The sequence below is a fragment of the Urocitellus parryii genome, chromosome X, assembly GCF_045843805.1.
Source record: "Urocitellus parryii isolate mUroPar1 chromosome X, mUroPar1.hap1, whole genome shotgun sequence".
NCBI classification, from domain to species: Eukaryota; Metazoa; Chordata; class Mammalia; order Rodentia; family Sciuridae; genus Urocitellus; species Urocitellus parryii.
In genome coordinates, this window is record NC_135547.1 from 17828637 (window position 1) to 17963181 (window position 134545).

A 134545-nucleotide genomic window follows, 5' to 3' on the forward strand; every position below is an offset into this window, starting at 1 on the left:
TGATCTAATTATTACCCTTTTATGTATTATCAAATTATCACACTATACCCCATTGGTATATGTAAAGTTAAAATGATAATTTAGAAAATAAATAATTAAAAATAATAAGAGAGTTCAATCCCCAGTATCAAAAAAACCCCAAAACTAATAATAATAATAATAATTAGATGCACTAAATCTATACTAGAAAATTCACTGTAGCATTATTTAAAGCAGAAAAAAAAGGGAAACATCTTAAGTTGTCCATACTATGAAATCCTAGGAAATAACATTTATGTTACAAAATTCTACATAGTTATTTAAAATCATGTTTAGAAGAGTATATAATGACATGAGGAAATGCTCAAATTAACTGGAGGAAGGGAGGATATACAAATGAATGAGAGATATGATCTCAAGCATGTGTGTACGAAGAAGAAAAAGACTGGAAGGAAATAAATAGAAACAACAATAGGTATCTCCATGGGTGTGATCATGAATGATTTTCGTTTTCTTATTTTTCTCTTATTTTAAAGTCTAAAAAGTTTATTTTTAATTTGAAAGAAATAAGTACTGCTTTTAATAGGTGGAGGACATATATTCATAAAATGTAGCATTGTTTCTCCAATCAAAGTTTAAAAAAAAAAAAAAACAACAACTCTTCACATACTGTGTGGACAGTCATACCAGTGTTCAGTTTCCAGAAAGACAAGACCCAAAAGTCTTTTCATCTTTAAGTGTTCTGAGTTCCAGTTCGATATTGAAAGACAATCGTGTTCATCCTTTTCTCTATGTCTAATTTCATTTTCACCCTTCCCTCTGTTCCTTCCCAACGCTTTTAAAAAAAATATTTTAGTTGTAGATGGACACAATACTTTTATTTTATTAATTTATTTTAATGTGGTGCCAAGGATCAAACCCAGGGCCTTACACATGCCAGGCAAGTGCTCTACCACTAAGCTACAACCTCAGCCCCCCACCCCTTTTTAAACTGTCCAGATCTGTGGAACAAATGTTGAGCAAACTGGAAATAAATAAACTCCAGTGGCTTTAAGATACCACAAAGCCCTCCCTTCCTGTGTACTAATGGCTCCCTGCCCATTAAACTCCCCAGAGTAGAGTATAGCATGAAAACTGAACACGTTCAAAACAGAGAAAAACTTAGGAAGTCTGGAAAGATTGAGGCACACTTGTATAACTTTCTCTCCCCTACTTAACTTCATGTAGTATAAACTGATGGACTCCATTAGGGAAAAAAAATTCTAAGTAAAAAGCCAGTCACTGAAAGCAGATATATTAAGAACTGTTCCTGATTCAAAGAAATCACAAAATCCTAGGCCTTTTAAAGCAGGAAAGAAAACATTCCAACATGTAGAGGGCTCCTTCCAAATGCCTGATACTTATGTTGATCCAAGTGTTAATTCGTTAAAAAAAAAAATCTACCAATGCACCCCATTTTATAGATAAGGAAACTAAACCCAAAGAGGGATTAAGAATTGTTTTAAATCACATAGTTTTTCAGCTGTAAAGTTTAAGACTGGGTTCTATATCTTCTGGAGACTGTCAGGGGAAAAGATGGTGTTTTCTGGAATAATCTTTCTCTCAACTCTGAATATTCTAAATACTTACTATGCCCTTGTACTTGAATGTTTTCCTAATAGCTCAAGCTCATCAGGCACAAAATCAAACTCATGGTGTTCCCCTTGTTTTCCTGACATCCAGGATTTAAACTAAAGTCTGTTAGATTCCCCTCCAGCCCTTTGGTGGTACTGAGGATTGAACCCAGGGCCTTGCATATGATGGGCAAGCACTCTAACACTGAGTTACATCACCAGTCCTGAACCAGAGCCTGCTTGGCTTTTTATTCACTTGAACCCCTAAGTATTTTACAAGTCCAGTCAATTTCTTCTAAAAAATACCTCTAGATTTTACCCTACTGACAAGACAGCTCAACTTGTACCTCCTTAAGAAAACCCTTCTTGACTACTTTGCCCATACTGTTGCCTCTTTTTGGGCTTTATATACCACTTCTAGCATACATCACACAATTCAGTTCAACACTTGCTATCCAGGGGCAATTAGCAGCATTCCTTCACCCAAACAAGTATCTTCTGAGTGTCTACTATTTGCCAGGCCCTGAGATGGAGAAATCATTTTTCTTGTCTTCCCAACTAGATATTAAATACCCTGACAGTTGAGGCCACATCTTTATTCACAGCCTCTTAAATATCCAGTCTAGGCAATATTGAAGACTTATTAATTCAAGAGCAGTACAAACCCAAGGAATCTGTCACCAGCTCAGCAGCTGAAAAACTCTGGGGATACTTTAATCTGTGGTTATACCTCAACATCTCAAAAGCTTCATGAGTATGATCCACTCAATCAACAAAGACAGTATATTAAAATGTGGGGTTTTAACACTATACCTTCAGGGCTAAGTGAGAAGATTTAATAACTAATCTGAAATGTGAAATCCTAAAAGTTGACTACATTCTGCTTCCAGGAAGATGGAATAGATATGTTTTTCCCTATTTCTCTCATTAAATACAACTCAAAAAAAAATAAAAAAGTACAACTCAAAACCCTGGACATTATATATAAAATAAATACAATACATACTGCATGAATCTATACAAATGTCACACTGTACCCCCTTAGATACATATAATTACTAAATGTTGATATTTAAAACAAAAGACGACTAGCCAAGGATCTCAGGACCCAAACAATGACATAGTAGTGAGTTTCTTGGGCTTTCTTTTTGATTTATATACCCCAGACTGACTTCTGGGAAAACCAGAATTTAAAAAATCACTAATAGGAGAATATTTTTAAAGGCCCAACAAATGCTTACTCATTATAAACAAAGAACAAAGACAGGAACAACCTAGACAAGAAAAATTTTAGACAAATACTACTCTATTGTAACCACACCACATGAAAATCTGTGCTGCCCCTAGGCATGGTAGCAACAGCTGACTAAGGAACCTCAACTTGTGTCCAAATCAGTCAGTAACAAGGTAACACCTCTCCTTTTTTATTTCTAGAGCATGTAAAAAACAAATCAGCTAAAACAGGAGATTTAAGTAAAACCCAGAGTCTCATAATATAATTTCCAAAATGGTCAATATTCAGTTGAAAATAATTCATCATACCAAGAATCAGGAAGATATCAAGCGGAATGAAAAGGACAGACAATATATGCTAACACTAACATGACTAAATGTTAGGATTATCTGACAAAAATTTTGAAACAGCTATCATAAAAAATCCTTCAATGAGCATTTACACACATTTGAAACCAATCAAAAGAACAATCTCAGCAAAGAAAAAGATATTAAAAACACATAAAGAACCCAATAAAAGTTTTAGAGGGTTGGGGTTGTGGCTCAGAGGTGGAGCGCTCGACTAGCATGCGTGAGGCACTGGGTTCAGTCCTTAGCACCACATAACATAAAACAAAGTTATTGTGTTTACCTACAAATAAAAAATAAATATTTTAAAAAAGTTTTAGAACTGAAAAACACAATGACAAAAATGAAATCTCAGTGGAATGACTGATTCAGTAAAAGAATGGGGAGGACAAAGAAAAAAATCAGTGAACTTGAACATATAGCAATAGATGGTAACACATACAGAAAACAGACTGAAAAAATTAACAGACATTCAGGGAGCTGTGACTCTGTTACAAAAGATGTAACATTCATGTCATTGGCGTCCAAAATGAAAGGAGAGAGTGGAGCTGAAAATTATTTGAAAAAATAATGCTGATATTTTTCCAAATTTGGCAAAAGATATAAATCTATTGATTCAAAAAAACTTAGAAGCCCAAAGAAGTCCACACTTAGACACATCATAGTCAAACTTCTAAAAACTAAAGAAAGAAAAAAATCTTAAAGGAAGACAGAGGGAAAAAGATACTACTAACAGGGAAACAATGATTTGAATGACAGTAGATTTCTCATCAGAAATCACATAGGCCAGAAGGAATTGGCACATTTTTCAAATACTGGAAGAAAATAATTGAAACCCATATACCACAAATATATCCTTCAGGAGTGAAAGGGAAATCAAGACATTCTCATATGAAGGAACATTAAGAAAATCTGTATCAGACCTACACTAAAATATAGCTAAAGGAAGTTCTCTAAATAGAACAGAAATTATAAAAGAATAAATCTTGAAACATCAAAAAGGAAAAAGAACACAGCAGGCAAAAATATGGATGAATACAATGGACTTTCCTTTCCCTCTTGTGTCTTCAACATTTTGTTTGATGGTTGAAGCAAAACTAGTAACCCTGTCTGATGTGGTTCCAAATGTATGTTAAGGAAATATTTAAGACTCAAAACTGGGAGATAAAGGGACATTAATAAAGATAAGATTTCTACAGTTCACTCAAACTGGTAAAAATAACACTACCAGTACATTGTGATAAGTTATGTATATATACACTATAATACCTAGAACAACCATTAAAAATCTATACAGAGAGACACACACTCATAACCAGTACCAATTAATCAAAATATTAGTCCCACAATATTCAAGTATCCATAGGAAGACAGGAATATAAAAAAAAAAAAACAGGAAACAAAAAATAAACAGGCATACTTACACCCTAGCATATAAATAATTACGTTAAATGTAAAAGATCTAACTATACTAATTAGAAGACAGGTTGCAGAGTGAGCAAGAAAAAAATGACTCAATGATATGCACTCTATAACATATTCACCATAAACATAATTATATAGGGAGGTAAAAGTAAAAGAATGGTAAAATATGGAGCTGTGTCTGTAGCTCAGTGGTAGAGTGCTTGCTTGTACATGTGAGGCACTGAGTTTGATCCTCAGCACCACATACAAATAAATAAATAAAGGTATTGTGTCCATCTACAACTGAAAAATTTTAAAAATAGGAAAATATATGTCATGGAAACAATCATAGGGAAGCATGAATGTCTACATTAATGTCAGATGAACTTCATAAAAAGAAAATTACCAGAGACAGAGAGGGACATTATATAACAATAAGAGTCAATCCAGTAAGAAGATATAGCAACCCTAAATGTATATGCACTGAACAAAGAACTGTTTGTAAGGAAAAATATGTGCAGCAAAAACTGAGAGAACTGAAAGCAGAAACAGACAAATCCTCCATTGTCATTGGAGATTTCAACACTCCTCTCAACAGTTGGTAGGTCAACTAGACTGAAAGTCAGTAAAGAGATAGAACTCAACAATACCATAAACTAACAAGATATAATCAACATTTATAGAGTACTCCATCCAATACCAGCAGAAGACACATTCTTTCCAAGCACCCATAAGACATACCCTAAGGGAGACTACATCTTGAACTATTAAAAAAAAAGAATTGATCAAGATCATTGTACTGTCATGTGTAACTAATTAAAACAAATAAAAAAAATAAAAATAAAACATTTTTGAAATCTAAAAAAAAAGAATTGAATAAACCTTAAAGAATTGATATTGTACATTGTATGTTCTATGACCATAATGAGGTCAAGGTAGAAATTAATAACACAAAGGTAACAGGAAGATATCCAAATACCTGAAACTGAACAATAATATGGGTCAAAGAGGAAGTCTCAGGAGAAATTTTTTAAATACGTGGAACTGAATCAAAAGTAAAAATACAATATTTCAAAATATGTATACCACAGCAAGAGCTGAATTTAGAGGGAAATTTATATTACTAAATTATACATTAATGAAGAGGAAAGGTAATCCACTGGGATAATTTCTACTTCCTTGGTTATTCCCACTTCCTTAAGGCCTTCAACTGATTGAATGAGGCCCACACACATTATGGAGGCTAATGTGCTCCACTCAAAGTCTACCAATTTATATTGCTAATCTCATCTCAAAAATACCTTCACAACAATATCCAGACATGTTTCACCAAATATCTGGGTAGTATGACCTGGCTAAGTTGATACATAAAATTCTGCATCACAAAACTCAGTTTAAGTTTCATAACTTGATACAAAAATTAACTGAAAATGGATCATGAACTTAAATGTAAAAACTATAATTTTTTTTAGATAAATAGGGGTAAAACCTTCAGAATGTAGGATTTGGGCAAAAAAGGACTTAGACTTTATTGCTTTCTCTTTTTGTGCTTTTAGGATTAACTGGACCTGATCCAGTTTTTGAAATGTTAATATTTTGCTTTGTGAAAGACCCTGTTAAGAGATGAAAAGACCCTGTTAAGAGCTGTAGCTCATTGGCAGGGCACTTGCCTAGCATGTGTGAGGCACTGGGTTCGATCCTCAGCGCCACATAAAAATAAACAAATAAAATAAAGATACTGTGTCCATCTACAACTAAGAAAATGGGGGAAGTATCCTATAGTTCAGCATTTCCACCACCACCCCTTTAAAAAAGAGAGAGAGGTGAAAAAACAAGCCACAGGATGTGATAAAATATTGGCAAACCATGAATCTGCTTAATGAGTCATATCCAAAATACATGAAGAACTTTTTAAAAACTTAAGAGTAAAAAAGTTCAATTAGCCAGGCACAATGGTGCATGCCTATAATCCAGCAGCTCGGGAGGCTGAGGCCGGAGGATTGGGAGTTTAAAGCCAGTCTCAGTAACTTAGTGAGGCACTAAACAAGTCAGTGAGACCCTGTCTCTAAATAAAATACAAAATAGGGCTGGGGATGTGGCTCAGTGGTCAAGTGCCCCTGAGTTCAATCCCCAGTAACCCCCCACCCCCAAAGTTTTAATTAGAAATTTGGCAAAGAACATAAAGATATGTTTTACCAAAGAGGAAATATGGGTGGTAAAGACACTAAAAGATGCTTGCCATCATTAACTATTAGGAAATGTGAATTAAGATCACAATGAAATATCACTACACACTTATTCAAGTAGCTGAAATAAAAAACAGTCACAATACCAAATGCTGACGAGAATGTTGAGAAACTGGATCTCTCAAACATTGCTGCTGGGAATGTGAGATGCTACAAAAACACTCTGAAAAACAGTTTGGCATCTTCTTACAAAACTAAACATGCAATTACAATAGGACCTAGTAATCATACTCCTGGGCATTTATCCCAGAGAAATGAAAACTATGTCCACATAAAATCTCATATATGAATGTTTATAGCAGCTTTATTTATAATAGGAAAAAAACTAGAAACAACCAAAATTTCCTTTGATAGGTGAATAGTTAAGCTATGGTACAATGAAAGAAATGGACAACAACTTGGATGGACCTCAAGGGTATTTTCTTGAAGGACAAAATTATTTGCACAATCTCTGCCTCTGGCTCCCTCATCATTGCAAACATTCTAGATTCAATTCCTTAGGATTCAAAAGACAATTTGGCAAAAAGAAGCACCCCAGGTGATTTCAATTTTGCGGCAGTGTTTAAGAAGTGTTGATCTCTAAGGCGATATTTCTTAAGTACTATCACCCCCCATCTACAAGAGACACATGCACACACATTTCCAAGATGACAGAATTTTCATGCAATAGGACTCCTGCCCCTTGACTCATTTTCTAAGATGAAAGATAAAGACATACTGAGCTGTGCTGTGATGAGGGGGTGGGTGATGGCTGATAGCAGTACAGGGGAAAGAGTAGCAGGGGAAAGAGAACAAGAAACTCCACAGAGATACAGGGAGAGCACTGTTTCCACCTAGACTCCAGCGTTATAGCTCTGGCCTTGGCCATTCCAGTGGCATGTAGTTTACCCCCTTTCCCATCTGCAGCCCCAACACACAGTCTGACAACTGATGCAGAAGTGTCTCTTCCTTGGGGAACCCTTGCCAGAGCCCAAGAGTAGGTTAGATCCCTTCTGTTATACTTTTTTCTTTCTTTTCTTACTGTACCAGGGGTTGAACTCAGGTGCACTCGGCCACTGAACCACATCCCCAGCCCTATTTTGTATTTTATTTAGAGACAGGATCTCACTGAGTTGCTTAGGGACTCACTAAGTTACTGAGACTGGCTTTAAACTCCAAATCCTCCGGCCTCAGCCTCCCGAGCTGCTGGATTATAGGCATGCACCATTGTCTCAGCCTTCCCAGCCACTGGGATTACAGGCGTGTGCCACTGTGCCTGGCGCTTATGTTATATCTTCTTATACAACTTTTGTAGCATTTATTACTACTATAATCACACATTTTTAAGATGAACTATTTACTGTTAAATAACAGCATTCGATTTTTCATTTCATGTCTGTGTCCCATTCGGGACTATAAGGTCCATGAATGTGGGAAACTGGTCTTCATTCCCTTTTGTATAACTATTAGGAAATAGTTATACAAAACATAAAGTACCAAACCAAACATAAAGGTGCTCAGGACATGATTGTTGGATGAATGAAGGGAGGGTAGCAAGACCCTGACTCAATTAAGCACACTAACTCAAAGTCATATTAAGGAAATTAAACTTTGATTTTTATTTATTTTCTCTATTACAACATTAAAAAAAAACATTTTCTATCCCAGTTATTACATGGAGCAAGCTAAATAGATATGTGGACATCCCAGAATAAAAAGTATTGTTTACCTACACAGGCAAATGATAGTAAAGCAATACCTTCCTACCCTTGGAGTCTGGAGGCCCATTATATGTTTTTTTGTGTGTGTGTAATTTTTTTAGATGTTGATGGACCTTTATTTTTTTCATTTATTTATATGTGGTGCTGAGAATGGATCAAACCTAGTCCCTCACACATGTTAGGGAAGTGCCCTACCACTGAGCCACAACCCCAGCCCACCCATTATACATTCTTTAATATATGGAATTTCAAGTCCTGAAATGCTGCATATAAAATAGTGGACATTAGCATTTATGTGTCCATCATTGCAGGGGGTGGGGGGTCTTTCCACCTACCAAGGATTCCTTAAAATCAGCCAGTAGAGGCCACACATAAGTTGATGGAAACATTAGCTAGGTTTGAACATTGGTATGTATCAAAACTCATGGTTTCCATTACCTATATTTATTTTCCCCAATGGAAAACTGAGTTGGGTGAGCAGAAAGAAGTTGAAAGCAGACTTCACTTCAGACTTTGATCTTGGGGCCCAAATGCTGATCCTCATACTCCTACAGGTTTTCCTGTCCCTGTCACTCATATTTGGATTCCTCCCTGTCACTGAACTAGGCAACACAGATTCCTCCAGTGGGACAAATGGGGAGAGGGTGCACATATTATGAGTTGGTACATTTCAGGGACAAGTCCAACCTGTTTAGCCCTTCACACAACAGCTTTGCCTTTTCTTCTCAATATGTCATGATTCAGCCCCAGGCCACCAAAGCTCCCCCCACATCCTGACTCCAGTCCCTCAAAGGGACACAAGGTCATTTCTGGCTGAGTTCCACACTCAATCCCCAAGTGACAATGGAAATCACTCTCCTCACAGCTACCTGATACCCAAGTTGTTGCTCAATCCTCCCTGTTCCCACACCCAGTGTTGCTTGAATTAGCTTTTCTCCCTGGGCCCCAAATAAGTCAGCTTTTCCGCAGCTGCTTTTCTGCTTTCTGCTGTTCTTGATTGAATCAATCCCTTCTCCCAAGTTTTTCCTTCTCACTTCCTCTCGCTTGTGTTTTCTTCATCCTTAAGTCATCTATGGGCTCCCTTCTCCCCTTTCCACCATGTCCTGATCTGATCCTTTTATTCCTCGTGCCCTCACCCTGCATCAGTCCTGGTCCTGCTCTCTACCCTGGTCCTTTACCCACCAGCAATTTGCATTAGATTCCAGAAATCGCCTCAGTCTCCACTGCACAGAAGAGCAAACTCCAGAAAACACAGAATAAGGAAGAGGTTTGGTACTTATTAATGACTGTAGGTTATAATTTATTATATATTTTATAAAGAACAGGAATATTTTTATTATATGCACATATACTTATTTTATTGTATATATAATAAAATCTGAAGTTTGCCAGCACACACAAAAAATGATAACTGTTTAGGGAGATGGAAATGCTAATTATCCTAATTTGACCATTATACATTCATACATGTGTGGAATTGTCACACTCTACTTCATAAATACGTACAACTTAAAAATAATCAATGATAAAAAAGGTTTAAAGTGCAAAATACAAATATTACCAAGATTTTTATTAGTGCATTTGAATTATACAGAATCATGGATTTCATTGTGACCTCTTTATACATGCAAATAACAGTCTTCCATCCTAACCACCTCCCTCCTTCATTACCCTCCCTTCACACCCTCTCCCCCTTCCCCCATTTTACCAAGTTTTAAGGTGAAGAGTAGTTTTCAGCAAAACAGCTAGAGCTGGGGGTGGCTAATCAAATCATAACCAAAGAAAATCTATTTGAGGACATTTTATAACACTTTTTGTATATGAAACTTATTGAAAGTTCTCCAAGAAAGACTTCAAGTACCAGAATATTATAAATTGGGCTTTCTATGGTCAACCACATCTTTTCTAAGTGTGGAAGAAAACTGTCCCAGTTCATAAAAACAAGAAATACGTTGACAGTTGCTTTATTCTACATGACACTTGTCCCCCATTTTATAGCTTAGAAAGGAGAAGAAAGAAAAACAACCTTTATTGTAATCCCCATCCTCTCCCCACCCTGCCTGCCTCATTGAAACCTGGCAAATCTCATAAATAACCTGAGGATGCCAGAGAGCCATGACAGAGGAGGCCATCCTAAGAATCACATGAATGAAAGTTGGTAGACATTGGCAAACATCTTGTGGGCACTTCCCTCCCCACTTAACTATTTTCTGTGCTGTGCCTGGGCCCTCTCTTCCTAAAATGGTTCAGGAAAACTGAGAATTTAAAGGGCTTATCCACATAGCTTGGTGGAAAAGAGCTTGCCTCGCATGGGTGAGGTCCTGGGCTCCATCCCCAGCATCACAAATAAAATAAAGGGGTACCCTTCCAGAAGTATTTGGGCATTAACAGGGTCCACAGGGAGAGGCCTTATAAGAGAATTTATGTTTCTTTGGGGAGAGAATAAACTCTGGAGTCCACTGGACTGGCCTCAAGTCCTAGTCACTCCCTAGGGTGTGACCTATGTGGGCAAGTCATCTAAACTTCCTGGACCTCAGTTCCTTCCCTCTGGTAGGGGTAGTAACAATGCCTACCTTTGTGAAGTGTAAACTGGGTGAGACCCAGAAACCCCTAAGTACAGTGCCTGGCATATTGTTTGTGCTCCACAAACATCAGTGAAGAGAAAGAGGGAAGGGAGAAAGTGACAAGATGACCTTGGATTCCCCTGAAAAGAAGGGACCTGCCTGCCATGCCTTTTTCTCCTGCCACAGCTTTTCCTAGCCCAATCCCAGGGCTTTTTTGTGGCCCCTCAGGGTTAATGCTGGGACTTTGTTTCCTAAATCACAGGTGTACTGTTCTGGGCACCTGGGTGGAATGTCACTGTCTCCTTACTGCAATTACCAAATGGCTTTAAGGGTATTGCTGTGCATTTTTTTTTTCCCCAAATGAAGCCTGTGCTTCTATTTGCTCAGAGCAAATTTTAAAATATAGAAGATGATGAGCTTGTTTACTAAATAAATATGCAGGTTTGGCTCCATCTGTCATCTCCTCCCTCAAAGATGCCCTTTCCCCCCTCCTCTGGCTGTGGGCTTCAAAAACAAGGCGGGCAGTGGGGTAGGAAAATGCCAGTTGTTGGTCTTCTTGGACCCACAAATTATTTACAGAGCACAGGATTTACAGTCAGGAAGTTTTTTTTTTTTTTTTTTTTTTTTTTTTTTTTTTTTTTACAGAAATGGGCAAATCCTAGATGCTCTCTATGTATACAAACCTCCTTTCCAACAGTTATGAAAGGACACTTTAAACTTTAAATGAGAGCCCTGTTCACAGTACATTCTCAATACCAAGTTCCATCAACATTTCATATTGAAGGGGAGGAAGGAGGTCACATGGAATTGCCACCTTTGGGTCCCAACTTTTCCCCAATAATGTGTGACTCAGGAAGTAGGAAAGGGCCTTTCTTTGCACCCCTGGTTCTCCCCTCAACTCCTGTGCATCTGATGTCGAAGCATAAGCTAGTAGCATATACGGAGGAATACAATTCAATGCAAAGTCAGGTCAACTTGGACACTTCCGTAAGGAAGTTCAAGTTTAAATGCTACCCTCCGTAGAAGTAGTCCCCTTCCAACTGCTGTCAACCAGCTACCTAACCAGCTGACCTCAGGCCAAAGTTACCCCCACTCAGGGTCTCTACCTCAGGACATTATAAACACACTCCCTGGGGCTCATTAGCTGGGCAATTTATAGATCTCCCTCCTTCTCAGCACATGTGGAATGAGATAAAGCAGAAGTTTGCTGAGTCAGACCCCAATACCAGATCCAGCCAGAAATGCTGCGAATATGAAACCAATCAACAAGTTACATGTGTTAGAAAGCCCTGGCTTAATGGCTCCCTTTAAAATGATTTTACTACAGCATGAAGGATACAATCCTCACCCTCTTTTTCCAATTCCTTGTTGTTTTTATTTGACGAGAACGGGGATGTTTTTGTCTATTTTGTGTGTCATTTGCAGAATTTGTGGGTAACAGGAGGTTGGGTGTGAAATCGAGGCAAGAAGCTTACAGAAAAATGAAAGGTAAAGAATTGAGAGTTCAGAATCCAAATCATTGTTGCTTCTGTGGTGAGAGGTTGTCACACAGGCAATTAATCAGATGTATATTAATTTTCCAGCAGTGTAGTGTGAAAAATCAGCACATCAAATGAAATATTTAACACCCAGGAAAAGCCAAATGCATATTCTGCTTGTGTGTCCTTCAGTGATATTTTTATGGAAGGAAACCTTATTTGAAACAAATGTTTGAACAGAAGTTGGGTTTATGAAGGGCACTGAGAAACCATGGCACATAAAGTTTGAAAATGTTGCCCATAAAAAGCATAATCCTCAGCCCCAGATCCTTTGATGGTTAGCATGCACATTCAATGTCCATGTTCATTCACCTTTGTGTACAAGTGTTGTTATTAATTTGCAAATCTTTCACGATAAAATCTGGTAGACCCAGTGATGCACGCCTATAATTCCAGTGGCTCAGGAGGCTGAGGCAGGAGGATTGTGAGTTCAAAGCCAGCCTCAGCAATGGCCAGGCGCTAAGCAACTCAGTGAGACCCTGTCTCTAAATAAAATACAAAATAGGGCTGGGGATGTGGCTCAGTGGTCGAGTGTCCCTGAGTTCAATCCCCAGTTAAAAAAAAAAAAATCTGGTAGTCATATTGTTTACATGGTGTTGAATAAGAAATGGTAGATGACTAGTGTATGCATTGTCTGGCACCCCTGCTCGGTCTCAGGACAAGAAGGAAACCTCAAATTGAAGGATGGGATTATATCTGTATATCCCTTGAGGTGCTTCCTGAGACCAGCATTAGAATGAAGCTCTGTTTTCTGTCCCCAGTTGAAAAAGTCAGGTGTTCTGAGCCCAAAACCGGGACGCCCCCTGAAAGCCTCTGTCTAGGTATCTTGAAGGGGGATTGTAGGATGTCACATGTGACCTTTGCAAAAGGAAGGAGAGAGCTGGGGTTGGCCACAATCCAAAGCCAGGGAGGCCCCCAAGGCAGATGTCATGGAGGCAGAAAAAGTTTGCCACCACTGTCATTTCTGTCTCTCCCTTCCCGGATGCCTGCCCGCCGTCTCTTTTTTCATTCACTTGTATATACATTCCTCAAGTATTTACCGAACACCTATTTCAGGCATGAACCAGGGCAGGAGTATACAGAAGACGTTTGTTTTCTCCTCTCCCTCTCAATGGGTCTTCTCTCCTGCTCTCTCTCCCCATAATTCAGTGGTAACAGGGGTGGATGCAAGAATATCCAAAATTTGTCCCTGTAGGAGACATCTGGGCCAGGAATTTCCAACAACCCCCAAGGAGAGTGGCAGATTGATGGCACTCTAGTTGGGACTAACCAGGGAGTGGAGGAGGTGGGGGCAGAAGGAGCTCTGTAGCCAGGCTGTCTGCCTGAGCCTATTCTATAGCTTCCATTTATGTGACCCTTGCTCTGTGCCAGGCCCTGTACGTGCAGTTTCTCATACCTTCTTCAATATCCCAAGCCTATGAGGTTGCTGTTGTTAACAACTGTCCTCTGTTTTATATGAGGAAACTGGAACTAGGAGGGGGAAGTGACCTGCCCAGGGTCACACAGCTAGGAAGTGACAGAGCTCCAATTCAAGTTTAGGTCTATATATCTAATATATCTGAGTTTTTGAATGCCCAGGCATAGAAAGGATAGTCTAGTAGCTCAGAGCCTTTGTGTGTCAAGAGAGACCCCATAAAACTGCACTGTTTTTATTAGCTATGTGGCCTTGGGGGTTACTTTGTAAGCATTGTTTTCTTTTTCTTTTTTTTTGGGGGGGGGCCACTACATTCTTTTTTATTTATTTATTTTTTTTAATATTTTTTTTTAAGAGAGAGTGAGAGAGGAGAGAGAGAGAGAGAATTTTCCAACATTTATTTTCTAGTTCTCGGCGGACACAACATCTTTGTTTGTATGTGGTGCTGAGGATCGAACCCGGGCCACAGGCATGCCAGGTGAGCGCGCTACCGCTTGAGCCACATCCCCAGCCCAAGCATTGTTTTCTTCTTGTGTAAAAGAGGGCAATGCTAATAATAACAATAATACTTCATAGGGTTGTCGTGATTATTAAATGCAACAATAAAACCAGACACAGTGGCACACTCCTGTAATGCCTATAGCTCGGGAAGCTAAGGAAGGAGGATTGAGAGTTCAGAGCCAGCTTCAGCAACTTAGTAAGGCCCTAAGCAATTCAGTGAGACCCTGTCTCTAAATGAAATATAAAAAGGGCTGGGGATGTGGCTCAGTGGTTAAGCACCCCTGGGTTCCTGACATATAAGTGCTCAATCACTGTTAGTTATGATTAAAAGTATTATTATTTATATCCCCAGTGCCCTGACATTTTAAGAATTCAGATGTGGGTTTTTTAAAATTTTTTATTAGTGTATTATAATTATATATAATAGTGGGAGTTGTTATTACATATTTATACATACGCATGATCAGATGTGGTTTAGGTATAAGAAAGAACATGTTGTGCATGCATGTAATCCTAGTGACTCAGGAGATTGAATCAGGAGGATTGTAAGTTTGAGGCCAGCCTTAGCAATTTTGACCCTGTCTCAAAATTTAAAAAAAACAAAAGTGCAGGGGATATAGCTCAGTGGTAGAACACCTCTGGACTCAATCCCTGGTACTACAATTAAAAAAAACAACTCCTACTTAAATATAAAATATTTAAAATTTAAAAATAGAAGGAAAAAATAGAAATAAGCACGAAAATAGATTAAGAGCTTCTAAAAGGTACTCCGAATGCTGTTTCTATAGGCAGTTTAGCTAAATTTCTATGTTCAACAATAACAATTTGAATCATAACTAACACTGGTTGAGCATTTATATATCAGGAACTATATTAAACAATTCCACACTCATTGCCTCATTCCCAACAAATTTATGAAGTATTATTGTTGTAATATTATTCTCATTTTACAAAGGAAGGAAACAATGCTTACAAAGTAACACCCGTGATTACCCAGCTAGTGAAAAAACAGCAGTTTCATTCTAGTCTCTCTCTTTTTAAAAATATTTTTATTTTATTTTTTTATTTATATGTGGTGCTGAGATCGAACCCAATGCCTCATGCATGCAAGGCAAGTGCTCTCCCACTGAGCTATAGCCCCAGGCCCTCATTCCAGTCTCTCTTGACACAATAAAATCAGCCCACCAGGACCTCATTATTTCCAAAAATTTTCCCCTAGAATTTCTTCTCACCATTTTTCTGTTCATCTAAATTGCACCTACTTCTGCCCCATGAGGTAAGCTAAGTCACTATCTCTTCCATAAACTTTCCTTTCCTGTCCTCCTCACCAAGATCACTTCTTATCCCCAACATCCAGTTAGCCAAATCTAGGAGTCCTGAGGACATGTCCATATAGGGGCACTCAGAACCAGAATACTACTAGTACCAAGTTTCCAGCCACCCTTGTACGTTCAAGGAAACTTAAGAAGAGAAAGTCAAACTCTCACCCCTTGTACTTAGAAATAATAAATCTACTTAAAATGTTTTTAAAAAGATACCTCCCAGTTCAACAATCTCCCTACAAAAAAAAATCTCTAAAAGAGGCTTAAAGAGAAGTTGTCCTGCCTGAAAAATCAGGTTATTTTATAAATAACATTAAGGTGATCCTTTGAGCTGGGCATGGTGGTACTCACTTATAAACTCAGTGACCTGCATGGCTGAGGCAGGAAGATGGCAAGTTTGGGGCCAGCCTGGGCAACTTAGTGAGACTTTGTCTCAAAACAAAAAAAAGGGGTGGGGGGTTGGGAGGGAATTTGGGGTAGTAGTTTAGTAGAGCTCTTGCCTAGCATGCATGAGGCCCTGGGTTCAATCCTTAGCACCACATAAAAATAAATAAATAAAAGTAAAGATATTGTATCCATCTACAACTAAAAAGATTTTTTTTTTTAAAAAAAAGGGGGGGGTTGGGAATTATAGCTCAGTGGTAAAGCACATCTGGGTTCAATCCCCTGTACCGCCACCCTCCCATACACAAAAAGGTGATCCTTTTGAGAGTGTTTTTAGATTTAGATCACTAGTGAAGGTGTATTTAAAATTCCATGTTCCCTGACAAATTCAGTCCTTCCTATTTCTTTAGTCAGCTCTTCCCTACCTAGTTCCATAGCACAACCACTAAAGAGCCAGGGCAGCTGCCATTTTGTGCCAAGTCTCCTTCCATTTTCCAAGCAAGCAAAGGAGAGAGAGTGTCTGACTTACTTCCCCATCTTGTATGGGGTCATGCTCTTTGAGGACTTATTCTATTTCACTGTCTACCTCTCACCAGTCAGAAAAATGAGTCTGAACAACCCATAGAATGAGCACCTGCTTCAGTCATTGCCCCAATGTGAACATGCTAATCCCTGGATTTAGGAGATGTTTGCCTTCCACACAACACAGCCAGGCCCTTCTAATGGAACAGCACTTCTGGTTTTAATACCCCAGTCTTGATTTCTAACAGGTGGGTGCCACAGTTGTTCAGCTCTTATTATGAGCCAAGTTCATGGCTCAAACAATATAGGATTCTTCATAAAGAGCCTGAGAAACTACCAGATGGTATTACAAGGGGAAATAAACTCAATTCCTTTCTCTAGTACCTCAAGCCAGTGGTTTCAACCAGGAATAAAGAACACCTCAGTCCTGCTGTTTTCTTCAAACTCACTAAGTGGGTCCTTTTTTTTTTTTTTTTTTAAACGAGCACTAAAGTCTGTAAAAACGTAACTAATTTCAGAGCGCAAGGGCCGCCTAGCTCCAGCTGTTTAAAACATGGCACTAATGAAAAAAATCACCCACTGAATAGATCACTGGCTATCTGTACTCCCCCACCCCCACTCCACCACTCCCATCCGGGCTCTGCCTGCAATGTCACAAACATTCAGGTTTAGTAAGTAAAGACCAGCATTTTTTTTTCAAAGAAATGATGAAATCAGAGAGACATAATCTCTGTCCTCAGGGTGGAATTAGGAATATGTGATTCTCCACTTCTGCAATAAGTGTAAGACTTTGAGAATGTGCGGTACCCTTTTTTTCATCAGAAAGATTTACTGGGTGAGATGGCAGGCCATTTTTCATAGTTTGGAGTTGCTGTATCTAGTGGCTTTGTGCAGAAGCCATACATATTTCCCTTGTCAAAACAGATTGGGAGATGTCCCCAGGTTCATCATACTCTAGATATGCATAAAGCTCAAGGAATAAATGATGTGTATATTGAAATAGGGAATGGCAGTTTGCTTTCATAAGTCTAAAATATAAGGGGTGATATACAAATGATGATCTAGAATTATCTACTCTAAGTACCTCTGAATTTCTGTCCTTCATTTATTGCCTCTTTTCCCCTCTATTTCCCCTTCTTGAAAAGCTATTATCTTCCCCACATCCCTCATCACCCTAGTTTCAAATTCCTTTAAACAGCCTTTGCCTCTTTTTTTTTTTTTTTTGTACTGGGGATTGAACCCAGGAAAATTTGGCCACTGAGCCACATCCCCAGCCCTTTTTATATTTTATTTAGAGACAGGGTCTCACTGAGTTGCTTAGGGCCTTGCTAAGTTGCTGAGGCTGGCTTTGAACTTAGGATCCTCATGTCTCAGCCTTCCAAGCCTCTGGGATTATAGTCATGGGACACTGTGCTCAGCTCTTTGCCTTTTTTTGAACATTTTCTCTGTGTTTACTTTCTACACATTGCTGTGTACCGGAAAAACAGCTCTGCAAGCTCCATATCTTATCCTGTCTTTGCCATTTACTTAGCTTTGTGTGTTTAGTGAGTTTTCTCACTTTTCTAGTTCTCAATTTCTTCTTCCTAAAAATGCCTCTTGTAATAGAAGTTCCTATGCACAGAGTCAGAATGAGGATTAAGTGAGATACTGCACACACAGGCCTTGATACAGTGCCTCCATAAATATTTATCTCCTTCCTTCCTTCTGCATGGGAATCTCTGTTTCTACAATCAGGCAACTGCCTCTGAGGAGCAGCCTTATCTAGTGCAATGACTCAGTTTTTGTCTTTGTTCCCATTATTTAGAAGTAAAAAAGGAAACTTTTAAAGTGTTTTTTTTTTTTTTTTTTTTTTTTTTGGTACCAGAGATTGAACCCAGGGGCACTTAACCACTGAGCCACATCCTCAACCCTTTTTATATTTTGTTTTGAGACAAGGTCTTGCTAAGTTGCTTAGGGCCTCAATAAATTGCTGAGGGTGGCCTTAGATTTGTGATCCTCCTGCCTCAGCCTTCCAAGCCACCAAGATTATAAACGTGCATCACCATAGCCAGCTGAAATTTTTGAGGGCACATGGAAAAGTTCTTCATGTCTTTGTACAAGACAAAATATTCAAGTTTCAAAATATCCTAATGGCTTATTTACCTTGAGCTTCCTTTTGCTCTTTCACTGCTGAGGACACTCCAACTTGGTGGAAGGTGGGCCATGTGGGAAATTAAATGGCCCTTCTGTATCTCTATATGCTGATATGTGTTTTGGGATGGATTTAAGCACTGGCAACTTGGCCTGAGGAATGGCTGTTTGGTTGAAGCAGGGCAGGTTCATAAATAGGTGCACAGAGCTCTTAGAATATGGGGATCATCTGATCTTCTTGGAAATGGTATCCTCCCAGGGTTGAGCATCTGTCCTTGCTGTCCTGAGTTTCATCGATGGAGCCTTCCATTCTAGAGTATTTGTTTTCTACCTATCAGGCTCCACTTTCTGGGAAGTCACAAACTATACACTAAACTGGTGTCTCCCTGGGTCTGTCCTTCCAAGTGTGTGATGACGGCTTCATATGAGAGCTAAGGATACTCTGTACTTTGTCTTGTCTTTTTCAAAGTTTAGTTTAGAATAGAAGTTTTTGTTCCCACCCCTCAGTGCCATCTTACAGTTTCTCTCATCTTTCTCCAGCAATGGGAAGTTGCTCCCAGAGCCCCAGTGTGCTTTGCTTTGCTCCTAAATAACACAGCCATCAGACACTGAAGCAGATTTCTCCATGCATCTTGAACAGTAATCCATAGGCCAAGCTACTTCAGGACTTTCCTTTCCTTTCATAATGATCAACTCATAATAATGTCTTGTGATTGAGTATGCATTCTAAAGGGAGAGAGAAACTAAGCAGACTCATGGAAAAGCCTGAGGCCCAAATTGACTCACCCAACCTTGATCTTGGCCAAGACTCTCTATCCTTCTGGGGCCCTATTTCCACAGCTTTAACATGTGACACCTGCCTTTGGGGACTTTATAAGACAGCTGCAAGCATTAGGAGGGATAACAGAAGGAAGTATACTCTATTGGCAAAGGGAATATCTGTACAAATGAAAGATATCCAAATTAAGAGAAACAGGCCATATTTTTGAGATTTGATGCTATACATAACCCAGATATGTTCACAAAAGCTTTCTAAAAACCCTGAATTTGTGCTGGGGTTGTGGCTCAGTGGTAAAGTGCTTGCCTAGCATGTGTGAGGCACTAGGTTTGATTCTCAGCACCACATATAAACAAATAAATGAATAAATAATGGTCCATCAATAACTGATAAAATTTTTTCAAAAAATCCCTGAATTGGGGCTGGGGTTGTAGCTCAGTGGTAGAATGCTCACCTGGCACATGTGAGACACTGGGTTCAATCCTGAGCACCACATAAAAATAAATAAATAAAAATTGTATTGAATCCCCTTACAACTAAAAAAGATTTTTTAAAAATCCCTGGATTTTGTAATTGCTTAAAACATTTCAAAGAAGCATAAATATATTTTTATTTTACTTTATTTATTTTTAATTTATTAAAGATGGAGAGTCACAAGTTTGAGGTCAGACTCAGCAACCTTGCCTCAAAATTTAAAAAGGACTTAGGATGTGGCTCAGTGGTAGATCACCCCTGTGTACCAATCTCCAGTTCCCAGTATCAAAAAAAAAAAAAAAGAGGGAGAGAGAGAGAGAAAGAATGGAAAAGAATGGGTGAGAGAAAAGGATAGTGATATTTACCAGGGAAATTATCCATCGTGTGTGGAGATGGGATCAACTGTAAAACACTTTTGGGAAAACTCAGGATGGAAGATGTGGAAATAAGACCTGAAGTTGGCCTGGATCTCTTAGTCGAGTTGCCAGAGTAGAAAACCCAGCCCAGAGTACAAGGAAGAGACAGAGAGGGAAGGGTACAAGGAGTATTAGCTCTATTGGGTGTGGCTGGCAAAGAGCCAATAAGAGAGGGTAATAGGTTGGCAGATGTAGAACCCTTGGCATCAACGAGCCCCACAGACTAGAATCTGGGCCTGAAATAGCAGAAAATATTTACTGATTACTTATTAAGTCAGATATCATAGTAGACCAAGACCCTTTTCCTTAAGGAAGTTACAGTCCACAGCTTAAAGAATGGGAAGAAATAGTAGGAATCAGAGCAACAGCAGGAAACAGATTTGGGTTCCTTCTTGTCAGTGTGCATGTTTGTGTCTGTCCATCTATCGCCCCCTCAGTGTGTGCATGCATGTTATTCGCTGGTCTCACAGTATCCCAGCCACATAGCAATCCATCTTTACCTACTCCAATATGGATGCAAGCCTCCCAAATTGTAGGCTCACTAAAAACGACTGACAGCCTTCCCATCAAAAGAACCTTTTCTAAACCTTTTCTGCCTCTCAGGAGCCAAAGGATGGTGAGTGGCCTCAGTCAGGGTGTATACACATGCACCAAGTAGCCACCCTCTGCATGGAGTATATGCACAGTAGCTTTGGATTAGAGAAAGATGCATACTGGTCAAATCCGTTAAAAATCAACCACACAGCGTATAAAGTCAACTGCGGTTTGATTTGGACTTAGGTCACCCATAGGGGATCATATATGTGCACCTCTCTTTAAGCAAACTTGAACCCAAGAATCCCAATTTTGAAAGGGAAAGAGGAATGTGCCTGACCATTTTTGCAAGCCATCTAGAGCCCTCATTTATTGACACAGGTGCATCAAAGAGATGGTGAAGTCCTGGAAGAGCATCTGATCCAATCCTCTGCCTCTTGATGGTAACACCCTGAAATCATCTCAGGCAAACGGGTCTTTATCTGGTCTGGGCAGACTTCCAGAGACTTCTAATGGGTTAAAAATGTGGCTGTGGTTGCTGTGCAGATGAGAGCCCTGTACAGACACAAACCTGCCTTGTCTTTTAAAATGAGAAGGGACTCTGGGGCTTTGTGGCAAAGGGTGTAGTTTTCTGAAAAATCAAATTCAAATAAATGATTAAATTAAAACATAAACTGAATTAGGGACATGCATTTGGGATTTTCCGTACGTTTTATGGAAATTAGGGAATACATCCCTTTGTTCAAATTTAAAATTCAACCAACTTAGCTTCTCTACATGAAAGAAAAGGAGTTCCCATGACCTGAAATTTGCAATTTCCCCTAAAGTACAGCTTTCTGAATTTATTTAGAAATATTTATGTTCAGCTAGGGCATGGTTTACCCTTTTCATGTAGGCTTATTATGGTTTGCCTTCACATTGGACTACTCAACTTTTAGTAACCAAATTGGTGACCCAATGAAAATGTCTCTCTCTTACAAGGAGCTCGGACTCCTATTTATTTCGCAACCTTTATTTGTGTATGAGATGAACCATGACATTTAAACTATGCTTGATAGCTTAACAGATTATAAGAACAAAACCAGATGGCCCAAACAAAAATAATGCTTTGATTGCTTTCAAATTCAATGTCAAAAATTAAAAACAGCTTTCAAAAAGCCTTGACTTTTTTTTCCAGAAATGACTGAAGCATATATATGTACATATACTCCCCCCCAAAAAAAAAAACAACTAGAAGGATGTAAAACAAAAATTTAACATCAGTTATTTTGGGGTTGAGGAGGAATTGTTCTTTTCTATTTCTCCCAAATTTTCTACAGTTAGAAATCCCCACCCCAAAAAAGAAACTAGAATGAGAAAAAAAATTTAATGACTGTGAAAAGTTTAATTTTAATGAAGTCTTTTTTAGGATTCAGTCAAGGTGTTTTCCCCTGTTGAGAAAATGGGCATTGTTAAGCATTAGCAGTTCATAATTCTTCTTCCACACAAAATGATGAAAAACGTGCAGTTACTTTAACACTGCTTCATGATGATGGAAAACTGAACCAGTCCCAGAGTCTTTAGAATGAGTGTGAATTCTACAAAAGCAGTTATTTCATTTTCAAACTCACTTTAATGTACCTTCAATATGATTAGTATTAATCACAATCCTCTCTTTCCTTAAGAACAGTGCACATGCTAATTCTTTAAAACTGGGCTATAAAAGGACCTCAATTTAAAAATGCTCTCGAACCTTGAAATAGTTTGTAGGACAAAGTGAGAATGTGACTCTGTGAATTTCTAAACTACAGACTTTACCAAGTGTTGGGATTCTTTTTTGCCATTCTTGTTTTGCAAAAGAATATTCCCACTCAGATTCATTTTTTCTTCAGATCATCTGCAAGAGTGGACGAACTGCTACAAATCAAAATCCTGACAGTTATATTTCCCTAAGATAATTGCATGCTGCTTCGGAGTTTCCTTTTCCCCTCTGTTTCCCTTTGTTTTGACAACAAGATTCTGGGAAAACAATATACAAATGATAACTAGGCTGTCACGAGTATATTGAATTTTAAAAATAAATAACTGTCGACCCCAAAAGCTTCCAGGAGCCTATGGAGTGAGTTCTTTTTCCAAACTGTTACAAAACCAGATGTGGAAATGTTTAGCTAATTCCCCTCCCCATTCTCCATGCAAAGAGTTTATACGTGTCTCCAATGGCATTAGAAGCGATGGGGAGGTAAGGATCTTGTCTGCTTTCAAAGAGATTTGTGTTCAACTTCTCACTCTGCTCATTAGTATCCCCAAACTGATTTGGATTTCAGTATGTGTCTATTTTAAACTTTTTAAAAAATATTCATTTTTTTTTTAGTTGTAGCTGGACACAATATTTTTATTTATTTATGTGGTGCTGAGGATTGAACCCAGGGCCTCACATGTGCTAGGCAAGCGCTTTACTGCTGAGCCACAATCCCAGTCCCTATTTTTTAAATATTTTCTTCCCAAGATTAAAAATACTATGTTTAGGGTAATATTGAACCCTTTTTTGTTGTTGTTGTTTTGTATCAGGGATTGAGCCCAGGGGCATTTAACCACTGAGTCACATCTAGCCCTTTTCTATATTTTATTTAGAGACAGGCTTTTTTTTTAAAAAAAATTATTTTTATGTTTTCAGTTGTAGATGAACACGATATCTTTATTTATTTTTATGTGGTGCTGAGGATTGAACCCAGTGCCTCAAAAGTGTGAAGCAAGCACTCTACCACTGAGCTACAGCCCCAGCCCCTAGAGATAGGCTTTTGCTGAGTTGCTTAGGGCCTCACTAAGTTGCTGAGGCTGGCTTTGAACTTGTGATCCTCCTGCCTCAGCCTCCCAAGCCACTGGAAATACAGATGTACACCACTGTGCCTGGCATAATATTCAACCACTTTCTTGTAAGACATTAAGACAGAGTTCCTAGTGAAAAAAATTAAAATCTATTTTTTAGCAATTTTGAAATATACAGCACATTATTATTAATTATAGTCGCCACACTGTACAATAGATTTCACAAACTTATTCATCCTAAATGAATCTTTGTACCCTTTGACCAACTTCCCATTCACTTCTCTCACCGCAGGTCTCTGGTAACTATTATTCTTAACGCTCAAGTTTTAGAAGTATGTGAGGTGTAGATATGTCAATTAGTTTGATCTAATCACTTCACAATGTACATACATATCATAATAACACATTGTTCCCCACAAATACTGTGGGTCCTCAGTATCTATGGGTTCCACATTCACAGAAGGAATTTTGTGTATGTGAGTGGAGGACAATACAGGGGATTGAACCTGGAGGTGCCTTACCAATGAGCTACTACACCAGGCAAGTTTGATGATTTTAGATTTCACATTTATATATTTGATATATTTTAATTTAATTTTGTTTAAACTGTGAGGTGAGTCTGAAGTCCCTTTCTCACAAATGGTGTTGGAGTATGGGGGTGAGTAGACATGGAGCTGTTTACAGGTAGAGTTGGTTTTATAAGATAAAAATCATTTTTTATTTTTGGTATTTTGTTTTTAGTACTGGGGACTGAACCCAGAGGCACTTTACCATTGAACTACATTCCCCAGCCCTTTTTATGTTTGATTTGGTTGGCTTTGAAGTTGCGATCCTCCTGTTTCAGCCTCCTAAACTGCTAGGATTATAGGCTACCACACCCAACATGGAAATTTTTTTTTAATCTTACATCTGTACTGAAAACATACAGAGATTTTTCTAAAAAATGCTTTAGGGGTGGCTTTTTCCCTCTTTTTTCCCTTCTTCTTTCTCCTTCTTTCTTTCCTGAATATCATCTCACAGCCTGGACCTCTCTGTCCTGAATGAAAACATCCTGTAAAGGCCAAGGAAACAATCCTTTCAACCCATTTGGGGTTTCTCTAAACAATGCAGTATCAGGACTACTTACATAGCATTTAAATTGAATTAGGTATTATAAGAAATCTAGAGGTGATACAAAGTATACTGAAGGATACATGTAGTTATTTGCAAATAAATGCCATTTTATATATATAAAGGACTTGAGAATTTGTGGATTTTTATATCCTTGAAGTTCCTGGGAAGAATCCCCCATGGGTACTGAGAGATAACTGTATATATGTAACTATCTGTCAATTTTTTAAAAATCAGTGCTCAACTTTATAAACAATATTTTTAGCATAAGAATATATGATAGTTAAGTAGCAACGCTTCTTTCCTCTTAACTTTGTTTGTGCCAGTCCATTCCATTTCTATGTATAAGAAGAAAAATAGAACTGGATGTGGTGGTGCACTCCTGTAATCTCAGTGGCTTGGGAGGCTGAGACAGGAGGATCACAAGTTCAAAACCAGCTTCAGCAACAGCGAGACCCTGTCTCAAAATAAAAACAACAAAAGGGCTAGGGATGTAGCTCAGAGATAAAGCAGCCCTGGGTTCAATCCCTGGTATCACAAAGGAGGAGAAAAAAGAAGAGCAGACTGTTTTGTTCTCATATCCAAGATCTTGAACTTTGCTAATCTGACTGGTTGTGACTCAGTGATACAGTGCTCGCTTCACTTGTATTTATTCTCAGTGACTAATATGGGCATCACTTCAACATACATACTTGGATTTTTCTAAACTTAATTTTTTTCATATTTATTTTTTAGTTGTAGTTGGACACAATACCTTTGGTTTTTTTTAATTTTTATATGGTGCTGAAGATTGAATCCAGGGCCTTGCACGTGCTAGATGAGCACTCTACCACTAAGCCACAACCCCAGCCCTTTCTGAACTTAATTTAAAACACAGATTTGATTGCAGGGGAATGGAAATAGAGTTTATATTACCAAAATGAAACATTTCATGATTTTTTTAATGTAAAGGATTTATCAACAAATAGGCTTATTAGGGAGTTATTAAGGGGAGAGAAAGGAAGAAAAAAGTCTGCTAAAGGAACTAATGGGGAATGTATATGCATCAACCACATTTGGAAAAACAGAAAGCTGCTTGTACTGTGTTGCTGCAAGGAAAGTAAACATTCTGCATCCAGGTGCTATGAGCAGCTGTGGGTCTGCCCAGCCTCTATAGCTCTGTTCAGGACTGTATGTACCAATAGTTTGAGCCCTGCTTGGTTAGACAAAAGCATCTCAGCTCGATGCAGGGCAAATTTGCCCTGCATACAAAACTGAGACCTGCTTTCTAATGGCCCTGACACCAGAAGCTGCACAGTATTTCCAAGGTGAGCACTCCTGTCTTTGAATTTATTTCTTCCCCAGTCCCCAACTTCCCCTCAGTTCCGAATATTCCTGGAGACTAACTAGAATTATGTCCACAGCTCCCAGACTGCTATGCCTAGCCCCACCTAGGGTTAAAAATACCTTTCAGTTTGGTGACCTCACAGAGCCCTCTCTTCTGGCTTTTCCTTCCCATCTCTAGCCCCTTGGCCTTCCTTTTCCTCTGCCTCCAGTAATCAGAGGTCACACTCTCCCTCCCTCCTCCAGTTCCCATTCTGCCAGCACATCCCAGCTAGGTGTTAGAAAAGCCAGCTGATCTGATCAATTCACACAATGTTGTGACAGCCTTATAACCATCCCCCAACACACAGATACACAGCACACACACACACACACACACACACACACACACACACACACACACACATCCAACCTCCCCTTCTCTCGTAACTGTAGGCAGCCCGGGAAGGGAAGCTGTGTGTTTTGATGACTTATACTTAGCAAACAGGAGCCAGTCTCAAAAGTGTAGCATTGAGCTAAACATTAGCAAGCTCATTAGCAAGTGCATTGCACTGTCCTTCCCATCTCCCCTTCTTCAATCTCACCTCAGAGTTGCACAGCCTGAAATGTGGATGCCATTGACTTCTTCATAAAGTTTTTTAAATATATTTTTTAGTTGTAGATAGACACAATACCTTTGTTTTGTTTATTTTTATGTGGTGCTAAGGATGGAACCCCGTGCCTCACATGTTCTAGACAAACACTCTACTACTGAGCCATAGCCCCAGCCCTGATAGTTGTTTTTCTGAGCTCAAAGATATGTTGTCACATACACAGGCGTCTGTTTTTTTTGCTTGCATCACATAGCAATCCACTCCAGGCTTTAAGAAAATCAGTGGAAACAAATTCTATCCTGTCCTGTCCAAGTTTAGAGATTTGGCCTAAATGAATCCCCAGACTCAGTGATGTCACCCAACCCCTTCCTTCAGCCTGATTCAGAGTAGGGAGGTAGTCTAAAATGATTGCTTGGGTGTCAACTGTCTTGTTTCTCAGAGAATCTGGCCATTTTGTACCTTTATTTGAATTATCCATGAGAGGGAGAGGGAAGAGAGCAATATAGGAAACATGCTTAAAGAGGGAGAGGAAATTGATGGTTTAACTCCCCAGACAAGAACAACCTTCACCTTGGGCCTCAGTTTGAGTGTTTGAACAACAAAAATGGGTTGAAAAGATTGTTTCCTTAGTCTATTCAGGATGTTTTCACTGAGGACAGAAGGGTCCAGGCTGTGAGGTGATGATTAGGAAAGAAATAAGGAGAAAGAAGAAGGGAAAGCTGGGGATCTAGCTCAGTTGGTAGAATGCTTGCCTCACATGCACAAGGCCCTGAGTTTAATCCTCATGCACCACACACCAAAGAAAAGGGGGAAAAAGAAAGGGAGAGGGAGAGAAAGCTACCTGTAAAGCATGCTTAGGAATAAATGGTCTCCTTTAGATCAAGACAATGGTGTAGCAGTGAAGAGGTGATTTTCTTAGCTTACCAAAGAAACTTCAGCAAAAGTCCCACATCATAAGTGGTTTGTTGCTTTAACTATTGAGTCATCTAGGACTAGTTCCCATCAGAATTTACTTGTTTTGTTGTTTTATTTTATTTGTTTTGTTTTGGGGGGTGAGGGGACAGGGTTCTTGTGTGTGTTGCTGCTGTTCTATTTTTGCTTTGTGAAAAATGAAAAAACTGCCCAAGGAGAGTCATGAATGAACAAAGGGGAAAGGAAAGAACTGGGCAGAGTCTTTTGGCTTCTCTTTATACCCCAACACCCCCAAGAGAATGAGGAGTCATTAAAGAGAGAGCCGAGAGTGAGCTGTCCTCATAAACAAAGCATTTCATCCAGGCCAGTGCACTTTGCTAGACGGCCCCTATGCTATGGTTTCCCTTAAAGAATGCAGCAAATCCATCACTAGCAAATGAAGAGAAAGAGCTGCATTTTTGAAACTGGGGAAAAAGGAAGAAAGAATGTTTGGAGATGCTTTTTATCCCAAGACTTTTGCACATAGTAGGCACTCAATAAATATTATTAAAAATGAATTCTTTTAAGCAAGGGTTACTTATCTCTTCTTTACTTAACTGCAGCTGGGAAAAAAAGTGGAGCCCTGCCCTTATGCATAGAAATTTCCTTCTAAATTTTAGGCACTTTGAATTTGATATATCATTTCCACTTTTAAAATGAAAACTGAGTTGGACATTTGATGTCCTTTCTTCCTTATTTCTTCCTTCTTTGCTTTTCACCTCTTTCTGATATCATATCTTAGACACTTATTATCTTTTCGTGTGTGACTGGGGATTGAACCCATGGGTACTTAACCACTGAGCACATCCCCAACCCTTTTTAATATTTTATTTAGAGACATGGTGTCACTGAGTTGCTTAGGGCCTTGCTAAGTTGCTGAGGCTGGTTTTGAACTTGTAATCCTCCTGTGTCTCAGCTTCCTGATTTGCTGGAATTACAGGTTTATGCCAGTGTACCTAGTTCTTCTTCTTAGTGTTTTAGGAACAACCTTTTGCTTAAAAAAATCATATTTGAATGTTCAATAGAAAATAAGCTGTTATCTCTTGTGTTTTTGTGTGTTCTAGAAATCCTTGTTGGAATCCTCCTGCTTCCTGTGGATTGTCACCTGACTGGCTGCAAAGATGAAAGTTTTCAACGTGGTCGGGGGCATGATCTTGTTTGCCTCTCTGTTTTCAGCCTGCTCTGGGCAAAATCCCATGACTGTGCTGTGTTCCATTGATTGGTTCATGGTCACGGTCCACCCCTTTATGTTGAACAACGATGTCTATGTACACTTCTATGAGCTGCACTTGGGCCTGGGTTGCCCTGCCAACCATGTTCAGCCACACTTCTACCAGTTTACCTACCGTGTTACTGAATGTGGCATCAGAGTCAAGGCTGTCTCTCAAGATATGGTTATCTACAGCACTGAGTTGCACTATGCTTCTAAGGGTACCTCCTCTAAGTATGTGATCCCTGTGTCATGCGCTGCCCCCCAACGGTCCCCATGGCTTACTCTACCCTCTCCCTTGAGAACAGCCAGCGATAGTGCAGCCGCAGCCAAGAATGGTGACACGTACTACAGCGTGTTCAGCTTGTCACAGTCCAGCGAAAGGCCCAACTGTGACTGTCCACCTTGTGTCTCTAATGATCGGCGTACCCCGGCCTCACATAACCAAGCAGAGGCTGAGGAGACCCATCCTGTGCGGTCTTCTTACTTTCTTAGTGTTTGTGAAGACTGGTGTCTTCCCTCAGATGATCTGATTGAACCCATGTGATAAGTATGGGGTCTCTCCTGAAGATGCCATTTCTAGAATTAGTTTGTAGTATTTTCTGATATCATATAAATAAATGCCCTGTGATCCTCTTAAGAGCAATTTTGAGAAATGGCAACTCATGATAACTTCTTGATTTTGTATTTTTATACCTTTATAAAGGAAAAAAAATAAAATTCTGGTAGAATGAGAATACCAGTTGGGCATTTTTATTTAACAAACACATATACAGTTTTACTACCAGCCAGGCACTATTTACATGGTTTACAAATATTAGTGTTTGTTCTCTCTAGGATGACTTCTCTCTTATTTAAGTTTCTCCAGGAAAGCTTTCTCCATCTGTCTCTCCATCTGTATAGTCATTTTTCTTATTCTGTGTACCAGTAACATAACTTAGTGACATGCCTTTTTAGTTTGATCATTAGCTATATCACTTTTCATGCATGCAAAGCATGTGCTATGGTTTGGATATGAGATGTACCTCCAAAGTTCCTATGTTAATAGAGGAATATTCAGAGGCAAAATGGTTGGATTGTGAAAGCTGCTACCTCATCAGCCCATCCTAGTTTGAATGGAGTAATTAGTGGGTGGTAACTGTAGGCAGGTGGATCATGGCTAGAGGAGGAACGTGCCCTGGAAAGGTGTATCTTCCCTGCCAAGCCCTTTGGCCATGGTATTCTACCTCACCTTAGGCTCAGAGCAATGGAGTTGGCCAAACATGAACTAAACCTCTGAAACCATGAGCCAAAATAAACTTTTCTTCGTTTAATTTGTTCTTATGTATTTTGATCACAGTGACAAAAAGCTAACTCAGCATAGGTTGCTCTGGTGATTTTCACCAGTGGTTCTAAGAATCATACACATCACATTCCACTAGCTAAGTGGTAAGTTCCTGAAGTTCAGAGCTAGATATTATACTTTAGACATAACCTGATAATACTTTGAAAGTTTTTGTCCCCAACATATATGATCATAAAAATTTCACCAAAGTTTGGATTCCATTAGCTTTCTCACAGGCTTTGGGGGAATAAGAATAAGTAAATTTTTCAATAAATATTCATTTTTTCAGTGCTATTACATACTGGGCATGGCTCTAGACACTGAGAATATGTCATTGCGCAGAGAAAGACTCAGAACTTGAAGTCAGTCACACTGCTAGTAAAGAAGTAGGTAAACAAAGATAAATTCAGATAGTGACACATGCCATGGAAAACTTTAAAAAAAGAGAAGAAAACTGATGAAAGGGCCAGAGTATGGTCAGATGAGTGTGGTCAGGCAAGGCCTCTGAAGACTCGTCATTTGAAATTTTTTTTTTTCTACCAGGGGTTGAACCCAGAAGCACTTTACCACAGAGCTATATGCCCAGTACTTTTTAAAAAAAAAAAAATTGTGAGACAGGATCTCACTAAGTTGCTGAGGCTGGCCTTGAACTTACAATCTTCCTGCCTCAGGCTCCCAAGTGTCTGGGATTACAGGTGAATTGAATCTTGAATGTGATGAAGGAGTCAGTCCATTGATGATCTAAAGAGAAAACATTCCAGATAGCAAAAGCATTTCATTGAATCCTTACTTCAACTTATGAGAAAAGTACTCTCATCACACCTATTTTACAAATAAGGAAACTGAGCCACAGAGTGATTAAGAAGCATGCACCTATTAAGAATCTGCTTTCACAATATCATATTGTACATTACAAGTGCATATAATTTTGATTTGTCAATAAAAATTTTTAAATAAACAGATGACATTTTAGCACAACATTTGCACTTGTTAACATTGGCTAAGTGCATTAGATGAGTAGATATTAGAAATGCAGTCAGGATAGTTGAAGAAACACAGTGGTTCATTTTAAAATCCTGCCCCTTCTGGAGGAGATCAGGTAATGATTCCTGAAAGCAGTGAATTCATGGAGCAAGTATTTCTCGAACCTTTCCTTTCTGCCAGGCACTATGTTAGATGCCAAGGATGCAATGGAAAACAAATCTAATCAGGATGGGGAAATAGGTACAGATGTCTAAGGAGCTAGAGGCTATAGAGGCTATTGCAATCCAGAGAATGGGCTTGTGCAAAGACATGAGAAACTGGGCCAAGGTCATCAGACAACGTACAAGAAGCCCAGTCCAATACAATGGAGGCATGGTGGAGGGACAGATGATGGTGGTGAGCAATGGGGCCAGAGAAGCAACAGTAGATGAAACTATGAAGAAGAGAACTAGCACTTCCTGCCCCATCCTCTCCTCACATTATAGATCATTAAACACTAAAACAGATATATGCAACTTGGCAAATAATACTAAGCACATCAATACTACTATGTTCGAGTTGAGATTACTGTGTGCAAATAGAGCATTTCACAAGTACAAAGGACCATCTTTGCAGCAATACCCTGGAGTTGTGTGTAGTATATCAGCCTTGCAAGACACTCAAGACGACCTTGGTCACAATAGTAGTTCCCATGTGCCAGATGTGTTATTTGCAGGATCTTATTTAGTCCTGCAACAACTCTGTAAGTTAAAGTGATTTTTCTGTTTTATAAATGAGAAAACTGAGGCTCATAGAAATTAAGCTTGTACAGTGAGTAAACATCACTGGGACCCAAATCCAGGTTTTCCTAGATCCAATATATATATAGTTTTGCCTCTATACTCAACACCTTGTCACACAGAAGAGAATCTTCCATGAGTACTGGAAGATCCAGGAATATTGGCTAGTTAGAAGTAGGCAGTGGGCCTGCTCTTAGAAGATGAAGATAACTTAGCTAAGCAGAGAAGAGGGAGAAGAACATTCTCTATGATCATAAGCATTGAGACAGGGTGCACAAGTATGCTATGTTGAGGGAGGACACTTAGGAGGCACTCGTTTTCACCTAGGTGAGGAGAGATGAGGAGAGCGGACAGGGGAAGGAGTTGGAGAATAGGAAGAGAAGAAAGGAGAACTGTTTTCAATGAAGAACAACAGGACTTCATTCATTTTAGCCTACAGGAAACAGTCAAATGTCATATTCAGCTCCACTTCTGATATAAATTGAGTAGAACAGGTGAATTTGGAGCATGAAAAGCTCCAGATAAGGGAGCAGAGACGTCTTCATGAAGACATAAGATTTAAATTAAGGTCAGATCTGCCTCACTGGATATATGTAAAAAAGAAAAAGATTAACTCAAAGAAGTCATTTAGAGTCCTAAAGTCTCAGAAGACATGACCAGCTCTGGATTTAAATAAGGAGACTGAGGTGAGAGTAGAGGATAGGGGTGAAGATGAGTTTGAGGTGATAGTGACATCCAAGTGGATATGTCCAGAAATCAGCTTGAGAAATGGAGCTACAATTCAAATAAGGGGTAGTTATTAGAAGATTAGGCCTTAGGGGGGGATCATACAATGCAGGTAATTAAGACCACAGAATCAGAATTCCCAGACATTTGATCCTCCAAAGAGAATTTCAAAAAAGGTCAGAGAAGAACAGACATGAAAGAAGACAGAGGAGAAGTACCAGAGAGAAGGAAGGAGAAGTATCACTCATGAAATTCTAAGGAGTGGGACTCTAGTCTCCAGTCCAACAGACAAGCCAAGATGGGGTAAGCCTCAGATTCATAGAATTGGGAGCCTTTGAACTGGCCCTTAAATGAAAGTCGAATTTCATCAGGTGAGGATGGAGAGGAAGAGCATTCTAGGCAATGAGAACAGTAAGAACAAACATGCAAATAAATACTGTGGTCAAGATTCATATTGGAGGGCTGGGGTTGTGGCTCAGTGGTAGAGTGCTTGCCTCCCATGTGTGAGGCACTGGGTTCAATTCTCAGCACCACATAAAAATAAATGAATAAATAAAGGTCCATCAACAACCAAAAAATATTTTAAAAGATTCATATTGGAAAAAAACAATTATATTTTTCATGAGTTGACATTCATTCAGTACAATTAAGCATGATTTCAAAATTCAATAGTAATATATGCACTTTTGTCTTCAATGTCTCTTTACTCAGTAAAAGTGCATTTTGACCATTTCAGGTGCATATTTGATCTACTCAATTGTGTGCCTCTTGTACCTGATCCCTGGCTCTTATTCACTTTGTATTTCTCTTACATAGTAATTGCTGAAGATATATAGCAGGTGCTCTATCCAGTTGGCTGAATGGCTGACTAGTACTAAGAAAGGGCCTGAGAGCCTATAAAAAGGGAACAATTCTAAAAATGCGAGGATCAAAATATCTTAAGAAAAAAAACTGCACTTTTTAAGGCAGATTCTCACTAAATTGCTGAGGCTGGCTTTGAACTTGCAATCCTCCTGCCTCGATCTCCCAAGTTACTGGAATCATAAGCATGTATCACTGTGACTGGCTTTTAAAAACTGCATAATTTTAATTGACTAATGTATTTGCTTTTTGAAACACCACTTCAGAACAATGGCTCCTCTTATTGTGGTAATGTTCATTTAATTTTTTAAAATGTTTTTCCCTGTTGTAGACAAACACAATACCTTTGTTTTATTTATTTATTTCTATGTGGTGCTGAGGATTGAACCCAGTGCCTCACACGTGCTAGGCAAGTGCCTCACCACTGAGCCACAACCCAAGCCCCATTTAATTTTTAAGGTGACATGATAGTGTTCATCATATTTGCGATCATAATAAGAAATGTTTTTGCCATCAGAAGAAAGGAGCATCTTCACCTTTCAATCTCTGAGAAAGCCAAAACTGTCTAAAACCATTTGTTATGCTAATTGCTTGTCAAATATTTAAAAATTAGAGCCCAAAATCATGTTCAAAATTGTGTTCTTGTAGCCTAAAAATAGCAAACCAAATTTAAAAAAAACTGCATAAAATATATGTCAATGTTAAGGAAAAAAGTCTTTTATCCCTAAATTTGACTTAAATGTATAACCCATTTTTTAAATACTTTATTTTATTTATTTATTTTTAATGTGGTGCTGAGGATCAAACCCAGTATTTCACACATGCTAGGTAAGTGCTCTACCACTGAGCTTCAACCCCAGCCTTGTCTAAGCCATTTTTAAGATATTAAAAATGCCCTCATCTTTCTATTCCTCCACCAATAATGAAAGCCTAGTCAAACATTAAACTAAACACAGTGCTGTTCTCTCTCTCTCTCATCCCCCTCCACATACCATGTTCATAAGAAATACATTATCAAAGGACAAGTGTTTTTTGTAAAGAGAAGGCTGACTTTCACAGAAACGTCTGTTAGTTCTAATTAGTGTTAATCCCTATGATGGATCTCAACAATATCCTGTTTAAATTGTAATTATAGTTGTTTATTCCCAAAAAAGAAAGAGAGAGAGACTTTGAGTCCTGTGATTTTTCTACAGCATTTTTTTAAGAAGAAAATAAATGAGGTCAGATTTCAGCTTCTAAACTCGAATTGGTTATACAATTACAAGACCTCCTGTATTAGTTATATATTGATGAATAACAAATTACCCCCAAACAACAAGGTTTCATTGTCCCCCAGGTTCTGTGGGTCAGGAAACCTGACCATCTTAGCTGGGTGCCTGTGGCTCAGGATCTCTTGTAAGCTGCAGTCAAGTTGTGGGTGGTGGTTGCAGTTGTCTCAAGTCTCATTTGGAGCTGGAGAATCCACTTCCAAGCTCACTCAAGTGGCTGTTGGCAGGAGATGTCAGTTCCTCTCTTATGGCCTTCTCCATAGGCTGTTCAGCTGTGACAGCGTGATATGAAGAGAGAGAAGGAAAGGGGAAGGGATGACAAGAGGACCTGAGTCAGAATGCACAGGGTTTCTGTAACCCAATCTCAGAAGTGACATCCCATCACTTCTGCCATATTCTATTTGCTAGAAAAATCTCTAGGCCCTTGTCCACACACTAGGGGAAGGGATTATGCCAGGGTGGGAATACCAGGAGGTGGGAGTCAATGGGGACCACCACACACATACGGGCTGCTACCATATCTTCAATCTGATTATTTTTTTAAAAAAAAATATTTTATTTTAGTCGTAGTTGTATATAATACCTCTATCTTATTTTTATGTGGTGCTGAGGATCGAACCCAGGGCCTCGCTCATGCTAGAGGAGCGATCAACCGCCAAGCCACAACTTCAGCCCTTTCAATCTGATCATACAGGCAAACTCCACAAGCACAACATTCTTCAAATGATTCATGTTTTTTTTTTGAAAAGTATTTATATAAATGCAACGCTGTTTCAATTTGTTCATGTAAATACATATGGCAGGATACCGACTGAGTGGGAAAATATATGCTATCTCACTGCTGCATCTTTGCCTCAGTTACTTTTTCCTTCTTTAAGGAAATTAAGTCCTACTAGCTGCAAATTACAGGACTGACTGGTGAAAAGCATTCCGTAGAAATTTCTTATTGAGACCAGGACCTGTAATCCCAGTGACTCAAGAGAAAGGAGGATCACAAATTCCAGACCACCCTGGGCAACTTAGTGAAATCCTGTCTCAAGATAAAAACAAAAGTTCTGAGGATGTAGCTCAGTGGTAGAGCATTTGTCTAGCACATATGAGGCCCCCCTCCCACCATTCCATCCTTAGCCCTGCAAACAAAACAAAACAAAACAAAACACTCCTACTTAGTTGTTTTGTTTTGTTTTTCTGGTACCAGGGATTGAACTCAGGGGAACTTAACCACTCAGCCCCACCCCCAGCCCTTTGATATTTTATTTTGAGACAGGGTCTTGCTCAATTGCTTAGGGCTTTACTAAATTGTTCTGTCTGGCTTCAAACCTGCAATCATCCTGCCTCAGCCTCCTGAGGTGCTGGGATTATTGCCATGCACCATTGTACCTGGCTCCTGTTTAGTTTTGTAAGAGGATAATTGATGTAGCTATTGAAAGCCAAAATTTAAAAAGCGTACAACAAAGTGAAAATAAACACTATAAATAATGATACTGCGAGAAGCTCTAATGTTATTTATAATGCTACCCATATTAGTGATAATAGAAACTCAATAATCCTCTACTGTAGAGGGCAGGGGATATGGAGCACTTGCCTAGCAGGAGTGAGGCCCCATGTTCAATCCCCACCATTGCATAAATAAATAAATAAATAAATAAATCCTGTCATGGAAATGGAATTAAGATCAGGCCAACAATCCTCTAAAGTAATTCACAGTGGGGTGGGGGGGGGGGCGGAGGTGAGGGCTCCATGTAATTACAAACCAATCTGCCTTTCAAATCTATAGTTTCTATGTCTATGGATCCAACCAACAATGGATCAAAATATTTGGAAAACTTTGAATCTGTACTAAACATGTACTGAATTATTTGTTCTGGTCACCATATCCTAAGCAATGCAATATAACAACTATTTACATAACATTTACATTATATCAGCAATTATAAGAAATCTAGAGATGATTTTAAAATATATGGGAAGCTGGGTTCGGTGGTGCACACCTGTAATCCCAGCAACTTGGGAGACTGAGGCAAGATGATTGGGAGTTCTAAGCCAGCCTCAGCAATTTAGCAGAGCCCTAAGCAAGTCAGTGAGATCCTCTCTCTAAATAAAAAATAAATAAAAATTAAAAAGGAAGATAGAGATGTGGCTCCAATCCTCAGTACCAAAATAAGCAAATAAATAAATAAAATAAAATATATAGAAAGATGCACATAGGTACATAGTCATATACTATGCTATTTTACATAAGGGACTTGAGCATGGAGGGATTTGGGTAGCAGGACGGACTGGGGTCCTGAAACCAATCCCTTGTGGATACTGAAGGGCGACTGTGAAATGTATGTGTATACATAGGTATGCACATGTATTATGTATATTTACATATTTTCCAGTGCCTAAGGATAAAAGACAGAGTCAGGGAGCTTTGCTTATTGGTTTATATGTAAGTATTAATACCATGCTCCCTTCTGCACTCTACTTCTCCTTCTTTTTTTTATTTTTTATTTTGCTTTATTCTTACCTAATTCAAAACCATCTGGTTAGGCCATTGGTGAAGTTAGTGAGACTTAACTAAAGGGTAATAATGCATGAAATAAGAGTGACTCACAGAATTATTAAACACCAGTAGCTGAGAGGGGCTAACTTGGCATAGGCAGGTGGTGGGATAGGGGGGAGGGAGCAAGTTGCCAGAAGGGAAGTGACAAGCCTGAGTGGGCTACAGAGCTTTGTCAGCATTTATTTCTAGATGTTCTCTGATCGGCATGGGGAAATTGTTCTGAGTCAGACAATTAAGTGCTATTCTACAATTATTAGCAAGAATATTTAAATTGCCCAAGTTATTTTTATGTTGTTTTAACTTTGTCACACACACCTTATTATAGAAACACTGCATTAATGTAAATGATTCACCTTTTAAAGTAATTTTTAAATTTTTGACTTTTAGCCAAATTCATATTTCCGTGTGTGTGTATGTGTGTGTGTGTGTGTGTGTGTGTGTGTGTGTGTGTGTGTGTTTGCTGGGGATTGAACCCAGAGCCTTGTGCATGTAAGACAAGCACTCTACCAACTGAGATATATCCACAGCCCCAAATACATATTTCTACCAAGAATTGTCTTAAGAAATATCAGTACAGTAGAGAAAGAAGAATAGGGGGAGGGAGAAGAGTAGAGAAGGAGGGCTACAGGGACATGGATGATTTTCTCAAAATGAACCCAACTACTGTGTATAAATATAACACTCTAGTAAAATAATATTTTTAATATCTGTCTACAACTTAAAACACCACACACAGACATCTTAAAATTGTTTTTTTCAAGTGATGCCCACATAATATTTATTCTATTTTCTAAACTACATTTGCACAACAAAGCACAAAATTAATCTCAGTTGGGGAGAAAAGAGACACGTTTTAAAGCTATAGGGAGGCTGGTTTCCTTGGGTCAGAGAAATTCTGGCCCTTCTTACTTCCAAGGGTGGGTCAGGTTAGGAACAAACTGACCCCAAAGTAAGCCTCAATGTCATTCCTACACTGACTCCCTGTAATAATTTATAGTTTATAATCAAAATAAAATAATCTCTCCAAAAAATCTTGTGCTTTCATGGTTCAAACTACAAATGAATTATCATTTTAATTTCATGTTTCATCTGCTGAGTTTTCATTCTACTAAGGTGAAGAAATGCCACTGTTAGGAGAGATGTACTTAAGCTCTAAATAAATGGTGATATTTGAGTTACAGCAAGCACAGGGAATATCTAAGTTGCCCAAGTTATTTTCAATGTTGTTTTAACTTCATGAAAGTATTTAATAACAATTTTTTTAAACAACTGCCCATGAAAAAGAACATTGTCCAGTCAGAAGCACTGCCACCACCAAAAAAAAAAAAAAAAAAAACAATTAGGCTCAATCTAGAAAACATACACTTTCAGTCCTTTGTTCCATCAAATTAGCACATGACAGTAAGTTTCTGGATTTTTCAAATTAATATTTTTTGCCTGATGTTTACTGGCATTTTAAAACATATTTTATGAGTAGCTAAAGAGGAAATAAATTAAAGGTCAATTAAAATCAAATCCTGGTGGAGACTTTTCCTGTGTGCATGTGCAGGTGTGTGAGAGAGAGAGGAGGAGGGCTCGGGACAGGGGAGGGGAGGAGGGAGAGAATAGGTGGAGGGAGGGTCTAGCACATTCCTGATACATAGTTGGCATAAGTAAGTAGTATTTTTCCACCATTTCTCTTCCCAAATTACAAAATTCATTCGTGTGTGCCATGGACACTGGGATATTTCAATTATTGAGAAGTTTACCATCATTTGTTGTTCATAGGGTTACCATTTAAGCTAAAAGTTGAAAACATTGGTTTCTTACACCATACTCCTATGTAAGGTCCTTTAAATGTTCCATATATTCCTACAACTGAAGTCAAAACTTCTCTGCCAACTTCCAGTCCCCCCCCCACATACCATTATCTGACTTCACCCTATTTGCCCAACTGATTCCCTAATAGAAATTCTCAGCCCAGCTAGGTCTATCTCCCTTTAGCTTTTTTACTACCAGGCCCCTAAAAATGTTCTTTGCCCTGTTCCATCCAAATTTCACCTTCCCTTCTAGGAACAGCTTGAAATTTAAAAGTACAAAATGATGGTGATAGTTTTTCAGGAGAGGGTTTATATAGTAGTGAGAAGCTAATTTAAAAATACATGAATTCCATATTATTGCAAGTGATACATTCCAAATGTCAGTCCCAGATGGACTTCTCTTAAGCCAACATGTTTGATGGGGTTAAACAACCTTTTCAGTACCAAAGGTTTGGAAATTCACCAAGCCAATGATTGAGGATGTTTGCCATTATCTGAGTATCAACAACATCACAACTTGTTCTCATTCCTTCTGTTTCCTATGTATTTAACAAATATGTATTGAACATCAACTGATGGAAATTATTGCACCTGAAGTCCTGAGAAGATACCTTCAGAAAGACATACCCCAACCTCTAGGAACTCCTGGCTGCTAGTAAGTCCCTCTCAACACAACTAGCTTCATTGAAGTTCTATGACAAGACAGGATAGAGGCAGTTAACTCCAACTGTGAGGCCATCTAAGAAGCCATCTGAACCGGGCCAAGGAAGTATGAGGAAGGTGCACCTGGAATGTCTGGGATGCAACCAGGGAGGCTGATTAGAGCCAGGTTGGAGAGGGCTTTGAATACCACATTATAGAGTTAAGCTTTTCAGTTGTGCAATTTTTGTTCAAAGGATTGATATGATCAAAAATGCATTTCAGGGGCTGGGGATGGGGGTCAGTGGTAGAGCACTATGGCATGTGTGAGGCCCTGAGTTCCATCACCAAACGCCATAGAAAAAGTGTTTTCCAGGCAGAACTCAGGAATACACTGAGGTGCAGAACTCCATTGAAAAATCAGTGGGGCAGCATAAAAGTGTCACCCTGATGACCTAGTAGTGACAAGTTGAGGGTTTGAACTTGAGGACAAACATTGAAATGGAGGGGAAGGATTTGGTATTCTTTTTTTTCTTTTAGCTTCTCTCTTTCTCTTTTGCGTTGGCCCTTACTCTCCACCTAGTTCTTTTTATGATGCCTATGGCCTAGGCATTCCTGGGGACTGTACAACAAAGAAGCTGTTGAGCCCTGAGGATTTAGGACAAATGCTAAAATTAAAAACTGGATCCAGAGCCAGGGTGTGGTGGCACATGCCTGTAATCCCAGTGGTTTGAGAGACTGAGACAGGAGGACCATGAGTTCAGCCTCAGTAACTTAGCAAGGTGCTAAATGACTCAGTGAGACCCTGTCTCCAAATAAAATACAAAATAGGGCTGGGGATGTGGCTCAGTGGTCGAGTGCCTCTGAGTTCAATCCCCAGTACCCCCCACGCCGCCCAAAAACACAACTGGATCCAGATTTCCATTTCCTTTCTCATACCAATGAATGAAGCTTTTTCCGGTCGTTAACTACTGTAAATCCTACCCAAGATTTATTACAAGGATTGGTGGTGTACCTCAGAGGAGTTGCCTAGCATGTGCTAGGCCCTGAGTTCAATTCCCAGCAATGCAAAAAAAAAAATATTTTAAGAGACAGGAGGTAAAAGAAATGACGTTTTCCACCAGTCCTGTAAACTCTGCTAATTAAGCCCCCCCACCCTTTCTAATACAAGCAGTCTGTGATGGCAACAAGAACAAGAACTTCAAGTAAGTTCTGGATAGTTCAGTGTTAACAACTTTCATGGAAATGTTTCAGTTATCTATATTAACTTTCTCTCCTATGTTTCCATAAAGTAGTTTATGCTTTGGAATACACACAATTGCACCTTGGTTTTAAACAAACATAGCATCCCTCATCAGCCTTAATTTCCTGTTCCATCTTCTTTTTTCTATCCAGTAAGATATTATTTGCCCCCAGGAACATTTTCCCTTTACATAGCAAGATCCTGAAAGTGATGTCATTCAGTCTTGGCAGAGCACTGTGCTTTTTACTGGACCTCTTTGGGCTGGTCACTTGTGGGTTTGTTTGTTTGTTTGTTTGTTTTTTTCAATTTTTAAAATTTAAATGGAGAAACCAACTGTCCAAATATTCTTCAGCCTCCCTGAACATGAGTACATTTGATATGTTGACATTAATACATACTGGAGTTTCTTTTCTTTTCTCTTTTTCATAATTAGGTAAGACTCCAGGAAAGTGCTAGAAGTATAAAATTAGAAACTGATCACTATAATTTTATGGAGAAAACAAGCAACCAAATCTAGCCCACGAGTACACCTGAAGTTCTGTTCTAGACACCATGTACACAAGAGATGGATTTTCTGTCTCCAAGTCCCTGTCATTACATTTTGCTCTGTCAGTTCACATTCTGTGCAAAGGACAGCAAGACATGCCCACTTAGGACAGTCACACTGTAGGGCCAGTACTGTGTTAAGAGAGAGGAAGGTTATCCTATACCCCTATGTTGTGGCCCTCTTTTGTGCAAAGTCTGATCATTTCTGTCATTTGAGACAGTCTTTGATTTAATGGGCAAAAATCCAGAAGTAATTAAGACAGTAATAGTACACACCCAACAAGAAAAACATGCCGTGTTTAAAGTAGAAATCCCAGCAGTTGAAGGCTGTGATTCTGCATTTCTGTGGAGGGAAAAGAGATCTTGAGATCAAAAGCAAAAGCCATCATTGACTTACTAAGCTTCTTTTTGGCAGAAAGGAAAAAATTACTAATTCACTCTACATTTTTTCTGGTGAGGTCATGGTGGTGGGAGAAGATATGAAAAATTTCCTCAAAGTTTGAAAGTTTGCAAATAACTATTTTTTTATCATGATTAATTTAATAAAATAAAATAAAAATCACCAAAGGGCACTATCTTTTTGGTTTAATCTTGTAGTAGGGCAGGCATTATTATATAGTCACTAGTCACTACTAGCCTTTGCTTGAACCCTGAAAAAAAAAACTTTATAAATTACACAGTAGAAGCTTCATAACACAATTCCAGTTGTTTTCTTTCTGTTAAATCTGTAACTCTATCCTGATTTTTATCTCTCTGAAGACTTCTGGATATTTACAACATAAGGAAAGTCTTGTTTCCCTAACTCAAGGCCTTGGTGAAAACATAATCATAAAAGGCATTTCTATTTAAACTAAAAACTGCTAAGTTCTAGAAATTTACTTTGTAATTTCAAGAAGTTTCAATTCAACTTGATTCTATAATATTTATTTCCAAAGATTCATTCATAATTGTTTTGCAAAAAAAAATTTCCCAAAATTATTCCAAATTATTTGTTATTCATAACCTCCTTATTGAATATCTCCAGTCTAGAACTAATTTATTTTCTCTCATCTGTGCCTTCAGACTATTTAAAGCTATTGCTAAACTCCTTCCCTGGCTTACTATAATTTTTTGTTATCAAGGTAATTTCTGAATCTTACATGGAAGAAAATGGAAAAAAAATATGTGCTATTTTCTTGAAAATACTCAGTTCTAAACAGTATTTCAGAAGTGACCAACAAACAAAAAACAAAACAGTAGATGATGTGTGCGATTGGTTTGGAGCTCTCAGCGCTCTGTAAAAAGTCTCCTGCCTCCGCAGTTGGAGGCCTCCTTAACACCCAGGTTGGTGAGCTGTGTCCCCCTTCTAATTCCAGGATGAGCTTCTGGACACTTTTTAGGGCAATTTATGTCCTGTGAATTTTCTGAAGTTGAGAAGGGCCTAATAAATGAGAAGCCATTTGCAAAATCAGGATTTGTTTCGGAGGTCCTAAGAAAATCCTCGAGACACCATATTTGAAAATATTTGAAGATTGTTCACTTGAGTAAATACTTAAGCCTGCCCTCCCTCACTTTCTCGGGCCTGTAGCCATATTACTCACCCTCAAAGAATTCATCAATATTCAACTGGCTTGCTAATTTGCTGATGTAGCAAAAGGAGTTTAATAAAGAAAGCTGTTGCCATTTTTCTTTAGAGGGCATGCCACAAACTCAACTTTCATCTTACAGCGGGAGAATCTTCTGAATTTAGGTAAGGAAATGAATGCTTACATGCAGCAACCCAAGTAAATTTGCACACCAAGCTGAGCCTTAAAAAGCCCAGAGAAAGCCTTTCACCCCAAGGACACGGGGACTTTATAAATGATCTATCTGAGGATTTAGAAGCTTGTTCTGTCACGTCTGGCAGCCCGGCAAACTTTCAGCCATGTCCACGAAAAGATTTTGAAGATGTTAATAGGGGAATTTTAGCTCTTAGTATCAGTTTTTAGCGCCCGCCGAAATCGTACACGTTATCAGCCGTTTTAAAACCTTTCCTGAAAAGAAAATCTTGGTCTGCAAAATCTTTTTGCTTAACTTCTCAAATCAACTTTGCAGACCCTAGAAGACTCCACTCTTCTGCCCTCTAGCCCCTTCGCATCCAAAAAAAACCCCACAGACGCAGGCAAAAGGCCGCGGGCGGATTGCACGCCTTGAGTCTTCAAGATCGCCCTTGCAAAGGAAGTCAATAGAAGTTTTTACATCAGTTCTACAGAAATAGCAGTAAAATGCCTGCTAGAGTTAAGTAGCCCAAGAAAGAAGAACGGAGCACCGCGGAATCCGTGGTTTTATTTTTGAATACTGATTTGGTGTGTGTGCGTGCGTGCGCGCGCGCGTTTCACTGTTGCCGTTTTCTTTGGGCACCTGACTTTTCTTCCCACAGCCCGCACGCGGTTCTCGATTATCTGGTGAACAGTCCACCCGCTGCGACAACTTCGGCTTCCCTGGGGAAGCGTAGGGGTTCCTGGCCACCGCCGCAGCTATAAGCGCGCCGCTCAGTTTCCTGCGGTCGGCGAGTTCCCTTATTAGTCCGCGGGCGCAGCAGAGCCTATCCTGTCAGAGTCGGGCCCCGGGGCAGCAGAAAGACTCCAGAGAAGCAATCCCCAGCCTGGGTCTCCAGGCAAGCAAGCTCCGCAGCTCCTCCGCAGCTCCTCCGCTGCTCCTCCGCAGCGCATTGTGCCCGGCTGCCCACCTGGCTGGGGTCCCCATGGCCACTCCGGGCCTTCGTCCCTTGCTCTGGGCCTTGTCAGCTTCAGGCCAGCGCTACCCATTGCCCTTCCCGTCCAGATCCCACTGAGTTTGAGCGCTGCTGGCTTAAAGATTTGTCCCACCCGGGACAGGGGGTAAAAAAGAAGTCGCGTTCATTTTCCACGACAGCGTACAGGCACTGTTTTATAAGGGGTTTTTCTCAAAAATTTTATTGTGACATTTTGCAAATATAGAAGAAAATTGAAAGAAGAGTACTACGAATGTCTGTTTACCCCCCCACACACACCAAGTAGCAACTAATGTTAGTATACTGCGACTTTCTCTCCCCCCCTCCTCCATGCGTGTGTGTGTGTGTGTGTGTGTGTGTGTGTGTGAATGTGAGCGGATGTTAGCTGCATCATTTGAAAATTTCAGACATCGTGACGTTTTACTTCTCTACACTTTGGTATGTATCTTTTGCGGATAAGGACATCATCCTACCTTCAATGCCATTCCCACACCCATTAAATAACATAGGTCCCTAACAGTATCTAGCATCCCAGAATAAGGGCTCGCTTTCTCTCCTGTTTCTAAATTTCAATTCCCTTCAGTTTCCCTTCTTGGACTGCACACATGTATAAAATATTGCTCCCTTCCTCCAGGACGTGCCCTCAAAATGGACCATCAAGACCTAAGGGGGCTCGTCCAGTTCCAGGGACTTTTCTAAAGAGAGCTTTGTAGCGTGATCAGGTCAGAGGAGTCCCAACAGATCGAGACTCAAACGCGTGGCGAGAGCGTTACACTCACGCAGTCTGAGGTCCCTTGTTTCATCTCCCCAATCATTTCAGACATACCCAAGAAGCACAACTCAAGAGGCTTCGCTCAACCACCCAGCAGCGCCTTCCTGGCAACTCAAAGGACACCATGATAGGACCAGTGAGCGCAGGGTGGCTTCTGTTGGGTGGGTCTCTGGGTGTGCCCTTGGCTTAGCCATTCTCTATTTTCCCTTTTTTTCTCCCTGGACCCCTGCTATTCTGCTCTGCATTCGGTTATTATGGGCGCCCTGTGTCCTTCTTGGCCCTCACCGGCTTCGAGCCAAGGCTGTGGCGCTGAGCGCCTGCATAACTCCCCCTTCCCTACCGCTCCCTCTTTTCCCCTCCCCCCTTCCGCCCCCGGGCCCCAGAGAGGAGCGGGAGAACTGGGGGGCGGGGAGCTTGAGCACCGCGTGGCCACGCCCCCCAAGCCGGCTTTTTCTAGGACCGCTCCGGGAGCCTCTCTGCTGGCTGCTCCTGCTCGCTCCCTGGGTGCGCACCGCTCCTGCCCTGCGGTCTGCTCAGCTCTGCTCGACTCCGCTCCATTCCGTCTCCACCACGCCTCTCTCCGAGCTTCGGCCACAGCCAGCGGAGCGCGCCCGCGGTGCCGCCACCCCAGCCCCCGGCTCTGGGTGCCTGTTGCTCCGTGCCAGGCACCTCGCGCCGTGCGATCCCACCGTCTCCCAAGTCCTGTTCTCTGCCCCGGCCCTCGCCCTCTCTCGCTGTTTGTCTGTCGGTTTAGCTGTCTTTCCGCCTCCCCACCCACCTTTTCCTTCCTCCCTCTCTCGCTTGCTTGTTCCTTCGCTAGCTCTCAGACGAGGCGAAGCAGCTTCGCAGGAAAATCCCAGAAACCTTTGCAAAAAGCTTACAATGAAATTTAAGAAGTTCTTCGATTTCGGCGCCATTTTCGAGTGGAACGAGAGGTGACATGCGATTTTTTAAAAAGGGACTTGTTGGCTGGCGTTTTTCCCCAATTGTAATGTTGGTTATGGGAGACTGAAACAAGTCTAGTGATAATTCTGAAAAAAGTTTTGTGTCGCTTTGGGGTGGGAAAACACGTTTGAGGGTTGGGCTTGGGGGGTAATAGACCTTTAAAGTGTTCATCAAGTGAGCGTGGCCGGGAAAATTCTCAGGAAACGGGCTGAGAAAAGTTAACATTGGGAGGGGCTGGGAGAGAAAACTGAGTAAGGGACAGTGACCGACTGTCAACCTCGCCCGGGTTGGAAACGACCTGTTTTGACGGAATGTAAATGGGTTTTTGGTGACTCGTATTTGTAAGCAGTAAAATATGTCTTGGGAAGAAATGTGAGAATAATTTTGCATTGCCCTTCCCGAATTACAGCTTTCAAGATTGTTTAGTTTTCCCTGTAGGAAACTTGACATTGGGAAAGTTTGGCCCGAATGCGCACAGAAAAAGCGCACCATGTGTTTGGGGTGTGGGGAACAAGATATTTGCAAATTTAAAAGACAGAACGTTTTAAAATATGAACAGAGGAAGAGGCGTATTCTTTGGCTCTTAAATCATTTGGTCAAACACGTTGCAGTTCAGAAGGGGGTGGGGCTATGGCAACTCGAAAGTATCGATTCTTTGTCTATTGTATCAGCGAATGACCCTCTCCTGATGTGACAAGACTCCTCTTTGTACTCTCTTTTCGTAAGTAAATTTCAGTCTCAGGGGAAATTCATAAACTAGGGGATCGAGGTGGCTTTTTTTGGATGTAAGTCGTTGTACAGTCACTGAGAGAGAAGAAAGGGGTTAAGAGGAAAGTATTAATGAATTCGATTCCAGTGAGTTCACAAAGCAATGTGGAAGGACCTTCGCCTTTGATACCTATGTTATTTCGAAGGAACTTTACTTTTCCTAAGGAAATGTTAAATTAGGAATGATTTTAACCTCTGATGTGATGACTCACATATTTGTGCAGGACATAAAATATTTAATTGGGAGAAAGTTATGGACTTCTAAAGTATAATCGTACATTTGCTAAACATGTTTTTTTTTTTCTTTTTAAGGGCAACCAACGGCATTTTCCCTCCATTAATCCCAAAGGTCAATGTAAAAATCGTTAATATAGCCAAAGCAAGATGGAATTTAGAGATGCTTAATTGTCCCAATTTAGGAAGTGGCATTAAATTGTAATTAATGACTTTGTTTATCATGATGAAAAAAGTGTATTTGTTAGTAACACATCTCAGGCTGTTGTTTTATGAATTTTGTACCTAATCTCATTAAGTACTCTGCATATTTTATTAACTAATAAATAGGACACAACATTCATTATACTGGTTTCAAAAAACCCACATAATTTTAAAATGAAACAAAAACACATAGCAGATTTGGTTACTTTAAATATCTACTACTTGTACTTAAATGAATTTTGATTTTCAAAGCTACAATGGTTTTGTTCTTTTAACTTTTAGGTTTGTGATTCCAGGTTTAAGGGTATTTTTTTCCTTATGCTTACTTGAATATTTTGTTTAAAAAAGGAGAGGAATGCATGAATTTATTGCTAATATATGTCCATTTTGAAAAGAAAAAAGTGGTATCTAATGAGTTAATCATTAAGGAGCATGCACAGTGCCGGCCATTTCAGGACGTGAGTTGTGAGTTTCTGTGGAGCTGCTTGAGACAGGAAGGAGTGATTTGACATCAAGAATTTAAACTTTTTGATTTGTGTTTTGATGGGTGACAGTGATAGGTGTAAATCACTTATAAATAAGTTTGAGTCCCCAGTTTAAAAAATTATCTCTCATTCTTTGCCATTAAAAAATAACTCAGAGTGATTATCGCCTTTAAGTCATCCGTGTTTATTTTCAATAAATTAAAACGGGGCTTTTTAAAAAATGGGGACAATTAATGAGATATAGTATGCAGCAGGAAGAAGTTTCACCAAGACCTTGAAACTGGCAAGAGTTATGCAGATGATGCCAAATTGTCTCGATTTATTTAATCTTTATCTTTCGTGTATTTTTCAGAGGTAAGATTCTCTTCCATCCTAATTCCCATCACCCATCGCTCCGCATTTCAGCACTGTATTCATCCTCCGCGGGGAGGGAGGGAATCGAGAGCCACACCCTTCACTCTGCCTGCAGATCCTGGAAATCAAACTGCGAAGTTATTAAAAGTACGTTAATTGGAGGGCCCTGTCTTAGTCCTTTACTTCATCCTCCCAATTGGGCGGGGCAGGGTGGGGCTTCTTTCCTGTCACCCATTCTTTCTTCACCCGCAGGTATCCCAGAGTACTCCCCCTTCGTTGACTCCGAGGGGATGCAGCAGCAATTCATGTTTTGAAGTGCTCTAAATGGTTCAAAACGTGAGGCGCTGCTATACCCCCTCGCGGGAAAGGTTGAAGGTGGGGATCTGCTGGATATGACCAGGACCCGTTCCCTGCAAGGCAGCTTTCAGAACAGGTAGGTGGGGCCGGGGGGTCTTCTGTCTTCTTTGTTTGTCTGCGCAGACTGGGAGGGGCACCAGGTCGGGGGTCGCTCCTATGCAGGCAGTTCACATTGAAAACGAACCTGGTGCGCGGCACTCAGCACTCAGCCGTGCCCTAGCAGCGGGAACAGTACTGCAGTGATCCATTGGTGCCCTGGAGTATTGTTCCTGCTGCCAGGATAAGTCTGGGACTTTTCTACGGGCCCACCACCCAGGTAAGTCGCCTGCAGCATCTGCCCTGGGAGCAGCGACACACTCTCTTGGGACTAGCCAGTTTGTCCTCCAGGAAACGTTTGCCTGCTTGTCTTTGAATACGTGACTGCGTGTGACAGGCTTTATTTTAGTAACCTTTTTGCCTGCCCAGGTAAAGAAAGCTGAAGTGATTGATTGGGGGGGGGGGGGGAGAAAGCCCTTTCTGATGACCTATTAGAATGCCACCCACTGGACATCGAGGAAAGCTCATCTTAAGTCCCCAACAAGGAAACAGGTGGGGATGTGGGAAAGGAGTAAGGGGAGGCAGAAAGGGGGTTGACTGCCAGCTACCCCTAATTCTCTCAGCGATTCCTGGTAAACCGGCTCATGTCCTTGTGTGGAAAGCACTTTTGACTTCAGGAAAGATTATGGGGCCCTATTCCCGAATCTCCCCTTCCTTACCTCTACTGTGTTGCGGGGAGCTTTCCTGGACTTCAGGTATCCAAGAAGGATCAAGCGAGGCCTTTCTGGAGGGCAGGTGAACCCAAGGCGATGTGGAGGGCAATGACCCTTCCCTAGGAATCTGAGTCTGCGGCCAGCAGGGACTGCAGTGACCTGAGGACAAGGCCCCCCGCAATGAGGCTCTGTGTTTCTAACTTCTTTTTTCCGCCTCCCCAAATCAGGCCCCAGATTTCTACCCCGAAGGTGTGACACCAACCACACCTTTGTCACTCTAGAAAAATCACAGAAGGTCCCACTGGAAAGGCATTAGCTTCACAGCTCAGGACAGCACCTGAACTGTCAATTCAGGGGCCCTTCGTGATTCCAAACTTATGGGCAGGTGCTATCGCTAATTAATGCTGCACATCTGCACCTCCACCCCTCATTTGACTGGCCCATTAAGCCTTTGGTGAGAAAACGGGGGAGGGGGATTGTCGCCTAGGAACTTCACAGTTGACCTAGAAAAGAGGACTATCCCTATGAAAATCACTTTAGATCTGATTTTTTTTTTTTTAATCTGAGGCCTGGTCAGGTAAATGACTACTGGCAAACTACTAAGGGAGGTGTGGAATCTTTTCCCACGTCTTTTTGTCATCTTAAAGGACAAAACCAAAACTTGCACACGCACACACATAACCCTCTTGTTGCTATGAGACACCTTGTACTAGTCTTCCCGAGGGGCCGGGCATGGGACCCTAATTTCCAGTTTGGGGGTAGACCCGAGGTTCAGAGTAGTCTAGAGCGAGTAGTCTAGAGCGGAGAGTCTGGCTCCAGCCGCGCGAAACATTTGCTCTCCCAGACTCCCTTGCGCCTGAGCAATGCAGTGCGGGAGGGAGGCTTGGGTCCCTTCCAGCCAGCAGGGTCCCTCAGGCTCCCAGGGGCGCTGCGACTTTGAGACCTCTGCAGGCTCTTGACTCCCTTGCCGCTGCGCTGCTATTCCCGTCCCCAATGGCCACGGCCCCTCCAGCCCGCAGTCCCCGGGCGCGAATGGCGAACAGGTCCGCCTTCCATTGCACTGGGGGTTGGAATAGGGCCACCATGAGATTCCCCTTCTGCAGCTAACCAGCTTCCCTTTTTTTCCTTCCCGTTCCGTATGGTTCTCCTTCGAGCCAGGAGAGAGTGCCGCCCAAACTTCCTGGAGGACCTTGTCCACATCAACTGGCTCCCTCCAGAGGGCGCCTGCAGGATCCAGGTGAGGCACCGATTGCGATTGATTGTGATTACGGACCAGGAGGGGAGGAGGGCAGGGGAACGAGGGATCCTAATTTGGGGGCGTTACCTTCCAGAATCTGGGCGGCCTTTCTCAGGGCTCCCAAAAGGTGCCCAAATTGAGCTCGTCCACACAACCCCCTGATAGCATGGTGCCCTTCTGACTTAAAACATTCCTTCCACCTTTAATTACACAAAGTTGCAGTATGCCTAGATTTTCCTCCAAGGACAAAATTCTTAATAAAACAATATTTTAGCCGAACATTTCTGTGTCAGTTAAGAAGATGGCAATTCGTTCCAGACTATAAATTCTCTTTAACAACTCCCTAAATTATTTTTAAAAATTGTTTTGTTTTTCAACATTGCTAAATGTGCAACATAATGTATGGGAGACATATAAAGTGAATCACTGTATAGTCAGCTGATTAATTGATCCAGCTTTACCATCCTCAACTAGACACCTTTCCACTGTTTGCCCAATTTTTCCCAACACATGGTATTTGTTAGTGAGGAAGCTGCTGGACATAAGGCATTGTATAAAGTTTATTAGACAGATGTGCTCCTTAAAACAGGAAAAGTTTGGCCTAACTCTAAATCTAAATAGACATTTCTATAAGTTGGGGGACAAGATATACAGGTTACTTTGATAAAGTAGAATTAAACATAATTTTGTAAAAACTTTAATCACAAGAATATTTTTTGAAGACATCCAACATCTCCAGTTAGCAGTACTGATTTTTTTTTTCCAATCAAGGAACACTACATCAACACTCTTGGCGGGGATCTGGACATGGAAGACTCCTGTTTCAAGAAAATGTAATCATCTTTCAAAGGCTGTAACTTATATGCATTTCTAACTCACTAGGTATTGAAAACCACCCAAGTGTCCCACCATAGGGGAGTAAAATAGAATCAATCACTCAGTGTAATATTATACATCTTTAAAAATGTTATTGGAAAATTTTATATGATCTGTAAGTTAAAAGAATCCTCTCCCACCATTTCTTCCTGCTGTTCCCCCATACCCATGCTTCTTTGTAAAGTTGGCATGTAAATTTGTTTTTCCCACCAAATGAGTCAGTCACAATGGGAATGTCAATTGATTTGAACAGATGTGTGTCAATGTTACGTGGAAAAATAGATGCCAATAACCAGGGCCACAGGAAAATGCAGTGGTTCCAACTCTGTAACAATTATACCTACACACAAACAAGGACAAATGTGGAACCCCAAACAGGAAAACAGTTGCATATTCTCCAGTGTGGGGAGATGGAAGGATTGTATACTGCTTTTGATTTCAGTTAATACAGGCAATGTCCAATTAAAAAAAAACCCTAATAAGGACTCTGCATTGCAAATTATTTTGCTGAATGTTTTAAAACACCATGCCTGTCAACCTATCAACCACAGGGGATTGGGTTTGTTCCATGAATCCTGGACTGTAGAGCTCAGGGCAACATTGGAAAAAACATGATCCTATTAGATGGGAGTTAACAGGCAGCTTTCCTGAGAGACTGCAAGAGGAAAATAAAAATAGATTCAAAAAGCATGCTTGAAGCCAGACACAGTGGCTCATACTTGTAATCTCAGCAACTGGGGAGGCTAAGGCAGGAGAATGGCTCTTTCAAGGACAGTTTCAACAACTTAGTGAGACCCTGTCTCAAAATGAAAAATAAAAAGGGCTGGAGATATAGCTTAGTGGTAAAGCACCTCTGGGTTCGATCCCAGTAAAACACACACAAACAGACACAGCATGCTTGGGGAAGATCAATGAAAGTTTATTGACATAAGTTAAAGTCTAGGACTATATCCAAGTTGGCATAAATTTCTAAAGATCTGTCTTTCCGTTGGCCTGCAGTATTAGTCTCATAACCCTAAAGCTTCATATACGCTTTTATACTTTAAGTTATTACATTATTCTCAAATGAAAAACAGTGTATATATACCAGTTGCAGAAAATGTGTATCTCCCTGCCCCTGTACCCCCACTCATGCCCATCCATTAGTTAGTTACTGCTTACTAAATGAAGAAGGATCTCTGGATTCTTTCCTGATAACCACCTATCCCTGGCTCCACAATTGATCTCTTTAATAAATTCAAAAGGGCTTAAGCCCCACGAGAATAGTAAATTGAGTCATTAGGGAGGAGCCCAGAAAGAATTCTGCTTCCTGTGGTTGCTGCAGCCCTGGAGCACTCCCCTTAAACTATTGAGCTCTAGAATCTGAGCAACTGGTGGGAGAGTCAGGAAACCAAAAACAGTGCATGCAGCAGGCTGAGACTTGGTTACTTTGAACTCTGGCTCTCCTGAGGCAGCACCCTCACCTGTTCTCAGTCCCCAACTCCACTCCTGGCCAGACCCTTGTGGCAGAGATACAATCTTCAGATTCATCATAATTCCAACATCTTGCTTTGTATGGTGCTTTTACCTACTTTTCTAGATGCTTTCCTATCTGTTATTTGTGGCAACCTTGAAAGATAAGTAGAGTAAGGCAGAGAAAAACAATTACAAACAGAAAACTAGGATTCCTGGAGGTTAAGGACACATCAGAGACTAGCTTCTAGGACCTCTTCCTCTAAATCTATTAATCAGAACTGACTACACAGTAGTGACTGGAGTTGAAGTAGTTAGTATGTTTTGTTAGAAAATTTTCGGGTTAAGCTGATTAGTCCAGGTGAAACTGATGATCTGGACACTTTCTGGGTGAGGCCCATGATTAGCCTCAGTTATCACTAACTAATGATTGTAAGTTACCCAGCTGTGTATACAAGTCAATGGGCACAAGCCAAAAAAAGTATGATTTAAATTCATTTGAAATCTTTAGCCCATATTTAATATTTTCTATAGATTCAGCCAAATTGAGGGAAAGCAAATGGAATGCCCAACCATAATTGTTAATTTAGTCCCTCACTCAATAGTACCTTTTATGGCTGTGATAACTGTAAAAATGACCTAGAAGCCTGGAAAATGCTTACAAAACAAGTTTTAAAAATCAGGGCCAGAAAGTCCCACAGACTCCATTAAATGAAAACTAGGAGCAAAAACTGGAGGGAACATACAAAACAAATATTCTTGTTGCTTAATGGTGGTAGAATAGGACCAAAAGTTCCTCCTTTCTGTACTTTTCCATGTATTTTTTGTTGTTGTCATTGTTGTTGTTATGCTATGTTTTTTTTTTTTTTTTTACACTGTCAAACATAATTCTCTAAAAAGTCTTTAGGGGTCATGGGCGATACAGCAATTTTGGGCCAACGATGCAGAGACCTCAGACATCTCGGGGATCATCATGTCACGAGATACCACTGTGCACTTGTGACAGATTGATAACTGAAAGGTCTGGGAGCCACTCATCTTCATAGCAATATGTATTGTAAGTATTACAAGATCAATCTATGAAAAGATCAGGAGGAAATTGGGTGCCATGCAGTGGGGAATTGAATGGTATTCTCATAGGAGTTTAGTGGAAGTGTCTTTATCTTTTAAATTTTTATTTAGTGAATTGAAATTTATACAGGGCATGTGATTTTATATTCAGGCTAGGATGTTAAAACGAAGAATTTAGGCTCAAGAAAACAACTGGAAATACATTAGCTGTAAGCATTATAGACACAAGGTCATCTTTAATGTGTTGACTCCATACAAGTAGCCAAGAAAAACATGAAACTGTGTGAACAGAAAGTCATAAAACCAGAAAAATATTTTCATTTTAGTGTTTTTAAGGATGGAAATTGAGACCATCCTGAATGGCCAACAACAGAGGATTGACTAAATAAAATACAGTGTATTTAATACAATGGAATAGGGTGCTTTCATCTAAAATAATATTTCTGAAAATAACTTTTGTGACATAAAAATGTACTCATGGGCTGGAGATATAGCTTAGTTGGTAGAGTGCTTGCCTCACATGTACACAAGGCCCTGGGTTCAATCCCCAGCACCACCAAAAAAGAAAAAAAGAAGTATGGTAAAATGTTTAGTGATAAAAGAAACACTTTTTTTTTGTTTTTTCCCTTCTCTGAAATATAAGTACATACAGAGCATTCTATCTTCATAGTTTTGTATCAATCTCCAGATAAAAGGCTAGGGGGAAATACATCAACACTTCATAGTGGTTATCTCTGAGTTATGATCTAATGTGTGATCAAAAGAAGATGTGAGGGGCTCAGTGGTAGAGTGCATGTGTGAGGCCCTGAGTTCAATCCCTAGCATGGGGAAAAAAAAGATGCTGAACTATTTTTGCGATGTGTTCCTAATATGTAATAAGAATGTATTGGGAACATTTTGCATTTGTAGTTTTGTATCAATAATATGGAAAAAAGGCCAGGAAGAAGTTAACCTAAAGTTTGAAGGTGGTTACCTCTGAATTGTAGCACTATAAGAGATCAAAGAAAGATGCTAAACTGTTTTTGCGATGTGTTCCTAATATGCACTATGAATATATTGGGAACATCTTGCATGCATAGTTTTGTATCAATATACAGGCAAAAGGATGGAGGGAAGAAACAAAAAATAAATCTAGTAGTAGTTATCTGTGGATTGCTTTCATACTAAAAGTAAGGTGCAGAATTATTTTTGCAATATGTTCCTGAATATGTAATATAAGTATATATTGGGGACATTTTGCATGCATAGTTTTGTATCTATGGAAAAAAGGCTGGGAAGAAATATAACAAAATGTGAACAGCAGTTATGCCTGAGTTTCTAGTATCATAAGTGATGCTTGTTTTTCTTTTTATACTTTTATGTATTTTCCAAGTAATTCTTGTATGAACAAAATGTGTTACTTCTACAGCAATAATAAAGCTTATTTTATTTTTAAAAAGAGTTTGTATTAAGTTCTCTTAAGAAGTCTGAATCCTTGACCTGGGGATGGGGGAAAATTCCTGTTTGAGCATCAGTGAACCTAGAATACATTTTCAACCTATCTTGGAAAACCTTGCAAAGCTTCAGTTGGATTTACAAGTACAAATGTGTCTTTCCATTTGCTCTTGGCAAAAGAAAAAGTCTACTTTAAAAATATAACCATGACAGAATAATAATAGTAATATTGCTAAACAGACTGCTATCTCCTGTCTAATCAAAGGAACACTTTAAGAAGTAAAGAAAGTTGAAACAGGCTCCTTTTCCTCTAGGAGCAATTCAGGAAGGCGGTGCTTGGATACTTGCCCAGGGTCTCATGACACACTTGCCAGTTTGGTACACACCTGCATGCCCCCTGCATTTCCCCACAAATTATGTCAAGCTCCATTAAATTGGGTTGGAGGGCACATGTGAACTTGCCCCCGCCCTACCTGCCCATTTTAAGCAGTCCTTGCTCTGGTAAGAGATGAGACAGAACTATTTGGTAACATACCCAGCCCATGAGCTGACAAGGCACCTACCAAAGGTTTTAATATCCCTCAATTGCACCACATTAGAAGAGGAACTAGGGTTCCCCCCAGCCTTCTAAAATCACTCTGGGGGAACTGTTTTCCCCCAAAGAATCATTCCTACTCTAGCAAGTCCATATCACTAGACATTATTTTCAAAATATATCTGTCATACTCCTTAAAGCTGAAGTCGCACTCGTGAGGCAAAACTATTCAATTATAAAGAGATATTCAGGGGCTGGGGCTATAGCTCAGTTGGTAGAGTGTGTACCTCACATGCACAAGGCCCTGGGTTCAATCCCTAGCACCAAAAAAAAAAAATTCAGACCATTCTTCCTGTGTCTTGATGCTATCTATATGCCCTCATTCTGCTTAGCAATAAATAACTACAGCTCAACTTGTCCTTTTGCTGAAATGTGTACGCTTCTCTTTTAAGTTTTTCAAAAGCATTTTTCCTTATCACATTATATTAGAGCATATTGACTTGGTACCTAGCTCTGTACTCCTTAACTTGTGGGAAGAGAGAAGGATGGGAGAGAAGCAAGGGTTAAGGCAATCCTGAGCCAGAGCGGACTTGAACAGTGGAATTCCTTCCTCTGTCTGCCACCTGGTACTGAGCAGGAATCAGCTGGGGCTTTGACCTTCTTCTGAGCCATGTCTGATCACACAGAAAACTTGCTTTGCTAAGCTCAGTGATCCAAGTGGCCTCCTCTCCCCTAGGCCTCAATCTGGTTACTGGTAAACAAAGTGTGTGAAACAGGGGTAGAGTATGGGTGGGACCTTTTCCTAAAGGACAGATCTCATTTCCAGGCCTGAGAAAGAGAGAAATCCCCTGATTTGAGCACTGATCTTAACCCTTCTCATTTACCAGTGAAAAAAAAGATCCAGCTCCTGAATTTCTGAATCAATACAAATTTCTAGAATTTGGTCAGTGCAGAGTGCACTCCTCCTAGTTGGGAGTATTCCAAGACAGGCTGGGGGTGGGGGAGGCAGGGAGGGAGGGAGAGCTTCCCTTTGCTAACAGATCAATCCGACCCTCATTTTACAGAAGAGGAAATCGAGTTACAGAGAGGAAATAACTCACAGAGAGAAGTCATACAGAGAATTGAGGGCAACAATAGAACGTGACCCTTCGTCTTCAGGGCTCTTTCCAGTATAATACACTGGGTCTAAAGGACAAAGGGAGCGACCCAAGACAAGGATGTGGGACTTGATGTGGGATGCGAAAAGCAGAGAGGACATGGGAAAACAATCCAGGAAGGGGGAGCATAGCATGAATACAGCACAGGCAGAAATGGATGCTGTCACCAGAGTAGTTAGAAGATAGCCTGGAGGAAACTGTCAAGATCAAGTCTTGGGCTGGGGATGTGGCTCAAGCGGTAGCGCGCTCGCCTGGCATGCATGCGGCCCGGGTTCGATCCTCGGCGCCACATGCCAACAGGGATGTTGTGTCCGCCGAGAACTAAAAAAAAAAATAAATATTAAAAATTCTCTATCTCTCTTTCTCCTCTCTCACTCTCTCTTAAAAAAAAAAAAAAAGATCAAGTCTTGCTTCTCCTCGTGGCCTTTGCATACTTTTAAGGGTATAACAGGGTTTCAAGGGGTGCAACAGCCCCTCCTCCCCCAAATATGGCAAGATTTCTTAGGGCACAGGTTTAATTCAGTAGTGAAAATTTTAAAGCATTGCTTTTCTGTTAAAGTGAGCACAGATTTAAAAAGATAAAACTGAGACCTTAAAATCATTTCAAGCTTGTTACAGGCTCCTCAAGGCTGTCCTGGGACTCACACTCCAGTCTCATGCTGATGGAATATTTATGCACTAGTCTCCAGACATTTGGCTTTTTGTTTTTCCTGCCAGTACCAGATTCTCCTTGTCTTCTGATAACAGCACCCCTCCTGGGTTCTTTCCTTTTGGGGAACTGCCCCTCCTCCACTGCAATCAAGGGCTTTTGCAAGGGCTGCCAATCACAGGAAACGGTTGAGCCTCCCACCAGGCAAGAGACCCAAGGTTGACCAATCATAATATTCCATCCTCCTTTCCCTGGTGACTGCCCTAGAGAAAATTCACGTGACCCCAGCCTAATCAATCAGAGTACTTGCCTGGGATTTATTTCTTTTTTTAAATACTGAAATGGATGGAGTCTCTCTTCTGAAGTTTCTAAACCTGGTGTTGTATCAAGCTAGGCCCTCCCTTACCTTGTTCTACCATGTCCACTATGGGAGGACCCATACCAGGAGAGGGACAGAGACAGAAACACAGGATGATGTTGTTTGTGTCCCTGGACCCACACTGTTCTGTGTCCAGCTCCTCTTCCTTCCCTCTGTTACCAGAGCACATGTTTTCCTTTTTATAATTTAAGCCATTTTATTTAGTTATTCCACAAATACTTAAAGTATTCTAAGTGCCAAGCACCATTGCTGGACCTGGAAATAGAGTGGTGAATGATAGAGGTGTTTGAAGACCCTGCTGTCCTGGGTTCAGGTGCTAGATTGGGCCATGCTTCTGTCACTTGCAACTGAAACAATGCTGCCTGCCAGATCAGGGAAGACTTAACATGCTAGCTTAGAGACTATTACAAGCAACAGGAGTCTGAAAAACTTTTGAGCAGAGGAATCACATGCTCTAGATTTGAGGCTGAGCCAGGTTGGAAGGAGTGACTACTGAAGGGTTGAAATGTGGTGGTGGTAGGGATTCTGATTTGCTCAATTAAAAAAAAATATATTCTCATGAATCAAGGTATCTGGTGTGAAATCTAATTCTGAAGGAAAAGAAGCTCTCAGGAAGTGTTCCAGCCTTCCCTGGTTTGCTCCATTTTCTTGTCCTTTGCCAGTGCCCTGGACTGACACTGGGCTTTGGGGCCCACTCAGCACTGGATTCCTGCCCCCAACACACACACACACACACACACACACACACACACACCACACCCCTACAGCTATCTGCACATGGAGTCCATGTACCACTGACAGTAACTTGTTAGCTGAAGGGAAGGCTGTTGTCTCCCTGCCCCAATCTACTTACTTTTATGACCCAGTCCAAGTGCTTCCTTCTTCTGAACCTTCTTTTAACTCTTGCCAGTGTCCAGTGTCCAGGCATTTGCTCAGAGAATATGATTTTTTTTCGGGTGTGCTTTCTGCAATTCAGTAGGGTTATTCATACCAGCCAAAAGGTAGAAGCAACCCAAATATCCACTGATGGATGAACAAATTATATCTACAATAGAATACCATTCAGTCTTAAAATGTGCTATGGTTTGGATAAGTGTCCCTCAAAGGCCCATGTTGCTAAAGGCTTGGTTCCCAGCCTGTGGTACTATTGGGAGGTGGTGGAGACTTTCAGAGGGAGATTCTAGTGGGAGAAAGTTAAGTCATTGGTGGCATGCCCTCAAAGGGGATTGTGGGGCTCACAGTCTCTTCCTTCTTCTCTCTCTACTTCCTAACTGTTATGAGGCAAACAGCTTCATCTGCCACCTAATCCAGCTATGATGTGCTCCCTCACCACAGACCTCAAAACAATGGGGACAACCTACTGTGAACTGAAACTTCCCAAACTATTAGCCGACACAAACATTTCCTCATTTTGAATATCTCAGGTATTTGTTACAGAAGTGGAAACCTGACTAACACAAAAAGGGAGAAAAGTCTGACACATATACTACAAATGAACCTTAAAGACACTATGCTAAGTGAAATAAGGCAGACACAAAAGAACAAATATATAATTCTACCTATATGAGTTTTGTGGTTGTATGAGTATTCAAACTTTTACAGACAAAAAGTACAATGGTGTTTGCCATGGCGGGGGGGGGGGCGGGGAGAGAGAGGGGTGTTAGTCATTATGCACAGAATTTCAGTTTTGGATGATGAAAAAGTTCTGGAAATGGATAGTGGTGATGATTGCACAACAGTATAAATGTGTTTAAAGCCCCTGAACTGGACACTTACAAATGATTAAAATGGTATTTTTTTCAGTGCTGGGGTTTGAACCTAAGGCTTCATGAATGCTAGGAAAACAAACACTCTACCACTGAGCTACATCACCAGCCTGAAAATAGTCACTTTTATGCTATTACATGTATGTTACCACAATGTTTAAAAAGCGCAAGAGGGGCTGGAGATGTGGCTCAGCGGTAGCGCGCTCGCCTGGCATGCGTGCGGCCCGGGTTCGATCCTCAGCACCACATACCAACAAAGATGTTGTGTCCACTGAAAACTAAAAAATAAATATTTTTAAATAAATATTAAAAAATTCTCTCTCTCTCTCTCTCTCTCTCTCTCTCTCCTCTCTCACTCTCTCTTAAAAAAAAAAGCGCAAGAAACTCTCTGAGATAATAATAACTAAACTTGGGGCAGGGAGGGCAGATGTGGCTTAGCAGTAGAATGCTTGCCTAACGTGCATATGAATAAGGCCTGGGTTCCATCTTTGCACTGCAAAAACAAATAATAATAATAACAATAATTTAAGAACTCATGTTTTCGTGAATTTTTTTCTACGCATGTGTTTTTTCTGATTTTGTCCTATAGACGCCCTATTAATTTAAAAATATTTTAAGATATTTTGAACATAAAGCATATAAAATAATAATGCAGATGTGTATAACTACTCAGCTTTAACAAATTTTAACTTTTTTCCACATTTTCTTGATATATTTCAAGTCTTTATTATGTAATATTTTGTATATACAATATTATTTAATTTGTATGTAACATTAAAATGCACACTTGAGAACCCTTCATAACACCCACTTCAAATGTAGGGTCCTATAACCATATTTTTGAATGTACCTGCGTCCTTCCCCAGGTCACTCCCATGCCTTTTGCTATTTGCATCTCCCTCCCCAAGAAACACTATCCTGACTTTTGTGTTACTCTTCCCTTGCTTAGAAAACATATTCAGCCACACTTGTATGTACCTCTATTCTGGCTACTTATTGCTACTTCAAAACAACCTCAAACCCAGTCGCTTCAACAACTATTTAATTATACCTCCTGATTTTATGGGTTAGGAATTTAGGTAGTGTTCTCAGCTACGTAATTTTGGTATTTCACAGGGCAGATGGGCTGGGCTGGATTGTCTCCCTAGAGTCCTCTTATAGGTCTGGAGTCTTAATGGGGAGGGTGAAAGGTGGAGTTCAGCTGAGACTGTTTCCTGGGTATAGCCCCCACAATGACTGGGTGGTACAACTTCTTTTTTGGTAGCTCAAGACTTCCAGAGTGTTCTAAAAGAGCTAAATAGAAACACAGAGCTATTTATGACTTTACTCTAGAAGCTCTAGAACTTCACTTGTGCTGTTATCTATTGGTTCAGCAAGATTCTTAGGCCAGGATGGATTTAAAGGGAGGGGACTTAGCTCTGCTTCCTAATGGGATGAAAGAATTTCTGGTCATCATTATTCTACCACAGTCCCACACAATATGTTTTTGATGCCAGATGGTGAGAGGGGCCCTGTATAGGCTGAGCATTCTATGACAAATGCCACCTCATTTAAGCTTATCCTGATATCTTCTTTTTCTTCTTGTTCTTTTTTTTTAAACTTTTTTTATTATGGAAAATCTCAAACATAAAAAGAAGAGTGTGTGAACCTCACATATCTCACATATACTCATCACTTCAAAAATTACCCATTGATGGTTCCTCTTGTTACAGCCATATTCTCACCTACATCTCCCATTCCCATATTATTTTGAAACAAATCCCAGGCATTAAACCATTTTATCAATACATTTACTATGTGTCTTAAAAAGAAAAGGACACTTCAACAAAAACATAACCACAACACTACTATTATTATTCCATATTTTGTAAAACACAATAATTCCTTAATATCAGTGGAGATTCAACTAGTGTTCAAATTTCTAATCATCTCTCAAGTGTCATAGATGTGGTCATATTTTAATGTTTGTTTGATTGGGATCCAAATGAAGTCTAGATATCACTACTAGTGGATATTTCTTTAAGTCTATCTTAAACTATAGGTTCCTCCTTTATGATATTTTTCCTTGCAATTTATTTGTTGAAGATATCAGGTTTTCTGTCCTGTAGAGTTTCCCCCTAGTCTGGAGTTGGCCATTTGCATCCCTGTGAAGTCATTTAACTTGTTATTCAGTCTCATTCATTGCCTGTAAATTTTTACTTGACTGTATGGGTTCGAATAAATTCCTGTTTGATTTTTCTCATAGGTAGAATATTCTGGGCTGAATACTCTCTCCAAAAGTCATGTCCATCTGAAACCTGTGAATGTGACCTTATTTGAAAATAGGGCCCTTGCAGATAAAAATCAAGTTAAAGATGAGGTCCTATTGGATTAGGTTTCCCCAAATCCAATGACTGCTGTCCTTATAAGATGAGGGCAATCTGGAAACAGACACATATGGAGAAAAGACCATCATGTGAAGATGGAGACAGAGATTGAAGTTATGATGCCATCAAGGAAATCAAAGATTGCCAGCAGTTGGGTTGAAAGTGTAGCTCAGTTGTCAAGTGCTTACCTGGCATGCACAAGGCCCCGGGTTCCATCCCCAGTGGAAGGAAGGAAGAGAGGGAGGGAAGAGGAAGAGTTAACGAAGGATCTTCCCCTAGAGACTTTGAAGGGGCATAGACTGTGAGCACCTCAATTTTGGATTTTTAGCTTCCAGAACTGTGAGAGAATAAACTTCTATTGTTTGAAGACACTTGGTTTATGATACTTTGTTACAGCAGACACAGGAAATTCATAAGGTGGTAGTTTCTTTGTCCATCTAGAAGCATATAATAGACAAGCATGGTGGTGCATACCTACAATCCTAGTGACTCTGGAGGCTGAGGTAAAAAGATCTCGAGTTCAAGGCCAGCCTCAGCAACTTAGTGAGACTCTGTCTCAAAATAAAAATAAAAATGGCTGGAGGTATAGCTCAGTAGTAAAGCACCCTGGGTTCAATCCCCAGTACCAAAAAAAAAAAAAAAATGCACATAGTATCTCTTTTTGTGATGCTGCCATTGATGGTTAATTCTATTATTATTTTCTTATTTATTAGTCAAAACATTTATATAAGGAGAAATATCTCCTCCTGTACAAACAGTGCCACTGACTATTCGAGTAGTCAGTGGCGCTGTTTGAATAGGAAAAACAGTACAAATGCTTGCTTTTCTTATTTTTCCTCTTTTTAAAAATCAACAATGAATTGCTTTTCTAGTATCCTCCAACAGTGAATAATAAACTGAGTTTGTTTTTATTTTATCCTTTTGGTACAACAAAATGTTCCATTCCAGTCTCTTTTGTATACTTCTTGACCCAGACCTTGAATTAGCAATTTCTCCAAGGAGCCCTGTTTCTTGCAATGGGAACTGATGATTTCAAGGTCACCATCTGATCCTTGCATACCATATTTCAAATTACAACCAGGCCCTTACATCTGCCTCTCAATCCCCTTTACCTTGCTCTGTTTTCCATAGTACTATTCTCATGATACACTGGATAACATATATATCTATTAGTTATTGTACACACCACAAGAGTAGAGATTGTGAGCCAGGCTCGGTGGCATGGGCCTGTAATCCCAGTGTCTTGGAAGGCTGAGGCAGGAGGATTGCAAGTTCAAAACCAGCCTCAACAAAAGTGAGACACTAAACAACTCAGTGAGACCCTGTCTCTAAGTAAAATACAAAACAGGGCTGGGGATGTGGCTCAGTGGTTGAGTGCCCCTGAGTTCAATCCCTGGTACCTCCTCCCTAAAAAAAAAACTATTTGCTATGGAATTTTTTTACAATGCATAATGAATCCCATGTATCCAGTACCAACAATTAATCATAATATCATAATCATAAACATAAGGGCACTATAGTTTATTCTGTATCTGCCCTATTCCTCCCATTTCATTGGATTATTTTCACAGAAATTTCAAATGTCAACATTTTATAATACATATTTAATATGGCCCTCCCTCATGTTTGCTTCATGAGGGCATGAAGGACTGTTTTCACTTTGTGCCTGGCACACAGTAGGTTCGGTAAGTACCCATGGAGTGAACAAATGAATTGGATATATAGAAATGTAAGTGAAGGGGAACAGGAAGGTATTCAAAATACAGTAAGATAAACTGAAATCTACTTCCATGCATGTATGAGCTTGTCAGGGTGAACAGAACTACTACATATAACTATAAAGCTCCAATTTAAAAATGAGTAGCTGGTGAATAAAAAAAAAGAACAAGTCAACAAATTTAAGAAACACACAATAAGATTCCTTATTTTCAGATACAGACTGCAGAGGAAATATTTAATTTCCAACTTTTCTCTCAGGATTCAATATGAAAATATTGTATTTACTATGACATATATTTTTGAAGATTAGATTCCCCCCCCCCAATGCTAGTGATGAAATCCAGGGCCTTGTGTGCTAACAGATACTCTACCACTTGGCCACACCCTCAACCCCCAAAGGATGATTTTGGTTCCACCTTAAGAAGCTAACCCTAACAGCATTTCTGTGTGTGTGAATGTGTGTGTGTGTGTGTGTGTGTGTGTGTGTGTGTGTGTGTATGCTGGGGTTTGAACCCAAGGCCTTGTGCATGAGAGGCAAGCACTCTATTAACTGAGCTATATCCACAGCCCCTTTCTTCTCTTTTCTCCCTGATTTTAATTAACAAATATTTGTCAATGAAATTAATGCAGGAAGGAACAAAGTAGGAAGTACAAGTCCTGTGTACCTGAGGTTAGGGACAGAGGAAGGGCAGGCACATTTTCACTGGGGCAGCTGTGGCACACTGATACATCATAACAGCTGGGTTAATAGGGCTCCTTCTAAATGTCCCCAGGGATATCTTGGCTACATCAAAGTGTCTCGCATCCTGTTTATGTCCTTTAGCCTATTATTTTTCTAGGAAAATACCTTTGCATATGCATTTTGTTTAATTTTTAAAGCTATTCATGGCTCAGCACAGTGATGCACACCCATAATCCCAGTGACTCAGAAGGCTGAGGCAAGAGGATCATAAGTTCATGGCCAGCCTCCACAACTTAGCAAGACCTTGTCTCAAAACAAATTAAAAGGGCTGAGGATATACTTTAGTGATAGAGTACCCCAGGTTTAATCTCCAGAACCACAATAAATAAATAAGTAAATAAGTGCTCTTTGTGTATTAAATTTTCTTGCTTGTCAAATATGTAACTTTTTTTTTCTCCAAGTTATTGATTGTGTTTCCAATTTTGTGGTGATTTCTGCCATTCTGGAGTGATCTTTACTGTGGTCAATTCTATCAATACTTTGCCTGTGTTTCTGCCTTAGATATCATGCCGAGAAAGGTCTTCCTCACCCTAGGATTGTAAAAATGTTCACCTGCATTTTCTTCTGCGCTGTTTTGGTTTGATTTTGTCGTTTAAACTTTCAGGGCACTATCAACTTTTTTGGCAATAATACACATTTATTGAGTGATTATAATATGCCATATTCTGTTCTAAGCACCTTACTTTGAGCATCTCATCTGAAAGTGCAGTAGCTCCAGAGGTAGGGGCTGCGGGAGCCTGTTTCACAGGTAGAAAACGTAGGGACAAGGAGCATGTGTACTTATCCAGAATTAAACTGCTGGGGAAACCCAGTCATCTAGTGTTGCAACCTACAAGGGTTAACTGTAAAGGTTTAAGTCAGTATATGTAAAGTATCTGGAGTAGGACAATCAATAGAAAGTAGCAGATTCAAAATTATTACTGCATTGTCCTCATAAACATGATTTCTGATGGCTACATTTATTTGAAAAAAAAATGCATCTTTTAAGAGTTTATTTATTTTAAAAAATATTTTAGTTGTATATACCTTTATTTTAGTTATTTATTTTTTATGTGGTGCTGAAGATCAAACCCAGTGTGTCCTCACATGTGCTAGGCGAGCGCTCTACTACTGAGCCACAACCTGAGCCCATTAGAATTCATTTTTAAATTTGTGATTCCTTCACAAGCACAAAAAGCCTTTAGAATCCCATGGGAATACATAAAACCATTTAAAAAGAGTTATCAGTGAATTTTGGAAGGACATACACCAACATGTAAAAAATTTTGTTGGGTAGTGGAATTCCAGAGTATAAAACAACCTTTGTCTCCATTTCTAGTTTTCTAGAAAGAGTGTCTTTATTTCCTGATGAGAAAAATAGCCACAGTAACTGCTATATGTATGTTTTTAAAAGGCTGTCAATGGGAGGAATCAGGCAGGATCTAGAGGGTGACACAAGGTTAGAAGAAAAATTTCTTTTTCTTCCTTCTTTCTTTCTTCCCCCTTTGGTACTGGGGAGTAAACCCAGGGACACTTTACCACTGAGCTCTATCTCCTGTACTTTTTATTTTCAGACAGAGTCTCATTATGTTGCTGGGGTTGGCCTCAAACTTGTGATCCTCCTACCTCAGCCTCCTGAGCTACTGGGATTATAGGTGTGCAAAACCATGCCTGGCTCTTTTTCCTTTTTCTTTTGATAACCTGGGAAGAACACAAAGCTGATAGAAAGGGTCAACAGAGAGGGAGATTGTGGCTCTCAGGAGCAGCAAAGGAGAGTTGGGGAGGGAGCAAGGTCTGCCAGGAGGCAGCAGGTAAGATGAGATATACTCTGTATTCATACTATTATATGAAACAGAAAGATTAGAAGTAAAGATGTAAAAATGTTAATACCAGTGTTGGCTGCATTTTAATTCTATTCTGTATTTTTTTGTCTCTTTGATTTTTCTTTCTATATATTCCTTTGCTCTTGATATGTGATTTTTAAACCGGGAGGAAAATGTTTTTTAACATGAAAACAAAAGTAGAAAATCTGTTTCCTAGTGTAGAAGCGTCATAAGTTGGAGGTAGCTGATGGAGGCGTGAGGCACCTGATTCTAGGCCAGAGGCCACCCTGGAAGAACATGTGACAGGAACACACATGTAACACACAAATTCTGGGGCTTTCCACTCTCTAGTGTTCTATCTTTCCAGGTGAGAGGAAATACTCAAATAAACTCTTAACTTTTCTCTCAGGATTTGAATATGCGAATATTGTATTTAATATAAATAAAATTCTGTATAAAGATGATTTGGGTTCCTGCTTAGAGGCTCACTCTGTCCAACAGGTTTATTCTTTTTTTCCCCTGATTTTAAGTAACATGGTTATAAAAGAAGATTAAACAGTGCAGAAAGGAAAAAAATAGGAAGTAAGAGTCCTCCAGACTGGAGGCTGCTGCTACTTTCTGTTATGCCCATCATTGAATAATTTCATAATTTTATCCATTTCTTCTAAGAGGGACACTTCCATTTTAGTTTCTCAGATATTGGGATACCCATTACAATTAGTGGTGTGGTGTGGTAGATTATCTGCCCTGTCACCCACATATCCCCTTCTAGAAAGATCTTTTTTCCATGGTGGCTGAGAATGTTGCCAGAAAATGGCCCTCTGTGAGTGGCCAACTTTCTTCAGAATCACCTCTATTGAAAAAAGCCACTTCAGCAGAAGAGATACCCCAGTCAACACAGGGTTATAATATGTCAAAATACATTCTACTGTCATGTATATTTAAAATGAATTTAAAAAGAACTTAAAAAAGAAGCAATGCACTCACAACAATGTAGAGCTATGCTGAAGGCATGTCATCCTAACTTCTGGACTTCGCTGAAGGGATGGGGGAAGTTTTTGGTGCAACTGCTTTGCAGCTCAACCCCTAGATGTGCCTCATCAACCCTACTTCCTTCTGCCCTCTCAAAAGGATCAATTTCAAAAGCACTTTTTTGGTACCAGTGATTGAACCCAGGGGCATTCAACCACTAAGCCACATCTCTAACACTTTTTATTCCTATTTTTTTTAATTGCTGAGTCCACCTTTAAACTCACAATCCTCATGCCTCAGCCTCCCAAGCCACCAATGTGCCCGCCTCCAAGGGTACTTTCTTTTTCTTTTTTTCTTTTTTAAATTTTTTTAGTTGTTGATGGACACAATACTTTTATTTTTTTATTCATTTTTTATGTGGTACTGAGAATTGAACCCAGTGCCTCACACATGCTAGGTGAGCACTCTGCCATTGAGCCACATCCCCAGCCCTCCAAGAGCATTTTCTAATACGCTTCTGGCATCCTCACCTTCTCAGTGCTTCCTGCCCAGAGGACCCAACCTGCAACATATCCCAAATTAACCGGCAGCATTTTTCATTTTTTTATTGGTACATAAAATAATGAGGGGCTGGGGATGTGGCTCAAGCGGTAGCGCGCTCGCCTGGTATGCGTGCGGCCTGGGTTTGATCCTCAGCACCACATACAAACAAAGATGTTGTGTCTGCCGATAACTAAAATATAAATATAAAAATTCTCTCTCCTCTCTCTCTCTCTTAAAAAAATAAATAAATAAAATAATGATATACCATGTGATTGATAATATCTTAGATTTGATGAAACATGGAGATATTTAAACTAAATATGTGAGTTTGTTAAAACTATATTTCCCCCATGATCCTCATTTTTACCTTGACAAGCACAAAGCTTCACATTCTTGGCACTTGAGAGTAGACGTTATATCTGGCTGCTTCCCCAGCACCAATTTCTCACTTCTTCCTTCCTCATTGAATCCTGATTTTGTTCCATGTGTTCCAGGGGAAATGGGCTCTAATCTTAGCTCCAGCAGTGGGCTGGACTGGGCAAAGGGCAGTCCAGCCCCAGTTGCCAGTGACAGCTTAAGGAATGGGCATGTGAGCCCATTCTGTCCAGTGAGACTACAGAAGAGAGTTTCACCACTTACAATAGAGTTGACAGAACTGGACATGGCAGTGCATCCCTAAAATCATAGCTGCCTTAGAGTCTAAAGCAGGAGGATCACAAGTTTGAGGCCAGTGCCAGCCTCAGCAACTCAGCAAGATTCTGTCTTAAAATTAAATAAAATAAAAGGGCTGGAAGTGTAGCTCAGTGGTAGAGCACCTACCTAGCATGCACAAAGCCATGGGTTTCATCCCCAGCACTGCAAAAAATAAATAAAACAGTTGACACAGAAAGCCTTTCTTGAGGAAACCTTACACAGATTACTACTAGTTGTTCTCATCTAACCACAAGAAGGACCACCCTTTGTTATTTCCTTTTTGCAGAGGTGGGCCTTTGTGCATGCTGTGCAAGCACTCTACCACTGAGCTGTACTCCCAGCCCAGGACCAGCCTTTAAAAGAAGAGGGCACTCTGGACAGCAGAGCCACAGGATGGCAAGCACATGGGTCCCTGGCATCATATTGAAGCAGTGGATCAAACTGATCAGGACTGAACTACCTCTGGACATCCTGCTTATGCAGCCAATAAACTCCTCTATTGTCCAAGCCAGTTTGAGCTAGGTGACCTGACTGGAAAATCTGTAACATCCTAACTGGCAGAAAGATCCTTACAATAACCCCAATCTACCAATCTAGCTTTCTCCCTTATCACTACATCTCTGTCACAACCAAATGAGGCTACTCACCATTTACCCCATTGCACTGTGATTTTTTTACACCTATCTGTTGCCCCAAGTAGACCTGCTGGCTGAAAGCTTTCCCTTGCCTGCCTTCCTGTCAACCTTCCCTAAAGTCTCCCTTGGAATGTTGTTTCTTCCTGGATGCTCCAGTCTTCCCCTTCCTGTTCCCAGCAAGCACTAGCCATGCCTTTCTCTTCCAGGCCTGAACCTCAGCTTTGTCTTACATTAGAGTTACTTGTATACTTGACCCCAAGCCCCTTGAGGGCAGGGACAGTGTGTACTCATCTTAAGCCTGAGACAACCAGCACAGAGCCTGAGACACAAAATTATCTACCAAATTTAGTCACTCCTTTAGCCCATGTCACCCTAGACAATTAGACAATCACTTTCTATTCATAGAAATGTGACCCCACATTTTGAAAATAGAATCAGAGACTGACTGAAGGCTACATCTCCCCCCAAGTTCTAATCAAAGATCTGTTGGTCCCTTGTGGACCTTTTGTAACCACACAGAACACCTGAATAGCTAAAACAAGGTTCCCACAGTTATCAGAATGCTTGCAGAGAGGTGACTTCAGAAGTGCTGAGCTTCAGGAAGACCCAGATTGAGGAGGGCTTTGACAATTTTAAGAAAGAGGAGGGGGCTGTGTAGGTCAGTGGTACAGTGCATTTAGCATGCACAAAGCCCTAAACTCAATTCTCAGCACCAAAAAGAAATAAGAAGGAAGGAAGGAAGGAAAGGAGGGAGTGAAAGAAAGAGAAAGAAGGAAGGAGGGAAGGAAAGAAGGAAAAAGAAAGGAGAGGTGAACAACATGGTGGTTTACACACTGACCCTAGCATCAGAAAGATCTTAGATGGAGTACTGGTTGTGTACCAAATACATCTGTTCTCTGGGACTCAGCTTCTTTATCTAAACAATGTGGGTAATAACAGTACCTTTCTCAAGGGCTTGATGTGAACCCTGAATGAAGCAATACACACAAAGTGCCTATAGGAAATACTTGGTCAAACTATAACTGCCATTCAAAATGAGCCTAGCACTGTGGTGTATGCCTGCAATCCTAGTGGCTCAGAAGGCTGAGAAAGGAGGATTGCAATTTTGATAGCCTCAGCAATTAGTGAAACCTTGTCAAAAAATAAAAAATAAAAAGGTCTGGGGATATGGCTCAGTGGTTAAGTGTCCCTGAGTTAAATACCCAGTATCAAAACAAAACAAAGAACCCCCCCAAAACCAATAACAAAACAATAACAAAAACAAAACAAGGAGAATGAAGCCCATAAAATGGATGGAAAAAAGACTGGAAAGTAGGGGTAGTGAGGAGAGGATGGGAAGGATAAGGAGGGAACAAAACTCCTCTGGGTAGAACTTTCTGTATACCTCTTATTTATTATGCTTCACTGTAATAATGAATGAAAACTAGGATATGGAGAATGGGGGCCTAATTGAAGTACAAATGCTAACAAACCAAACTGCACCATAGTACCATAGCCACTTTAAAAGCGATAAAGAAGAAAACAACAATGATTTTGAAAAACAATGTGCTTGATTGGATACTGAAAGCTTAGGACCAAAAGATCTGTGTATAATGAATTCTGGCTAAGAAATCTGTTACAGGTAAATGTAACTACTTTATAATACTAGAGTTAAACAATAAGGGACAAAAGTGCACATAATGAGAGCCACTTTTTCCACTGTTGAAGAAAGAAATTCTTCAAGAAGAAATAAGGAAAAAGGGAAGGCTAGAATGAAACTGTTGGTGTGAATTAGAGTGGATGGTAGTATGAACTCATTTGTATGTTAATGTTTATGATAAACAGGCACAGAAACAGAGATGCATATATGCATGGCTTGGTATGCATGCTTTTATTTCCTAGCTTTATCCCCTGGGAGGACCTAGAAGCAATGACAACCCAATAGCAATGAGCACACTCAGTGCCCAAATCCTGGGTTCTAATACCATTCCCCAAGATTCAGGACAAGAAGTTCCAGGCAGAAGAATCCACATGCAAAATAACTCAACCTTTGATTTCAGCATTCTCAAATATTATATAATTAAAGAAAAGAAAAAAATTTAGGAAAGGAAGTTCTACTGAAAACTACCAAATTTGAAAGTCACTTTAGCCCTGAATCATAATAAGAAAGTCCATTAGGAAGTATGTCCTTATTGTACAAAGAGAAAACTTGAAACTTAATTTGACAGTTTATCAATAATGTTTGAAGTTACAAATAATAATGAAAAAAACATTAAAATGTCATTATTTTAGCTGAATGCAGTAGTGCATACCTGTAATTCCGGTAACTTGGGAAGCTGAGGCAGAAGGATGGCAAGTTCAAGACCAGCCTTGGCAATTTAGCAAGACCCTGTCTCAAAATAAAAAATGAAAAAGGAACTGGGGATGTAGCTCAGTGGTAGAGTGCTTATCTAGCATGCTTGAGGCCCTGGGTTCAATTCTCAGCACACTAAATGAGTAAATAAGGGCAAGAAATGTAGCCCAGTGGTAGAATACCTGTGGGTTCAATCCACAGTACCACAAGGAAAAAAAAAAAAACTATTGTTTTTTTAAGTAGCTTGAAGGGTCTATAAAATTCACACTTTAAAATGGTAAAGAGTGCGACCACTCTGGAAAGCAGTATGGAGATTCCTCAGAAAACTTTGAAAGAACCACCATTTCACCAGTCATCCCACTCCTCGGTCTAAACCCAAAGGACTTAAAATCAGCATACTACAGGGTCATAGCCACATCAATGTTTACAGCAGCTCAATTCACAATAGCTAAACTATGGAACTAACCTAGATGCCCTTCAGTACATGAATGGATAAAGAAAATATGGCATATACACACAATGGAATATTACTGAGTCATAAAAGAATGATTTTATGACTTTTGCCAATAAAAGGACGGATCTAGAGACTTGTTCTAAGTGAAATAAGCCAATCCCCAAAACTCTGTCAAATGTTCTCTTGGATTTTCGGATGCTAACATACAACAAAGGGGGGAAAATAGAAGTCTAGTGGATTAGACAAAGGGGAATGAAGGGAAGGAAGAAAAATAGGAATAAGAAAGACAGTGAAAACAGATTTTAAAAAAAAGGTAAAGAGTACACACAATCATTCATGCTAAAATGTCTTTTTTTTTTTTTTTTGTCTAAAGTTGCCCACAGGATTATAAGTCAGAAAAAAAAAAAAAAAAAAAAAAAAAAAAAACAACCTGAAAAACACATTGGAGAAACTCTGCAATAAGTCTTCGCAATGTTGTCTAGTGCCAGAGGAAGGCAATTTACATTCTTAAAGATCAGCTGTGACCTCAAAAAGCTGTGTTTAATATAAGTCATTTGGAATTATTACCTCCAATGAGCCTAGTGCTTTCCTCGATGTATCAGTGTATGACTTTCTACACAAGAGTTGCACATTACAGGTTAAGTAGAACTGAACTAAGAGGGCAGATTCTGGAATAAAATTGTCTCAATTCAAATTCCTCATCTGCCACTTATGAGCTGTATGATCTGGGAAAATTTTGCAACCTTCTGGACCTGCTTTTCTTAATCTATAAAGATGGGACAATTGAAAAAACTAAAACAAAACTTCTTTATCAGAGTTCTCTTGAGGATTCAAGTATTTAGTACAAGCCAGGCATGGTGATACACACCTGTAATCCTACTGATATTGAAAACTTTCATCTATGCAGGTAGTTTTCAAACTTTCAAGTGTACAAGAATCAGTTGGGGGCTGGGGATTTAGTTCAGTTGGTACAGTGCTTGCCTCACATGCACAAGGCCCTGGGTTCATGGTTCAATCCCCAGCACCACACACACACAAGTATCAGTTGGGTTGGGGGTGTGGCATACATCTATAATCCCAGTGACTTGGGAGGCTGAGTCAAGAGAGTCACAAATTCCAAGGCCAGCCTCAGTAATTTGGCAAGGCCCTCAGCAATGCAGTGAAAATTTAAAAAATATTAAAAGGGATGGGGATGAAGTTCAGTGGAAAAGCCCCGGGATTCAACCTTCCGTACCTGCCCTCTCAAAAAAAAAAAAAAAAAATTACATCTGTAGTAGATCTTTTTATCATTATTCCATAAACAATGCAATCTAACAACTGGTTGTGTGGCATTTTTGTTGAGCTAGAACTAGGCATTATAAGTAATCTGGAGATGATTAAAGTGCACAGGAGGATATGCCATGGATGTCTGCACATAGGCCTCGTAGATAAGGTCAAGTACAGCCTGGCTTCTCTTGGAGCAATGCCCCATGATCTTCACCGAAACATGATAACATGAACAATCTTGTGAGCAGCTGTCCCAAGGCCATTTGTCACCCACCTCACTATCTTGTGGGGGCTGTCATGAGGCAGTTTCTCATCTGTCTCCCAGGCTCTTAAGTTATGGAACTTTTGACCTTGCCTTTCCACATAGGGTACAGCTGCAGGCCATAAAATCATTAAGCTGGAGTCTAGAGCTGACTCCCCCATGACAGAGTAACCCACCACTCTCGTGGTCCTCTGGGACTAGAGATATGGGGAATTGACACCTTGCTTTTCTTGGTCATGCTAAGTAGTAAACCATCTGTATGTACTTGGGCTTGTTTCTTTCCCAACTAAATCTATGGCAGAATGGCAAGTCCAACTGAGGAGCTATAGATGTTGCTAAAGACCACTTGACAGTACTAAAGACTATTAGGAAAATTAAAGAGGCAATTAATGGAGAGAAACTTTGAGGCTGTTAGAGAGGGAGGTCTGGACAGGGTTCACCAAGGTGACATAACTGTGAGCCAGCCATGTTGATGGGGGGCAGAGAGGAGATTGGAAGGAGCAGTTACAGAGGCCCAAGGCAAGGGGGAGATTGGCAAGTTTAAGGCACTGAAAGGATGGCAGTGTGGTTGAAGTGAACAGGAGAAGGATAATTAGTTGAGGATTATAGAGAAGCAAGCAGGGGCTAATTAACACATGGGTCTGCAGGCCATATTTGTTTTTTCAGTTAGTAGTTTTCTTAGGTGTTAAGCAAGTGATGTGATCTCATTTATATTTTCAAAAGATTATGCTCCTCCCAAAGGAAAAAAGTTATTAAAAATTAAAGATCACGACCACTGCAGGGCAGTCTGAATAGTAAGGAAGAGTGAAAGGAGGACCAATTGAGAGTGCTCTGGCTAAAGCTGTGCAGTGAAAGAAAGGTAAGAGGAGGGATTACAGAGCCTGCTCAGCAGGCCTGTGGGGCAGTGATGTGACCAGGGTGAGAGGCAGGGAAGAGCAGATTCTCCATCAGTGAAAGGACTTTGTAGTTGGGCACGGTGGCACACATACCTGTAACCTCAGTGATTTGGGAATCTGAGGAAGGAGGATTACAAGTTCAAGGCCAGCCTGGGAAACTTTGCAAGACCCTATCTCAAAACAAAACAAAAAGGAGTGAGGATGTGGTTGAGATAACGTGCCTCTGGGTTTCATCACCAGGACTAGAAAACAAAAAGACTTTCCTTGCAAAATGGGGAGCTATGAGAGCAATTCTAGCCAAAGAGTGATTCAAGTTTGACCATTTTTTTAAATTTTTTAATATTTATTTTTTAGTCTTTGGCGGACACAACATCTTTGTTTGTATGTGGTGCTGAGGATTGAACCCGGGCTGCATGCATGCCAGGCGAGTGCGCTACCGCTTGAGCCACATCCCCAGTCCTTGACCATTTTTTTTTTTTTGAGATGGACACTTGCTGTGCTATCCATGCTATCCTTGAGCTCCTGGGTTCAAGGGATCCTACTGCTGGAGATCAGGACAGAGGCCACTATAACAATCCAGGTAAGAAACTATGGCCAATTTTTCATGGCAGCTTCGCTTCACTAAATCTCTTCTCTCCACTGATTTGGTCATTAAACATGTGAGATGGTCTCAACCTTCTCTGGGAAATGTGCTGTAAATAAATTAATGTGCATAAAGCACTTAGCATAACATGTGACATATATTAAACATATTAAATAATTATCACTGGTATTACTAATATTTCTGAAGCCCTTGCTTTTAGAAGAGCTCTTAGAGGTTCTTATGCCTTTAAAAATGCAAATAAAATCTGTTTTAAACCCCCAGGGCCTTCACATTGTGGAATGCAGAAAAGTCCTACTCTGCCATAGCCTTCAAGGTCACCCATGGTCAGGGTCTGGACTTCCTCTCTGGTCACAGGTTCTACCACTCTCCTGTCAAGTACCTCAGATTGCTTGTCACTATCTCAGCTTCTTTTGCTTGGCTATTCCTACTGCAAGGAACTCTTTTCTCCTAGCTTTTCCCTATAGCTGGTTTCTTCTCTAATCCCTTTCAGCCCAACCATGACCTTACCTAATCACTCTGTTTAAGGAAAGATGCCACTCTTCAGGACTCAGCACATTGTTTTTATAATTTCTTTACAGCCTGTCACTATTTGAAATGCTTCTGTTTACTATTCCTTTCACCAACCAGACTTAATCTCCACAAAACCGGAAACTTGCTTGTCTTCTCTAGTACTTGGAACACAAAGGGGGCTGTGTGTTTCTAGAATCTCAGATGCAGGGAAGGACATCAGTTGATTGACTTTCCAAGCTAATGGTAGAGCAGTAGGTCAGGTTATCACAAACCATTTATACCCGGAATTAAAAAGGAACCCACCAGTATGTACTACAGGTCGTCTTCTCTCTTTTGTTTTCTTTCTTTTGCAGTACTGGAGACTGAACCCAGGCATGTTTACCACTGAGCTACATTTCTACCTTGATGCAGGGTCTCACTAAGTTGCTGAGGCTGGCCTTAAACTTGAGATCCTTCTGAGTCTCCCAAATACCTAGAATTATGGGTGTGCACCACCCATGCCTTCCTACAGGAATGATTCTAAGCATTCAAAATAAAGGAATGCACAAAGGGTGCAACACACACAAATTTTCCAGATAACTAAGCATTAACACTTTTTTAGATGGTAATATTCCTAAAATGTACAGTTTTCTATCTCCCTAAATAGACTTAAATGGAATTTCATTTTCCTTTATTTATGAACACTCCTTCTACAGGGTTGTAATGAAAGGGAAGCCCTGAGGGATTACTAAGGTGTGATGTTTTTAAAGGATTTATTTTATTTTATTTTGGTACTGAGGATTGAACCCAGGGGTGCTCAACCACTGAGCCACATCCCCAAAACTTTTTTTATATTATTTTAGAGACAGGGTCTCACTGAGCTGCTAAGTGCCTCCCTTAGTTGCTGAGGCTGGCTTTGAATTTGCACTCCTCTTGTCTCAGCCTCCTGAGCCACTGGGATTACAGGCGTGCGCCACCGTGCCTGACTCTAAGGTGTGATATTTATGACCATTTGCTCCTATATTAAATGGCCCTGGGAAAATAATTTTTTCTAATTTTACTTTTTCTTTCCTCTGGACTATCAACCTGAAAATGACTCTGGCTCTTTTCAGCATGTCCTTTCCCCTAATTTATAAATTTGATCTGTTCAAAGTTGATTAAACAAGCTGGGCATGATAGAGCATACCTGTAATTCTAGCAACTCAGAAACTGAGGCAGGAGGATTGCAAGTTGGAGGCCAGACTGGGCAACTATCAAGATAATCTTGAAATAAAATCAGCTGAGGATGGAGCTCAATGGTAGAGCTCCCCTGAGTATCCGTAGTACTGCAAAAAAGGTTAAAAAATAAATTATTAAAATTGTATTCCTAAAATTCATGTTAAGAAAAGGTCTGAGGTGGACATGTGATGCATGCTTATAATCCCAGTAGTTCAGGAGGCTGAGACAGGAGGATCACAAATTCAAAGCCAGCCTCAGCAATTTAGCAAAGCCCTAAGCAACTCAGTGAGATCCTGTCTCAAAATAAAAAATAAAAAGGGCTGGGGAGGTTGCTCAGTGGTGGAGTGCCCCTGGGTTTAATTCTGGTATGAAGAAAAGAAAAAAAGGAAAGGAGGTCTGAGGAATGGTGTTTTGATAAAAAGGGAATTCATAATGGTTTGGTAAAAATGCTTTTCTTCCTGGCAGTTACATGCATTTCGGGTTGGGTTGGATTGGGTCACCAGTTAAACATTATACTTAACTACAAACTAGAGTTTGAATCAGAAGGGGAAAGTTTAGCTTCTTCATGATATTGACCCAAGAATCAGGCAAATTGAGGTTTAAATCTTGGTGTTGCCACTTGCTAGCCATGTACCTAACATCCTGGAACACTCATTTGATTTCCAGCAGAGATCAATGCTGATGAAGCATTTGCTATGTGAGGCCACTGTCCTGTTTTACCTGCACTGTAGCAACTAATTAATGATCAGGTATTCACTGTAGCAGGCAATTAATCCTTTGCTATTCACTTATTCAATAATCCATGAGCTTCTACTAGTCGCAAAGCTCTGATCAAGGCACTAAGTATACATTAATGAATAAGACATATGACAGTATCTGCTTCTCCTATGGGACTTGCATTCTAATAGGGGTGAGAGTGGAGTATAGATAATGAACAATAAATGCACATGTAAATCATATGCCATATTATTGGGTTATACCACTCAAAACTGCCAATAGTTTTTTACCTACAAAGATGGTAATTTCATATGGTTCAACACAGTAGAAGGTAACAGTATGATCAAAAGGAGAGTAAGGAGGCTTAGCAGTGGGAGCAGTATGCACTATTAATGAGGTGACATTATTAATGAGTTGACACTATTAATGAGGTGACATTTGCAGGGGGAAGACATAAGTCAGAAGTTATTTTGTGTATTGCCATCACATTTCTTAGATTTTTTTTTTTTAATTTTGGTACCAGAGACTGAACCCAGGAGTGCTTAACCACTAAATTACATTCCCAACCCTTTTTGTTTTGAGACAGGGTCTCACTAAGTCTTTAGGGCCTCCCTCACTAAGTTACTGAGGCTGGCTTTGAACTTGTGGTCCTCCTGTCTCAGCCTCCTGAGTCACTGGAATTTCAAGGTGTGCACCACCATGCCTGGTTGATTCATGTTTTAACATTGACCTCAACCTTAAAGGTTATAAAGGTCAAATAAGATAATAGAATTGAAATATTTTCTCAACAAAGAAGTTCTAGGACTAAAGAAAATTGTTATTTAACATTATTTAGAGCTCCCTACTTTATTGCTGGGAATTACAGCAAATTTTGAAAGGAATAAATATAGCCAGATGGCTCACAAGGTTGCTAGTTCATACCTCACCTGCAATAGAAAAGCAAGTAGGAGTTCTGGTGTAAAACTATTCCCCTGCTCCCAGAAAACAAAGGAGATTGTGTTGTTGTTGTTCTCTAGTCAATGATTATGATTAGGTATATGATTAGGTTATAACAGGACATGTCTAAAAACAATCTGTTGAGATGTGGCTGAGATCACAGTCTGAACAACTTCAGAATTCCAAGAGAAAGGCATGTTCTGTTGGCAGAGTCAAATGTGTCTGAAATTTAGTCTCTGAAGGAGGTAGGAACTCTGCTAGCTCCACCAACCCATTCCATCATAATCAATCAGTACTTGCTGTTTGGGAAAGATAACCATTAAACTAGCTACTAAAACTTAAAAAGGTAATTAATAGAAACTATACTAAGTAAATCTACAGAGAAAAGATAGGTATGTATAGGTTATCTTAAAGACAGTCCTTGAAAAATTAAAAAGTTGTACATTTTTAAAATCATTTATTTGTATTTAAAAGGAACTGTTGACAAAGATTCACCAGAAATAATCTGAACAGGCAGGAAGATATAGTCAACACTACTGAAACAGGTTTATTCGACTGAACAAAGCCTCTTAGATGCTGTCATTGATGTGAAAACTGCTTCTTACTTTTCTAATATACATATGGTAGTATAATTAACAATATTCAATCACTTCTGTTCTTTCCTGAATATATAAAAATTAAAATACCAATTAAAAAACTAATATATCTTCTCTTTCAATGTTTCTTACAGATACAATTTCAATATTCTCATTTAATAGTGGTGTAGTTTAAGAGATTTTTTCATTCACAAGTTAAACAACAATCCATCAACCGATAGTCTCTAAGCCCATAGTGCAAATTAAAAGTTCAGGAATGCAGCAACCGAGATTTCTAAAAATACAAAACAGATAAAATTCATAGAAGGTTCATGCAAAGAGCTTTACTAAGCAGATGGCCACAGAACTAGAACATTTGATGATTTTACTAGTGATGTCAATGGGACTCCCGATGTTTCTGGACCCAACTTGAACTCTCATCTTAGGCTTTGTATTTTGCTTTCCCAGTTTCACTAATGACACACACATGCTATAAAATAAAAATTCAGAACTTCACATTAGAAAAGTATTCTGAAATGAAAGGCAAGAAAAGCATGCTGGGTTCTTAGTAAACAAACAAAGGCAGTACTATTGTATGTTAGGCCAGTAACTTAGGAAGAGTGTCTTTTGGAGACAAAGCAGTAGTCTGTCCCCTTAGTTTGATTTATTTTTTCATCTTAATATGTAACTGAAAAACAAAGCATGGAATTATAGGTATATTGATCTATTGATCTAGGGGCTAGGGCAAGTGGTGAAAAAAGATGAAATAAAAAACCTGCTCATTGGGGCTGGGGTCGTGGCTCAGTGGTAAGAGCGCTCATCTCGCACACACTGGACCCTGGGTTCAATCTTCAGCACCACGTAAAAAAATAAATGAGTGAAATAAAGGTATATATAAAAAAAAAAAACCTGCTCAAGATAGTGTCCTTGGTGCAGTCTTCCTAAATCTTTCTCAATCACGTTCATAAACAGACCCATGGGACACCTGCCTCCAGAGGTGGAGGCGGGTATATGAAGGAGAGTGAATTAAAAGACTTAAACTTGAACATTTATTTCTTATTTATAACTACATTTATCATCTGAAATAATAATGAGACAGTTATTATATATTAAAGCTGTTCAACTATTTCAGCCAGCAAGAAGTGTCACCCTAGCCTGGCCAAGTTCCAGTTTGAAGGACATCTGTACTTGACTACAGCTTTATGTGACTAATGGGAACCATCAGTCTGTTCAAATTACAAGGTGCTGGAAGGAGAAAACAATTCTTCTCTTTCCTAAATTTTTATGTGGGTTTTGAAAAATGAGTGTGAGGAAAAAAAAGCATTACTTACATTCAAGTCCCTGAAGTATTCATTATAGTCAAGGGCATATCCAACAACAAACTTGTCTGGAATTTCAAATCCAACAACTAAAAAGAATCATAATTCATTATTTAGGTACAGAAAATATCACTTTCAAATTTAATGCTTGCAAATGTTCCTTGTCTAAAAATTTTCTCTAAAGCAATTCTAAGTCACTACATGTACAATTTTTTTAGGTTAAAGATAGCTAAATGTTTGATAAAAAAGTAATCCACTTACAGTCAGGTCGATATCCAACACTTCTAGAGGTTCTTTTCACCAGCAAGCTGTTAAATACAAAGTGTGACATGTGGCATATGGAAACACTATAAAAGGGCACTACAAAAGAGGACATTAATGTTCCTAAATAGTGTTTAATTTGCATTTAGCATACCATGTTAGTTTTAACATATATATAAAAAAGACTATAAAATGGAGCTGTCCACCTGGCACCTCATAGGCAGTTCTGAGAGTTGCATCCGAACCGCTCATGTGTCCAGTGAAGGACAGCTAATCAGGAGGACAAATGTGTGGGGAATGTCAATAAGCAAAGATGAAAAGGGCTCTGGGTCCAGAGTTCCTGGAATCCCCACAATGTAAGGGGTTTAGGAGAGCCAGATGCAGTGGCACATGCCTATAATCCCAGCATATCAAGAGGCTAAGACAGAAGGATAGTGAGTTCAAAGCCAGTGTCAGCAATTTAGCAAGGCCCTAAGCAATTTAGCAAGACTCTGTTTCAAAATAAAACATAAAACGGCTGTAGATATGGCTCAGTGGTTAAGCACCCCTGGGTTCAATTCCTGGGTTCAATTGCCCCCCCCCCAAATATTTGGCTTACAAAGAGGAACTTTAAGCCAAAAATAACTAGCATGCTAAAGGAACCAATTCTGGGCAGGGAGAAGACAGTGTGATGGATTGAACCCAGGGCCTTGCTCATGCTAAGAATGCATTCTACCACTGAGCTATATACCATCAGTGTAGAAGCTAATTAATTAATTAATTTATTTTTGAGACAAGGTCTCACTTATTTGCCCAGGCTGGTCTGGAAATCCCCATCCTCTTGCCTCAGTCTCTCAAATAGCTGAGAGCCACACCCATCTTAGAAGTAAATTGTTTTGTTTTTTTTGGGGGGGGGGTGGTACTGGGAATTGAAACCAGAGGCACTTTACCATTAAGCTATGTCACTATTCCTTTTTATTTTTTATTTTGAAGTAGGGTCTCACTAAGTTGCTAAGGTTGGCTTTGAATTTATGGTCCTCTTGCCTCAGCCTCCTGAGTTGCTGGGATTATAGACATGTGCCACCACACCTGGAAAAGTAAATTTTTTAAGTAATTAAACTTTTAATTGTTTGAATCTTGCTGGAAACATAACAATTTGAAGTGATTTTTTTTAAAAAAAATATTTGATTACACTGCTATTATTATTAGGTATTTATAGAAATTGCTAAACCTGTATATATGATTTGATACAATTTACAAAATAAGCCGTACTTGAAATGACTCAGCAAATATAAAGTTAAATGTTAATTGCTTTTCCAAAATTTTTTATCTTCAGAGGAAGTTGCAAAAAAAATACACAAGGGTGATCCCTAGTATCCTTGATTCAGTTTCTTCTATTGTTGACATCTTTTTTAACTACAGTAGATTATTACAACAAGGACATGGATACTGGTGAACAAACTGACTCTGTCCAGATTTCACAGGTTTACAGGCACCATTTGTATATAATTTTAAGGCAATTTTATCAACATGTGTGGATTCATGTAATTGTTACCAAAATCAAGGTAACACAAGGTTCCTTCTTGTACTCCCTAATGCCTGACAATCACTAATCTGTTCTCCATTCCTATAATTTTGTCATTTCAAGAAAGTTGTATAAGTGGAATCATAATATGCAACTTTGGTACTGGCTTTTTTTTTTTTTTTAAAGAGAGAGTGAGAGAGGAGAGAGAGAGAGAGAGAGAGAGAGAGAGAGAGAGAGAATTTTTAATATTTATTTTTTAGTTCTCGGCGGACACAACATCTTTGTTGGTATGTGGTGCTGAGGATTGAACCCGGGCCGCACGCATGCCAGGCGAGCGTGCTACCGCTTGAGCCACATCCCCAGCCCTGGTACTGGCTTTTATTGGCATAATTCTTTGGGGCTCATCTAGTTACTCTGTGTATCAATAGTTGATTTCTTTTTATTGCTGAGTATGATGGTATGGGTGCATTACAACTTTGTTTAACCATTTACCTTTCATTTTAATGATTTACCTATCACAGATGCTGCCACTATGAGCATTCATGTACAGGTTTTTATGTGCACATAGATTTTTATTTTCCTGGGATAAATGCTCACTAGCCCCCTTAGGTTCATATGGTACTTACATGTTTAGTTTTTAAAGAAACTGCCAAACTATTTTCCAGTCTGGACATGTTAGATTATATTCCTTATCAGGTAACTGCTTTTTACTTTCTAATTTAGGTTAAACAAATTAGTCATTCTTACCCCTGCACTGAATAAAAAGAATAAGCTTTATACTTACTCATTTTACATAAAATAGATATGCATATAAAACTTAAACAGATATATAAAATATCTGTGATAATAAAATCTCCTGGTAGGAGAAGGATTAGAGAAAAAAGTTGAGAAACACTAATGTGGGCCACCTATGATCTAAGTATTCTTTGAGCACATAACATCTCCAGCAACACAAAAATTCACTAACATATGCTTGTACAGGCAATTAGAAAACCTCTAAAGATAAACTGCTGGCATATGACTCATTAGTAGGTGTATTCTGATTCAGACACTCAACAGATATGTTGATCTTTCAAAACAGGTTTATAAAAACAAGTTATATCATTCAGGAAAAAAGAGATACAAGATCACTAGCTGAACCCATCACAAAAATTACATATTGGTTAAAGATTTAAAAATGAGAAATGTAATTGTATAAGTTAACAAAAAAACCAAAATGGGCTGGGGATGTGGCTCAGTAGTAGAGCATTTGCCTGGTATGTGTAAGGTCCTGGGTTTCATCCTAAACACCACCAACATCACGCCCCCCCCCCGCCCGCTGCAAAAAAAAACAAAACAAGAGATGTTACTTCTAATAAAAACTTAAGTGGATGGATGTGGTAAGAGCCTAAGGCAGGAGAATCACAAGTTTGAGGCTAGCCTTAGCAACCTAACAAGACTCTGTCTCAAAATAAAAAATAAAGGCATTGAAACGCAGCTCAATATAGAACGTCCCTGTGTTCAATCCCCAGTACCGCAAAACAAAACAACAAACTGTACAATGTAAGGTAGTAAGAGCATTAATTGTGCCAGCCCTGGGTTTGAATCTCACCTCTATAGAATACTAGCTGTATCCCTGGGCAAATCCTTACACCTCAGTGTCCTTATATATAAAGTAGAAGCAATGTTACCTCAGAGTTGTTGGAGGACGGAAACTATAAAGTAGGGATCGACAAAGAATCATAAAAGCGAAATAAAATAGCATGGATATGGCCAAGAAGTGATGCTAGTTTAGAAAAATGAAGCAGGAACTATAAAATTTCAATGTGGACTCCAGAACAAGATGCAGCATATATCACTCAATTTTAGAAGTTCCAGATCTCCAGGGCCCACTCCTTCTTACTACTTCCTCACTCCTCTTTGGGATTCTGGGTCTCAATTTTGCAAGGACACCACAAAATTTCTACCTTGCTACTCAGGACAAGTTGATACAATTAGCATGTTGAAAAACCAAATGTTAATAATACAAACAGCCCTACATATCTATGGTTTCAAAAAAAAAATAGGAGGGTAGATGGCGGTTAGAGGAAGTATGCATTTCCCAGGAGTTCCTCAGCACAAGATTTAAATGGTAGGAAGACTGCTCTTTACCTAAGGAAATTCACTGAAAATCAACACTGGATAGCAAAATAATCATAGAAATACAAAAGTTGGAAACTTTGAACAAAATATAAGAACTATACATTAGAGACATGCCAGCTCACTGCAGATGGGAAGGGGAATAGAGCAGAGAGAAAATAATATAGCAAACAAAATGGGCTTGAGGAACCATGGAATAGAAAGACAACCTTAACTAATCCAGAGATGGTGGGGAAAGATATTTTGAAAAATAATTAAAAGTCAGTTAGCGGGCTGGGGATGTGGCTCAAGCGGTAGCGCACTCGCCTGGCATGCGCAGGGCCCTGTTCAATCCTCAACACCACATAAAAACAAGAATAAAGATATTGTGTCCACCAAAGTAAATAAATAAATAAATTTTTTTTTTTAAAAAGTCAGTTAGCTAAGGTCCCCATAGTCCAGCTGGAATCAGTGCTGTGGCAGCATTTTTGAGTGGCTATGTGGTATCAAGTAGAGGCTGGAGATTGGGAATTCATAGAGGAAGTTGACAGCCTGACCCAGAAGACACCCATTGTGAGGGTCATATTGTATCTGGACCAGCATGACTGAAATAGGTGCAGAGGTCTGTGCCTAGGACAATACAGGCTGGGGATACTGAGGAAAACTCCCCTTGTTGCTAGAACATCTGGAACATCTGGAAAGTTGGTAGTCAAACAAGTCTGTATTCCAGGTCTGACCCTGGGTAAATCACAACCATGGGGATGAAATATCTGAAGCCAGTCAAGGTTTAGACTCCTTAAGCTAAAAGTGGAAATTCTGGGAGGGCTGAGACCCAGATGGTGCAGCCGGGATAGGCATTTGCCCAGCAAGAGGTGGGTGTGAACCAAATCTCAAATACCTACCAACAGAGTTCCAAGGGTAGGTCAAGATGAATCTCTAGCTACTGGAATTTCCAATTTAGAACTCTATACCAGCCCCACTATGGGAATACACAGTTTTTAGCACTCCCCAGTCTATCCCCTATCTTCTAAGGGAATAGGATGCTGAGAGCTACTACAACCATCTTTGGAACCTAGCAAAAACAGCTAGCAGCCTGGGGAGAAACACAAAGACGTGAGACTTCACACTGTCCTAGACCTAAGGGTTAGTCTCCAAAACTAAATTTAAATATTGCACATTAGCATAAGAAAAATATATCCATCCTCACCATAAGTTTTGACCACCTCAGTGGAAATCCTTTTCTTTTCTCAATAAGAATTCTTTTCCTATTCCCCCCTTTTCTGCTTTTTCTAATTTTTAATTTTATTTTTATCCTATTTTTAAAAAATTACTTTTCTATTCTTTTACTTTTTTCCATTCTGTGTGATTATGTGTGTGTGTTATCACCATACATATATGTGTGTGTGTGTGTGTGTGTATGTTATCACTACACAGATAGGTTTGAATATATATGTATATTCATACAATTTTCTTTTTCATCCATTAATTACTTAGCCTTGATTTGACTTTGGTTGGGTAAAATTTTACATGGGTTTGTTTTAATCTTTTACTTGTTTGTTTGTATACTTGGGTTTTGTTCCTTATTAGCTCTTCTTCACTCATTTCCCCCATTAATAAATTTTCCCGATCCCCTTTCCTCTCTTTAGTTTATTACTTTTAGTTTTTTACTTCTCCATCTTTATAGCCATCATCTGCTACCTACCTTCTACTTCTGTTCATTTTTAAATATTTCAAACATTTCTCTAAATTTCCTACCATATTTTCTTTTCACTTAAAGAACTGCAATTCCATTATCTGATAGAATTATGTAGTTTATAATTTCTGCCTTATTCCTGTTGTTGTTATTATTAACACAATGTATGACATAGGAGACACCTGTTGGTTAATGTCTGACCTAGTTCATGGCTGTTCATTGTTGGTGTAAATGTTAAATGCTGACTCTACCATTTCTCAACAGATGGTAATTAGTGTTATAGATCTCAAAGTAGACACTGGACATTTATTTTAAGGCTATACATCCTTTGTTAACATTATTGCTAGTCCTTGCTCCCCCTTGCTCTGAGAGTTGAAAAGTGATTGGGATACTTCATGCCCACAGAGTAGAGATCCTGTTGATGAGCAACACTTACAACTCAGCCAATAACAGCAAACCTCACTCTGTAGACAAGCTAGCCCCACTCAAGCCTCAACAATACTTCAACATATAGAATAGGGGAAAGAAAAATCCTAAACCAACAATCAGATCCCAAATACAACAAATAGAAGGGGATCTCATTCCTACTCCTGGACATCTATTCATACAGAAAAAATAAAAAGAGAGAAAGAAGTCTCTAGACCAAAAAAAGAGATAACAACCAAAGGACACACGTATAAGAGAAATAGTAATCCAACACACCCGATGTGCAACTCCAAGATCTGTGAAAATATGAGGAAATAGGCAACCCCCCCACAAATTCACAGTCCCCCCAAAAATGAACCCACTGAAAGAGAAGTGGATGAAATTGCAGAGAAAGTTGAAAAAAATATTAATTGTTAAAATGTTCAATGAACTAAAAGATCTAAGGAATGAATTGAGAGAGCAAATACAGGAGATGAAAAATCATTTTGAGGGCTGGGGTTGTGGCTCAGTGGTAGAGTGTTTGCCTAGCATGCATGAGGTACCGGGTTCGATCCTCAGCACCACATAAAAATAAAGATATCGTGTCCACATAAAACTAAAAAATGTATTTAAAAAAATCATTTTAATAAAGAAACAGAGATACTGAGAAGAAACCAATCAGAACTTCTGGAAATTAAAGACATAATGAAATCAATTTAAAAATTCACTTGATAATATCACTAACACTATAGGTTGCATAGAACTTCAAGTCTCAAAAACTGAACTTCAGATCTAAAAGAGTGTATGAACTTGAATACTTCATATTCAATAAAAAGAAAAAAAAGATCATGTGACTCTGGGACAACATCAAGAGATTAACCTGAATCACTGGGACAGAAGAGAACATGGCTAAAGGCATTAAGAACCTCTTCAAGGGGCTGGGGTTGTGGCTCAATGGTAGAGTGCTCACCTAATAGGCATAAGGCACTGGGTTCGATCCTCAGCACCACATAAATATAAAATAAAGATATTGTGTCAACCTAAAACTAAAAAGAACCTCTTCAATGAGATAGTAGCAGAAAAATTCCCCCACCTTAGAAATAAGACATCCATATACAGGAGACATATGGGACCGCAATATATAAGATAAAAAAAAAAACATATATATAATCAAAATGCCTAACATAGAAAAAAAGGACATATTAAAAGCTTCAAAAAAAAAAATCAAGTCACATTCAGAGGCAAACCAACAAGGCTCACTTCTAACTTGTCAACTCAGACCCTAAAATCAAGGAGGGCCTGGAATGAGATATTCCAAGCTCTAAAAGAAAACAATTGCCAGCTAATATTGCTATATCCAGAAAATCTCTTTCAGATTGATGCAGAAATTTAAAAATTCCATAATAAGGATAAACTAAAAGAATTCATAACCTCTAAGCCACACTATAAAGAAAACTTAATGATATACGACCCACAGAGGAACCCCAAAACAATCCACAAAGCTCCCAAATAGATGAATAACACTAGAAGAACAACTAACTAAATGAAAATCAAAACAATAAAATGCTTATAGCAAACTAATCAAAATGGCAAGAAATAATGATTATTTAACCATAATAACACAGAATGTAAATGGTCTCAAGTTCCCAATTAAAAGACACAGATTGGCAGAATGGATTAAAAAACAAGACCCAACTATATGCCATTTCAAGAGATTCATCTCATAGGCAAAGGAATTCATAGGCTGAAAGATATTTATGCCCCAAATGTCAATGCATCTAATTACATAAAAAAAAATGCTTCTTGACATTAAATCCCAGATAGACACCAATACAATAATACTGGGTGATTTCAACACATCCCTATTACCAATAAACAGATCATCCAAACATAAAATCAATAAAGATATGTCTGAAAAAAATAATACTATAAATCAAATCTTTTCTAGCCACATATCTGACAGGGAATTAATATCCAGAATATACAAAGAACTCAAAAAAACCATGATGTCAAAAAACCCAAATAACCCAATTAATAAATGGGCAAAAAATAAACAAAAAAAAACTAAACAAATTTCTCAGAAGAAAAAAAACCACAAATGGGCAACAAATACATGAAAAAATGTTCAACATCTTTGCAGTCAGGGAAGCGAAAATCAAAATTAAAGATATTTCATCTCACCCCAGTCAGAATGGCAATCATTAAGGATATAATTAATAAATGCTGGCAAGGATGTAGAGGGAAAGGTATGCTCATACACTGTTGGTGTGACTGCAAATTAATACAACCACTGTGGAAACAGTATAGAGATTCCTCAAAAAACTAGGAATGGAATGATTCTATGACCCAGCTATTCCACTCCTTAGTATTTATCCAAAAGAGCTAAAATCAGCATACCCTAATGACACAGCCTGCAATGTTTACAGCAGTGCAACTTGCAATAACTAAAAATGGAAACAGCCCATGTGCCTGTCAATAAATGAATGGATTAAGAAAATGTGGTCTATATTCACAATGGAGTTTTACTCATAAAGAAGAATGAAATTCTTTACTTCATAAAGAAGAATGAAATTATGACATCTGTCAGTAAATGCATGGAACTGAAGAATGTCATGCTAAGTGAAATAAGCCAGACTCAGAAAATTAAGGGTTGAATGTTCTCAGTCATATGCGGAAGCTAGAGCAAAATAAGCGGGGTGTGTGTGTGTGTGTGTGTGTGTGTGTTGAATATTATAAAGACAGAGGGAAGATGAACAGAGTAGGAGATTGAGGGGGAGAGAGGAAAGATGAGAAAGGTGAGAAAATGCAGAATGAATTTGACAAAATTACACTATCTGCATGTATAAATAAATAGTAAATTCCATCTTTAAGTATATTTATAAAGCACCAATTAAAATATATATATATATATATATATATATATATGTGTGTGTGTGTGTGTGTGTGTGTGTGTGTGTGTGTGTGTGTGTGGAAGGTACACCAATGGAGTAGAAAGGGAACAGGGAGAGGGTGGAGGGGAGGGAAAAGGGGTGCACCAGAGACTGAAATGGAGTAAATTAAATTCCACGCATGTATGATTATGTCAAAATGAGCCCAACTATTATGTACAATTATAATGCAACAAAAGCAAAAAAATTGAAAAAATTGCATCTGTATTAAATATACAGATTTAACCCATCAATATCCCCTATACAATGCAGCCAAACAACTATTTATGTAGTATTTACTTTGTATTTGGTATTACAAATAACCTAGAAATGCTTTATTATTTTTATTTTTTCCATTTTTCATTCATGCATTATAATTGTCCACAATGGGATTTGTTGTTACATGTTTGTACATGCACACAATATAATCTTGCCAATATCACTCCCCAGTACTTCCCTCACATCCCTGACCCTCACCCCAGCCCTTTCCTCTACTAATCTCCCTTTGATTTTTATAAGACCCACACCTACTTTTCCATTTTCTTCTTTAGCTTCCACATATGAGAAAATATACTACCCTTGACTTTCTGAGTTTGACTTATTTCACCAAACATAATGATCTCTAGATCTCTAGTTCCATCCATTTTCCTGCAAATAAAAATTTCATTTTTCTTTATGGCTGAATAAAACTCCATTGTATATGTGTGTGTGTGTGTGTGTGTGTGTGTGTGTGTGTATCACATTTTCTTTATCCATTCATTCATTGATGGGAACCTAGGCTGGTTCCATAACTTGGCTATTGTGAATTGTACTGCAATAAACATGGGTACAGTTATCCTCTATGGCATGCTGACTTTAATTTTTTAGGATAAATAGTAAAGAATGGTAGAGCAGAGTCATATGGTAGTTTCATGCCTAGTCTTTTTTTGGGGGGTGGGGGTACCAGGGATTGAACCCAAAGGCACTTAACCACTAAGCCACATCCCCAGCCCTATTTTGTGTTTTATTTAGAGACAGGGTCTCATCGAGTTGCTTACACCCTTGCTAAGTTGCTGAGGCTGGATTTGAACTCATGATCCCCCTGTCTCAGCCTCCTGAGCTGCTGGCCATGCCTAGTCTTTAGAGGAACCTCCGTACTGATTTTCATAGTGGTTGCAACCAACAGTGTAAATGTGTTCCTTTTTCTCCACATCCTCTCTAGCATTTATTATTATTTGTATTCTTGATGACTGTCATTCGGACTGATGTGCGATAAAATCTCAGTGTTGTTTGGATTTACAGTTTCCTAATTGCTAATGATGTTGAACATTTTTTCATATATTTGTTGGCCATTTGTAGTTCTTTTGAGAAATATCTGTTTAATTCATTTTCCCATTTATTAATTACATTATTTGGTTTTTTGGTATAAAGTTTTGGGTTTTGTTTTTTGGGTTTGTTTTTTTTTTTTTGGTACTAAGGATTGAATGCAGGGGTGCTTAACCACTGAGCAATATCCCTAGCCCTTTTAATTTTTTTTTAATTTAAGACAGGGTCTCACAACGTTGCTGAGGCTGGCTTTGAGCTTGTGATCCTTCTGTCTCAGCTTCCCTAGTCGCTGGGATTATAGATGTCCATTACTGTACCTGGCTGGTGTAAAGTTTTTTGCATTCTTTATGTATTCTAGATATTAATCTTTTATCAGAAGAGTAGCTATCAAAGATTTTCTCCCATTCTGCAGGTTCTTTCTTCACATTCCTAACTGTTTCCTTTGCTGTGCAGAAATTTTTAAATTTGATGCAATCCAATTTATTAGCTCTTGGCAGTATTTCCTGAGCCTCAGGAGTCCTATTGAGAATGTCATTCCCTATGCCTATATGCTGAAGTGTTGACCTTGTTTTCTTCTAAGAGTTACCTAGTTTCTGGTTTAATTCCTAGATCTTTGATCCATTTTGAGATGATTTTTGTGCAGGGTGAGAATTAAGGGTCTAGTTTCATTCTATATGGATAACCAGTTTTCCTAGCACCATTTCTTAAAAAGGATGTCTTTTTTTTCCAATGTATGTTTTTGGCACCTTTGTTAAGGATCACATGACTAAATAATGTGGGTTTGTCTCTGTGTCTTCTATTCTCTAACACTGGTCTATGAGTCTGCTTTTAATGCCAATACCATGATGTTTTTGTTTTATAATTCTGTAGTATAATTTGAAGTCAGGCATTGTGATGTCTTCAGCACTGCTTTTTTTGGCTTACAACTGCTTTGGCTATTCTGAGTCTTTTATTCTTCCAAATGAATTTTAAGTCTGTTTTTTTTTCTAGTTCTGTGAAGAATGACATTGGAATTTTGATTGGGATTGCACTGAATCTGTACATTGCTTTTGGCAGTATGGTCATTTTAACAATATTAATTCTGCCTACCCATGGATATGAAGGGTCTTTCCATAGAGATGCTTTAAAGTATATGGAAGGATGTGCAAAGGTACCATGCATATACTATGCCATTTTATATAAGGGACTTATGTGGACTTTGTTATTGGAGGTCCTGGATTTAATCCCTATGAATACTGAGGGATAACTGTATTAGGCAAGAAGGTAACCATAATGAAGGGCTTTATTAACACAAAACAAAACTATTTAAGAAAGGCTATTTTCTGAGTCTTATTTGGGATTACGTTGCATTTTGAAGAGAAAATGACAGCTGAGAACATTTACCCTGACAAAGAAGTAATCAATCCTCCAAATGAAGAAAAAATACTTATTTCAAAATGTCATACATACCTTGCAACCTTAACCATCTTTGGATTATACTGCTTGACCAAGGACAGCAAAGTTTGCATTGTTTTGCCAGTGTCAATTATATCCTTTTAAAAAAAGAAAAGATATTTAAATGGCCAATAAGACCAGGATAGTTTTAAATTTAAAGTCACTGTTCAAACACCAAATACCAGAACCTTAATGTTCTGGTACTTCCCCATAGCATAATGCCACCTTTTCTTGTTTTAAAATTATTTATTTATATATGACAGAGGAATGCATCACAATTCATATTACACATATAGAGCACAAATTTTTCATATCTCCGGTTGTATACAAAGTATGTTGACACCAATTCATATCTTCATACATGTACTTTGGATAATGATCCCCATCACATTTCACCATCATTTCTAATCCCATGTCCCTTCCATTCCCCTCCAACCCCTCTACTCTACCTAGAGTTCGTCTATTCCTCCCATGTTCCCCTCTCCCTATCCCACTATGAATCAGCCTCCTTATATCAGAGAAAACATTTTCTTCAGTGCAATAAGTCTCACCAAAATTTACACACTAGGATAATCTAGAAACTGTAAATCATAAGGCCTTCAGAAAGTAGTGGGAATATCATTCCCCAATATTGGATTCTCTAGGCATGATAAAGAGATCAGTGACAGCAAATATAATATATACACATATGCTTCATTAGAAAGTTATGATGCTGTCATTCTTTATAAAAGATATTTTAGATTTTTCTTCATAAATTCAAGATAGGGATTTTTTCCCCAATTTTCTGATAGTTAGTTCCACTTTGAGAAACATTGTATGTACAAATCTTTAAAGGTATTCAAATTAATAAGGTTTTACTATACAGAATGACTTTGTGTTAAAGTGAATTTTAGGTATTTATCACAACTAGAAGATTTTTTTGTTCTCTCTGATATTGAGGATGCTAACACACAATAAATGGAGAGGGAAGAATAAAAGTTCATTGGATTAGACAAAGGGGAATGAAGGGAAGAGAAGAAGGATGGGAATAGGAAAGACAGAATGAATTGGACCTATCGTTCCTATGTTCATATATGAATATACCACCACTGACACTCCACATTACGTACAAGCACAAGAATGGGATCCTAATTAGAATAAGTTATACTCCATGTGTGTATAATATGTCAAAATATACTATACTGTCATAAATGTCTAAAAAAACCCAAAAAAAGTAGAACATTTTTGCTGGGAGTAGTGGCATACACCTGTAATACCAGTGACTCGGGAGGCTAAGGCAGGAGGATTGCAAGTTTGAGGCCAGCCTCAGCAACGTAGCAAGGCCCAAAGCAACTTAGTGAGACCCTATCTCAAAATAAAAATAAAAAGGACTGGGGATGTAGCTCAGAAAAGAAAATGGTCCCTCAGTTCTACAATTAAAAGAAACTAAATTCTGTCAACAACCTAAATGAACTTGGAAGAGCATGAGCCACAGATGAGACAGATACCTTGATTCAACCTGATGAGACCCTGAGCAGAGGACCCAGATAATCTGTACTTGGAAAGTATATGAATATATGCACGAGAATATTTATCAACATTTCCAGTTATCATACCTCTGGAAATGAAGGGAAAGTGAAGAAATGGGACTTCAGGTGTATTATGTATAATTTCTTTTATAAATCTTTTGTGGTACATGCATGGGTTTTGAACATACACTTTTCTGAGTTCAAAATATTTCATAATTAAAAGCAAAAGGGCCCAATGCAATGAGGAGCGAAAAAGTTTCAAAGAAGGATTTGTGGAGGTAATTTTTGAGCTGGGTTTTAAGGATTTAAAGATGGCATAAGAAGGAAGAGAATAAATAAAAATTTTAAGGGAAGAAGAAAAATCTGAGGTGTAAGAAATAAGGAACAAACTGTGAAAACAACGTAAATGCCTATCAATGATGAATGGATAAAGAAAATGCAGTACCTCCATGCAACTGAATACAATCCAGCAATGAAAACGAATTGACTACCGACATCCCACGACATGATGAACCTTGAAAGCACTGAGCTCAGTGAAACAACCCAGAAACAAAAGGCATATACTGTGAGAGTTCATTTATATTTAAAATACCCAGGATATGCCAATCTTCAAAACAGAAAGTAGTTCATCAAATTGCTAGGGGATGGTTGTGGGGATAATGGGAAATGATAGCTAAGGAGACTGAATTTCTTTGTGGTCAAATAAAAAAATTCATAAACAGTTATTTAAAAATAAAAAACAATCAAGGGCAGAAAAATGGTGGTAAAGGCTCTAGGAAATGGTGCCAAGTCCAGAGAAAATGAAAGGAAGATATTGGAGAATTAGGTTGATTATGTATATTGAGGCTACAAAAAGAATTCAGTCTAAAGACTAAATAAAGGGTGAACAGGCTCTGAGTATGAGGCATGATTATTTGTAATCAAGTGGTTTGCCACATTAGAAGTTTGTAGAATTCAGTAAGGCAGAAAGATTGAATAGGGAGACCAGAGATGAAAAATAAAGAGGTGTAAATACAAGCTGTTAAACAGTGATAAGTGATCAGGGGGAAAAGTACTGAAGGATAATAAATTGAGGGGGTGGAAACATGAGATTTTTATACATGATGGCCAGGGAAGGCCTTAATGAGAAGGTAAGGTTCTTAAAGCTTAGCATGCAAAACAGAATCACCTGAAGACTTGTTAAAGCATTGCCTGCTGGGCCTCATCACAAAAGTTTTGATTCAGTAGGTTCCTGGCTGATGCTTTTGGTCTAGGGATTATGCTTTGGAAAGTGATGATATGAAATTTCATTTATTACTGGTAACCTTAGGAAACTACTTAAGCTCTCTATGCTTATTTCTTTAGCATACAGAATAGGCCTGGCAATGTAAACAATGGATAAATTTGGCTATTATTACATTCAAATGGAAAATAGAATATAAATTACAAATATTCTTTTGTACATTCAAAATGTTGCTTAAGAGGAAATTTAAGCAAGACCCTAAAGTTAATATGTATGTACATGTATGTGTCTGTATGTATACTTGTAACATGTTTACAAAGAAAAAAATTCACAACAAAAAGAGGAAATATACTATGTTTTTTCCATTACCAGTAAAAATTCACTTAGTCTTTACAAAACACAAGCCCACCATTAAAACTAATAAAGAGGAATTTCTTTCCCTGACTTACCTTTAGGATGATACACAATAACTTAGAAAATCATAAACACTATATTAAAAATCAATATAAATACTTACTTCAACAATCAAGACATTCTAGAAGAAAAAAAGAAAAATCAGTGTAGTGAATCAGTATTTCCATTAGTAAGTGAAATTATATGATAACAAACTCGTAGGAAATTATCCAAATTCTTGTTTTTAATGACTGTATCAAGCCCTTCCTGAAACCATTTGGCCAGCTATTGAAATGTGGAAGTCCTTAACACTGAATTTTTTATAAATAAAATTTGACCCAATTGTTCATTTTTATAAAATCCTTTCCTTACTTAATGCAAGGTCTTGGGCAAGACATGAAATTTCTCTAGGTCTGTTTCCCAAATGTAAAATGAGAAACTTGAACTAGTTGACTTCTTATTTGTCTTCTGATACTAATATTCTAGGACCTGTAATTTGTACAAAAACTCCAAAATCGTGTGTTTAACTTACCATATAGAATATAATTCAGAATTCATTTTCCTATTAGACTTATACTAATGTGGATGTATCCATATTTTTGGACTACACTAAAAAAGATATCAATACTTCCTCCCACTATAAACCTTCACCATACTTTCTACATCTCAGAATTTTATAGCTGGAAGAGTCCTTAAGAGAACATACCATCTAATGATCATTTCCCAAAGCAGAGACACATTCTATCTGTTCTTATAGAAACGAGGAAACATTACACATAATGGTTATAATCATTGCCCCAAGAATATCCACACCATTTTATTTGTCATTGTCATTGTACTCTGTCACACAATTATAGCATCAGAATTTTAATGTTCTATATTCTTTTCTAAACTAGTTATTACCAAAGAAGGGCACACAACATCCACTGTGTTACATGAAAAATTAGAACTTTTTAAAAACTTTACCTTGATGGGAGATGCAAACAAAAGATTAGAGAATCACTGCTCTAGGTATTAAAATTATAACCAAGTAAAGCTTCAACATTTCTATATCTCAAAGAAGTTTACCATTGCAGACAATATCTTTCACAAGCCTGAATAGGTCCAAGCACAGAATGAAGTAAGGCTAGCCTGTAACTTTTGGCAATTCACACTACTTCTCTCACTCTCTAATCCATCCTCAGTGGAGCAGCTAGTAGAGACAACTGCAGCCTATTTCCTAGCGTGTTCAACAGGTAGGAAAAATATATTTAAAAGCTATGTTCAAATGAATCCCAGTGTAGTATAAGGAATACAAACAATGGAGTTAGATTTTTCCTGATTCAAACTATGGCTCTGCCACCTAACAGCTGTATGACTTTTGAGTTTCAACATCCTTCTTTACAGAAAGGGATAATACCTCCTTCACAGGATAGCCATAAGGACTAAATGAAATAATAAATATAGTACTGCAGCAGTAGATGCTTAAGAAGCTAGTTCCCCTCCTTTTCTCTTATCACAACTAATTTGTCTCTTCAAAGACACTATAATTTAAATCTCTAGGAAAACTGAACATAATCAATGACTGGACCAATAACTTTCACCACTTACTATGTGGTTCTTTCTCAACATTTCTCTACCCTAGATAGCATATTTGAAGGATAACACATTCCCATCAGTAACTATGGCTCACTGTGGCAGTGATTTGCACAGTGGGATAGAATCATGGTTTGAAAAACAGCATGGAATTATAAAACAGAGAAACTGAATTCTAGCCCTTAGTTCTAACACTAAGTCACTTTACAACTTGATTAAGTCATAATCATACTTTCTAAAATGGTTTATACAAGCCAAAGTCCAAAGGGATTAAATATTTGTCCAATATAAAATCTGTAGTAGAGTATGATTCCAATATTTCTCACAAAGAAAAGAATGATAATTGCCACATTAAGAGCTTACTTTATGTCAAAAGCTTCATCCCTACTTAATAAATGAAAATAATGAGACTAATAAGTCAAATGACTTGTTTAAAGTTATAAACATAGGCAAGTGGAAGAGAAGGATTTGAACAAGGTATATTTAGGGCCCAGAGCCCATATCATCAAACATTAACTAGAGAAAAGAGGGAAAATATATACATATGTATCTGTATACTGTATAAATTTTGCCAAAAGAGCTAAAATTAAGCAGAAGTTTTAAATAACCCCATTATCTCACCACCAAGAAATAACTTCACTCAATTTGTATTACTTGATTTTTCCACAATAAATATGCTTTACTGCAACTATCATAAAAAGTTATTTTAGAAACAGAGACCTATTTAAGATCACAGAGCTACATAGTGGGACAGACCCATTAAGTGGAAAAGGCAAGGTCAAACTCAATCACTGAAGGCCTTGAAGGCTAGACCTTTTATAATCAGTGCTAAAATTGATTAGAGAAGTAAGGGTTTCAAATGACTTTTAAATAAGGACAAAGCATGCTAAAAGGGGAGGAAGACAGGTCTGGCAGTTGTATACAGAATGAAAAGGAGAGGAAAAGCATCAAGAGATAACAATTTCTCCTCTGAAGTTTTCAAAAGATGCTGAGGACAACAATAGATTGGCATAACCTGATACAGGACCACAGAATTTCACTCAAGTGTATTATGTTAAAGTTTTCTTACAGATATTCAGTTAAATAAGCAGTGACCATTAAGATCTACAAGACAGGGACTGGGATTGTGGCTCAGTGGTACAGTGCTTGCCTAGCATGCATGAGGCACTGGGTTTGATCCTCAGCACCACATAAATGTAAAATAAAGATATTGTGTCCACCTAAAACTAAAAAATAAATATAATTTTAAAAAAGATCTACAAGACAGAGGAAGGGGGGCTGGGGTTGTGGCTCAGCGGTAGAGAGCTTGCCTAGCACATGTGAGGCCCTGGGTTCGATCCTCAGCACCACATAAAAATAAATAAATAAAGATATTTTTAAAAAAAGACAGAGGAAGGAAAGAACTTCAAGTGTTTGCATTAAAATTCAAGCTCTATCACTTACTGGTTGTGTGACTTTGGAACTATGAGACAGTTTTTCTGTCTCCTAATTCCATACTGCTTGAAACTATGACTCCATCCCTTAATTCCTTATATGTAAAATGGAGATAAAATCTCCTTTACTGGGTTGTTGTGAAACTTTTCCAGGACTGATGTCTTTATATTTGGCACAGGTCTTATAAGCAAACAATAACTGGCAGCTTTTTAAAAAGCATCATTCCATCACTTTTCATGGATTACTCAAAAAATTTTTCTTTTTTTTTTTAAAGAGAGAGTGAGAGAGGAGAGAGAATTTTTAATATTTATTTTTTAGTTCTTGGCGGACACAACATCTTTGTTGGTATGTGGTGCTGAGGATCGAACCCGGGCCGCACGCATGCCAGGCGGGCGTGCTACCGCTTGAGCCACATCCCCAGCCCTCAAAAAATTTTTCAATATATAAAAAGAATTAAAGAAATCAAAGGGGAAATTTAAAAATTGTCAATTGAGGCAAATGACAATTGACAGCAAAATCAATACTGGAAAGTATCTGAAAGAATTTTCATGTATTAATAAAACTCTTTGAGCTGTAATCCTCAAACACCTCAGCTAGTAGGGAAGCTGAGGCAAAAGGACTGCAAGTTTGAGGCCAGCCTTGACAGGCAAGACCCTGTCTCAAAGTGAAAAATAAAAAGGGCTTGGGAGAAGCTTAGTGGTAGAACATTTGCCTAGTACACATGAGGCCCTGGGCTTGATCACTAGTACTGCCAATGATTAAAAAAATAGTTAAAAAAACTTTTAAATTATGTCTGAATCTATGTAGTGTACTTTTTACTTGAAATTGTTGTAAAAGCTCAATATATATCATTTAATCCTTGATTCACCCCTACCTACCTGTCTTTGGAACACAGACAATTTAAATAACCTGTTGTTTCCCCACCTGTGGGTTTTTCCCCCCAGTGCTGGGGATTGAAACCAGGGATTTGAGCATGCTAAGCAAGCACTGAGCTAATAACTCCAGCACTCCCATCTATAATTTCTGAAGGATTCCAAATTAGATTCCTACAAAGGTAGAGAACAGTACTTGGCAATATAGGGAAAGATAATTAACCTAGATTGCTTCCAAGGGTTAAATAACCCTTGTTTAGTTGTATTATGTAAATTGCCTCTCAATATATGATTGAAAGCACAGTGTTATTAACTGAGTTTTGGAATAAAATACTCTGTTTTTCCTCTTCAAGATACATACCTTTCCAGTTAAAGTTGAGAGATCATCTCCACCAATTACTTTTATGTCCCCTGTTGACTGGTCATTCTAGTTTTAAAAAAAAACATATATGAATATGTGTATCTTAAGTATACATAGACTTCAAATTATCAAATGGAAGCTAGAAGATTAAGAAGTTAGCTATGTAGCTATGTAATGTCCACAGCATTATGATATTCTAAATGATATGAATTATAAAAATTAAGTTTCCAGAAATGAATGACTAAGTAACTTTAAAGTAGAGATTAGTAAAAATTAAAAAGTCCTAATTGGCCATTACTGATTTGATGTCCTAAGAGTCCTAAAAATAGACTACACCCATTTTTGAGGGGACAGTATTACAGCAGCCACCCATCATCAGTTATGGTCATTTCTGAACCAAAGGGAAATTATTAGCATGACAGGTATCTGGTTCTGGCCCTGTACCATCACATGAGTCAAGCAAGTTGTAAAGGTTGGTCTATTATTACATCTAAACCCAAGGATATGTCCTGAAAAGTCTAGACCAGGCCCAGGTCATCTACAGCACCGTCTGGGAAACTAAGTCTTAGTCCTTTAAGGCATACTGCTTAGGCTCTCAGGAGTTTCAAAGGGGGGGATATAGTTGGTGGAAATAATCAAATATGGATGTGCTGGATTCAAGACAGAAAACTTGGGTAAAAGAGTACGGGCTTGCCCAATCAGACAGCAAACCATACCAAAAAGCTATGGCAATTAAAATGGTGCAGTACTAGCACAGTAATTGACAAGGAGATCAAAGGACAAAGTAGAGTCCAGAAACAGACCCAGAAATATATGAGGATTTAGTATATGATAAAGATAGTATTTCGAGTCAGTAAGGAAAAGATGAATTATTCAATAAATGGTGTTTGGTCAGCTACTTATCCATTTGAAAAAAAATAAAGTATGGTCCCTACCTCACAGCATTCACAAAAATAAATTCCAGATGGATTAAAATCTAAATGTAAAAAACAAAGCCATAAGTGGACTGGAAGTAAATGTAGGAAAACTTCTCAAATTCTTAGAAAAGGTAAAAACCTAGGCATGACATGTATCCAAACTGAAAAAAAAAAAAAACTGTAACAGATATTGGGCTCCAAAATAAGAACCCACAGGAAGATGAAGAATAAACACAATTACATACATTATAAAAAAAAACCCAGAGCATAGAAAATACCCAAAAAACAAATACCCAAAGAATGTGATTCAATTACTCATCCATGCACACAAAATTAAGCCTGATGATACGCTGAGGAGAAAGAAGCAGTTTTGTCATTTGTGAGAGTATAAATTTGTGCAACCTCTTTTGAAAAGGATATGGCACTACCTATTAAAATTGTAAACATGCGGGCTAGGATGTGGCTCAATGGTAGAGTGCTTTCCTAACATGTGTGAGGTCCTGGGTCAGAACTCCAGCACCACAAAAACAACAACAACAACAACAAAACAGCAATCAACACTTCCAGAAATTGATACAACAAAAAAATTAACAAATATGCAAAGGTACATTCAAGGATGTTCACTGTAACAATTATTCCTTAAAGAGAACCAACAGGCATAGTGGCCCACACCTGTAATCCCAGCAACTCTGGAAGCTGAGGCAGGAGGATCACAAGTTGTAGGCCAGCCTCATCAACTGAGATCTGTCTCAAAATAAAAAATAATAATAACAAGGGTTGGGGATGTGGCTAAGTGGTTAATGCCCCAGGATTCAATCCTTGGTTTAAAAAGAAAAAAGAACCAACATGTCTGTTAACAGAAAACACACACACAAAAAAAAACAAAAACAAAAACAAAAACCAACAACAAAAGTGACCGAGTAGTAGACCAGTGTGTTGCCTATGAAACCATTTTTGTTTAAAACTACTCCCTGTTGGGCTGGGGGTGTGTAGCTCAATGGTAGAGCAGCAAGCACTTGCCTAGCATGTGTGATGGGTTTCATCCTCAGCACTGAAAATATAAATAAAAAATAAAACACCAGATTATATATATATAATATATAATGCTAGGTGCAGTGGCACACGCCTATAATACCAGCAACTCAGGAGGCTTAAGCAGGAGGATGGGTTGCATGTTCAAAGCCAGTCTCAGAAACATAGGGAGGTCCTAAGCAACTTAGCAAGACCCTGTCTCAAAATAAAAAATTAAAAGTGCCGGGACTTATACAGCTCAGTGATTAAATGCCCCTGGGTTCAATCCCTGGTATCAAAAAACAAAAACATAACAAAACAAAAAACCCACCATATAACTATTCCATGTTGTAAACTAAATGCATGACTTTACAATATCAAAAGACCCTTGCGTTTTACCTCTCATCTTAGGGAAATTACAGATACCTCTTATTCTAACTAACTTAAAAACAGCATTTCAAACATACAGAATTGACTAACAGGAAAAAAGGGAAAAAAATGAAGCTTTAGATGAGAGTCCATAATGTTAAATAATTCCTACTATAAACTTGTAAAATATTGCCATCTTCTGTAGGAATGTGGTATTACAGTCCAACTCCAATTGATTATTTTTTAAAAAGAAAAGGATGAGAGTAAATATTCAAGAACTATAGTGCAGAGTCCTAGAAAAATACCCATGCTCCAAAGACTGCAATGATAAGGCAAGAGACAACAGAATTCCAAGCATGCAAAACACTGGTGTTCCATAACATCCAAATCTCCACACTTCTGTTGGACCCAAGGATTTTAACTTATGTTTCTCTTAAAGCTTTTTTCATGAAAATATAGCTACCCTTTAAATAGAGTTTAATAAAAAAGAATTATTTAAGACTAACGATACAGTCCACTTGCTGGAAAATGGGTATAAGTGACCAAATTGCATCCATGAATCAATTATCCCATGTGGCTGGCCGTGGGAACTGCACCAGCTTTCCTCCCTGACAAGCTTCCCACTGCCTCCCTTTACTGGGTGCCTCATAAATGCCTCATCTTTAAGTATGGTGAAGTCTGAGATGAAAAGACTGAGATGGGTGAGGAGAGAGCCCCTGCCTTTCAAAGTTGCTTTATCTACCCTAAACATCCTTTTTTGTCACTTCTCTCAGCCAAAGTCCAAGTTATCTTTAACTCAGGATGCCACCATCAACTACCTAACCTTCATTCCCAGAGAAGCTCTTTAGGTCTACAAATACCCTTAGTGCCTTTCTTTGCTTTTAAACTTTTTCTTAGTTGTAGATGGACACCATTCATTCATTCATTCATTCATTCATTCATTCATTTATTATGTGCTGAGGATTGAATCCAGGGCCTCACACATGCTAGGCAAGCACTCTACTACTAAGGTACAAACCCAGCCCCAGAGTCTGTCTTCCTATGTCATTTTGGCATCTGAATGAAAAAATGAGGATAATAGGAAAGAACTTTGTTCCTGTTTGTCCATCCCTAGGAATTTTTGAAAACTTCAAGGTAGCAACAAGAACTCCAGTTTTGGGAGTGGGGATGTAGCTCAGTGGTACAGCACATTCTTAGCACATGCAAGGTTCAATCACTAGTAGCCCTGCAAAGCTCTTCCTTTAAAGGTGTCATTATTTTTATTCAATTATTTTAGTAAAAAAAAATACCACAGAAATACCTCAAAGTAGAAGAAACACAGCTGCATACTATGGATTGTTTCATTTTTCTAATACCACAGTCGTAGGATCAAAAAAGGCCATCAAGGGCTGGGGCTGTAGCTCAGTGGTAGAGTGCCGGCCTCTCACATGTGAGGCACTGGGTTCAATCCTCAGCACCACATAACAATAAATAAATAAAGATATTGTGTTCATCTACAACTACAAAAATATTTTAAAAGGCCATTAAATATATAGCACTATTTTTCATTGTCCTAAGATGCACATTTACATTTTAATACCCCTAAAATCAACATTATTACAATTGATGGAACCATAAGCGTAACTGGAAATGTTTTATTTTTTAGAAGCACAAAAAATAGTAGTAAGTCTTAACCAACATCAACTTTAATTTAATCAAATACGGTATCTGGAATCCCAGGGTACTTCTCATCTAGTCCCTAGGCAAATAAAATACTACCTAGCTATTCTAACTACAAGTACATGAACTATAATAATGTGTGTTTATACAGAGAGAAAATTCTTTAAAATATTAGAAAGTGTATGATCTTTAAAATAATATTTTATTAATTAGAAAAATAAAATATTTATTTCAAAGAAAATACAGATAATGTGTGGACATTTTAATAGATATTTTTATATTCTGGGAATATTTAATAATTCATGAAGCATTTTTTTAGGATTAATACTTATCAGGCAGCCTTTAATTCATTGTTTCAAATTGGTCAAGATCAGCATATAAAATCATATTAACATCAATATTACTAATGCTACAATTTAGCATTTTAATTTTATCGTTTTATCAAATTAAGTCGTCTGGTTTTTTTTAATGTGTATGTGAACACCTTCCGTGACAAGCTGCTGAATTATTAAATAGGTTGGAAATGTTACTTCCAATCAATAGAGTATCTGAATAGCTTTCTTAATTTCTACTGTTTAGTAGAAAATCTTACAGAATTTCACATAAAATATAATGGATTTTTTCTATGCAAAAATTAACATAAAATGTCTTGAGGCTGGGGTTGTGGCTCAGTGGTAGACCGTTCACCTAGCATATGTGAGGCACTGGGTTTGATCCTTAGCACCACATAAAAATAAATAAATAAACAAAATAAAAGGTATTGCGTTCATCTACAACTAAAAAAGAAATTCTTTAAAAAAAAGTCTTACTTTTTTTCCCTTTCCCCTGAAAAAAAAGCAAGACTTTTTTTTTTAAGAATAATTTTTAAAAAGTCTTGCTTATATTTAAGACTTCATGCTTTTTTATCCATTAAGGAGTTCAGTTTAATAATCCTCTAAGATCTAAAACTAAAAGAAGAAAAACATTAAATGTATACAATAGAATTAGAATTTCAGTGTTTCTACAGCTCCAAATTGCTTTTATAACATTTTTAAAAATATGAAACTCCCCTAATTTTGCTTGTTTTTGCTTTCCAAAGAAAGAACATTTTTCACAAATCTCCAAATATGAATCATAAAGTAATGATTTATTTTGCATGGTGGGGGGAGGCTAAACAAGACCAAAAACATAAATCGTATCATGGACTATAAGTACATGTTTTTGACTCTTAGCAACAATGTTATTAAAGGCTGGTCAGCTATAATGCCAGCAACTATACTGACAGAAATTAAGTCCTAGAGCAAACTATGAACCAATCAATTAGTAATTTCTGTTGAATAAGAATTCACATTTTGTTTAATAAGTCATTAATTCAAGCAAGGCTTCGGAAAGTTAAGTTTACAAGTAGGAAGTAATGTCATGATACATGGGTATAAGGGGTTTGATAGAATAGAGAAGAGGTCTATGATAATACTTAAATGGTTGACCAATTACCCATAGAACTGATAAAAATGTGGAAAAACTTTAGTTCTTGCTTCCAAGATGGCAGAAAAACAAAAAAGATGAAGGAGCATGCAGCCTATTCACTCTACAACCTGTGCTTGATGTGTGCCCAAGGAAAAGGCTGCTAAGAAATTTGTCATGTGAAACACAGCAGAGGACACAGCTATAAAAGGTCTCTTGGAGACATTTCTTAAGCTAGTCCCTCAGTGCCTGTTTCCCAAGCTGTATGTGAAGCTACATTACTGCATGAGCCCCACCATTCACAGCTAGGTGACCAGAAACTGATCTTGTGAAGCCCAGAAAAGATCAAAACCCTGCCCCAATGTCTAAACATGCTAGTGCTACCCCATGATTTCCACCAAAGCGCATGTAAGGAGCTGAATCACTGAGGACTGAGGAAAAATTATCTTCTAGGAAAAAAAAGGAGATCATACAAAAAAAAAAAAAACTGTGGAAAAGACCAGACTTGAGTCAAATAAATGATTAATGGAGAGAATGAAGGTTGAAATTCAAATGAAGGAAGTGTTCTTACTCTCTATAAAAGTATGAATGAAAGGTGAGTTTCTATAAAGATGGACTACAATACTAATTCATGAATCAGCAAACACTGGAGTTATTCTAATTTTTTAAGAAGTTAGGAGAAATCTCTATAAAGGAAAAATTTAATTTATAGGAAATACAATCGCAACATGAAACCAGAAGCAAAGTAATTAATAATAATAATAAATAATAATAATAAAGTAATAAATAATAAAATAATAAATAATAAAAATCAAAAATTCACACAATCCAAGAAATTGTGAATTATAAAATTAATACATAAAGATCATACTGATTTTGTTTCATCAGTGTCGATACTGTAACATATTTCAGATTCTGTACACAGGTAGACTAATTATAGGTCAAAATTGGTTTCTGCCACCCAGGAAACAATTGTTAACCTTATAAGAAACCTAGCTCCACATGACTTATGACTGCCCCAAACCAATCTAGTTCTGCATAGGATATATATTACAGTAAGCAGTCAAAAAACATTCCTTGGGGCTGGGGTTGTGGCTCAGTGGTAGAGCACTTGCCTAGCATGTGTGAGGCACTGGGTCCAATTCTCAGCACCACATATAAATAAACAAATAAAATAAAGGTTAATAAACAACTAAAAAATATTTTTAAAAAATCCCATAAGTCTCAACAGCAATTCATTTTTTTTTTTTGGTCCTGAGGATTGAAACTAGGGGGTGCTTTACCACTGAGCTACATCCCCAACCCTTTTTATTTTTTATTATGAGACTAGGTCTGGCTAAGTTGCCACGACTGGTCTTCAATTTGTGATCCTCCTGTCTCAGCTTCAAGTTATTCAAAATACAGTTGTGTGCCACTGTGACTGGCTCAACAGCAGTTCTTTTTCCTTCTTCTTCTTCTTCTTTTTTTTTTTTTTTTGATGGTGCTGAGGATTAAACCCAGGGCCTTGTACATGTGAGGCAAGCACTCTAACAAATGAGCTATATCCCCAGCCCCTCAATAGCAATTCTTAAAAGGCGTTTAAAAAAAAAAAAAAAACTGGGCTTAGTGACCCACAACCATATTCTCAGCATTCAGGAGACAGAGGCAGGAGGACTGCTTGAGCCCAGGAGTTGGTCTTGAAAAACAAAACAAACACACAAAAACTATAAAATAAGTACATAGCCTCTTAGGTGACTAGTTTGAAAAAGATAATACTTGCTTTGATGTGAATTACTGATGGGTATATTTGAAAATTACCACTTCAACTAAGTGAAATGAATATATAAGTATAGTCTGCAGAGCTTTAAAGAAAATACAGGCAAACTAGAGCTGTCATTTTAAAAAAAAAATAATATCAAATATACTTACACAGTAGCTCTTCAGTCTGATAAAATCTACAGTCATAGGAATGGATCTATCACTATTTCTATTTAGTGCTTTAATGTAATCCAACAGGTCAGCAAAAAATTTATAGCCCCCCTTGAGCACACAGAGGGCTACAATGTGATGGCCTCCCATCTCCTTCATCACATCTCGAGCAAGTCTTTCAGTCCTATGGAAATAAAATCAGGGATTTAAAAGAAAGTTCCCTGTATTTAAGCTTTGTAACAAACATCTCTTAAGCATTAAACTTCCATAAAACACATCCATTGTCCCATGAAGTATACCCTTACTTTACAAAGCCAAATTAAAATTTGAGAGCTTCAAAAATCAGATACACTGAACATCTATTATAAAATTTAAAAATGCATAAAAAACAAGGTAGAATTTTCACATATTAGATTGGCAAATTCTGATTAAATGATATTTGTCTAATATACAACATTAAAAGAGATTATGGGAAAAGGACACTGTCATATGCCACAATGTGATGCAACTTTTGGGAGGATAATCCACAGTACCAAAATGTTTGATAAGCCAGGCATGGTGGGTGGCACATGCCTGTAATCCCAGTGGCTCTGGAGGCTGAGGCAGGAGGATCAAGAGTTCAAAGCCAGCCTCAGCAACTTAGTGAGGCCCTAAGCAACTCAATGAGACCTCTGTCTGTAAATAAAATACAAAATACAGCTGGGGATGTGACTCGATGGTTATACACCCCTGGGTTCAATCCCCAGTTCCAACAAAAACAAAAACAAAAACATCTTCCCCTTGACCCAGAATTTCCACTTGGATAAAGCTAAGCAAGTGCCAAAATATATGTAAAAGAATGTTCCCTCTAGTATAGTCTGTAAGAGCAAAATATCGGAGAGATCGTAAGTGTCCATCAATAGTGGACTGGTTAAATCAGTTATGGTACATTCATAAGCAGAATGCTACACAATCTTTAAACTAGGAGATATTAAAACAAAAAAATGATAGCTATAAATGTAATAATATTAAAAACCCAATCAATTTTAGTACTGTACAATAGTGCATATACATATGGCAAAATTCATTCATATATAAAAAATACACACACAGCCAGTGTCTAGATGGAATGCATACAGGTGGCAGAGAAATCTTTACTCTTTCCATTTATAGTCTCCATAGAATATTATATACCATAAATGCATCGATATTATACTTTAAATGTAATTTTTAAAATAAAAAATAGCCACACACAAAAGGCAAGTATTTAAATACAAAGAAAGGTTGTTCATTACAATTCATTTGATGGGGGACTGGGGTTGTGGCTCAGTGGTAGAGCACTCGCCTCACATGTATGAGGCGCCAGGTTTGATCCTCAGCACCACGTAAAAAAATAAAATAAAATAAGTAAATAAAGGTAGAGTCTACAACTAAAAAAAATTTTTAAAAAACCCAATTCATTTGAGGGGAAATTTTCAAGCTAGATATATATAATAATCAAACTCTGATCTTGCCTTTATATGATTCAGTCCCATTACTCTGTTCAGGACTAGGAAATCAGACTCTGACTAAAGTTCATTCTTCCAACCTCACTTCAATGTTGATTTTACTCTACTCCCTAAAGATTACCACTACACCATGACTTATACTGGGTAACTAGTAAGTTCTACTATTTTTTTGTTTAAAAAGTGTTTATTACTTAACAAGTTGGCTTAGTTTATAGCCAAGTATGAACTACTCAACAGTTGCTGACACATGAAGTTAATATAAGAAAAAGTAAATTTCAACTTGAGATCTTACTAACCTGTCCATAATTAGTCCATGAGGAATAAACACCTTTTCCAAATCTTCAGCATAATGATTAGGTATGCAAAACAAATCCAGGTCATACCCTGGTTCATCATCACTAATCTAAAAAAGAAATAAGAGATGTTTTAATTGATAACATTAAAGAACACAAACATCCAATTAAAGATAGATGATAAACCTTAGTTTGCCAGAGAAATTTAGGTATGAGATAATAACAAGAACTGTTAATTTTGTAATATAATACATTGCAGTTTTTTAAAGAATTTAACCTTTATTTTATTTGTTTTTTAATGTGGTGCTGAAGATCAAACCCAGTGTCTCACACATACTATGCAAGCACTCCACCATTGAGCTACAACCCCAGCCCCATTATAGTTATTTAAGAAAACCATATATCATAAGACATGAATAATGAAGAATGTATTTTTTGTGTGTGTGGTGCTGAGGATCAAACCCAGGGCCTTGTGCATGCGAAACAAGCCCTCTACAAACTGAGCTATATCCCCAGTCCAAGAATGTAGAAGTAAAAAAAAAAAACATGATGTGAAATTTCCTTTAGGTCACAAAGTGAAAAACAAAAATTTTAAGGAGGTAAGATAAATGTGGCAAACATTGGTAATATTAAATGAGTGATTCACTACATTATTCTCTTCACTTTTGAGTCTATTTAAAAATTTATTTTAAAAATTTAGTACACTATAGTCTAATAAGTTAATATGCCATACAGAACAAAAACTGCTGTGACCCATCTCAAATACAAATAGCCTCTTTTATCTCAAAGTAGAGGAAAAACAAACACCAAAAAAGCTAAATGATCCTTTAAAAACTCAAATCTGAGATTATAATCAAATCATGAGGTGCCTTTAAGGTAGATACTCCAAAAGTTCGAATAGGAACACATATTGGTTGTCTTGGTATGTCCCAGACCTCACATACAAAATATTAAACCCCAATAATGTGGTACCTGTGGTGACAAAACGTACTTTGATTTTTTACAAATATTGTATATACACCTACCCCCCAAAATACAACAAAATTATAAAAGTTGTTATCTTTGGAAAGGAGTTATACTGATTTTATTTAGTTCTTTACACCTCAAAAAGTATAGGACACTTTAAAAAGATACTTTAAATTGTTGGGCACAGTGGCATACACCTGTAATCCCAGTAACTTGGAAGGCTGAAGCAGGAGGATCACATAGAGGCCAGTCTCAGCAATTTGGCAAGACCCTGTCTTAAAATTAAATGGCTGGGGATATAGTTCAGTAGTAAGGCATCCTTAAGTTCAATCCCTAACCCCTCCCAAAGAAGATACATTAAATTAAAGTGAAATATTCAAAAGCTTATTTGGGAAAATAAATCAAGAAGGATTATAACACTATATATCCCATGATATTCAAAACTACCATATTTAAGTAGCTGGTGATATGGCAGCTTTCAAGAAATACTGGCCAAATCATAATGAAATCTCAATCTATCAGTTAATACCTATCAAATACTTCTTCCTGAAGTTAGCACTGTACTAGGTGCTTAAGGACAAGTAGTTTGACTTTTAATAAATCTAAAAATTACATATGAAAGGTTAAAATATTATTCACATAATCCAGTTAGATTCTGAGTTTTCTACTGCTGAAAAATTGAGTTCCATGTTGTCTCTTTTTCGAGCCTAAATGCTCCATTTTGAGTTCAGGCTTTAGTGAGTTTTTATATGTCAGCCTGTAGTACTTCAGCAGTCAATATTTATTTGTTTTTAAACACACATTTTAATTAATAAGCAGAAAATTTTTCTATTTGGGGGAAAAAGGATTATGCCAAAACCTCTAAGATTAAGTGCTAATATATTTGCTAAACATTCATTTCATGTTTACATCAGAACACATTTACTAAAAAATTCAAAATGGGACATTTGTGTCATGCACAAGAGCATTCTAAGAACATTTTACAACATGTACTGAGTTTATAAATTTTATAAACTGAAATTTAGTTCAAGTTTTGAACTAAACTTGATAGAAGACAGACTGATTTTATAAGATAATACAATAAACATTCATGTCAGGCTCATCAGAATATATCTGCATCACCTGACAAGAACAGAAATATACCATTTCATATTGCCTTAAAATCAAGATCCAGAGTACCAAAATAACTCCCTTGAAGCTGACTCACCCTTTTTCACCCAATTACTCACTGCCACAAGTCCAAACTAGGACTCATCCAGGATTCTTCAAAGACTACTGTATCTATAAAAATGGGTCAATGCCTGGCTACAGGTTCTACAAGTAGTCTAGGAACTTGGGAATCTGGTTTCAAAATGTGAATGTGAATTCTGTCTAACATTCATCACAGACATATAGTTGAAGAATATAGACAGATCAGCAGGGATGTACTCCAAAATAGTAATTCTCTCTCTGTCAACACAACAAACTGATTTCTTAGTGGTTTTTGTTTTTTGGTGGTGCTGGGGTTCAAACCCAGGGCTTTGTGCATGCTAGGCAAGCACTCTTACCAACTGAGCTATTTCCCCAACCCCCAACAAACTGATTTCTAATTCAAAGGTTTTGACCCCAATCAAAATGGACTTACATGTCAAAGAGTGGATTTGTTGTTTTTTACTGAATCCTATATATTTTTAAAGATTTATTTATATTTTTTGTTTCAAGTATAAAAAATGTTAATAAAACTCTTCCCAAAAGGCAAGAATAAAATGTATAAAACATATATCCCTTGAGGGGCTGGGGTTGTGGCTCAGTGGTAGAGCACTTGCCTAGCATGTGTGAGGCATTGGGTTTGATCCCTGGCACCACATAAAAATAAAAACAAATAAAATAAAGGTATTATGTCCATCTACAACTAAAAAAAATGTATCCATTGAAATTCTTTAGTCACAATTTTGTTTTATAAAGTCACAATTTTGTTTTATAAATGGATATTTGTAATAACTAGGCACTACAAGAAAATCTATATATAGGGGTGTATATCCTCTTTTTTTTTTTGGTACTGGGGATTGAACCCAAGGGTGCTTAACCACTCAACCACTGAGCCACGTCCCCAGCCATTTTATATGTTACTTAGAAACAGGGTGTTGCTGAGTTGCTTAGGTCCTTGCTAAACTGCTGAGGCTGGCTTTCAACTTGCAATCCTCCTGTCTCAGCCTCCTGAGCTGCTGAGATTATAGGCATGCACCACGGCACCTGGTGTATTTTTCATGTGTGTGTTTTTTTGGGGGGAGGTAATGGGGACTGAACCCAGAGGCACTCTACCACTGAGCTACATCCCAAGTCTCTTTAAAAAAAAAAAAAAACCTTATTGTGAGACAGGGTCTCACAAAGTTGCTGAGGCCTTGAACTTGGCAATCCTCCTGCATCAGCCTCCCAAGTTGCTGGTATTACAGGCATGTACCCCGGTCCAGATATATGTATGTATGTATGTATGTATGTATGTATATCTATCTATCTATCTATCTATCTATCTATCTATCTATCGATCGATCGATCGCTGGGGATTGAACCCAGGGCCTCTTGTATATTAAGCACATGCTCTACCACTGAACTACAACCCTAGCCCTAGAACAAGTATTCTTTGTACTTACAGAGTATATACTATATCATACCTATGAGAAGGGATTAAGTTTGACACAGCTAACCTCAATGAGCTTATAGCAGATTAGATGACAAGATATGTATATGAATAACCATAGCCTGCTATTAAAAAAAGTTACAAGTAGTATTGTGATTGTGTAAGAGAAATCAAACTGACTTGGGAGCCTAACATGCACCTGGACCACTGCTATGAAATAACATATAAGAGATAAAATAGAACAAATAGAACCTCAGTTTTAATCATCCCAAACAGCATAACTTCATGTTTAATAGGTCTAAGAACTTCAATCTCTATAAAAGCTAGACAGAAATATACAAGGTGACCTATAATCTTATTAGCTAATGTGACATTGGCTAATATCTGATATTAATCTCATCTTATATGGAACAGTTAAAATCTAGTGGCTGCTTTGATAGGAAGGGTTAGAACTGGGGATTACAATATAATTACACAAAAATGCATTCCATTCACCTTGATTAGGCACAGTGAAATAGGTTTTGTGGAAGATACAAAGATTATTTTATATTTACAGCCCTTCAAGAATTTATAATCTAGAGGGAAAAGCATAATACAACTATACAGTACAATAAAATTATAATCTGTAAATCTGATAAGCACATAGATGTAAATTATCAAATGTAGTTATATATGCACCAAACATAAACCTAGGACCCAAGGTTACTCAGCACTGACAATTCTCTCCATAACCAATACCAAAGTTTTGCTGTTGTTCTTTTGGTACCGGGGATTGAACTCAGGTGCACTTAACCACTGAACCACATCCCCAGCCCTTTTTTTGTATTTTAGAGACAGAGTCTCACCAAGTTGCTCAGGACCTCGCTAAATTGCTGAGGCTGGCTTTGAACCCACAATCCTCCTGTCTCAGCCTCTCAAGCTGCTGGGATTACAGGCATGTGCCACTCCACCTGGCTAGCAATCCCAATCTTAAAGTAGTCTTTATATTCTGTGGCCTTGATTGTAAATAGTAAAGACCACCACATGGCTAATGTTGAATCAGCATGGCCTTCTAAATAAACTAAGTGATAGTAGTGCCAAACTTTCTATGTGAATACAAATCACATGTTTTATTATGTGTAATGTGGTGTTGCCTGTGGTTATTACCAACACCTTCTAAAAGAACTATTAGTTTGCATAGGCATCATAACAAAATACCATATACTGGGTGGCTTAAACAATAGAAATTTATTTCTCATAGTTCTGAAGACTGAGAAGTCCAAGTTCAAGGTGCCTGCAAGGTAGGAATCATTCTGAAGCCTCTTCACTTGGTTTCTTTCTGGGCCTTCTCACTGTGTGTTCACAAGATCTCCTCTATAGCAAGTTCTCTGGTGCCACTTCTTATAGGTGCACTAATCCCATCAGATCAGGGCCTTATCCTGCTCTAGCCCTAATTACCTCCCCAAGGCCCCATCTCCAAATACCACCACATTGGGAGTAAGGGCTTCAATATGTGAATTTTACTGGAGGGGGAAACACACAAATGCTCAGGCCATAACAAGCACCCATCATAAAAATGACTACAGAAGAACACAAAAAGGTCTTGAATGACTTTGAGGGAAGAGCCCAATTCAAAATATAGTACTCTGGAATAGCCGCAGTAGTAAACATGGAAAGGTGGTTTCCCCCCAGATCATTTTCCCAATATGGCCATTTCTGGCTACACTGGAAATAAATAAAAAAAAAAAAAAAAAAAAAAAAAAACAGGTTATGACAGCTCTGAATTGTTTACCGTTTCCCACCTAGTTCAGAAATCTAAATGCACCTCCTTGAAGCTCTAGAACATAGCTTTCACATTCTAACCTATTTGTGTTACACTTGTCAGTAATAAAATCTGCACAGATACTTTTCTACCTTTTGTCTAGAATTAAATTAAATATTTTGGTATCATAAATTACTGAAATCATTTTATTTTCCAGTAAAAGTAGCACTAAAAATTCTTAATAATTATGTTTGTTACATTTGTAATAATGACCTTCATGTGAAAACTCTTGTGGTTCACACATAAAATTTCTAATTACAAAGATATATTACCTTAAATTATAGTAAGCAAGGAAATTAACCCAAGCTAATATAAACCTTGCAATATTAATTTATCATCTGTGACAAGGACTGCTTAAATCTCTTTGTGGTAAAAAAAAACGACAATGTTTGTGGTTCTGAACAAGACAAAGCACAAGAGAGGAAGTGAGTCTTAAGTTACATGAATTAAAAGATGTACACTAGATAAAATACATTTGATTTTATTCCTAATAACCAACAATACCTCCAAGCTTCTAAAATGACAGAAACCACCAGGTGGCATATTTTTACCTTTTATAATTCAGATACAGTAAAATTTTCAAAAACCATCAAAACAGATAATATGCTAGTCCCTTGGGATAATCTGTGTTAATTTAGGAATTATAAACCCAAAATTATGACTTACTGATGCAGATACTCCTAAATATAAAAATAAGCTAGTAGTATGTTGATATTTCAAGTTTATATCATTTTTACAATATATGTGTGTGCACATACACACACACACACACACACACACACACATCTTCCTTGTGTTCCCTCCTAAGGCTTAAACCACTATAAGCATTAATTTTTTTTATTAAAGCATTATAATTATACATAGTATTTGGGTTCATTCTGACAAAATATTACATACAGGGAATTTGATTTCAATCCCCATTCTTTTCCCCTTTCCCACTCCTCCCCCATTCTTTCTCCTCTCCTCTATTGATCTTCCTTTCACTCATTTATTTTTCATTAGTATTTTCTTTTTTTTTAAAGAGAGAAAGAGAGAGAGAGAGAATTTTTTAATGTTTTTTTTTTTTTTAGTTTTCGGCAGACACAACATCTTTGTTTGTATGTGGTGCTGAGGATCGAACCTGGGCCGCACGCATGCCAGGTGAGCACGCTACCGCTTGAGCCCCATCCCCAGCCCTTTCATTGGTATTTTCTACATATACATAAAAGTGAAATGACTTTCAGTACATTTATATGTATGTAACATGATATAACTGAATCCTTTCCATATTTCTTCCTCTTTCCCTTCCTTCCCCTCTCTCATTCTTCTTCAACTTCACAGATCTTCCCTATATCTTTATGATATCTGATTCCCTCCCTAACCACCTTCTTTCCCTTATTTTGCTCTAGCTTCCACATGAGAGAAAACATTAGGCTCTTGATTTTTTTAAGTATGCCTTACTTCACTTAGCATGATAGTTTCCAGTTCTATCCATTTACCATCAAATGCCATTATTTCATTCTTCTTTATGGCTGAGTAAAACTTTCATAGTGTATACATACCACATTTTCTTGATCTATTCATCTATTGATGGGCATCTGGGTTGATTCCATAATTTTTTATATTGTGAATTGTGTTGCTATGAACACTGAAGTAGCTATATCACTATGGCATGCTAATTTTAGTTCTTCTGGATAAATATGGAGTGTGTCATATGATGAGTCATTCCTAGTTTTTTAAGGAGTCTCCAAACTGCTTTCTACAGTGGTTGTACTAATGCGCAGTCCCACTTGGTATCAAGATTATGATCATAGTGTCATGTCAAACTAAAAATGTCACCACTATTTTGGCTGTTGAGAATATTTAACTGGGAATGTGATTTTCTTTAGCTATAAAGGTGATGTAGTACCAATTTTTATTGATTCATTAATAAATATGTGGAAGTTCTGAAAAAATTATATACCACATAAAAATGCCAATTACTACCATTAATATCAATATTGACAGTTGTTATTTTTCTGCCAGTGCTACCAAACTAACGTTTAAAATAATGTGCTACAAATCAGAATTCAAACACTTCAAATTGTTATGGAACTACAACTATCTTCAACCTTGTGCCTCTGAAAATTGATACACACACACACACACACACACACACACACACACATATATATATATATATATATATATATATAATCTCCAAAGTGAACATGTTTATTATTCCACCATGTACATTAATAAAAGATTATGGTATTTGGGTAAATTCATGTTCTTATACATGTAGTAGTTATGGGTTCACTTGCCAACGTGGGTAATAATGTATTCCTGAGTCAAGAATTGATTTCAATTCTTTTCTTGGTAGTACTGAACACAGAGCCATGAACGTTCTAGTTATATACTCCCCAGATTTTTTGTTTTGAGACAGGATCTCACTAAGTTGCCCAGGTTGTCCTTGAACTTGTAATCTTTATGCCTTCTGAATTGCTGGAATTATTGGCTGTACCACCATGCCCCAGTTTGATTTAATTTATTCTTCTTATTATTATTGCAATAGTGGGTATTGAACTCAGGTGGGCTTTATTGCTGAGCTACATCCCCAGCCTTTTTATTTTTTATTGTCACTAAGGCTGACCTTGAACTTATGATCTTCCTGACGCATCTTCCTGAGTAGCTGGGATTATAGGTATGTGTCATTCTGTCTGGTTAAAAAATAAAATTTAAGGAAAAAAATCTTTAATTAAAAAAAAAAAAAACAAATTCCAAGATACCTCTTTTCTGCTGATCTGGTGGGTCCTTTTCTCACCTTTGCCACTTTGCAGATACAAACAATAGACAGAAAACAGTTAAGATGGAACTGTATGCTAGGCACTGTGGCACACAACCGTAATCCCAGTACCTAGGAGGCTGAGTCAGGAGGATCACAGTTCAAAGCCAGCTTTAGCAACTTAGTGAAACCCTGTTTCAAAATAAATAAAAAGGGCTGGGGATATCACTCAGTGGGAAAGCATCCCCAAGTTCAATCCCAGTACCCAGCCACTCCCAGTAAGATGGATTTGTAGTGTGCATGGCACAGTACTCAATTCATAGCAAGAAACCCCTAAGTTGGGCTGGCATTGTGGCTCGGAGGTAGTGCGCTTGCCTAGCATGTGTGGGGCACTGGGTTCCATCCTCAGCACCACATAAAATAAAAAATAAAGATATTCCTATTTAGATTTCAGGGCTATCTTGGGACCTTCAGATAAATGTGACTCCCCTCCCCAACAGCTTCAATTATTGATATTCAAAAGGTTCATGATTTTTAAATTAAATGTGATATTTTCAGCAGAAAGAATGTTTTTTCCTTTTTAAGTTATGACAAATTCTATTGAATATTTTAAGTCTAGAAAAAAGATGTGGTAGTATAAAAACAAGGGGAAATTGTAGTGAAAGAATTAAAACCACTTGCAAAATAAACATATTCTCATGTGATATTTGAAAAAAAATAGATATTATGTCCACCTGTAACTAAAAAATAAATACTTTTTTTAAAAAAAAGAAGAAAAAAAGAAACCCCTAAATTGATTTGCTCCATTTCTTCATGATCTGAAAGTATAATTTTGGCCTACACTTATACACTAATGTTAGTTTAAACCCTGTTGATAGTAAAGAGACAACTGTGGGTAAAAAAAAAAATGCACCATTTTACTCATCCTGTAAAAATCACTAGCAGATGACTGGAGGTATAGCTTAGTGGTAGAGCATGTGCAAAGTCCTAAGTTTAACCCCCAGTATACACACAAAAAAATCAGTAGCAGGTAAGATTTACATTCAGTTAGTACAATATTACATTTCTAGCACTACCATCCTGAAGCTTAGAAGATATAGGCATATAAACTATATCTGATGTTTCACATTAATTTACAAAAATCCAGATACTCCTTCTGAAATGAAAAAAGTAACACAGTTTCTATCAGGCAGGTCCAGGGTCAATTTCATCAAAGTGCTGTAGGGCACTATCATGTGTGTCCAAGGTCATTACTAGTTACTGTTTATCTACCTAATATGTAACTTTAGGGCATTTACATTAGATAAAATCAGCAAAATATTTACTACAATGCTTAAGAGATGCTAAGTATTTAATAAATATCTATTATCTATTATTGTCACTCCTAACTTATTTTTTAGAGGTTAAGAACAGAATCCGGGGCAAGATAAATAAATTTCTTGATTTTCAAACAAAACCATTAATAGCCAGTTTTAGCAATGATAACTAATTCTCTGTATACTGGTGCAGGCATCATAGCCCTAAGCTAACTTAAATCCATTAAGAACACTCCTCTTTATGTTAAGTCACAATGCCTAATATAAAACAAAGTCTTTTCTTTCTTCGGGTTCGAGTGATTATTTATTCACTTAACAAACCATTACTGAAAACTTCCTACTACTAAGGCACTGTATATGTTGGAGGTATAGTTGTGATTCCTAACTTTATAATGTTTGTTTAGGGGCTGAGGTAGCTCAGTGGTACAGCATTTGCCTAGCATGCCCAAGGCCTTGGGTTCCATACTCAGCACCACAAAAACAAAATAAGTTTAAATAGGAGAGACAATCAACAGGTACCTAGGAAAGAAATTGCTAAATCAACAATGACAATAATCATATTAAAGGAGGCTAAGGCATTTAACTGTCAGGAGGACACAGAGCTTTGGCTATTTTAATAATCATGATCAGAAAGGTTGGGAAGAGATGACAACAATTTAACTAGATCAAAAAAAAAAAAAAAAAAGAACCAATGAAGGTGAAGACAAGATACTAGAGGCTAGTTATGGTAAGAACGTCCTTGAAAGCAAAGACCAGGTTTGTATTTTTAATCTACGCAGCATCAAAAGAGCACAGGGTCCGGATTCAAGTATATCTGAAATCAAGGCCTGCTACTTCTGGGCCGTGGGAAAATGACCTGTTTTTTCACTAGCTTCGTGGAGTGTAAAACAGGCTCGAAAAGGGTTACAGGGGCTGTTGGGAGGATCCAATAAGGCAATGCGCATTCCCACAAATATGAATTATAGCATCTGCAAAATGAAATGTAAAGCCCAGTTCCCTCCACGCCCTCCCAATGGGCGTTTTCCGGCTGAGGCTCCCTCACGAGATGCTCAAGGACTTCACCACCGCCCCCGCCCCCAAACTTCCAGGGAAGGGCTTCTCTAGAGAAAGCTCCCACACTCCCACCCCGCCTCAGCATTCCAAAATCAGCCCACGGCTTCTCCCCACAGAACGCTCGCAGGCGGCACTTGTCAACCAAAACGCCATTTCCACCTTCTCTGCCCACACGCAGCCCTCTTTTCTAGGGCTCTCCCAAGAAGGGACCCACCCCAAACCCCGCCATTCTGTCCTCCCTGCCGCCCTCAAATGACGTAAAGCCAAACCAGGGAACCTGTGACCGCCTCCGCCCCCCGGGGTTCCCCCCTACACCAAGGCCCCCAACGCGCAGTGCGGGCCTGGCGCCACAAGGTTGGGCCGCCGCAACTCTGCAGCTGGTCGCGCTGGCCAGAGCGGGGCTGGGCCGGGCTGGGCTCGGGAGCCAAATTGCTCACCACGACGCTAGGGCTGCGAGTCGCCATCACGGAACCGGCTGACGTGCGGCTGACGGCAGTCTGAGAAGGAGGAAGCCCTCGGAGACGCAGAGGAGGCGGCGGGGGCGCTGCAGGAGGTGGCGCAGCGCAGGAAAGCCAAGAGGTTTATCCTAACCTCTTCGCCGCCGCTGCCTAGGCAACCACTCAGACCGAGGAAGAGGCAGGCCCCGCCCCAGCCCCGCCCCCTCCTGCGCCGCCCGCGTGCTCGCCAGAGCCCCTCCTCCGCTGGCTGCCGGTTTCTACGCTCACGAGGTGGCAGTGGGAATTTTCTTCCGGAAGAACCGGCGATTGCTGCTGTGCAGCTTCTGTCTCTCTTTCCCTCAGCCTCCCATTCAGAGGATCCCCAAATTCTCAAACCTACCTCTGCCTGCATTGTTCCTAGTTGTCCTAAACTGAACACCGGCTTTCAGGTTTCCATCAGCACTTGGCCCGGAGTCAGGCGTCCCCTTGCCAAGACCTTGTACTACATTCTGGCTTCCATTTTCCTGAGTCTTGGCCCAACGCTTTCAAAAACCCTTACCTGATTTTAAGAATTGAGACCTAAAGCCCCAGAGGCAGTCAGATCAGGGTACAAATCTGAAACACCTGACTGCTTTGTAACCAACTGCAAAATCAGACTCTGAGCCTCTTTTTGCCTCATAAATAGAATGGGCAAATAACCGTACACCAACAATATTTTTATGAGGATTAAAGGTGAGTGTAGTGTATGTGTTTTAGTACTTAGGAAAGTACACAATGGGAACTATTGCTATTAATGATTTTTATTTTTGCCTCCACAATTACTACATGGGATTAGAAAAAAATCTGTCCCTCAAGACTCTCAAACAGATAAAATAAGCAATCAACACTGGCTTCTGGTGACACCATTTCTAATGTCCTCACCTGTAAAACTGTAGCACCCACTGAAGGTGTTTCTTCCTTCTTTTGAATGACCTCCTGCACCTTTTGAAAATTAACAGCCTTGCGGGTGGCCTTCTTCAGGCCCGCCAAGAGGCAGGATGTAAAAAGGTCATGAGACTGTAAGCCTCCAGGGGTGTTGTAATCCCATAGGGGATCCTGCTCTGGGACAGCATGAGGGCCTGTGGGGTGATTGGGATTGGTCCTATGATTTTCATCAGCATGGGCTCGGGCTAGCTCCCAGACCCGTCGCCTTTCCTCGGGGAGAAGTGTATTGGCCAAGAGCATGCAGATGTCATGATGAGTGAGGCTATATGCTTGCAGGACCCATTGAAACTCCTGAATGTAAGTGGTGGGGTCAGTGGTGAATGAGCCTAACTTCCTCTCTAGCTGAGCAATGTCCGACATGGAGAAGGGCACATGGACTCTGATGACACCCTTGGGACCAGCTACCTCATGAAGGGGTGCAATTCTCTTGGCGGTGGGAAGGAGTCCCTTAGACCTGGTAACAGGAGGACTGAAAGAGGCAGGCGGTGGACAGGAAGCAGAGGGAAGGGGAGGGGATGTCTCTGCGGAGGAGGAGGTGGAGCGGGCGGAAGAGGGTGGAGGGGAGGGGGACGAAACGGAAGGCTGAGGATCCGTGGAATCAGGCAGAGGAAGAGGAGGGTATAGAGGGAGAGAAGGGACGGATGGGGCTGGGGGATAAGGTGGGGGTTCATCTGCCGGGTTGAATGAGGAAGAATCTGCAAAGTCAGGAGTAGAAGCAGGGGAAGAGAGGGGTTTGCAAGCAAGGAGGACCTGAGAGGGAGAACAGGAGGAGCAGAGAGCAGGGTGCTGTGCGAGAAGGCTAAAACCTTCAATGAAGGGAATTTCCCTCCACTTTTTCAGGCGCCAGCAATAGTTAAAAAGGTCTCGGAGGAGGTTTGAATCTAAGGAGCCTTCTGGAGGCCAATGATTGCCATTATCCAGTGGATATGTAGGCCAATCTCGGGTACAGAATTTGATTAGAAGTTTGGGTTTGATGTCTGGTGTGAGGGAGAGTGTGGCCAGATTTTTTATTAGACATTTGAGAGGTGAGGCTTCAGGTATAGACGAAGAGGTGCCCATAGTCACGGGAGAGATGGAAGAGAGAGAGAGAGAGAGAGAATAAGAGTAAGCGAGAGAGACAAAGGGAAAACCCGGGCTGGAATGGTTTCCTGGAAGCTCAGGGCGAACGGGGGTCAAGTGGGCGTCCCCAAAATGACCAGCCGTCGCGAGGAAATACAGAGGGCACTACCCGGTCGTCACCAGTGAAGTGCGATCTGTGAGACCTGACGTCAGGAAAGTTTTTGACTGCAGCGGGAAAAAGTCAGCAATGAAAACAGAGCTCCAGCTCCGGCAGAATGCAGCTCCAGGCTGGGAGTTCAGCTCCCTGAGCAGAAAGGCAGCTTCGGCGGGACACAACAGCCCCGCAGGACACAGCAGCTGTAGCCGGCAGCGGCAGCGGAGGAAAAAAAAAAACAGAGAGCCTCTCGCGTAAACTCAGAAGCCTCACGCCCCAAAGGGAAACGGATCGCCAGAGGGTCCACTGCGACCGGTAAAGGTCTTAGTGGGGTGGGTTCCCTCTTCCCTACCGGGCGTCTGGAGTGTGATCACGGTCACAGTACCAGTGTAAGCCCGAAGGGAGTTGGCGAGCCGGGAAAAGGGAAACTTACCTAGGTCAGATCAGTGGTGAGTGCAGGGAGCCGGCGTCTGAAAAGAGCGGACCAGGGCTGAGTGTCTCGGGCTGGACGGGGCTCTTGTTAGAGCTCACCCGTATGCCAAGCCACGGCACCAGAATGAAAGAATTCCCCACGCAAAGACACTTCGCCGGGAGAATTCCAATTTTATTGCAAAAGGCTGTGTGCTTATATAGAACTAAGGGGAGGTGGTAGGGCTTCGATAAATGGCAGGCCACCCGTTTATTGGCAAGTTCTTCCAGATATCAGCTCCGGAGCCCAGGAATTAGTTTTGATTAGGGCTAAGGTTCCCCGCCAGCGAGATATGAAATTGGCGCGGGCGGGAGAGTTCACACAGGGCGGGAACTTTTCGCGCCACTGCAGAAAAGAGGAAGGTAGGAAGAAGAGGTCCTTAGGCGCCATGTTGGGGTTTTTCTCTGGGGTAAGGCTGCCGTTTATACTTTTCCCAACACCCACCACAGTGCGATGGTAGTTTTTGTGAAACTGGGCAAGTCATTGCACTTCTCTGAGCCTCAATCCTTTCCATCTGAAACATAACAATAAAACTAAGCGGGGCGGTACATGCTTATAATCCCAGCTAATTGGGAAGCAGAGGGAGGATCACAAGATTTTAAGGCCAGCCTCAGCGAAATAAAGGACTCAAGTGTAGCTCACTGACAGAGTGCACCTGGGTTCAATCTCCAGTATACCCCCCAAAAAATGTCTAATAGAGTACTTGGTTCAATACATTATAATACCAATGTCATGTGTTTCATAATTTTGCCTTAACAGTTTTTCATGATATTTATCCCCCTATTCTGTGTAAGATTTCTTATTCATTCTTCTGTTGATAAACATTTAACCAGTTGCTAGGTTTGAACTATTACAAATAGTTCTGCTATGAACATTTTTATGTGTCTTTTGGTGAATATATGAATGCTTTTCTATTTGGCATAGACTTTGAAGTTTGTATTAGCACATTTTCATTATTTAGCTCCTTAACATTTTTCTCTACCTAGAAGTTAATTCTGAGAACTTCCAGTTATATATTTGGCTCCAGATACATGTGGATTCAACTACCCACATTTGTTTCTAAATCAGAAACACAACTATTCGGAGTCCTTCCAGCTTGCTTTTGGCTTGCCATTCCTTTCTCCAAATCCAGATATTACTGTGTTTTAACAGTAGATTTGAAATAGTGAGAGCCAGGTGATTGCATAGACAAAGAAACAGTATAACCAGTCATTCTATGTGGTAACTTGGAATTTTTATTTGTATTTAAGATGGAAAACAACCAACAGAGTGCAATCTATGAAGATGTAATACTGTGTTTTTAGTAAGTGAAAATCTGGTTCATATACTGAATACTTTACTGAAATTTGGACATATTTAAAATTGAAAGTTATTCTTTTAAAATTTTAATTGATTTAAAACTAAAGATGAAATCAACAAAATAATTTTACTAACGCTACATGATTTTATTGAAAGTCTTTTTTGTCATATAGAGTAGGGTCAGGTTGATAGGTACAGTGGCACATGCCTGCAATACTCGCAAATCAGAAGGCTGAGGCAGGAGGATAACAAGTTTGAGACCAGCCTCAGCAGCTTAGTGAGGTCCTAAGCAATTTATTGAGATGCTGTCTCGAAATAAAAAGGACTAGGGATGACTCTTAGTAATTAAGTGCCCCTGGGTTCAATCTCTTGTACCAATAAATAAATAAATAAAATAGAGTCAGGGATATAAAAAAATCTACTCTGGTCTGGCACCATGGCACACACCTGTAATCCCAGTGGCTTGGGAGGCTTAGACAGGAGGATTCCAAATTCAAGGCCAGTCTCAGCAAATTAGTGAGGCCCTGAGCAACTTAGTGAGACCCTGTGTCAAAATAAAAAACAAAAACCGCTAGCAATGTAGCTCAGTGGTATATTGCCCCTGGGTTAGACCTCACTACCTTCCCCCATACAAAAAATCTACTCTGACTGAGGATGTAACTCCGTGATAAGAGTACTTGCCTGGCATGTGTGAGGCCCGAGTTTGCACAGCACTGCAAAAAGAAGAAAACAAAAGATTTTCCTTCCTCAATCTGCTTTTCCAGAAACAATTTTGTAATATACTTGTTTGAACATAATATCAATTATTTCTGCTCCACAGGTTTCTTGATTAAGACCATGACTTCATCATGGTGCTGTGCTCCTCCAAAATTTGTATTTCTATTAAAAAAGTTATTAACATAAAAATACTTATTGTATGTTGAATTCTTAAACTAAATTGACAGTAGCTTTCTCAATAATGTCAGAGGTTTCACCTTCATCAGAATCAATCTCCATAGCTTTGAAAAATTGAACTATTATTGGAATTAACTGTGATGATTGTGTGTGTCAACTTGGCTGACCACTAGTGCCTACATATTTGGTGAAACATTATTCTGGATATTTCTGTGAAGATATTTTTTTGGATGAGGTTAACATTTAAATCAGTGGACTCTGAGTAAAGCAGATTACCCTCCATAATTTGTGTGGGCCTCACCAGTGCATGGCCTTAACACTACAAGGACTGACCTCCCCTGAGTGAGAAGGAATTCTGCCAGCAAACTGGCTGTGGATTGAAACTTCAACTCCCTGTGTCTCCAGCCTGCTGCCTACCCCATCAAATTTAGTACTTACCAAGCCTCCACAACAAGGTGAGTCCATTTTTAAAAATCTCTCTCAGTGTAGAAATAAATGTATCTAAATATGTATGCATATCCATCCTGTTCTGTTGCTATGGAAAACCTCAACTAATAGAACTGATTTTCTAATTGAAGAATATATAATGGCATCAATATATAACTGGCACTGCTTGTAAAGTTATTCTGCAAATAGAGCTACTCATTGAAAGTATTGCTTCACTTTTTGTCACAGGCAAGCCAACTTGAAATGGAATATGAGGAAATGAATTTTGAAGAAAAGTTACTGATCTAAACAAAAATGATTCACAGAGCCATAAAGAAATGTCCTCTCCATAGCAGCGCCTCTTGAAATCATCATCTTTCGCTGGGCATGGTGGTGGATTCCTGTAATCCAAGCTACTCGGGAGGCTTTGGTAGGAGGATCACAAGTTCAAGGCCAATCTCAGAAATTTAGCAAGACCCTGTCTCAAAAATGAAACATAAAAAGGGATGGAGATGTGGCTCAGTGGTTAAGCATCCATGGGTTCAATACCTGGTACTAAAAAAAAAAATCATCATCTTTAGGCATGGGTTTCTTAAAACAACTACAGGCCTTGAGATAGATACTGATACTTTCCCTTCTCTTGGAAGACTTGTTTTCTGGTTTTCATGTGGTTGGTGACATCATTGTGCCCCAAGAGTGAATGGTGAATGCTGACAAATGTTTTGTGTACATTACTCAGCCATCACCAACTTTATTGAGAAACAGATTCGGTGGTTATTTTTTTTATTAATTATGCACTTAAGTATTTGAACTCATATGCTGAAAGACTTGACTGCAAAATTTAAAAAATAAATACCAAACAATTAAATAATGGAATGTAGATTTGTGCCATATAAATAATGACAAAATCATTGAACTAAGAGCATTCAGACTCCCAGCTATATGTTCTATGGCCCAACTCCTCTGTCTATATTTCCTGAAAATATTTTATGTACATGTAAAAAATATAATTTCCTGCATCCGCTGGCCTACTGTCTGGTGGCCTGGTAGCTTCCTTTATCTTACAGGCTTTGGCATGTGTACAATTGGCTGGTACAGCAGCTAACAGCAAGGGGCATAATGGGCAATAGTCCCTCACTCCCTTCTGGGAATGGAATGAATTACTTGTCCCTAACCCCTAGAGTCTTGAGTATCCTTGTTCTGTTATCAGTGAACACCCTGCTGCTGTTCTTGGGCAGGAGTCATTACATTATATCTGGAGATTAGGAAAAGGGAGAAGAGTTATCACTATTGTCTTTGTTTAAGCCTGTTGTGAGAACTCCGTTTCTCTGTATATGCATCTCCCAAGCCAGCAGAAACTGGAATTAAAACATTGTGATCCACCAGACCCAGCCTGCCTTATTTCAGTGTAACCATTATATTAATACTTAAATTCTTTAGAAATTAAAAAATCTGGGAAAAATGAAAAATTGGACAAAAGCCTGGAAAAACCGATATAAACTGGGACTGTCCTAGGAAAACTGGGATGCATAATCCTCCTACAGTGGTATAAGGGTGGGATGGGGAATGCTTTCGAAAGCTGCTCATGGCTGCTCTTAAACTGCAGGATTCTAATCTGATTGCAATTTAGTTCCTCTCCATTTCTCACTGGCCTCACTAATTGTGCTTTAGACTGTTGGAGACCTCCAGTTCTATGGGCTACCACCCTGTTCCCAGTTTCCTTTACTTTAGAATTGTGTTTGGATCCCTTCTGAACCACTGTCTCCTCAACTCCTGGAGGTCCTTTGTACTCCTCTTTGCCAAGATGGCTAAACCACACCCTGGCTTAACTTCACAACCTGTTTTGTCTACTAAGCTACTGAACAATATTGGAGAAAATCCCGCAAGTGTGGCGATTGGTAGGTAACCTCTACATTCAATCTTAGCTGGGTCCTCAACACCCCTCCACAGTTCTTTCCAAATCCTTGGTCAGCTTCCTTTTGACTCCCCTCAGTGATGCTCTGAATATTCTTCCTCATTTAACCCCACTCTCAGTAATCTAAAAAGATCAGTTCAAACCATTAATTTACAAAGAGATTGAAGAACTTGGGAATGAACCCCATCCATTCGCATCTATACTGCTTCTTCCCCTGTTTCCTCCAGTAAAGTGTTCATAAAGCTTACTGGTCACTTTTGAGTTGGTTGGAGTTAGTCTGGTTGGTAAAACAGGAGATGGCATTTGGGGACCACTGCCAAGTTATGTCAATTTTGTTTGTTTTTCTCCTGGTGCTAGGGCTCAAAACCAGGCCCCCATATGCGCTAGACAAGCACTCTACCACTAAACTATTATAGCTGCAGCCCTCTGAGAAGCTACTTTTGATCACAGCTGAGTTTATGCTAATAAATGACTTAAGAGTGGTGCCCCAGATAACCTCAGGATGGGGCTAGTGATTGAGTGTTAGCTGGTTGGAACTTTCACACACACCCCCAACCAACCTCTGGCAAACAGGGAGATTGAGCTCTAAAAAAACTTTTTTTTTTTGGTTTTGCTGGGGGTTGGACTCAGAGACTCACACAGGCCAGGCAAGCACTTTATCACTGAGCCACATCCCCAGCCCTTAGAAAAAACTCTTGAACAATAACATTTGGTGAGCTTCTGGGTTGCTAAACAGGAGGTACTGGGAGGGTGGTGTGCCCAGAAGGCAGGAAAATTCCATGCTCCCTCCCTTATCTTGCCTTGTACATCTCTTCCATCTGGCTGTCTACATTCTTAGTAATATCCTTCATAATAAACTAGTAACTTAAATGTTTCCTTGAATTTCATGAGATATCCTAGTAAATTAATTGAACCTTTGGAGGGAATAAGGGAAACTCCCCATTTATAGTTTGTTGTTGGAAGTACAGGTTATAACCTGGGACTTATAATTGGCATCTGAAGTGGGAGAAACAAGCTTGTGGGAACCAATCCCTTAATCTGTGGGTCTTGATGCTATCTCAATTTATAGGCCATCCAGCTGGTATCTGCTGAAGAATCTCTTGATATATGTGAGAAAACCTGTATATATCTGGCACCAAAATTGCTCTGTGCAATGTTGAGTGAGAGGGATAGTTTTTTTCCCCTAGTACAGTACAGTATCTTACACCTAAACCATCTTTAGAGTTCTCCTAAATGGGTGTGGAGTACCAAAGACTTGCTCCCTCCCCTTTTAGGATTATAGGATCACAAACCAAAAAGGGGGAATGGGTCGGGTGCAGTGGCACATGCCTGTAATCCTAGTGGATCAGCTTTGGAGGCTGAGGCAGGAGATTATGAGTTCAAAGCTAGCCCCAACACAAGTGGCACTAAGCAACTCAGTGAGACCCTGTCTCTAAATAAAATACAAAATAGGGCTGGGGATGTGGCTCAGTGGCTGAGTGTCTCTGAGTTCAATCCCCAGTACCAATAAAAAAAAAAAGGTGGGGGGATGGGGCATGCCTTAGAAATAATTAAGTATGGCCTGGTGATGTAGCTCAATGGTAGAGCATTTGTCTGGCATGTGTAAGACCCTGGGTTCTACCCCAGCACTGCAATAAAAAAAAAAAGAAGAATTAACTATGGTTAACTATGCACCATATATTCTTAATGAACAATAGACTTTACCTATATAAAACTAACCTATAGTTTTAAAACTACAGTTTATTAACTATAATCTATTAAGTGTTATTTTAAAACTATAGGTTAGATTTTTTGGGGGGTGGTTTACTTGGGATTCAACTCGGGGGCAATTTACTACTAAGCTAGGATCCCCACCCCTTTTTATTTTTTCCTTATAACTTTTTTCCACATTTTAAAAATTTTGTTTTAGTTGTAGTTGGACACAACACCTTTATTTTATTTTTATGGGGTTCTGAGGATCGAACCTAGTGCCCTGCATGTGCTAAGTGAGTGCTCTATGCCTGAGCCACAACTCCAGCCCTTTTTTCCACATTTTTAATGAGTGTATTATAGTTGTACATAATGATGGGATTTGTTGTTACATATTCAGACATGCACACAGTATGACAATAAAATTTGGCCAATATCCCTCATCAGCACTTTCCCTCTCACTCCCCTCTTCCACCCTCTGGTCCCTTTCCTCTACTGATCTTCCTTTGATTTTCATGAGATCCCTGCCCCACTACCTTTCTTTTCCTTTTTCCTCTCTAGCTTCCACATATGAGAGAAAACAGAACCCTTGACCTTTTGAGTTTGGCTTACTTCATTTCACATAATGGTCTCAAGTTCCATCCATTTTCCTGCAAATAACATAATTTCATTCTTCTCTGTGGCTGAATAAAACTACATTGCGTATATAGGCCCCATTTTCTTTACCCATTCATCTGTTGATAGACACCTAGTCTGGATAGTTAGGCTATTGTGAATTGTGCCTCAGGCCCTTTTTAAATTTTTATTTTGAGCAAGGTCTTATTAAGTTGCTTAAGGCCTCAATAAGTTGCTGAGGCTGACCTTGAATTTCTAATCCTCCTCTCTTAGCCTCCTGAGCCACTGGGATTACAAGTGTGCCACATTAGTGCCTGGCTACAAGTTGGTTTTATACAGGTAAACTGTTATTGTAATGAATTATATCTTTTCAAGCAGGGCAGTAACAAATTCATGTTCATGTGTAAGGGTTAACAAAGTAACAGTTAACAAAATGATTTGTAAGGAAGACTTTATTAATATGTTTACAATACCTCTATTGTTTGACAGGCACTTATAGCATACACTTTACATGATAGATTTTAACACCCAGGAGATTTATGATGTCTTCACTGTTGATAATATGTTCTAGCCCTCAGGGTTATCACACACTAAATAGTTACAGGCAGGTCCATTAACTCATGTACTATTCCCTAATAGGGTATTCTTCTTTCTTCCATTCTGATACTTTTGGTTATTAAAATAAATGAGCCAGAACCATTTGGTCTTTCTATAGGTGACCTCTGCTCTCTATTTACAATTGCCTGAAGGTGCCTGTTACAAATTAGATAGTGCTGTCCAAGATAGTGGCCACTAACCACACAGGTGGCTATATAAACTAAGTTTAAATTAATTAAAGAAAATTTAAAGTTTGGTTCCTCAGTTCTACTAGGCACATTTCAAACATTCAATAGCCACTTGTAGTTAGTATGAGACAGTGGCAAATAGAATATTTCCATCGTTGCATAAAGTTCTGTACAGTTCTGGGCTAGAAAATGAGTCTTTGGGAAGGAATGACAAAGAACAATCTCAGAGCCTCAATAGGAAAGGCTATGCTAGAATCAGGCTTCTCAGTGTAAGCCAATCCTGTTGCCAGGTGCATAAAACTGACAGATTGTTTCAGACTGTTTCTTAGTGCACCTAAGACTAGGGATTTCCAGGACTGTTTTAGCCTAGAGGCAGATGGCTTTGTGAAGATAGACTGCTATTACACAAGGAAAACAAAACCAGGACTGAGAAAAATTGATAGGAAGAAATCTAGTTGTGGTGATTTGTCTGAGAATCTTATGGGAATTATTTTTTATGTTCTATTTTCCAAGAGTCATAGACAAATCCCTATTTTTTTTTTTTGCTCCACTTCCAATCCTGGGCTTACCATTACATGTCAAAGCTATTATGGCTCTTTATTTATTTATTTATTTATTTTTACAGTGCTGGGAATGGAACCCAGGGCCTCGCTCATGCTAGGGAAGTGTTCTGCCACTGAGCCTCCAACCCTTCAATGTCATTGTGATAACCATATTCTCTCAAAAAGTCATTATCAATGGACTTCCAGCCTAAATTTAAAACTTTTACACCAGAAGCATGATTTATTCCTTGGCCAGTATGTTTATTTTGTGGAGGGGGTGCTCTTAAAGAAACTTCTAAGGGAGGAAGCAGAGAAGGATAGAGAAGGGGAGAGAGCTGAGCAAGTTTATGGCTTCAGGTAAAGTTTAGTCTTGGCCTGATCCATAGGTGGAATATCTATAGTAGCCCTGCCTTAAGGCAGGGACCAAGAACTTTGTATCCTAGAATCATTGCCGAGCCAGGAAGAGGGGGAACAGAGGAAGAGGAACAGTAAAGCCATCAGGCAAGGAGGAATACCAGAAAAAGTAAAAGGGTAAACTGCACTTAATGCAAATGTGGGCCAGGGACACTAGCTGGTACAGGGACCTGAGCAGAGCACCAACAGCATTTACTACCCTCAGGTCCATAGGCTACATGAAAGAGATACCACTGAAAATGAGTTATGGGATTATATTTGGAAATACCTTCCTAAAATAAGAAGCCAGTTTAGAAGAAGATATCAGCATGAATATAAATAAGCTAATAATAACTATGTGTACTGTATAATTGTGATTATGTCTAATTTCCACCATCTGATGGAAATTTAAAAAATAATCAACTAGGGCTAGTAATGTAGTTCAGTGGCAGTGTTGTGTGTTTAGCATACTTGAGGCCCTGGGTTCAATCCCCAGCACCAAAAACAAAAACAAAAATGCAATTGACTAGGCAATAGATGAACCTTTGGCCAAATAACTTGTTTAGCTGAATACAGATAAAATTCTACTGGTGTGACTGTACCATGTACAGCCAGAGGAATGAGAAGTTGTGCTTTATTTGTATACAATGTGGTATCAAAATGCATTCTACTTTCATGTATAACTAATGAGAACAAATTTAAAACATTTTTTTAAATATTAAAAAGAGTTTTTAAAAATTCTAAGAACATGATACAGGAATGTTTCTACTATTTTGTGTGTGAACTTTGTGTGTGTGTGTGTGTGTGTGTGTGTGTGTGTGTGTGTTGCTGGAGTTGGAATCTAGAGTCTCATGCATGCTAGGCAAGTGCTCTAACACTGAGCTGCTCCGGCACTCCTATGTGTGAATTTTTAAAGGTATAATATCTGATCACTTTTCTAATAATAATTTAGAAAATGTACCTTATTTCCATTATTTTGATTGTATTCTCTGATATTCTTAATGTGGATTGGGGTATGATTAAATTAGTATAAAACTACATTGATGAACTATGCCAGGTGATAGAAACCTCTAATCCCAGTGACTTGAGAGGCTGAGGCAAGAGGATCGCAAGTTCTAGGCCAGCCTTAGCAACTTAGTGAAGCCCTAAGTAATTTAGCAAGAACCTGTCTCAAAATAAGAAATAAAAAGGGCTGAAAATGTGGCTCAGTGGTTAAGTGCCCCTAGGTTCAATTCCTGGTACCAAAAACCAAACAAAATGACAAAAAAAAAAAAAAAACTCTCTAAAACACCCAGAGTAATCAGCATATTTGATTTTAGACAGTCTATTAGAATTGTTTAAAATATATGCAGCATATAATATATAGATAGTAATTATATATAAAATGCTTTGACCTCTTTATATGCCCTAGTGATTAGTGCTCTATCTGATGTGCACGTGGTAAAAATTTGCTCTTAAGCTGTAGGTTCTCTATTCACCTCACTGATTGTTTCTTTTGCTGAGAAGCAGCTTTTTAGTTTGAATTCACCCCATTTATTATTTCTTGATTTTTAATTCTTGCACTATAGACGTCTTATTAAGGAAGTAGGGACCTAATCCAATACGATGGAGATTAGGGCCTACTTTTTCTTCTATTAGATGCAGGGTCTCTGGTTTTATTCCTAAGTCCTTGATCCATTTTGAGTTGAGTTTTGTGCAAGGTGAGAGATAGAGGTTTAATTTCATTTTGTTGCATATGGATTTCCAGTTTTCCCAGCCCCATTTGTTGAAGAGGCTATCTTTTCTCCAATGTATGTTTTTGGTGCCTCTGTCTAATATAACTGTAATTATGAGGTTTAGTCTCTGTATCTTCTATTCTGTACTTTTGGTCTACCAAGATGATTTCCAACAAAGCCCTGAGGGTGTGTATTTGTGCCCTCCATCTGTGCAAATTTAGTTAATAGCAAACAATTAATTGCATTTACCACTGCAGAAATTTAAACACTGGATGTTTTAAAACAACCAGGGATTATCGTTAAAAATCAGAGGGCTCAATAATAGTATTGTGATCATATTTTTTTAAAGTCTGTATTTTAGAGATAGAGGATAAATGATATCTCTGGGAATTACTTCAAAGTAACCATGATATGTAGGGGAAGGATAAGCAGGGGTATATCTGAAACAGGATGGGAAATTAACTGATAATTGTTGAAACTGAGTAACATGTTCATGATAAAAAAAAAACTTTCTACAAAGCATTTAGCAACATGAATCAATAGGCTTTTAAAAAAATGTGTGCAATCCTTTGACTTAGGAATTTCTGTTCTAGAAATTTATCTTAAGGAAGTAACAAGAGGAAAAAGCTGTAAGTACAATAATGGCCAGATAAGCATTCTTTTTAGATATTTATTATCCATGTTTATGTCTTATAAGGGGAAAAAAAGTGTTGAGTACGGTGGCACGTACCCATAGTCTCTCAGCTACTTGGGAGGCTGAGGTGGGAGGATTACTTGAGCCCAGGACTTCTGGGCTAGCCTGGGCAACACAGCAAGACCCCTGCCTCTTATTAAAAAAGGAGGAAAGAGAAATGTTATTTCAACAAAATAAAAAAGGAATCTATGAAAAGATATAAGATATGAAACAAAACAGAGGCAGCTGAGGAGTGAAATAGCTCAGAAAGTCAATTTCCTCTATTTTGGGCATCTTTCTATGGAAAAGGTAGAGAATAACCCTGAGAACTGAAGAGGGAGAGAGTTCTCTCTAACTTGTCTGATCCCAAAATAGTAGCATATACTCTTATCTCTAGATGTGGTTCTTTAAATATCCTGATGGCTACCCAAGCACTACTCCTTTTCTTTAAGTTTTCTGACCCTAGGTTTAGACCTTCTTCAGACACCCTGAGGAAGAATTGCTATTTCTGCTGGTATGTTTAATTTTAAAAAATCAAAATAACAGAAAAGTTGCAAAGAAATAATACACCCCCCTGCCTTTTTTTTTTGTACTAGGGATTGGATGCAGAGATGCTTAACACTGTGTCACATCCCCAGCCCTTTTCCATATTTTATTGAGAAATGGGGTCTTGCTAAATTGCTTAGGGCCTCACTCAGTTGCTGAGGCTGGCTTTGAACTCTCTATCCTCCTGCCTTTGCCTCCCAAGCTGATGAACAGGAGTGCATCACCACACCCGGCCATCCCTTTGTTCTTAAACACTTTAGTGTGCATTTTCTAATTACAAGGACATAATTTTTTTTCTCTGCAGTGCTGGGGATAGAACCCTTCCACATGCTAGGCAAGTAAATGTTCTTTACTGAGCTACACCCCTAGTCCAAGGATATTCTCTTATGTAATTACAGGACAGTGACTACAAGCAGGAAACTAACACTGACAATATTATCTAATATTCAATCCACATTTACATTTAGCCAATAGTCCCCAGAACATCCTTCAAGGAAAAAGAAAATTTATTTCCTGAATCAGGCTCCAATTCAGGAGTGAGCATTACTTTTAGTTGTTGTGTCTCTTTAATCACCTTTAATCTGGAACAGTTCCTCAGTCTTTATTTTTCAAGCCATTTTTTTTTCTTTTTCTGAAGAGTTCAGGCCAATAGTTCTGAAGAATATACTTCAATTTGGGGTCTCTGCTGTTTCTTCATCACTACTTGCAATAGCAAAATAACAACATAAAATCTGGAAACTAACTGTCCAATAATAGGGAATGATTAAGTAAACTACATCCACAAAATGGACTATTATTCAGCCAATAAGAATGACAGAGTATATTTACTGACCTGGGAAGATAGTTTTATTTTTTATAGTTAAAATTTTATA

At 38.8% G+C, this 134545-nt stretch overlaps 2 protein-coding genes across 4 annotated transcripts; one reads left to right on the forward strand and one right to left on the reverse strand.

Annotated features, from left to right (window-relative positions):
• The first annotated feature begins 29003 nt into the window (after positions 1-29003).
• Positions 29004-29639, forward strand: Plac1 (placenta enriched 1). The gene has a single exon (XM_026405596.1). The coding sequence runs from the start codon at positions 29004-29006 to the stop codon at positions 29637-29639; it is 636 nt and encodes a 211-aa protein (XP_026261381.1).
• Positions 29640-56997: 27358 nt separating this feature from the next.
• On the reverse strand, positions 56998-119702 carry Hprt1 (hypoxanthine phosphoribosyltransferase 1). Of its 3 annotated transcripts, XM_077793927.1 has the most exons (11): positions 119516-119702; positions 108586-108692; positions 106803-106986; positions 99496-99561; positions 95378-95395; positions 92146-92228; positions 80766-80812; positions 80517-80593; positions 71728-71804; positions 59052-59163; positions 56998-57491 (listed from the first exon to the last, which is right to left on the reverse strand). In XM_077793927.1, exons 1-11 carry the CDS (start codon positions 119540-119542, stop codon positions 57402-57404), a joined length of 888 nt encoding a protein of 295 aa, XP_077650053.1. In that variant the 5' UTR covers positions 119543-119702; the 3' UTR covers positions 56998-57401. The 3 variants fall into 3 exon arrangements, with proteins under 3 accessions (XP_077650053.1, XP_026261391.1, XP_026261390.1); XM_026405606.2 differs by lacking the exons at positions 56998-57491; positions 59052-59163; positions 71728-71804 and adding an exon at positions 79133-79480; XM_026405605.2 differs by lacking the exons at positions 56998-57491; positions 59052-59163; positions 71728-71804 and adding an exon at positions 79133-79675.
• Between the last annotated feature and the right edge of the window lie 14843 nt (positions 119703-134545).

Coding starts and splice junctions, on each gene's coding strand:
- Plac1 (XM_026405596.1), top strand. CDS start 29,004: ATGAAAGTTTTCAACGTGGTCGGGGGCATGATCTTGTTTGCCTCTCTG.
- Hprt1 (XM_077793927.1), bottom strand. CDS start 119,542: ATGGCGACTCGCAGCCCTAGCGTCGTG. Junction 80,594..80,765: donor TGTTGGATATCGACCTGACT/GTAAGTGGATTA, acceptor GATTCTTTTTAG/TTGTTGGATTTGAAATTCCA. Junction 57,492..59,051: donor ACTTGGACTGGGTCATAAAA/GTAAGTAGATTG, acceptor TTTTTTTTTTAG/TTCTCGGCGGACACAACATC.